At 37.2% G+C, this 144,179-nt stretch overlaps 2 protein-coding genes and 1 pseudogene across 4 annotated transcripts; 2 read left to right on the top strand and 1 right to left on the bottom strand.

The window, feature by feature from the left end:
- Positions 1-246: 246 nt before the first annotated feature.
- On the top strand, positions 247-21,385 carry LOC132312252 (desmethyl-deoxy-podophyllotoxin synthase-like). 3 transcript variants are annotated; one of them, XM_059810547.1, is made up of 4 exons: positions 275-599; positions 715-2,603; positions 5,791-6,689; positions 6,800-7,594. In XM_059810547.1, exons 3-4 carry the CDS (start codon positions 5,814-5,816, stop codon positions 7,424-7,426), a joined length of 1,503 nt encoding a protein of 500 aa, XP_059666530.1. In that variant the 5' UTR covers positions 275-599; positions 715-2,603; positions 5,791-5,813; the 3' UTR covers positions 7,427-7,594. The 3 variants fall into 3 exon arrangements, 2 of the variants coding, with proteins under 2 accessions (XP_059666530.1, XP_059666529.1); XM_059810546.1 differs by having other exon boundaries at positions 278-2,603; XR_009483225.1 differs by lacking the exons at positions 5,791-6,689; positions 6,800-7,594 and adding an exon at positions 21,003-21,385 and having other exon boundaries at positions 247-2,603.
- A 4,404-nt stretch (positions 21,386-25,789) lies between these two features.
- LOC132314412 (uncharacterized) lies at positions 25,790-31,753 on the bottom strand. Its single transcript, XM_059813281.1, has 5 exons — positions 31,053-31,753; positions 30,479-30,749; positions 28,005-28,075; positions 26,893-26,993; positions 25,790-26,844 (listed from the first exon to the last, which is right to left on the bottom strand). The coding sequence occupies exons 1-5, from the start codon at positions 31,751-31,753 to the stop codon at positions 25,790-25,792; spliced, it is 2,199 nt and encodes a 732-aa protein (XP_059669264.1).
- A 9,301-nt stretch (positions 31,754-41,054) lies between these two features.
- Positions 41,055-89,083, top strand: LOC132314411 (uncharacterized; annotated as a pseudogene).
- The last annotated feature ends 55,096 nt before the right edge of the window (positions 89,084-144,179 follow it).

The following is a 144,179-nucleotide window of genomic DNA, read 5'->3' as shown; positions in this document are numbered from 1 at the left end:
AAGAAAAGTAATATGGTATATTATTATTTTATCATATAGTAAATATAATATTATATTAGATAAGTACAAGAAACCCCTTGAAGGACACCCCTTGTGCAACTCACCTCCTGAAACTACAAATAATTCCCTCAAATTATGAAAATGTTGCAATTTAGGACCGGGAAGACATATCCGGTTAGTTTCCATGGCCGGAATTTGATAAAGTCATTTTTGCCCTTTAGTAAAACGTGGTCATTTAACTCTTTAAACATGCTTTTAAAGTTGATTAATTGATGTGGCCCCTTGTAATCTGAAGAACCACTAACAATTCGACACATCACCAACCTTATCACCATTAACTGCTTCTCTCTTCCATTCATTCTGTTTTTCATTTTCTTTTTCCAAATTTTATTTTTTACCGTCGTCTCTTCCATTCATTCATTCGCGTCGTATGGCACTCACGGAACTGTTGGGTCACTGAAGCTCTTTGAGACTTCGATCTAGGTCGTTTGAAACTGTGGCTCGCCGGAGCTCATCGCTGAAGTTTCTGGGTTTGTCTGAAACTCACGGTTCAGAATCGCTGAAGCTTTTCCAATGGATTGAACGTTGATGCTCTTCAGGTTTGGTCGCTTCTCAAGCCCTCTATATAGAGCTCTCAGTTGGGTCTTCAATGGAACTCTAGTTCAGTTGAAACACCTCTCCAGACCATTTTTCTTAATTATCTTGTCTTGGCAGCTTCGGTTCGGAGCTCACCGATCCAATTTCAATGGACACTGCTGCTCGGAGCTCGCCAGAACGGATGGGTCATTGTAGCTCTGCACTTGTACGTTTTCATCTTTGGTTGGGCCGGTGGTCATTGAGTTTGAAGCTTTCTGATGGTCGGTTTGATTTATGCGGTATAGTCGTTAATGCTCATAGCTTCTCGCCGGTTGAATTGTTGTACTTAACCTTTTCCGGCCAGTTGTCACTGTTCTTTATTCTAGAAAAATAGAAGGCAATGCTATATAGGTGCAGATAGCCCCTGTCCATGATGAAGTTTAGAATCAAATAAGAGTAAGGGCAAGAAAAGTACACTAGAGTTATTTGTTCATCCAGTAAAAGTTCAATGTTTGGTTGCCCCTCATACTTAGATCTTTTGCGAGGGAGAGCCTGTGAGAAAGGAGTCACCTCATCAATTTTCTCTAATAATAACACCTTCGTTTTAATTAAAAACCTCTTTAGTGTTGAAAAAAAAAACCTCATCTTTGATATTATTTTAATACTCATTCATCCAAATATATATTTCATCTTCCCAATTTTGTTTCTCCTTTTAGCATCTTATACAATTTGTTGGTTTGATCTCCGAAGCTCACTGGCTTGGTCTTTGAAGTTTACTGTTCCGTTCAAGGCTAAGAATTTATGGGACATATATACATATAGGGCATGTTTGGTTGGGGTTCTAAAGATTATAAGAAGGGCAATTAGATCTTTTAATTTTCATAAGGGCGGCTTTATGGTTATTTAATTTAAATTGGGTTGTCACGTGCCATTTTAACAATCAAAATTCAACCTACGGCTGCCGGAGTGAGAAATTTGCACCTAAAAAAGTTAGTTGAGGGGATTATTTGTAATTTTTATATTTCAAGGGGGATATATGACTGACGGCTTAATGAGACTACTACAGAGTCCAGTCTGAATTTTTTGGGGACCATAGTAATATAGTTTGAAGGTTTACGTGAATACACTGGACTTGGGAACAGCAGGACAAATTTATTGTTTGTTTTTTTTGGGTACCTAAGACTAATTTATTGTCCTAATGCGGTCAATTTGATGGGTGGATAGAATTTGGTGCATGGTCTGCGGATCAAAAGTAAGATATTAATATTTGGGAAAATTACATATAAATGGAGTCAAAGTTTCATATTTACTTAGAGACTGAATCAAAGTTCCATATTTCTCTAAAATGGATTGCTGAGGTAGCACATGATTTTTTACTGTTTAAAAAATTGTGGTGCCTAAAATGCCCTTCCCTAATAAAAAAGTAGTACCTTCAGTTCAAAAAAGTAATACCTTCAGTTCAAAAAAGTAGTACATTCGGAGAAAAAGTAGTACCTTCGCGAGTGTTTAAAAAACATGGTACCTGGACGCCAAAAAGTAGTACCTTCAGTTCAAAAAAGTAGTACGTTCGAAGAAAAAGTAGTACCTTCGCGGAAGGGTATTTTAGGCATCACAATTTCTAAACGGTAAAAAACCATGTGCCACCTCAGCAATCCATTTTAGAGAAATATGGAACTTTGACTCAGCCTCTAAGTAAATATGAAACTTTAACTCCATTTATATGTAATTTTTCCTTAATATTTCGTGCATTTTGTTTTGTTTCTTCACCTTTTGGTTGTATTCAATTTGTTTGGTTTATCATCCAAAAAAAGTAAAACGAAGACTAATCATTTGTTTCCTTTTTTTTTATTTTTTATTTTTTATTTTTTTTTCGAATAATTTGTACTTTCTCTATAAAAACAGGACGAATTTCTCTCTAATTCACAGGCTTTGTTCTCTGCTTCCCTTTTTATTGTTTCTCGTTCAACTTACGCTAAAGAGACGTGGGAACTAGAGCTGTAACTCGTTAGAGCTATATCCACAACTCTGTAAGTGTCTCTCTGGACATACATATGCATGCATTTATTTATGAGCAATGATACTCTGGTCGATTTTTTTAGAAACTGATCTGTTAACCCTTAACTCAACTCTCTCTCCCCGATAACCCTTAACCCAACTTTCTGTTTTGCACCCGTCTTCTTTTGTTGCTCAGAGGAAAAAAAAAAAAAAAAAGATTCAAACCAAATTGATTGAAGAAAAAAAATCTACTTCTACTTTAAAATTGTTAGATCGGGGAAAAGAATCCATGTTTGCAATGGTGGTGTTGATTTGTTGCGGTGGTTTTTTTTTTTTATTTTGATTATTGATTTTTTTTGTGGGTTTGGATTGTGGTGGTTGTCGGGGTGGAGATTGTGGCTGGTTTGGGGTGATCGGGTGAGGATGGTGGTGGTTAGTGGCTGTTCATAGACAGGAGAAAGGGAGGCCAAAAATATAATTACCCAAAGATAGGTGACTGATTAAAACAAAAAGCAAAACAAAGAGAAAGAAAGAGAGAGGAGAAAGAATTTGTTATCCTGTACCGGACGACGGTGAAGGTGACAGTGACGGGAAGGGCAATTGGGCTGCGATGGATCGAGATTGGAAGTGGGTTTTGAACCCAGAAGTGCCATCCTTCAGCTTGTGCCTGATGGATTAATTCTCTCAAAATTTTCAGCTAAGAGGAAGTGAGTTGAGGGTAAAACAAGAGAAGGATAAAGTTGGGTTAAGGGTTAACAGAGAAAACGTTATGAGAAGAGAGAGAAACTTCAATTTCCTTAGTGCTCCCGAATCCAAAGAATAAGACCTCATGCGGCTAAACATGAAGAGCGCGTGAGTGCTACTGCGAGAGTCTCGCAATAGCATTACTCTTTTTTCAACATGTGTATGAATTATTCAACGTAATAACTATTCACATTTTACATGTTAAGAATTTTTTTTTTTAACTTTTTAAAATTTAGATTTGATGCCACTAACAATAAAAGAATGCTTAAGCATGAATTTATTTTTTCTTTTGATGTCAAATTTGCACGCGCCCTCATCTAATTGGCAAAAAAACAAAAAGGTACAAAATAAACTATACTTGAATCATAAACAAATGAGATCTGTTTATTTTAACAAAAAAAAAAATGAGATATGTTCATATTAAAAAAAATTGACTTGATACAAGTTATAATTTAAGCGAAAAGTTAAAAAATATATTTATAATAATTTTTTCTTTAGAAAACCTATGAATGTTTTAGTAGTATTTAGAGAAATTATATTAGAATTTGACGCATCGCCTTTTTGTTTTAGGAAAAAAAAGGAGATGGCACAATTATCTGTCATGAATAGTATATTTTTTCTAGAAGGTTAAATAATTGGTATATTTCATTATCTAATTCTTTAGTTTTTCTTATTCTTATTTTTAGTTTATTATTTAATGACCAATTATTTTAAAAAAATTGTAATTATACTATATTAAATTTTTTAAAATTTTGTAATTATACTATATACTTTTCTGAAAAATTAATTGTGTAATCTATTTTTTAATAATAAATAGTGTGTACTTCGGTTATTTTTTTTTTATTACAAAAATATTTGATTTATAACTTTTCGCTCAATAATAAATTGTATTTAAGATATCATTTGATATATGTAGATCTCATTATAATTACTTTTTATAGAAAAAGTTATTGGTATATGTTATTAATTTAGAGCAAGTAAATATAATTAGATAGAGCATATCCAAATTTGACATAAGAAAGGCATATGAATTGACACTTTAATTAGAAGTTTTTTTGCTTTCTTTTTTTTTTTTTTTTTTTTTTTTGGGTTAGTGGTAAATTTTGAATCAGTCAAATGATTTTCTTAACATGCAAAATGTAAGTATTTATTACAGAGAGACACATTGAATAGTCAATAAACGTGTAAAAAAAATAATAAAGACTTTAGGCTCTATTAAGCCCTAAACAATCGAACATAATATCATTACTCTTTTTTTATATTATTATTATGTCTCAAGTAAACAGCAATAGGACTTATTATTCGCATGGCGAATACTATTTGCTAATGCCGACTGTGGATGTAGGTTATATGCATAAACAATGTTATATCTTATATCTTAGTACGTGTTTTTTTGTGGTAGGAGTTTCTGTCAACTCTTGATTATGTTTGTGGTTTGCGAGTGTTTGTCATAACAATTCATGGAGCTTAAGTAATAACTCTCTTCCCCATTTTCACCCTAATTTTCATATAACATTTCATGGTTTAGAAATCATTTTTATATTACATGTAATTAGAAAACTTGCAATGCGATTCATCCACCTTGTTTTCTTGGTAACATGAATACGGAGGGTTGCTTTTCGCTGTTAAATATAATAGTTATGCTTTTAATCGGGGATGCTTATCAGGCTGCCAAGCCCTGCTCCGACTTGACGTCAATAATTAAATTACTCCTTAATGACATAGGTAAGGAGACACTTCGGGGGATTCCCGCGTTAGGCAAAAAAGAAGGCATTTTCACTCATTTCGCCTACCTTCTCCAACCAGCTATTTTGATACAATACTACTAAGCTGCTCTTTTGGTCTCCCTAGAATGCCTTTATACCATTATATATAAAAACACCATTTATTCTCTCTTTTGTTGAGAATACTTTAATTATTTTACATCAATTTTGTTTTTTTATTTTTTATTTTTATTTTTTTTATATCTTTCTTTTTTTTCAAATAGGAAACTTTAGTCTTGTAATTATTCTACTGACAATATGTCCTTGTTCGCAAAAAAGTTAAAGATTAGGAACTTTTAAGAACTTATAAGTAGTTATATACCCTATTTGCATACTATAAAGGCAATGGCGAATTCAGGAATTGTCAATGGGGGCTAGTATTAAAGATAAATTTAAGTGAGGTCAGATGCTCTGGTAGCCCTTCCCTCTCCAATTGCAAGCTTGGATGTTTTGTGATCTATTAACCGAAAAACTTAGAAGCCTGACCGTTTATACACATATCTATCCATACCAGTTGATGTATTAGGGATTTATGACTTATTTGGCTTGGGCCTGTTTGATGAAATTATGAGGTTTCAGTTCTAATTGACAACAAAGAGTCGATCCACATTCAAATAAGATTCAAAGCTTTATATTTTATGTTATCCAAACTATATGATTATTTGTCAAACTACTAAATTAATCTAAATTAATTACCTTATATATGCCACAGCAAGCAAGCATAAATCTAGACAAATGACGATGGAGTTCCCAATCCTGTTCTTCCCAATTCTATTCACATTCCTGCTGTTTCTGTTCATGGTACTGAAAACCAAGATCAGTTCATCTCCAAAACTGCCTCCTGGGCCATGGAAGCTACCTCTAATAGGTAACATTCATCAATTTGTCGGATCTCTACCCCATCACCGCCTAAGAGATTTGGCCATGAAATATGGACCTCTGATGCACCTGCAACTCGGACAACTTCCTATTGTTGTGATTACTTCAGCAGAATTTGCCAAAGAGGTGATGAAAACACATGACATCATCTTTGCTAGCAGACCTTTTATTTTTGCTATGAATATCATATCTGGGAGTGACATAGCCTTCGCGCCTTATGGGGATCACTGGAGACAACTTCGAAAAGTTTGCATACTGGAGCTTTTAAGTGCCAAGCGTGTCCAATCATTCCGACCCATCAGGGAAGAAGAGGCCTCGAATTTGATCAAATCTATTTTGACCCATAATACAGCTGGATCTCTCATAAATCTCACTGAAAAAGTTTTCTCCATGACATACAACGTTGTTGCTAAGGTGGCCATTGGTAAGAAATTCCATGGGAAAGAAGAATTCTTATCACTTATTAGGGATACTATGGAGGTAGCAGGAGGTTTCAATGTTGCTGATCTCTTTCCTTCAGTTAAAATACTTGGTTTGATAAGTGGGCTAAAGCCTAGAGCTGAGGAGATTCATCGAAAAATTGATCAGATATTTACTAACATTATTGATGAACATAAAGCTAGAGATGGTGAAGTTGATTGTGAAGACTTGATAGATGTACTTTTAAAAGTTCAGGAGAAGGGTAACCTTAATATCCCCTTAACTATGACGACACTCACGTCAGTTCTCATGGTTAGTACATTTACTTTCTGCCAATTCTATCAATGAATTAGCTTCCACAAATATTTACTTTTACAATATTCTATACTCTTAATTCTAACTCAATTTCAATGCTCTTTCAGGACGTATTCACTGGAGGGATTGAGACATCATCCTCAACTGTAATCTGGGCAATGTCAGAATTGCTGAAAAATCCAAAAGTTATGGAAAAGGCACAAGCTGAGGTGAGACAAGTTTTAAGTAAAAAAGGAGATATTGTAAATGAAGATGACATCCATGGATTGAGTTACTTGAAGTTAGTTATCAAAGAAACTCTAAGGTTACACCCTCCTAGCCCTCTGTTAATTCCAAGAGAGAGCAGAGAGACATGTGAAATCAATGGATATGAGATACCTGCAAAAACCAAAGTCATTGTCAATGTATGGGCAATTTGTAGAAATCCTGAAAATTGGAGTGATCCAGAGAGCTTTCATCCAGAGAGATTCCTTGACAATTCAGTTGATTACAAGGGGACTCATTTCCAATTTACACCATTTGGTGCTGGCAGGAGAATATGTCCTGGCATGTCGTTCGGGATAGCTAATGTTGAGCTTCCACTTGCTAATTTATTGTATCACTTTGACTGGAAACTTCCTGAGGGACAAAAGCCAGAAGATCTAGACATGACTGAGGTATTTGGTTCAGCAATTAGTAGGGAAAGGGATTTGTGTATGATTCCTGTTGCTTATCATCCTTCAACTCGTGAGTAAGATATTAAGACAAGAAGGTAGAAAGCATTGGATGGTCACTATTGAATTTCCAGTTTCGTGTGAGCCTCTATATATAACAATATAGATGAAAGTAAAATAAGAACTGGTGCTATGTGGACTTCCATAGAAAATTGAATAAAGAGTATTATGCCTTTTTGGTGTTTTTTACTGCGAAGATTTACAACAGTTTTGAGATTTCAAAAGCTTAGCTCTTTGAGAAGTTCAATAAACCTCTAAAATAGTTTTATTTGTTTATTTATGTAAAGCCATGGTTCAAATGCCATAAGCTTTCCTTATTAATTTTTGGATTGAAAAAGATTTAGAGTATTATAATCGTAAATTAATAAATTTAGAAAATTTTTATTGTAATGGGTAGGGTGTTTCACGTTCCAATCTAAAAGGTTAAATTATTAGGTGGGTTAATACCCAATCCATTTATACGTACCCATTACATTTCTCATCCGAATCCGATATGGGACAAATCCCACTTGTAACATTCTCCCTTGTACGAACTCCTAAGGCCTTTGTTTTTATTTAATAGAAATAACTTCGCTTTTTGATTTTTTCGTCTTATTAGAAGAGATAATTTTTTTCGAATCCTTCTTTTTCTTTTTCATTTTTGATCTTGACAAAATCGATAATTTCTTCAATAAAAATGTTTTTTTTTGGATTTTTTTCCGTCAAAAGAGATAATTTATTCATTAGAGATTTTTTTTATTAGATACACACACACACACACACACACACACACACACACTAGTGTTCAATTGCTGAGCAGGAACAATATACTCACTTTTACTCATAGCCTTAGGATCTAATCCAACGGCTATTGGGGAGAATAATTATTTTAGGAAATTAATATTATTTTAATTAGCCATTAATTATGAAATTAATGACTATATTTGATACATTCTTAATATATATATATATATATATATATATATATATATATATATATTTAACAATGAACTGCCATCACCCCACCTTCACTGTCACGTCTACTCGGGCACCACCTCCCCCACCACACCACCTCCACCACCACCACCACCTATACCACACCACCTCCACCCAGACAGATTTGATGGCTACTTTTGACTAAGAATTACCAAATCTAGAAATTAATTAGCGTCCTTATAATTATTGGTGTATGTGGTGGTGGTGGGTGGCAGTATTGTGGTGATGGAAGTGGCAGTGTTGTGGTGTGGTTGGGGGAGGAGGTGGGTGATGGTGACGGACCGACAATGGTGGAAAGGGACATAGTTAAAGTTTAATCAGATTTAAAAAATTATTATTATTATTTTTAAAAAATAGTATCCAATATAGTCATTTCATAATTAATAATTAATTAAAAGAAAAACAATTACCTAAAATAACTATTGTTTCAATTAGTCGTATAATTAGATCTTAAGGGTATTCTTCTGAATGATGCTGGAGGCCATGTGCAAAACCTGAAAGGCTGAATTGAGGTGATGGCCACTGACTTGCCTTGGATTCCTTTTTTGAAAAGCTTGTCTGTCATGAACACCGAAAGGTGCTAAAAGCCTGAAAATGGAGAATTGTGGAATAAAATTTTAAACTATAGATTTTGCCTTTTTTTTTTTTTTTTTTTGAAATGAAATGATGATTTTTGAGAATATTGTTTACTGGAGCTGTTGGGTAAAAATACCAAAACAGTCATCTTCATTGGGTTGGGCCAGATCTGTTTGGGAACCATGGAAAGAACCTGAGCCTTCACTTCTGTTGGAGCCCAATTTTGAGAAGGTTATGGGATTGACTTGGGCTAAAGCTTCCATGAGGAAGGCTTTATACTCATCTTGGGATTTTGCTGAAGAAAGCTTTGCTTGGGCCTGGCTTTTGGATAGGAGGAAAGCCGAAGACTCTCCTAAGCCAGAACGTAATATTGCAAGGTGCTTTGAGAACCATTCAGAAATTGCTTTTGGAGTAACATCTTTGATAGAGAATTGGTCCCACCATTTGACTTTGAAAATCCTTCCTAGAAGAGGAAGATTAGAAGGGGTTTTAAGGATTTGGAATTGCCATAGAACTATCCATGACAATGCAAAATTTGCAAAAAATAAGAATGATTTGGGAAATTCGGAAAGCTTAGGAGGAGCTTGGAATTTTTCATTGAAAATTGAAAATCCCTTGGACACCGTTTCAAGGATGATTTCTTGGCAGGGACCAAACATATGCCACCAGTCAATGAACCATCTGGGGACATTTAGATTGAAATTCTTTTGGAAAAGGATAAGCCAGGAATAGCTATAATCTTGATTTTAGAAATAAAAGGTATTGTACCAGGCATCCTGATAGTCCCAGTAATTGAAAGTTTGAGGGTTGTGAGGCTGAGAAAATTGCCTCGGAGCATTGATGTTTTTACCCCAGGCTGCCGGAGTAAGGACTTTTTGAATGGTATATGTGGTTTGAGAAATGAAAGACTCATCACCTGGTTTTGAATGAGTTCGAATTATGATGGAATCAGTGTCTACTAAAATAAACTCATAAAAATTTTGTGTTTTCCGAAAATCTGATGTTGGATAATGAAAACCTTTGACAAAATGATTTTGAGAAAGTAAAATTGGGTTTTGGTTAAAAAGTTCTTTTTCAACCACACAAATGGTTGATGAATTTGGTTTTTGAAAATAACGAGATTTTTTGATAGTGGGATTGTTGACCACCACTTGCTGTGAAACAGATCTTGAGGAAATTTGTTTATCTGATGCTGAAGAAATTGCAGCATAAGTTTTTTGAAGGGGAGGAAAAACTGGTTGTTGGGATTGTAAGTATGCTTGGATGGGGTCATACTGGATTGGGGACATGTCTATGACATGTTGGGGAATTGTGGTTAGGGCTGAAAATTGGTTTGTAATTAATGGAGATGGACTAGCACACATAGCTTCTTCATCTTCCTCGACTTTATCATACCAGGTTTTTTGGGAAGGGTTCTGAGAAGAGGATGATTGTGCATATACATCTTTTGTTTTGTGGGGTTTTGTGCTTGCAACTGAGGCTCCTCTACTTATCTTGGGAGGCATAGTAACCGCCCTTAAGCTCCTGCTTTTCCCTGCAAAAATTCCCTGGTGAGAAAATCAGGAAGAGAATTGTTTTCTCCTATTATATATTCAATATCAAAGTCAAATACAGAAAGAATAGCTTGCCATCTGGCGAAAATTTGTTTTGAGGCTATGTCATGAACATCTTTCTTTAAAACAGTTTTTGCAGATTGGCAATCAACACGAACTAAAAATTTTTGATTTAGTAAGTCACTTTGAAATTTTGAAATGCATAAAACTATAGATAAAATTTCCTTTTTGACTGTAGAGTAATTTTGTTGTGCTTGGTTCCATATGCCAGAGGCGAACTGAACTAGTTGTTTCTTGTCACCTGTTTTTTATTTTAGGATACCTCCATATCCTTATTCAGATGCATCAGTTTCCACAATTTTGAAGGCTTCTGGATCAGTAATAGATAGGCAAGGAAGGTTTTTTGCTTTGCTTTTAAGGATTCTGACTGTTTTTGTATGCTCATCGGACCATGGGGGAGGGGACTTTTTTAATCTTTGGCGTAGTGGAGCACAAAGAAGAGAAAGATCCTTGAAAAACTTAGAGAGATAATTTAGGCACCTAAAAATCTTTGAAGCTAGGTTTTGTCTTTAATTTCATCAGGGAATTTATCAGCAAATTGGATGGATCTGTTGATTGGGATGATAGTTCCTTGGTGGATCTGGAGACCTAAGAACCTAATCTTGGTCTGAAACAAAGTTAACTTTGATAAAGAAAGGACTAATCCATTATGCTTGATGGTTTGAGCAAATATATTGAGATGTTTCCAATGAGCATCTATAGAAGAAGAAAATATTAGTATATCATCAATATAAACAATTGAAAAATTCGAAAGATGAATAAAAATATCATTCATAATTTTTTGGAATTCTGAAGGGGCATTTTTTAATCCGAAAGGCATCACATTCCATTCGTAATGGCTAAAAGGAACCGTGAAAGCTGTTTTGTATCTATCTTTTTCAGCAATTTGGATTTGCCAAAATCCTGACTTGAGATCAAACTTTGAAAAAACGGTTGCATGAACGAGACGTTGGATTAGGTCCTTTTTATTGGGCAGGGGATACCTGATCCATTGAAGAACTTCATTGAGGGGCTTGTAATTGATAACTAATCTGGGAAAACCTCTTTCTATTTCAGCATTCTTTTGGACATAGAAAGCGGCACAGCTCCATGGGGAACGGCTTTTTCGGATGAGGGATTTGTTTAATAATTCTCGTACTTCCTTCATACAGTAATCAAGAAGTTCTTGACTCATTTGGCTAAGATGGGCTTTGGTAGGGATATCCTTTTCATTGAAAGATTTTTCATAAGGTAATTCAACAATGTGTTGTCTTTTGTACCAAAAAGCGTTTGGGAGATCAGAGCAAACCTGACTTTCAAGTCTTAATCTGAACTTTTGAATAGAGTCTTGGAGACTTTTTTGACTGAGTCGTTCATCAATCTGTTTGAAGATTAGTTCTTGTTTGAGAAAGTCTAAATGCTTTGTTTTGCTTTCAATCCTGTTGACAGCAGGGACTTGAGTAACATAGGAATCCTTAATGGTATTGAGATCCTTGGTGTCTATAGGATAAGCAAAAGGAAAGCAAATTTCTTGTCCAACTAGACTTGTTGAAATGCCTTGGCTATCAACTTTGAATGGGTAAAGAAGAAAAATAAATGGAGTTCCCAAAATAACAGGGGTATTGAGGTCTTTGACAATGATGAAAGGTGTTTTAATACAAAGACCCTGATTACAAACATGGGCTTTGGTTAACTTGTACTGAACAGTGAGTCGTGAACCATTAGCACCTTGAAGCCGTTCTTTGGTTTTCTCAAAGTATTTTGTAGGGACAAGTCCTTCATTGATACAATTGAGATCAGCACCGGAGTCAATGAGAGCCACTGTATGAATGGTATAGTCTTTGTTGATGACAATTTTTAGATTAACATGCCATTTCTGAAATGTTATCTGGGTCAGAAGGTTAATGTAAGTCTCATTGTCCTTGGTGGGATTTGCAAAAACTTGTTGTTCAAGTTTTGCAGAGGACTTAGGTAGTAAGGCATCTATCTAGGATTGTTGAAAAAGGATTTGGCTTCTGAGGGTAAGAATATCATGAGCAGTGGAATCTTTCAAAGCCTTGCCCTCTTGCTTTAGGAGTGAAATCTCTTGCTTGGTTTGTTTAATTTCTTTATAGAGATCTTGAATTGTAATTGGCATCTGGGGTCGTGTACCAAATCTTTCAAAGATATCAGTAAGGTTGTAAGTATTTGGTATAACAACGGGAGCTCTGTCATTTCTTTGGCCAATGTTGTTGGTGAATTTAATCAAGCATTCCTTGCGTTGATCAAGATCTTCTATTTTGTCAATGAGTTCCAACATGAATTCTTGGTCCTTAGTAATCATACAGATGCATTTGGTTTTAATAGGTTGGTCATCCATAGATGGGTTGGAAGAATCGGAATCATAATATGTATTAGCATGATAGTCATCTTCTTGAATACCATTGATATCATGTTCGGATTCTTCATCTGAAGAGTTTAAAAGAATTTGCATCAGTTGGCTCCTGACGGTTTCAGGGAGATTGAGTTTATTGATCTTCTGTTTGGCTCTACAATCGCGTTTGTAGTGACCCATCTTGCCACACTTGAAGCATTTTATATTTGCTTTTGAGGTGGCAGGTTTCTTTTGAAAATGTTCTGGAGGAGGGGCATTTTTCTATCTATTTTTCTCAGAGGAGAGATATTTATCTGCAAATGAGGGTTTGCTCTTGTTATACCATGACCTGTTTTTGTATCTCTTGGGAAAAGGCTTGCGGTAGCGGGTGTGACTTTTTCGTTTGGAAGGAGGGGTTAGGTTTTCGAAGCCGAATTATTGGCAAAAAGTTCCTAATTCCTTTCGGCTAGTGGCATTCTCATGCTTGATTTACTGTTGGAGTTTGAAATCGGTGCAGAGAGCAATTCCTTCAGCTGTGATGGTACTGATGATGTCACCATAGGTGAGGGAGTCATAAGGAATATGGCCATTGTGTTTTGATCTGAAATGCTTGCGAATTCTCTCAGCAAAAAGATTGGGGAGTCCAGCAATGAACTTTTCTTTCCAAAAGGCTTGGTTACAATCAGTCCTGGTGAGGACTTTTGAGAGGAAGACATCCTTGTACCATCTGAAATCTTGAAGTTTACGACATCGAAGGTTGGCTAGAATTTCTGAGGTCTTGTCTCTAACAATTGAGAGGTTACCGAGGAACTGTTTGGCGATAGAGAAAATGAGAGTAGCAACTGCATCTTCTATATCTGCACCTTCTTCTGTTTTGATAATTGTTCCTTTAGAAGTTAACAGAGTTAAGAATGGCTTGTCGTTTATCTGGAGTGAGGATGTTGTCCCACCATCCTTTGAGTTGGCCTGTGAATCCTCCTACTAGGAGTTGTGCTATAGCATGATCAGAAGAGTCATTCTTGGTTTTGTAAGCAGTGCTGACCATTGTCATTTCTTGAAGTGTATTGAGAATGTGATACTCAGTTTTGCCATCTATGTCTCATTCATAAATGGTACCACTATGATAAGCAGCTTAGGAAAACTGGCCTCGTTCTTCGATCTGAAGGTCAGGGAAAGTTGGCCTGGGATAATAATTTCGAGAAGAAGTTGGTTCTAAAGTATTAACGTGTTGGTTCTGGAAGACCTCAGTAATTTCATCAATTTCAGTATCAGTACCAATTTCTTAGTCAAGAGTATTGATGGCTCTAAGAGGTCTTTCAGGCGTATCAAGAATCGAAGTTGTGTAGGTCATAAGGGATTCGATACGCTTAATCCTGTCCTGTGCTTCTTCAATGGCACTACATTTTGATAGTTGTTTAGACAAGTGTAAGGGGATTTTATGGGGCATGAAAGGGGGAGCATTATCAGATTGAATGGGGATACTTTGTTCTTTCTGAAGCAAGGTTTCCACACGAGAAAGCCGATCGCCAAGTGTCTGGAGGTGTTGGTTTGTGTAGTTATTTTGTTCCATGATGCTTCGGACATCACGGGTCATGGATGTGGTATTGTCATTGGTGACTGCCTTTGTCTTGAAAGGAGAAGCAGTAAGTGTGACTGTTCCTGACTCCTTTGTCTTGAATTCGATTGCCTCGGCTGGGGGATAGATGGCTTCAAGAGCCTCACCACGTGATGTTTGCCAGGTAATGGTGGATTTGGTTGTGACATTTAAGGATTTGATTGTGGAGAAATGAAAATCAATATTGTTGTCGAGACAATATTTTTCAAACTATGTGAAGAAAGGGGCTGAGAACTTATGTTGTATGTAGAAAGCATACCACTGTTCTCTAATAAGGATGGTTTTTTGAGCTGAAAAGGTTTGGAAATATCATTGTCTTTTGGAATCATTGATCGCAAAGTAGAAATCTTTGCGTAAGAAGTCTTTATCGATCTCATAAACCTTTTTTATCATGTAGAGCTGATGAACCTGATGATCGGGATCTTCAAATTGAGAATCATTTGGGATGGAGGGGAATCATGATGATCTTCGTTTAGGGGAGGGTTTTGCAGACCTTTGTTTTGAGAACTAATTTGTGTAGGTAAAGGAGTGCTGCGAAGAGGATGGATGTCTTCTTCCTCAGTCTGTATGCTAACATTGTCCTGGTAAACTGGGTTAGCAACTTCTTTGTTTTTAACACCAACGAGGTTTGGATACCTTGTAGGCATTCCTGAAAATGATTTTCAGGAAGGGGCTTTTGAATAGTTTGAGGAAGTAGCATGAGAAAAAGAGGATCTAGAACGTTCTATTTCTTGGATAGAAGGTCTAGATTTTTCTATTTCTTGGATAGTAAGTCTATTGGGCCTGTTAAAATTAAATCTAACCTTTACCGTGCCATCAGAAAATTGAGATATTTGTTCCAACCTTTTATGCTCGATCTTTGAAGAAGAGCTGCATGCTCGAGAGTCCACTCTGTCGGGAAGGTGACTTCATTCCAAGTGATGGTCCTTGGAACATAAGTTTGTGAATTTTGTCACTAGCATGAAAAAGAAGGGTTTCTCCTTTGGGAGACTCACGAAGAGCATGGGGGTTGACTTGGGTTGTATAGACTTTGTAGTGGATTCTATAGACAACATTGAAGGGTATGGCTCTATCTATCATTTTATAACCACTACTTAAAACATTGAGGGTTAAAGTATGAAGGATTGTTGGATCATCAAGAGCTACTGAATAATTTGGAAAACAATTGAAGTATTGGAAAAAGACTAGTTCGGCAAACTCCTAACAAAGAGGTTTCAAAATCGAGATGCCTATAATCCCTTAGAGTAAGCATGATAGCAGTGTTAAGTCCCCTTGAGGTAAGAGGTTTAACTGCAACTTGGACAAGCCCTATATGTAGGAATTTGTACTTCTTTTTGTGTTATACTATGGCTCTTTTTTGCAAAAGTTGGATGACTTCAAAAGGGTTTTTGAGAGAAATAGTTTGTTTAACAGTTTTGATGGAGTATCCTATTTTGAGATTGAAAGTCAAAGATTTGTAAATATCCCTAATGGGAACCTTGGGTATATTCCAAGTATCCCACTAATCATTCTGACCACTAATCAATATGCTGTTCTTCTTGGTTAACTATCACTCTTCCTCCAAGAGGAGCTGATGATGTCGAAGACATGCTACGGTTGAAAAAACTCATTGAACCTTACCTAAATGACCGTCCATCTAACCAACCCAAAGCGGCACACCTAGCCTAAACGGGATCCAGGTCCGGAAACAGAAATGAAGAAAGGTTAAATGGGCTTAATCACCACCCGATGGCTCTGATACCATAAGCACCCAATATATATATATTTGTTTTTGGTCCAGTAAAAGAAATAACTAAGATATATATATTGTCTTGTCAAAAGAGGCCTAAAATATTTTAGATTAGAGATAAAGACAGAAATTTTAAAGGCAGTTGTGTTATTTATTTTTATTTTTTATCATTTGAAAGGCACAAAGGCCATGCTAGGAGGCAGTATAGAGGCATAAGCTAAGCCAGATAAAGGCATACAAATCATGAAACAATACAATAAAATGAAGAACAGGCTCCAGATTTGTTGAGAAAGAGCCACCGCTCTAGAACGGAAACCACCACGGGAGAAGAGCAGCAAACTGGAGGGACCAAAGGTCAGGCCATCATCAAGGCAACAACTCCAAAACTGCATCCACAAGGCGCCTCCACACATCTAACTCCACACAATATCAAATCAAGCCAGGGAAAACAAAAATTGACCTAAATCAGAGATCTAGCCGAAGGGAAAATAATAGATTCATCCTGTCGAATCTGAAACAAACCAAACAAGAGTAGATCTAACCATAGAAAACAAAAAAACGACGTGAAAAACCACTCACATGCGAACTTATTGTGACACGCCGATGTTATTAACATGTGGGAGGCAAGCAAGGTCACTTCCCCATTCCCATGGAAGGGAGCAGGGAGCAAAGCAGAATGGGCTGAGTGGCTGCGGAGAGAGATCAGTTGTGTTATTTAAAAAAGTTAAAATCAATTACTTGTAAAATTAGGGTTAGAATTATCATTTCTTCTAAAAATAAAGTCCAAACGTAAAAAAGTGAAGTGCAAATATAATGTCTCGTAAAGAAATTATTGCTATCTTATTTCAATTGCAATCTAAAATATAAGTGCAAGGCTATTAAAAGGGTGCCCTCTTTAGTATACTATCTTATTTCAACTATAATTTAAAATAAATTTATGTGGAAGTTGTAAATGAATGTGGAAAGGGACTTTAGTTTTCTATTACATTAAGGGAAAAAAAAACATTAAAAGAGAGAGAGAAAGATCTTAATCGTTTCTTTACCTTTCACATATTCATTTCTCCCTCGCACCAAGCCTAGCAAAATTAAGATATCTTGGCATAATTAAGGAAAAAAAAAAGGAAATAAAATAGATATCTCAAAACTCTTACCTCTTTCAGGATCCAAGGTCATGATAATCTAGTAATAAAAAATTACACCGGTGATGAAAAACTACTCCTCCAATTTATTATTGTTATTTGTAACATCCAAAACTAAACATTCAATATAAACATAATCAATCATCCAAATTTTTTTTCTTGCTGAGTGCAAAAGGAACAAATCACAATTATAATATCCTTCTTCCAATAACCTTTTACCTTTTATTTTAATCCAAATATTTAATTCTCTTGTTTTTTTTTTTTTATAATTTTTTTTAGCCTTTTTATTATTAGAGAGTAGTAGTATGATTTTTTTCTTTATCATTTTTCTTTCTTACTATAAAATTTTCTCTTGTTTCTGAATTTTTTTCTCTATCATTTATTTTCTCTGTAAAATGTAAACACTTACTCAAAATCTCACTTTTTTGATTCCATTGTGGAAGGTATAATTTTTTCTTAACTAAATATCCTATCCTATAAAAGCTTTTGGAGGATATGGTTGTTAACATAGTATCAAATCTCACCCATTTCCCTAATAATTAAAATTGGTATCAGACCTCACCCTTTTCCCGAATAATTAAAATTGAAACATGCTAGACCAAAATAAGGCAACAGACATGAGGTGAGGTCTTGATGGATTTAAATATTAAAGTTACACCCTCTCGCTTAAACTCTGAGAATAGATGGTTGTTAACAATATATATCGACAAGTGATCTCAAGAAAGTAAATGTTGTCTCAACAAAGGTAAACTTACATAACCTAGCATCTTAGTAGGGGCCCACTGAATTTTTTTTAGTATAGTAGTGATTTTTCCTTTTTCGAATTATATATCTATGAAATTTTAATATTGCCCCACTAAAATTACCAAAAATAAAAAATTCTATATTGCAAAACCTTCTGATGCAAGAGGCCACCACCATTGTGGCATTTGGTACGATCAAAATGTATGCAGTTAGCCTTACCTTCACGTACAAAGTGATTGATTCCTATTTCAAATTAGTGACCTTTAGTTCACAATAGAACAAGCTTACCGTTATGCCTAGACCCAATCTCAATTTTTATTTATTTATATATAAATAGTAGAATAATATGTTAGTACATTTTCTAGACTAAAACAAAAAAAAAATTGAGTTCATAAAACTTCTTAGATTTAAAAGGTTAATGCATTTAGTTAGATAAAATTTACATTCACACAATGATAGTAGTTTGAATAATGTGATCTTATGGTAATCTCTTTTTTGTATATTTCAAACTTTACGCGATACTGATTCAACCAAAGAGTTTCTAACTCAATGGTATAATCTCTCCATCTTTAAAGAAGAGGGCATGAGTTTGAACTCGTACATGAAAAAAGTATGTCTTAATACTTATCATACTAGAAAATATATATATATATACTCTCTTAAAGAACCACTCCAAAAGTTGAGACATACCACCTTAATATTATATTGAAGGCAAAAACACAAAAAATCCCCCTGAACTATCAAGAAAGTAAAAAATAACTCCCTAGACTATCTTGGGTTGCAAATCGAACCCTCAACTATATAAAATGTTGCAAATGAGACCCTCCCGATTACCGGAGCACATTTACCGGAGTCTGTTGAGTCGAAATTACCGAAATAACCCCACTTATTATATTACAAAAAAAAGATTAAAAAAAAAAATCCTAAATGTCAAATACCATATTTACCCCCAAAGTCTTAAGTTGCCATAAATACTACTATGCATATAAAATCCCATAAATGTTGTATAATGGATTAAATAAAATTCTAACAAAAAAAAAAAAATTCCATAGAAAGTGGTATAATGGATTAAAAATAAAACTAACAAAAAAATAATTTCCCATGAATGTGGTATAACAGATTAAAAAATTAAGAAAAAAACAAATTTCCCATGAATGTGGTATAGCGGATTAAAAAAAAATCCTCATGCATGTGGTATAACAGATTAAAAAAATTAACAAAAAAAATAATTCCCATGAAGTGGTATAACAGAAAAAAAAAAAAAAAAATCCCATTAACGTTGTATAATGATGTTTTTTTAAAAAATTCCCATGAATGTGGTATAATGGATATATATATATATATATATATATAAAATTCATGTGAATGTGGTATAACAGATTTTTTTTTTTTTTTTTTTTTTAAAATCCAATGAATGTGCTATAACAAATAATAAAAAAAATCCCATAAATGTGATATAATAGATTAAAAATATATATATTAACAAATTTTTTTCCCCATGAATGTGGTAAAAACAAAAAAAAAAAAAAAAAAAATCCCATGAATGTGGTATAACGGATTTTAAAAAAATTAACATAAATAAAAAAAATTCCCATAAATGTGGAATAACGGATTAAAAAAAAAGGGTAAAGTGCAAAAAATCCTCCTGAACTATTGCCTTTTTCCAAATAACTCCCTTGAACTAAAGATTGCCCCCTAAACTATTAATTTGTTGCAATTAAGGACAAAGTCATCACAAAAGACTATTTTACCCTTTGTTATTAAATTTTTTATTTTTTATTATATTTTATTTTATTTAAATATAATTAGACCATTTACCTTAATTTATAATTAGTATCAATTTGTCATTAAAAAAAAAAAAAGATTAGTAACTACCATTTTCTAAAATGATTAACTTATTATAATACTGCTTATTAGACTCACTTTATAAACATTTAGTGCAAAAAAAATAACTTATTTTTCATGCAATATTCATGTAAAATTAATAAATTACGTAAATAAAAGATATTTTTTATGCAATTTATTAATTAAAAATTAAGAAATTACTTAAATTATTTCAAAATTTCTACTTAAGATTTTTATTTAAATAATTAATTTAAAAAAGTAAAGGTAAACTTATGCAAATTTAATAGAGAATATTCCATCAAATTAGTATGAATTTTTTCATAATTTTTTTCAAGAAGAAAAATAGATCAAGTGTAATTCAATAAGAAAGGGTACTATGGTCATTTAAAGAAAAATTGTCAAGGCAATGGGGCATTTTGCAATTAAATGTGATAGTTCAGGGGGTTTTATGCACAAAAAATGCTTGAAAGGGGGTTATTTGCAAATTTAGACATTGTTTAGGGGGTTTTCTTGCACTTTACCCAAAAAAATAGGCAAAAGTGCAAAAAAACCCCTGAACTATCCAATTTTTTGCAAATACCCCGCTTAACTACCAAAGTGTGCAAATACCCCCCTAACTTCCACCGGATCAGCTTTCCAGGCATGTGTAATGCCACGATCCTGTTCAAAGTATTATAATGCTGAAAATGCCCTTTTTTGTGACCGTTATAGCCTTGTGGCCTATATAACCCCATTGTATGTCATTTTGCCAAACTGTGTACTCATTCTCTCTCTGCAACGAACTAAAAGGGGTTTTGGACAAAGGTGAGTTTTCTTATGCAATTAAATTTATTTATAATACATATATATTAGATTTGAATATATATATATATATATATATATATATATATATATATATATATTTATAATACATATATATTACTTTTTTTGTGTTAGTTTTTTTCCTTCGGATGCATGGTAGTGTTTAGTAGTTAATAGTAATTTTTTTTTTTTGTTAAATTATTTACGTGCTTGCAATATGTATTGTAGTATTGATATGGAGCCATCAAGCAATGTATTGTATTGCTATTGTGGAATAAAATCGCCTTTGAGAAGAGCCACTGCACAAATAATCGAAATCGGAGGTTTTATGGATGTAGAAGGTATCCCATGATGTCTTGTGGGTTCCATAGATGGGTGGACTGGAACCATATAGAAAGAGAACTGTCTATGAGAACCATATCATTTTGAGAGGCCAAATTGCTATGAGAATTGGTTATGAGAACCATTTGGAAGATGAAACACTGCCTATTGATGGGAGTATCAACTTTGTGGGTGCACCACCTGTGCAAAGTAATATTGGGAATCATGTAATCACAAATTTGGTTGTTTTTATGTTGGGATTTATAGGATGTGCTATTGTAATGGTTATTATGAGGTTATTTAGTAGAATATAATTGTAATGGACTTTATAATTAATTAATGTATTATTATTTTTATATAATATACCGTGTTACACTAACATTCCAGTTGCACCAACATAGCAAAATAGGTGATGACAATACAAAAAAATTATAATCTGGGGTAATCTTTGCAGCACTAACATACCAGTTGCACCAATATAGCAAAAAACATACAAAAATAAATTCTGTGCAAAACATAGCAAAATACATAACCATAACCATACAAAAACAAAATCTATGCACCACCAACATACAAAAAAACATAGCCATAACCATAACCATAACCATATAAATTATAGTAGTATCGGCCATAACCAAACAAAATCTTAAGTTCTGCATCAACATTCCCAAAAATCAAAACTACAATCTGTGCACCAACATTCTAAATAACCAAACAACATATGTGCACCAACATTTCAAAAAACCAAACATCTATGCACCACCAACATACCAAAAAAAATGTAAACCATATCTGTGCACCAACAAACCAAAAAAATCTAAACCATATTTGTGCACCATCAACATACCAAAAGATGAAAACCAATATCAGTGCACCAAAAACTTACAAAAAGCTATACTATGAACTCCAAAAAGCAGAAAACCACCAAATTTCCTTAAACTCCAGGGTCAATTGTAGTGGCCCTGTGAAAGAAAAAAAAAAAAAGGAGAAGTAAAATCATCAAAGACATTTATAAACTGTTTTTGATTGCTCCAGAATTTTTTTTTTTAAAAAAAACTCTCACATACCTAGATGATGAGGATGCTTGACTACTCCACAAGACATTGAAATCAATTGATGATGATGGTTGAGACAAATGTTGAGTGTGCGCAGCGGAATGGTTGTGGAATATAATATATGGATAGATAATCTAGAGAGATGGTAAATAGATTCAACTTGCACTTTTATCCAATTTTTACTTATTTTAATTTTACCAAAATAAAACTAAAATCAAACCACAAAGCAAAAATAAAGTACAAGTAAAGTAAATAGAGTTTGAGAGATGACACCAGGATTTTATCGAGGAAACCCCAATTGGTAGAATAAACCAATTGTAACAGGAAAAACCTCATTAGACTTCACAGTCCTAAGATAAACGATCCACTATGTTTAAAGCAAAGTATACCGGACTTTGACTCAGTCTCACACCCTATCGTTCCACCAAAAACCAATTGCTGACAATCCCTGGCTTTGTGACTCCCCCGTCCAACAGCTCTCGACCTCAAGCTTACTCTCGATCTCTGTAGAAGAGTTGCAGGTAGATCAGACAACACTCCACGAATACTCTGACCCCTTCAAAGTGTGATCCCTTTACCCCTTTTCTTCTAGATCTGAATTTGACGAAGAATGAATGAATTCTGCTTTTCTGGAATTTCTGAATCTTCAATTATGCTTCAATTCCGATGAGATAGAGAACAACACTCCTAAATCACTCTTGTGCTTATGTGTGTGCTCTCAAAAATAAAATTAGAAAAATCAGATTGATTTTCTGAAAGAATAAAAAATATCTCTCAAAAAGGCTCTCAAAAAGATCTGTATTTTTTATGCAAAAGCCACACAATAAACCTATGTGTATGACACAGTTTATATAGAGTTTAGAATGTTCTAGTTAATTTGAAAATATGATAAAATTCATGCATAAGACTTGAAACACTTCTAAACCAACTAGGAAAGAAATCAGGAACAGGAAACTAAACTTTCCATAGGCTATCAGGACTATTGAACCTGTTCAAAGGATTTTGAACAGGTTCAAGGATGGCAGAATGTATTTCAAGGCCAATGTTGAAGACTTGAACCTATTCAAAGAATTGGGAACAGGTTTAAAAATGACAGAATGTTTTCTAGGCTAAATTCAAATGGCTTGAACCTGTTCCAAGAATCATGAACAGGTTCAAATCTGCCAGACTTGATTCCTAAGGTTCTAGGCACTATTTTTGGTATATTCTGAAACTTACCAAATATGGAATGTGGCCTAACCTTTTTAGATTCCTTCCTAAAGTATTGTTCTTACCTGTCTCGAATGATCTCAGTCATGGTAACTTTGAACAACCTTCCAATTCCACAGTTGCTGTCTATCCGGATACGGTAACTTGAATTATAACTCGACAAGGACTTGTTTTGACACTGAAAGTTGCCAATTACAGAATATATATTTTTTACAATCTTCCCAAAATATATATCTTACAATCTCCCCCTTTGGCAATTTCGTGATAAAACTCTAAAAACAACATATAATCTACCCAAGCAGAAAAAACAAATTACAATGATTGTCAAAGAAATAAAACGGAACTCTTCTTGAACATCATGAAGCTTCAATACATGTAGCAACCTCTAATCTGCACATTAGCTCAACAAAACTACCCGTGAAGCTTAATCAAGAAAGATAAACAACAACATATATCAATATGTGAATATCAATATATATGTATCTTCCTCACAATTCGAGAAACTCTCCCCCTCAATTATGCACATTCTCCCCCTTTTTGTGACAAATTGACAAATAAAGCTTAACAAAGAAGGAAAAGAAACAATGTGGAAGAATTAAAAAGAAAAAAAAAACTAAAAGGAAAATCTTTTTGGATTTTTTTTCATTTTTCAATTTTTTCCATGTTTATGATATTTTAACAAAAAATATGAGATAGCAATTTCCATGAATTTCAAGCATATATGAGATCCAACAATTTCTAAAGAATTCAAGAGAATTTTAAAACACAATTTTTAGACCGCACAAATTATTCAATCAAATCAATTCTCAAGCATGCAATCACAACATGAAATCCAACTTGCAATTTTTATAAAAATTTAGAAATTTGTCTAGCAAGTTCACATGTGTGTGTGTGCAATCCAATTTCATCAAATTTCAATCAAATCACACTGACCAACTATCTAAATCATCTTGATCAAAAAGCATCAAGATAAGATTGTTTTGAGCAAACTTTTCTAAGCTAGGCGGCTTTCACTCTAAAGAGTAGATAGCAATTCCCTATTTCGACTTGTCTCCTCCTTTCCTTTTACTTAATTAGCTCATCTTCAAAGTCTAGTAGGAACTTTCGAACTAGTCTCAATAGGCAGTCTTTTCCTTAGCAAAAATTTTCAGCATTCTTTTGATTTTTCTTTTCTTTTTATGTTGAAATTTTTCATTTGTTTTCCTCAAACACGTACCCTATATATATATATTTTTTAAAACAATAACCTTTATAGCTTTTATGAGCAAAGTGACCTAGGCAACTTCACAATGATTTCAAATTAAAATTCTCAAAGTTGGACTAGTGCACAAGAAAAATATGAACTCAAGAGACTCATCTCTAAAAAGAAATCAACAAAGCAAATTGTCTTTCAACATATAGATTACACATCAAGAACCTTTTCAACAAATAATCATGTGTCCCCAATATGCATTCAAAAATAATTGAATCAAGAGAAATAAGTATCACTCATGCATTGACAAGAAAAACATGATCATCACTTTCTCATGAAATAAAAACAACATAAATCCTAAACTACAAGATATGGTCCAATGAAAACAAGATATTCACCAAAGCATAATCCATGACCATAAAAACTCTTTAGGACTTAGTTAGGGGGGTTTGCACCCATAGACCTAACAGGAACAAGTCCCATAGCATCAACAGGCACATAATTAACCAAGTCTTCTTTTGTGATCCACACAGTCTTTACATTCAACTTTTGAAAAGACTTTTCAATTTCAACCTTTTTCTTGTTTGAGTAATTCTTAGCATGAGAATTTTTGGGTTGATTCACAAAATTTTGCTTTTTAACATGAACACTATTCTTAGCATAAGAACCAAAAGCATGAAATTTAGAAAAAGATTCTCTTCTCTTCCTAAAACAATAATATTGGTTATGTCCATTCCTACCACAATAAGTGCAAGGCAAAATAGTAGGCACATAAGACATATTAGCATGTGATGAATCAACAACCTCAGATTTATTTTTAGGCACATTCAAGTTAGTGGGTTTCACAAAAATAGTTTTACCCTCTTTACTACATGAAGCCTTATTAAAACCTAAGCCAGTTTTGTCATTCACATTGTTACCAATATTAATCATCTCATCAAGTTTAATCTGCCCAGAAGTAAATCCATTCAATTTCTCTTGTGACTTTTTAAATTCAATTTCAAGAAATTCTAATTTAGAAACAAGAGATTCATTTGCAGAATTAACTTGACTTACCTCACCTTCTAGGAATCTTATCTTTCCATGAAGATGTTTAATCTCCTTGTTTTTCTGTTCACTTTCCTTCTTCAGAGTATCTCTTTGCTTCTCAACTTCTTTCAATTCTCTAGCTTGTTTATTGAAGCCTTTGTTCGTTTGAACATATGTAACATACAATCATTGAAGGCTTTATCTTAATTCTACTTTGTTGCTTCCTTGTAGCAATCTTCATCATTAGATTTTGCTATGTCCTCAAAATCCGAGTCATCTGTGTCAGACAAAGAAAATCTTTTAGAAGCATCATTATTCACAAAAGTAACAAAAGCAAGAGGATTATCATCATCATTAGAAGAATCATCAGAAAAAGAAGCATTTTTATCTTTAGAAATTGAAACATTCATTGCTTTATCCTTCTTTTTATCTTTGGACTCTTTCCTAGCAACAAAGTTATTTTTAGGACTTGGACAAACTGTTGATGTATTACCTATACCACCACATGTCCAACATTTAATCTCAGTTCCTTTAGACTCATCTTCTCTCCTTTTATCTTGTCTTTCACTTCGCCTAGATGAAAACTCTCTATTCCTAAACCTTGACTCTCCCCCTTTCTTAAATGTATTCATCTTTTCAGACTTGATCAAATTTCTTAACTTCCTAGTTATGAGAGCAATTTCGTCTTCAGATGATTCACTATCATACCTAACCTTAGACTTGGAAGAATCAGACTTTGAAGCTTTTAGGGCTAAGTCTTTAGGTTTTAGGGAATTTCCATAGTACTTCATCTCATAGTTCTTAATATGACCTACAACCTCATCAACTTGCATGGTTGTGATGTTTTGAGTTGCTTGCAGTGTTTCAACTTTGATTTTGAACCTTTCAGGCAAAGACCTAAGAATTTTCTTGTTAATCTTCTTATCTGTCACTTTCTTTCCTAGGTTTCTAAGGCCAGACACAATATGGTTGAGTTTCATGTAAAACTCAGAAAAGGTTTCATCTTCTTCCATCTTAAGATTTTCAAATTGAAACACAAGCATCTCAATCTTTGAAGATTTGACTTCATCTGTACCCCCATGGGTAAGTTGAAGTATATCACATGCCTCCTTTGCAATTTTACAATGAGCAATACGAGCTAACTTAGATTGGACAACAGATTTGAAAAAAGAAAACAAAGCTTTGGTGTTTCCTTCTTGAGCATTATTCTCAGCTTGAGTCCACTCAGACTCTTCCTTTTCAATGATAACACCATCCTTTTTGACTGTAGGGTTTTTACAACCTTTTTCAGTTGCAGCCTAAACATATTTACCTTGAGTCCTAAGAAAAACTGTCATGTTAGGTTTCCAAAAAGCATAGTTATCCCCATCAAACAAAGGAGTACGTTGAATAGATCCACCTTCCTTAAGAACACTATCCATATCAAATTTTAAAAACAAAAACAGAGATTTTTTTTATTAAAAAAAAAAATTCCACAAGGAACAACTCAATGCATAGAGGATGGCTCTGATACCACTTGTTGAGTGTACGTAGCGGAATGGTTGTGGAATATCATATATTGATAGATAATCTAGAGAGATGGTAAGTAGATTCAACTTGCTCTTTTATCCAATTTTTACTTATTTTAATTTTACCGAAATAAAACTAAAATCAAACCACAAAGCAAAAATAAAGTGCAAGTAAAATAAATAGAGTTCGAGAGATGACTCCAAGATTTTATCAAGGAAACCGCTATTGGTAGAATAAACCAATTGTAACAGGAAAAACCTCATTGGACTTCACAGTCCTGAGATAAACGATCCACTATGTTTAAAGCAAAGTATACCGAACTTTGACTCAGTCTCACACCCTATCATTCTACCAAAAACCAATTGCTGACAATCCCTGGCTTTGCGACTCCCCCGTCCAACAGCTCTCGACCTCAGACTTACTCTCGATCTCTGTAGAAGAGTTGCAGGTAGATTAGACAACACTTGGCGAATGCTCTGACCCCTTCAAAGTGTGATCGATTCACCCCTTTTCTTCTAGATCTGAATTTGACGAAGAATGAATGAATTCTGTTTTTCTGGAATTTCAGAATCTTCAATTATGCTTCAATTCCGATGAGATAGAGAACAGCACTCCTAAATCACCCTTGTGTTTATGTGTGTGCTCTCAAAAATAAAATTAGAAAAATCAGATTGATTTTCTGAAAGAATAAAAAATATCTCTCAAAAAGGCTCTCAAAAAGATCTGTATTTTTTATGCAAAAGCCACACAATAAACCTATGTGTATGACACAGTTTATGTAGAGTTTAGAATGTTCTAGTCAATTTGAAAATATGATAAAATTCGTGCATAAAACTTGAAACACTTCTAAACCAACTAGGAAAGAAATCAAGAACAGGAAACTAAACTTTCCAAAGGCTATCAGGACTCTTGAACCTGTTCAAAGAATTTGGAATAGGTTCAAGGATGGCAGAATGTATTTCGAGGCCAATGTTGAAGACTTGAACCTAATCAAAGAATTGGGAACAGGTTCAAAAATGACAGAATGTTTTCTAGGCCAAATTCAAATGGCTTGAACCTGTCCCAAGAATCATGAATAGGTTCAAATCTGCCAAACTTGATTCCTAAGGTTCTAGGCACTATTTTTGGTATATTATGAAACTTACCAAATATGGAATGTGGCCTAACCTTTTTAGATTCCTTCCTAAAGTATTGTTCTTACCTGTCTCGAATGATCTCAGTCATGGTAACTTTGAACAACCTTCCAATTCCGGAGTTGCTGTCGATCCGGATATAATAACTTGAATTATAACTCGACAAGGACTTGTTTTGACACCGAAAGTTGCCAATTACAGAATATATATTTTTTACAATCTTCCCAAAATATATATCTTACAATCTCCCCCTTTGGCAATTTCGTGACAAAACCCTAAAAACAACATGTAATCTACCCAAGCAGAAAAAGTTAATTACAATGATTGTCAAAGACATAAAACGGAACTGTTCTTGAACATCATGAAGGTTCAATACAAGTAGCAACCTGTAATTTGCATATTAGCTCAACAAAACTACCACTGAAGCTTAATATAGAAGGATAAACAACAACATATATCAATATGTGAATATCAATGTATATGTATCTTCCTCTCAATTCGAGAAACTCTCCCCCTCAATTATGCACATTCTCCCCTTTTTTTGTTACAAATTGACAAATAAAGCTCAACAAAGAAGGAAAACAAATAATATGGAAGAATTAACAAAAAAAAAAAAAAAAAAAACTAAAAGGAAAATCTTTTTGGATTTTTTTTCATTTTTTAATTTTTTTCATGTTTATGATATTTTAACAAAAAATATGAGATAGCAATTTCCATGAATTTCAAGCATATATGAGATCCAAAAATTTCTAAAGAATTCAAGAGAATTTTAAAACACAATTTTTAGACCCCACAAATTATTCAATCAAATCAATTCTCAAGCATGCAATCACAACTTGAAATTCAACTTGCAATTTTTATAAAAATTTAGAAATTTGTCTAGCAAGTTCACATGTGTGTGTGTGCAATCCAATCTCATCAAATTTCAATCAAATCACATTGACCGACTGTCTAAATCATATTGATCAAAAAGCATCAAGATAAGATTGTTTTGAGCAAACTTTTCTAAGCTAGGCGGCTTTCACTCTAAAGAGTAGACAGCAATTCCCTATTTCGACTTGTCTCCTCCTTTCTTTTTACTTAATTAGCTCCTTTTCAAAGTCTAGTAGGAGCTTTCGAACTAGTCTCAATAGGTAGCCTTTTCCTTAGCAAAAATTTTCAGCATTCTTTTGATTTTTCTTTTCTTTTTATGCTGAAATTTTTCATTTGTTTTCCTCAAACACATGCTCTGTATTTTTTTTTTTTAAACAATAACCTTTATAGCTTTTATGAGAAATATGACCTAGGCAACTTCACAATGATTTCCAATTAAAATTCTCAAAGTTGGACTAGTGCACAAGAAAAATATGAACTCAAGAGACTTATCTCTAAAAAGAAATCAACAAAGCAAATTGTCTTTCAACATATAGATTGCACATCAAAAACCTTTTCAACAAATAATCATGTGTCCCCAATATACATTCAAAAATAATTAAATCAAAAGAAATAAGTATCACTCATGCATTGACAAGAAAAACATGATCATCACTTTCTCATGAAAGAAAAACAACATAAATCCTAAACCACAAGATATGGTCCAATGAAAACAAGATATTTATCAAAGCATAGTCCATCAACATAAAAACTCTTTAGGATTTAGTTAGGGGGGTTTGCACCCATAGACCTAATAAGAACAAGTCCCATAGCATCAATAGGCACATAATTAACCAAGTCTTCCTTTTTGATCCACACAGTCTGTATATTTAACTTTTGATAAGACTTTTCAATTTCAACCTTTTTCTTGTTTGAGTAATTCTTAGCATGAGAATTTTTGGGTTGATTCACAAAATTTTGCTTTTTAACATGAACCCAATTCTTAACATAAGAACCAAAAGCATGAAATTTAGAAAAAGATTCTCTTCTCTTCCTAAAGCAATAATATTGGTTATGTCCATTCCTACCACAATAAGTGCAACACAAAATAGTAGGCACATAAGACATATTAGCATGTGATGAATCAACAATCTCAGATTTATTTTTTGGCACATTCAAGTTAGTGGGTTTCACAAAAATAGTTTTACTTTCTTTACTACATGAAGCCTTATTAAAACCTAAGCCAGTTTTGTCATTCACATTGTTACCAATATTAATCATCTCATCAAGTTTAATCTGCCCAGAAGTAAATCCATTCAATTTCTCTTGTGACTTTTTAAATTCAATTTCAAGAAATTCTAATTTAGAAACAAGAGATTCATTTGCAGAATTAACTTGACTTACCTTACCTTCTAGGAATCTTATCTTTCCATGAAGATCTTCAATCTCCTTATTTTTCTGTTCACTTTCCTTCTTCAGAGCATCTCTTTGCTTCTCAACTTCTTTCAATTCTCTAGCTTGTTTATTGAAGTCATTGTTCGTTTGAACATATGTAACAAACAATTCATCGAAGGCTTTATCATAATTCTCCTTTGTTGCTTCTTTGTAACAATCTTCATCATTAGATTTTGCTATGTCCTCAAAATCCGAGTCATCTGTGTCAGACAAAGACAATCTTTTAGAAGCATCATTATTCACAAAAGTAACAAAAACAAGATGATTATCATCATCATTAGAAAAATCATCAGAAAAAGAAGCATTTTAATCTTCAGAAACTGAAACATTCATTGCTTTATCCTTCTTTTTATCTTTGGACCATTTCCTTGCAACAAAGCTATTTTTAGGACTTGGACAAACTGTTGATGTATGACCTATACCACCACATGTCCAACATTTAATCTTAGTTCCTTTAGACTCCTCTTCTCTCCTTTTATCTTATCTTTCACTTCCCCTAGATGAAAACTCTCTATTCCTAAACCTTGACTCTCCCCCTTTCTTAAATGTATTCATCTTTTCAGACTTGATCAAATTTCTGAACTTCCTAGTTATGAGAGTAATTTCTTCATCAGACTCACTATCATACCTAACCTCAGACTTGGAAGAATCAGACTTTGAAGCTTTTAGGGCTAAGTCTTTAGGTTTTAGGGAATTTCCATAGTACTTCATCTCATAGTTCTTAATATGACCTACAACCTCATCAACTTGCATGGTAGTGATGTTTTGAGTTGCTTGCAGTGTTTCAACTTTGATTTTGAACCTTTCAGGCAAAGACCTAAGAATTTTCTTGTTAATCTTCTTATCTGTCACTTTCTTTCCTAGGTTTCCAAGGCCAGACACAATATGGTTGAGTTTCATGTAAAACTCAGAAAAGGTTTCATCTTCTTCCATTTTAAGATTTTCAAATTGGAACACAAGCATCTCAATCTTTGAAGATTTGACTTCATCTGTACCCTCATGGGTAAGTTGAAGTATATCCCATGCCTCCTTTGCAATTTTACAATGAGCAATACGAGCTAACATAGATTGGACAACAGATTTGAATAAAGAAAATAAAGCTTTGGTGTTTCCTTCTTGAGCATTATTCTCAGCTTGAGTCCACTCAGACTCTTCCTTTTCAATAATAACACATCCTTTGTGACTGTAGGTTTTTATAACCTTTTTCAATTGCAGCCCAAACATATTTAGCTTGAGTCATAAGAAAAGCTGTCATGTTAGGTTTCCAAAAAGCATAGTTATTACCATCAAACAAAGGAGTACGTTGAATAGATCCACCTTCCTTAAGAACACTATCCATATCAAATTTTGAAAACAAAACAGCGATTTTTTTTATTAAAAAAAGAAAATTCCACAAGGAATAACTCAATGTATAGAGGATGGCTCTGATACCACGTGTTGAGTGTCCGCAGGGGAATGGTCGTGGAATATAATATTTGGATAGATAATCTAGAGAGATGGTAAATAGATTCAATCTGCTCTTTTATTCAATTTTTACTTATTTTAATTTTACCGAAATAAAACTAAAATCAAACCATAAAGCAAAAATAAAGTGTAAGTGGAGTAAATAGAGTTCGAGAGATGACACCAGGATTTTATCGAGGAAACCCCAATTGGTAGAATAACCAATTGTAACAGGAAAAACCTCATTGGACTTCGCAGTCCTGTGATAAATGATCCGCTATGTTCAAAGCAAAGTATACTGAACTTTGACTCAGTCTCACACCCTATCATTCTACCAAAAACCAATTGTTAACAATCCCTGGCTTTGCGACTCCCCAGTCCAACAGCTCTCCACCTCAGGCTTACTCTCGATCTCTGTAGAAGAGTTGCAGGTAGATTAGATAACACTCCACGAATACTCTGACCCCTTCAAAGTGTGATCGCTTCATCCCTTTTCTTCTAGATCTGAATTTGACGAAGAATAAATGAATTCTGCTTTTCCGGAATTTTTGAATCTTCAATTATACTTCAATTCCGATGAGATAGAGAACAACACTCCTAAATCACTCTTGTGTTTATGTGTGTGCTCTCAAAAATAAAATCAGAAAAATCAGATTGATTTTCTGAAGGAATAAAAAATATCCCTAAAAAAGGCTCTAAAAAAGATTTGTATTTTTTATGCAAAAGCCACACAACAAACCTATGTGTATGACACAGTTTATATAGTGTTTAAAATGTTCTAGTCAATTTGAAAATATGACAAAATTCGTGCATAAGACTTGAAACACTTCTAAACCAACTGGGAAAGAAATCAGGAACCGGAAGCTAAACTTTCCATAGGCTATCAGGACTCTTGAACCTGTTCAAAGAATTTGGAACAAGTTCAAGGATAGTAGAATGTATTTCGAGGCCAATGTTGAAGACTTGAACCTATTCAAACAATTGGGAACAGGTTCAAAAATGACAGAATGTTTTCTAGGCCAAATTCAAATGGCTTGAACCTGTTCCAAGAATCATGAACAGGTTCAAATCTGCCAGACTTGATTCCTAAGGTTCTTGGCACTGTTTTGGTATATTTTTAAACTTACCAAATATGGAATGTGGCCTAACCTTTTTAGATTCCTTCCTAAAGTATTGTTCTTACCTGTCTCGAATGATCTCAGTCATGGTAACTTTGAACAACCTTCCAATTCCGCAGTTGCTGTCGATCCGGATATGGTAACTTGAATTATAACTCGACAAGGATTTGTTTTGACACCGAAAGTTGCCAATTGCAGAATATATATTTTTTACAACCTTCCCAAAATATATATCTTACAATCTCCCCCTTTGGCAATTTCGTGACAAAACCCTAAAAACAACATGTAATCTACCCAAGCGGAAAAAGCAAATTACAATGATTGTCAAAGAAATAAAACGGAACTCTTCTTGAACATCATGAAGCTTCAATACATGTAACAACCTGTAATCTGCACATTAGCTCAACAAAACTACCCATGAAGCTTAATCAAGAAAGATAAACAACAACATATATCAATATGTGATTATCAATGTATATGTATCTTCCGCTCAAATCGAGAAACTCTCCCCCTCAATTATACACATTCTCCCCCTTTTTGTTACAAACTGACAAATAAAGCTCAACAGAGAAGGAAAAGAAATAATGTGGAAGAATTAACAAAAAAAAAAAAAAAACTAAAAGGAAAATCTTTTTGGATTTTTTTTCATTTTTCAATTTTTTCCATGTTTATGATATTTTAACAAAAAATATGAGATAGCAATTTCCATAAATTTCAAGCATATATGAGATCCAAAAATTTCTAAAGAATTCAAGAGAATTTTAAAACACAATTTTTAGACCCCACAAATTATTCAATCAAATCAATTCTCAAGTATGCAATCACAACTTGAAATTCAACTTGCAATTTTTATAAAAATTTAGAAATTTGTCTAGCAAGTTCACATGTGTGTGTGTGCAATCCAATTTCATCAAATTTCAATTAAATCACATTGACCAACTGTCTAAATCATACTGATCAAAAAGCATCAAGATAAGATTGTTTTGAGCAAACTTTTCTAAGCTAGGCGGCTTTCACTCTAAAGAGTAGACAGCAATTCCCTATTTCGACTTGTCTCCTCCTTTCTTTTTACTTAATTAGCTCCTCTTCAAAGTCTAGTAGGAGCTTTCGAACTAGTCTCAATAGGTAGCCTTTTCCTTAGTAAAAATTTTGAGCATTCTTTTGATTTTTCTTTTATTTTTATCCTGAAATTTTTCATTTGTTTTCCTCAAACACATGCTCTATATATTTTTTTTAAAACAATAACCTTTATAGCTTTTATGAGCAATATGACATAGGCAACTTCACAACGATTTCCAATTAAAATTCTCAAAGTTGGACTAGTGCACAAGAAAAATATGAACTCAAGAGACTCATCTCTAAAAAGAAATCAACAAAGCAAATTGTCTTTCAACATATAGATTACACGTCAAGAACCTTTTCAACAAATAATCATGTGTCCCCAATATGCATTCAAAAATAATTAAATCAGGAGAAATAAGTATCACTCATGCATTGACAAGAAAAACATGATCATCACTTTCTCATGAAAGAAAAACAACATAAATCCTAAACTACAAGATATGGTCCAATGAAAACAAGATATTCACCAAAGCATAATCCATGACCATAAAAACTCTTTAGGACTTAGTTAGAGGGGTTTGCACCCATAGATCTAATAGGAACAAGTCCCATAGCATCAACAGGCACATAATTAACCAAGTCTTCCTTTTTGATCCACACAGTCTTTACATTTAACTTTTGAAAAGAATTTTCAATTTCAACCTTTTTCTTGTTTGAGTAATTCTTAGCATGAGAATTTTTGGGTTGATTCACAAAATTTTGCTTTTTAACATGAACCCTATTTTTAACATAAGAACCAAAAACATGAAATTTAGAAAAAGATTCTCTTTTCTTCCTAAAGCAATAATATTGGTTATGTCCATTCCTACCACAATAAGTACAATGCAAAATAGTAGGCACATAAGACATATTAGCATGTGATGAATCAACAACCTCAGATTTATTTTTAGGCACATTCAAGTTAGTGGGTTTCACAAAAATAGTTTTACCTTCTTTACTACATGAAACCTTATTAAAACCTAAGCCAGTTTTGTCATTCACATTGTTACCAATATTAATCATCTCATCAAGTTTAATCTGCCCAGAAGTAAATCTATTCAATTTCTCTTGTGACTTTTCCAATTCAATTTCAAGAAATTCTAATTTAGAAACAAGAGATTCATTTGCAGAATTAACTTGACTTACCTCACCTTCTAGGAATCTTATCTTTCCATGAAGATCTTCAATCTCCTTGTTTTTCTGTTCACTTTCCTTCTTCAGAGCATCTCTTTGCTTCTCAACTTCTTTCAATTCTTTAGCTTGTTTATTGAAGCCTTTGTTCATTTGAACATATGTAACATACAATTCATTGAAGGCTTTATCATAATTCTCCTTTGTTGCTTCCTTGTAACAATCTTCATCATTAGATTTTGCTATGTCCTCAAAATCTGAGTCATCTGTGTCAGATAAAGACAATCTTTTAGAAGCATCATTATTCATAAAAGCAACAAAAGCAAGAGGATTATCATTATCATTAGAAGAATCATCAGAAAAAGAAACATTTTGATCTTTAGAAACTGAAACATTCATTCCTTTATCCTTCTTTTTATCTTTGGACTCTTTCCTAGCAACAAAGCTATTTTTAGGACTTGGACAGACTGTTGATGTATGACCTATACCACCACATGTCCAACATTTAATCTCAGTTCGTTTAGACTCCTCTTCTCCCCTTTTATCTTGTCTTTCACTTCCCCTAGATGAAAACTCTCTATTCTTAAACCTTGACTCTCCCCCTTTCTTAAATGCATTCATCTTTTCAGACTTGATCAAATTTCTGAACTTCCTAGTTATGAGAGTAATTTCTTCATCAGACTCACTATCATACCTAACCTCAGACTTGGAAGAATCAGACGTTGAAGCTTTTAGGGCTAAGTCTTTAGGTTTTAGGGAATTTCTATAGTACTTCATCTCATAGTTCTTAATATGTCTACAACCTCATCAACTTGCATGGTAGTGATGTTTTGAGTTGCTTGCAGTGTTTCAACTTTGATTTTGAACCTTTCAGGCAAAGACCTAAGAATTTTCTTGTTAATCTTCTTATCTGTGGCCAGACACAATATGGTTGAGTTTCATGTAAAACTCAGAAAAGGTTTCATCTTCTTCCATCTTAAGATTTTCAAATTGAAACACAAGTATCTCAATCTTTGAAGATTTGACTTCATCTGTACCCTCATGGGTAAGTTGAAGTATATCCCATGCCTCCTTTGCAATTTTATAATGAGCAATACGAGCTAACTTAGATTGGACAACAGATTTGAATAAAGAAAACAAAGCTTTGGTGTTTCCTTCTTGTGCATTATTCTCAGCTTGAGTCCACTCAGACTCTTCCTTTTCAATGATAACACATCCTTTGTGACTGTAGGTTTTTTATAACCTTTTTGATAAGTGCTGAATACTGTATATTCTAGCGCCCTAAATTACATTAAAAAAGTCCATTAATTGATTATTTTATGTAGAATAACTCCATTTGCATGTTTTTATGCATTTTCAGGTTAAAGTGCAAAAAGGAAGCAAAAATGATGCCTTGTGGAATTTTGAGCAAAAAGGGTGCCAATTCTGAATTTCTGGCAGCAGTAAAACCTGACTTTTGTCGCCATTTTCGACCTAGGAAACTCAAGAACTGGACTTTTATAATAACATGAAAGATTTAGATCTCTGAATCAGCTTTCCAAATCTTCAAGCGGTTCATCATTCGGAGTTCGGAGCAGAGAGTTATGATCTTCTTAACAGAGGTGCGCAGAACTGCCTGGCAGCACTGAAGTACTGCCTTTCTCCCCATTTTCGACCAACGAGACTTGAGAATTGGGTCTTCATCAAAACATGAAGTTTTTAAAGCACTGAATCATCTCTCCAAATCTTCAAACAGATCATCATTCAGAGTTCGGGGCACAAAGTTATAGCAGTTTTACCAAAGTAGGTCAGTGCTGAGCAAGAAGAGCAAGTTGCACATTACACTAATTTAGAGTGCTCGAGACCACTTTTCGAGTGCTCGAAAATCAGGCAGATTGGACTCGGAAATGGCTCAATTTCAGCCACTTGCACATTGGTTTCCTCAATGCCATCTTCCTTCTTTATGAAGTGGTTGGAGGTGTTCCTTGGAGGAGAGAGAGGGTTTTGTCGGAGGATAAAAGGCTACCAAAGGCCACACATTTGCTATCCTACATATTCTACAAGATTAGAGGAGAGAGAAGAGAGCAAGGAAGAGGGGGTTCTTGAAGCCAAAGGAAGGGAGCTCAAAAATGGCTTATTCTTCCAAGCTTCCTTCTTCCATTTTTGTATCCGTGGATAACTAAACCTCCATCTAGGGAGGTGATGAAGCTCTCTCTTGTAAGCATGCTTTAATTTCATCTAATTTGGGGAATGATTCATGTACATGGTAGTTTCATGATTTAGAGCACTTACACTTGTTGTAATGGATTTCAATGCCTATAAATGATCATGTTGAGTTCATTATCTTGTCTTAAATTTTATCCTCTCATGATTATATAACTTGCATCTTCATAGTGAGAATGGAAATGAAATTGTGAAATGGGTTTAAAGGCATGTTGTATGAGAAATTTGTTAATCCATAGCTTAAGACTTCCTTTTGATGGATTAATCTTGTATCTTGACTTCATGTGCTATTACCATAGTGATTGAGGGGTTTGATGGTCCCTAGCTTAGTGAGCATGTTATGGCTACACCCTAATCTAGGTAGTTCTAGCACGTGGCTCTTTGAGGGATTATACTTAAATCTTGATCCTATGATTTTCTTGAGGATAATGTAGCAATCTAGTATTGCTACATATATCATTGCCATGTAGTGAAATTGTTTCCCAAGTTAATAGAAATTTAGTATGTTTATAGGATTGGTGGTGAATTCACTAGACTTCTTCTTCTTAAATTCCTTGCATTTATTTCTTTAAGCACATTTCAATTCTAGTGACTAAGTGACAAACCAACAAAACTCTATATACCCCCTCATCATTCTAAAAATAATCTAAACTCTTAGGTTGCCATAGACTAGCTCAGTCCTAGTGGTTCGACTTACCCGACCAATAGCCCTATTTTACAATGATTCGTGCTATTGCGAAGGTTGATGTATAGTTGATCAACCGATCAATTTTTGGCGCCGTTGCCGGGGAATTGCAAACGGTTTAGCAACCAAAGTTTAGGGTTAAATTTAGTTTGATTGTGCATATTGTGTCTTGTGAATATTCCTTGTGTGTTTTGATCATCTTTGTGTTGTAAGATTCTAGGGACTCGAAGCTCACCATGGGATTGCTAGCAAATTGTAAGTCTAGAGGACCCCAGGTAAGTCTCGTGACTTCTAGTTTCGAATTGTGAATATCGTGCTTATGTTAAGCTTAGAAGTAGATAAATTGCAAGCCCTTGTCGAGGCTATTTCAATTGTGTATTTTCAATTCCAAGCATCGGTCTTGGTCGTGGCCATTTTAATTTTTGTCTTAATAATTGAGGAGAAAGGGAACATCGTATGTGGAGTTGATGATAAAGATTCGTTGTGATGATGTTGTTGTGAATTGTTGATGTTTGGCCGTAGGTCACTCTCTCTACCCACACTTGACTCGCCTATTGATATAAATTCACTTGAGAGAACTCTTAGACGGAACCTTAGGGAACCTACTCTTACAAGGGATCTTGAAACTGAATTCAATAAAATGGGGGATAACGTAGGAAATCCAGGGAAGGAAAGGGCTGAAATTCCTAATGTAGAACCAATGACTCTTAGAGATCATTTCATTCCTACCACCTATGCTTCTCCTTCTTGCATAGTCATGCCAAACATAGATGCAGCTCAATATGAGATCAAATCAAGCACCATCCAAATGCTTCCATCATTTCATGGCTTTGATAATGAAGATCCATATAAGCATCTTGATGAGTTCCTTGAAATCTGTTCGACCATCCGGTTGAGAGGTTTTCCGGACAATGCACTTCATATCCATCTTTTCCCATTCTCCCTAAAGGATAGGGCAAAATATTGGTTGAACTCCCTCGCTCCCAATTCCATTACTTCTTGGGCTCAATTGCAACAAGAATTCCTTAAGAAGTATTATCCGGTGAGTAAAACCAACCAAATGAGGCGCTCCATTCTAAGCTTTTCTCAAGTTGATGGAGAACAACTCCATGAGACTTGGGAAAGGCTACAAGATCTTCTTCGAAAATGTCCTCATCATTTGATCCCAAAATGGCAATTAGTGCAAGCTTTCTATGCCGGCTTGACCGAAACCCATAGATTCATGGTTGATTCTTCTTGTGGTGGGATGTTTATGTCCAAGAATGCGGATGAGGCTTGGACCCTACTTGAGAATTTAAGCGAAAGTTCACTTCAACATAATTCTCGTAGGGCTCCGACCGCAACCATTGCAAAGAACACCAACCCTTGTCAACCAAAATCAATAAGGGAGGAATCATCTCAAGTGGATGCCATCGCTCATAAATTCTACCAATTGATGGCACCACATCTTCCTCCTTCATTGTCTCAAAATTCGGCAAGTTCAGTTTGTGCTTCATGTACTAGTCCATTCCATCTCTCGAAAGATTGCCCCACACCAGAGCAATTTCCCAATCCCAACCAAGAGCAAACTAATGCCATGTTCTCGCGGCCCGGGAACAATCCATATTCCAACACCTATAATCCGGGTTAGCGAGATTATCCGAATTTCTCGTGGCGGCAACAAGCCCCACAAAATTCCCAATTCCAAAACCAAGGGCGGCAAAATCAGCCCTCTTCTCAATATCACGGTCGACCTTTCCAAGCCTCTTCAAGCTACCGTCCTCCTTACAATCCAAATGTCTCCAATCAACCTCCTGTGTGCCCAACTGATGAGATAGTAGCTGCAAACAAGCAAATGATGGAATCATTAAATAAGCAAATAATGGATGCCAACAAGCAACTCTTGACATCCTTGCAGCCTACTCTCCAAATGGTTCACTCTCATACTCAATCCATAGCTAATCTCGAAAATCAAGTGGGTTAAATAGCTAACTCGGTGAATCAATTGCTTCAAAAGGACAAGGGCAAGCTTCCCTCTCAACCTTTTGAAAATCCTAGAGGAATGCATGTGATTGATGAAACCCCTCCTCCGAGTGGGCCGACTCATGAACAAGTTCAAGCTATCACCACCCTTCGGAGTGGTAGAGTGGTTGACAACAAGGTTGATGGAGACACAAGTGAGAAAAACTCTCATTTGAAAAATCCAAATTCAAGCTCTTCTAATCCAAATTCTTGTCCAAATACCGTTCATGGATATCCCACACATGTCACCCCAAATGTGGAAACTACTTATGAGCCAAAAGCTCCGTTTCCTCAACGTCTTCAAGAGTCGACACATTTTGGGAACAAGAATTGTAAAATTCAAGACATGTGGGAAGTTTTCAAGCAAGTCAAGATTAACTTGCCCCTCTTGGATGCTATCAAGCAAATCCCTCCCTATGCAAAATTTCTCAAAGATTTGTGCACTCAAAAGCGCACTTCTAAAAATCATTTGCCAAAAAAGGTAAGGTTGACTAAAAATGTTAGTGCTATCATTTAGTACAGCACTCTTCCGAAGTATAAAGATCCGGGCGCCCCCACAATCTCTTGCGTCATTGGTGACAGCAAAATCGAGAGGGCCCTCCTTGACTTAGGAGCTAGTGTGAATTTAATTCCATACTCAGTCTACCTACAACTTGGTTTGGGAGATCTTAAGCCGACTTCCATGGTTTTGCAACTTGCCGATAGATCGGTCAAGCATCCACGAGGTATTCTCGAGGAGGCTATCATCAAAGTGGACAAATTCTACTTCCCGGTAGATTTTACGGTTCTTGATACGGAACCGGTCCATGACCCAAAAAAGCACATTCCCGTGATCCTTGGTAGGCCATTTTTAGCCACGGCTAATGCATCAATTAATTGCTGAACCGGGGTGATGGACATTGCTTTTGGAAACATGCAAATCAAACTCCACATCTTTCATACAACTCAACATCCCTCCAATGAGGATGATTGTTTTCTTGTGGATGTCATTGATGAAGTGGTCGAAGAATCTATCCCCTTCATTCTAAGCAAAGATCCTCTTGAAACTTGCATGTCCCATTTTGACTTCTCAAACTTTGATGTTAATCAGGCCATTCAAGAAGTCAATTCCTTGCTTGATATTAATGCTGTCATGGATGTACCTCCTTGGAAAATTCCAAAAGAACCACTTCCCCAACTTTCCACCACTCCCCCAGTCCCATCATTGCTATCTCCGCCACAACTTGAGCTTAAGCCGCTCCCGGCCCATCTCTAGTATGTATTCCTTGGTCCAAAGCAAACCCTTCCGGTCATTATTGCCTCAGACCTTCAAAAAGACCAAGAGACCAACCTTTTAGCGGTTCTCCAAGAGTATAAAGAAGCTATTGGTTGGACAGTGGCAGATTTGAAAGGAATTGACCCCTCCATTTGTATGCACCGCATTCATATGGAGGATGACGCAAAGCCTACTAGAGAGGTCCAGTGCCGGTTAAATCCAAATATGAAGGAAGTGGTCATGAAAGAGGTGATCAAATTGCTAGATGTGGGAATCATCTATCCTATCTTTGATAGCAAGTGGGTGAGCCCCACACAAGTTGTCCCCAAGAAATCCGGTCTCACCGTTGTTGAAAATTCAGCGGGTGAGCTCGTGCCACAACGAACCACCACCGGGTGGCGTGTGTGCATTGACTATCGGAAACTCAATTCATCAACTAAGAAGGATCATTTCCCACTCCCATTTATTGATCAAATCCTAAAAAGGTTAGCCGGCCAAAGCTTCTATTATTTTCTTGATGGTTATTCTGGCTATAACCAAGTGGCAATCGCCCCCCAAGATCAAGAGAAAACAACATTCACATGTCCCTTTGGTACTTTTACCTATCGACGCATGCCTTTTGGTCTATGCAATGCACCGGCAACGTTCCAAAGGCGCATGATGTCCATATTCTCCGACATGGTTGAAAAATTCTTGGAAGTTTTCATGAACGATTTTTTCGTATTTGGCTCCTCCTTTGACTTGTGTCTCAAAAATTTATCTCTTGTGCTCCAAAGATGTAAAGAGACGAATCTCATTCTAAGTTGGGAGAAAAGCCACTTCATGGTCCAAGAAGGCATTGTTTTAGGACATGTCATTTCTAAGCGGGGAATAGAGGTAGACAAGGCAAAAGTTGAGTTAATCTCTAATCTTCCTCCTCCGAATTCCGTCCGTCAAATCCGTTCTTTTCTTGGCCATGCCGGATTCTATCGTCGCTTCATCAAAGATTTTAGCAAAATCTCACGGCCCTTGTGTAATCTCTTGACCAAGGATGTTCCGTTCAATTTTGATGACGCTTGCATGGAAGCTTTCATCAAACTTCGCACTCTCCTCTCATCCGCCCCAATCATGAAACCCCCTAATTGGTCTCTTCCCTTTGAGATCATGTGTGATGCATCCGACTATGCATTAGGGGCGGTTTTGGGCCAACGTGTGGATAAACTTCCGCATGTCTTATTATGCTAGCAAAACTCTCTGCGATGCCCAATTGAACTACACCACCACTGAAAAAGAATTGCTAGCCGTGGTGTACGCCTTGGATAAATTTCGCTCTTATCTTCTTGGCTCCAAGGTCATCGTCTTTTCAGATCATGCCGCTCTTAGGCATTTGTTAGCGAAAAAAGAGACAAAACCCCGTTTAATTCGATGGATCCTCTTACTTCAAGGTTTGACATTGACATCCGGGACAAAAAAGGGACCGACAATGTTGTCGCCGATCATCTCTCTCGCTTACTTATTGAGAAATCTTCAGAATTCGCAGCCATCCGTGATTCCTTTCTGGATGAGCAACTTCTTCAAGTTTCACATTCTACTCTTCCATGGTTTGCGGATATTGTCGATTATCTTGCTGTTGGCAAAATTCCAGCTCATTGGTCCAAACAAGAGAGGGACCGGTTTTTCTCCCAAGTCAAGCATTTCTTTTGGGAAGATCCGGAACTATTCAAGTATTGCCCGGACCAAATCATACGGCGATGCATTCCTGAAACCGAGGCCACAAGCATTCTAAATTTTTGCCATACTCTTGCTTGTGGAGGCCATTGTAGTGCCAAAAAGACCGCTAACAAAGTTCTTCAAAGCGGATTCTTTTGGCCTACCTTGTTTCGGGATGCATACAATTTTTGCAAATCGTGTGAACGACGTCAAAAACTTGGATCCATGTCCCGAAGAGACATGATGCCCCTCACTAACATTTTAATTGTTGAAATTTTTGATGTATGGGGGATTGACTTCATGGGACCATTTCCATCTTCTTATGGCTATGGGTACATCCTTGTAGCGGTGGATTATGTGTCTAAATGGGTTGAAGCCGAGGCTACCAAAACCGATGATCATAAAGTCGTGATCCATTTCATTCAGTCTCACATCTTTAGTCATTTTGGTACGCCCCGAGCAATCATTAGTGATGGCGGATCTCATTTCCGAAATCGTTATCTAAAATCTGTCCTTGCTAATTATTCAGTCATTCATAAGGTTGCTACACCTTACCACCCTCAAACGAGTGGTCAAGTAGAGATTTCTAACCGGGAGATTAAGCACATTTTGGAAAAAACGGTTAGACCGGACTGCAAAGATTGGTCAGTAAGGCTAAACGATGCGCTTTGGGCTTACCGGACAAGCTTATAAGACACCCATTGGCATGTCACCATATCGACTTGTCTTTGGCAAAGCATGTCATCTCCCGGTAGAATTAGAGCACCGTGCTTATTGGGCCATAAAAAGGTTCAATTTTGATCTCAAACAAGCCAGCTCTAATCGTGTGTTGCAATTAAATGAACTTGAGGAATTACGTAATGACGCGTATGAAAGCGCAAAAATTTACAAGGCAAAGACTAAAACTTTTCATGACAAACACATCGTCAAGAAGTCTTTTGCCCCGGGACAAAAGGTCTGGCTTTTCAATTCCCGCTTGAAACTCTTTCCCGGTAAACTCCGGTCAAGATGGGATGGTCCATACATTGTCACTACCGTCTTTCCTCATGGCGCAATCGAACTTCATGATCCTGCAAGTGGATCACTCTTCAAGGTAAATGGCCAATGGCTTAAGCCTTGCATTGACAGCACAATCTTAACCCGAAAAGTTGAGGAAGTCCTCTTGACGGATCCAATTTATGAGGATTAGTGCCTGCTCTAGCTTTGTCTAGCTATTGACATTAAATTTAGCAACTCAAGGGAAGCAATTCTTTCAATTTCCAAGCTTCCTTCTCTTTGAAATTGCTCGTGCCTTGCAAATTTTCTGGGAAACGGTGTAGAAATGCCAAAATTTAACTTTCTCTGGAACTATCTTAAGTTGTGTTCCACATTTTTAGACTGGCTTCTTAGACCTTCTTAATTCTTGTTTTCATTCCCGGAAGTTTTTGGCTCTATCAGGCAATTTTCTCGGACTTTCGACATGGCTCTCACATGCATAGCCTCTTATCTTCAATGCATTGTTGGATCATGGTTTCTCAAAATCATCCATGCGTTGGAAAGGTGCTACATTTTGAAAATTTTTCCAAATTGTCCATGCATTAAAAAGAAGTTGAAAAGTTTTCAAAATTTTCCATCCATGCATTACATTAGAATGAATTTGCAAAGTTTTAAAAAATTTTCTCCAGAAATTTCATTCATCCATGCTATGTGTGATGTTGTATAAGTTGGAAATTTTTCCATGCAATTGAAATTCATGCATGCATCATTAAAGAAAAAAATTCCATGAAAAAAAGTTTCCATGAAAAATTTCAATTTTTTTCATCTATGCAACATTTCCACTTTCAAGCCAATGTATCCAGGCAAAATGCAAATCGCATCATGTATACACAGTTTATCCACGCATAGGACTTTTGCATGCATTCACAATGCATAAGAATAAAAAATTCATGCATGCATCCATGATGAAAAATTTTGCATTCATGCATGCATAAAAATGAAATTTTTTTTTGCATACATCCATGTTGGATGAAAGATTCAACTTCCATGATGCTCAAAATTCCAGCTTTGTGTGCTCATTTCGAGCAATCCAAAGTCCCTTTGGAGTGCTTGCAGCTTCCAACCCACTGCCTCATTTTTGAGCACTCTCACTTCCTGTTGGAGTGCTCGATTTTCATGCATTAACCATGCCGAGCCCTCTGCCACGAATTCGAGCACTCGCCTAGCCCATTTCGAGTGCTCGACATTGCTCACACCAAGCACCCAGCTCACTGCTCTCAGTTCGAGCACTCGCCAAGCCTATTTAGAGTGCTCGAACTCTACCTTCTTTCTCTCTAAATAGCCAACCCCACACATCTTGCATGCCATCTCTCAGCAACCCCTCACCTATTCACCATGCAAGCTCACACCAACCAGCCAACCATCCCTCTCAGCCTCTATCTCCACAGCACAACCATAAACCATGCATGTCCATGCATGCCTCCACAACCCTTCCCATGCAACCACCTGCCGAGTGCTCGACCACAACTCCAACAACCAACCTCCTCAACTTCTCCAAACCTCTCTTTATCTCGGCATCCAACCCTCATCCCTCCCCAACCATGCCAAACACCACCCTCACCACCTCCACGCATGCACACCATGCACACCATGCCTCCTGCAACAAACTCCCTCACCAACCTTCTCTCTCTCCACAACCCAGCTATCAAACCAAACAACCCACACCTCCTTCTACACCCCAACCTTACCACCTTTCTTCCTCCTTTCAACCAACACAACCCATCCCCAAGACATGCATGCATGCATGCAAGCTCCATGCATGCATGCAACTTCAGCTTCAAACCCATCCACGAAACCACCACCTTCACCTCACCACACTCTGCCAACCTAGCAACCAACCAGCCACCAACAAACCTCCACCAACTCCCCCAACATCTCACCATCCCAACCTTACCCCCTCATGCACACCATCATCTCTCTCATTTACCAACCAACCCTCACACAAGCCTTCTCCCTCGGCATCTCCACACACCAACACCATGCAGACCTGCATGCATGCATGTAAGCCCCATGCATGCATGCACAACCATCTTCTTCCTTCTTTCACCACACCACCAATCTTCCCTCTCCTCCACAAACCCACCCCTTCCCTCTTCCTCTCTCTCTCACCCCCAGCAACCAAGCATGCAAGCCATGCATGCTCCATCACCCTCACCTTGTACACCACCTCACTCACTGCCAAGACTTCGAGCACTCGAAGTCCCATTTCGAGTGCTCGAAGTATGGAGCACAATGCCCCATCCTCAGCCGAGGCCACTGCCCCAATTTCGAGCACTCGAAGACACCCTTCGAGTGCTCGAACCAAGCTTCCCTCTCTCTTTTAAAACCACACAACCTATTTCTCTCGACCCAAGCTCCTTCCTCTCTTTTAAACCCCAAGCCCACACTCCACTTCCCTTCCCACTCTCGGTCACATTCCAAATCCAAGCCACCCCCACAACCCTCTCAACCAAACCACCTTCACCATCCCCCTCACCTCACAACCAACAACTCAATCTCACAACCCCTCACCTCTCGGCCTCCCTCTTCATCTCTCCCTCTAACCCCTCACCTTTGGCCACCCACCACATACAACCTTCTTTCCCTTCCACCCCACCTTCCCCGTTTTCCCTCTCATTCATGCATGCATTCACTCCACGTGCCTCCATTCTTATTCTTCTTCGCAAGGTATGTGAGCTTCATTTTCTTCTCAATTCCTTGCCTTTATTTCCTTTATACGGAGGATGGGAATGCATTGTGGAGGTTGTGTTGTTTGTGGTTGCTGAGTGCTCTATGCTAGAGCTTGGTTTGATTGTAAAAAATTTTTGGTTTTCTTCATCCCTCCCACTCATCTTCCTATTCTCTCTTTTGTGGTGCACATCAGGTGCTCGCTGAAAGTCCTCAACCAAGTCCACCTCTCTAAATGTCTCGTGCCGGTCCTTCTCGCCCTCCTAGACCCTCTGCGGGTGCCCGTGCTGTCAATCATGAGCGACCACGTGATCCTTGGGATCGCAAACAACTTCACTATGAGCTTTCTTTTCCGCTCACCGATGCCTTTGATATTCTCCCCACAACTTCGTGGGCTGGAGCCGAATTGACTAACCGGCGTCTGCAGCACATTTGCGCGCCCCTTGCCAGGGTTGCCTACCCCCGTGTAGTGCGTCTCTTCTATCAGAATCTCCAATGCCCTGAAGAACCACCCATTTCTCTCACTACATCCATTGATGGCACCACCTATGCTTTCACTATGACTGACATCATTCAGGTTTCTGGTTGCCCCATTGAGTGCCCCGATGACATTGTCAATCGTGAAAATCTCCCTTTATATGAGGAGCCGGATACATTAACTGTGGAGCAGATTGCCGCTGCCATTTGCCCTGTTGACGATCCTACCAGGCCCCGGTCTTTTATCCGCAAAACCAATCTTCCGAAACGCCTCTGGTTCATTGACACTGTTTTTAAGCATAATGTCTGCCCTTTGGTGCATAGCACCGAGCGTAGGGGCCTCCTTTTGCAAGCCTTATATGCCATGGACCAAGGCCAATGGTTCCCTATCCCAAAGCTCATTTGGACCACATTTATGAAGTTTTGGCATGATGCTCATAATGCACGGGTTCCGCGAGTTGAAAATCGGAAATTGCCTTTGCCGTTTTTCATCACTCGGCTCCTTCAGCACAAGGGTTTCGTTGTTCCTCCCCATGAACCAAAAGGCGAAAAGATTAAAATTTTTACCAAGCGCCGGTGGATCAATGTTCTTAGCCATTCTAGTACCCCTCAGCCTGCTGCCCCCCTGTTCATCCAAGCTCCACCTCCTCCTCCTTCTGAGGATGCTTCCACCGTGGCAGCCGCTGCAAGTGTAGAGCCTCCGATCGGCTCTCACCAGGACCAGGCTTTCATCCGGGCTAGCATTGCCGGTATTCATGAGCGGCTGGATCGTTTTGAGAATTCTTTGTCCGCGTACACTCGGACTCTATGTGAGACTTCTTCACGTGCTGAAGAAGATCGTCGTCTTGCTGCTGAAGACCGCCGTGTCGCAGCTGAGGAACGTCGTTTGGCTTCTGCCGAAAGGCGTAAGACTCAATCTCTCCTCCATTCCATCCTCGCCCGTTTACCCTCCGGACCGTAGCTTGTTGCGAGTGTTGCACCTTCTCTTTTTGTTTCATATGTACATATTTCTCTTGAATCTTTTGTTTTCCTTTTGAACTTCCGGAATTTGCTATGTATAGGTTACTCTAGTAGACATGATCTATGTACAGCTCTTTTGTAATCATGTAAAAACTCTTTTTGAAATACAAATTCTCTCTTTTCTGTTAACTTTATGTACATTATTTTTCTATATTTATGCTTGTGCTATTAATGTTTTTTGTGGTTGTTTCTTTTTGTTCTTCGTGATACTCTCCAGGTTGCGCAGTCCAATTCAAGTTTGGGGGTTTTGTCTCCCCATGCCGTTTCCTCCCCCTGGGTATTTTTGTTCCTTTTTATACTCTTTGTCATTTTTGTCTCTAACTTACATCCATGTCCTACATTGAGGACACTGTGTAGTTTAAGTTTGGGGGTGCATCAAAGCATTCTTGGCATAGTTTTGGTATCATATTTTTGAAAAGCAATGATAGTGTAACTTGGAACTTGTCGGAGACAAAGCATATGTTTAATACCTTGTGTATAGAAGCAATTGAGAAATTTTTGAAAATAAAGAAATTTGAAATTGAAGTGATCATGCAAATACAATGTAGTCTGTATAAATGCCTCGATTAGATTCTTGCTGGATTTACACTCTTATAAGCTTCACAATGCACAGACGCACATTGGAAACTTAACTGTGAGGCATGCAACTTGATCAACCTTGACCTTGGCCTAGTTAATCTGATTTAATGAACCTGATAGATGAATATCTTTGGCATGATTTAAGTTGGACTTAAAAAAAAAAAAAAAAAAAAAAAAAAAAAAAATGAGAAAGAAAGAAAAAAAATGACCAGTTGACGTTCGTAGCCTTTCCAACTTGAGCTATTAAGTCCTTTGGAGTGTCTCTACACTTAACACCCTAAAGCCGTCTGGTTTTGGAGTTGTTAGCCTAACGCTTGCTACAAGGGTTGGTTAGAAAGCTTAAAGGACTTAAACATTGCACGGTCATTCAAAAAAATTGTAATAAACATAGTTCGCTAGAGTTCGTAGCCTTTCCAACTTGAGCTATTAAGCCCTTTGGAGTGTCTCTACACTTAACACCCTAAAGCCATCTGGTTTGGGAGTTGTTGGCCTAACGCTTGCTACATAGGTTGGTTAGAAAGCTTAAGGGACTTTAGCATTGCACAACCATTCTATGTTTCGCTAATGAGTTATAATAAATTGTCAACAAGCAATAAAAGTTGTCTTGTAAATAAAATCATGTCTTAGGGACCTCATTTAAAGGGGAATTCAATGATTTGAAAACTTGTGCTTTGGAATTGGAAAAGAAAGTAAAAGCCGCATGTTGAGAATTTAATTCACTTTCACTGAAGTTTGAGTTATTTCCATTTAAGAGATGACAATTGAATTATTTATATGGACTATGATGTTGATGCATGCATGTTGAAATGGTTTTTCCCAATTTTTGTATCAATGCTTTATATATGCAAGGTAGTCTTCCCAATGATCCCGTCTCCAGCCCTTTATCTGTTCCAAGTTGTATTTGAGCTATGTTTATGTTTATCTTTGCCATGGTGAATATTTTTGTAATAACATTCCCATGTTTTCATTCCATTGAGCTTTGCATTTTGGTTTTGCTAAGGGACTAGCAAAATGTAAGTTTGGGGGTGTGATAAGCGCTGAAGACTGTATATTCAAGCGCCCTAAATTACATTAACAAAGTCCATTAATTGATTATTTTATGTAGATTAACTCCATTTGCATGTTTTTATGCATTTTCAGGTTAAAGTGCAAAAAGGAAGCAAAAATGATGCCTTGTGGAATTTTGAGCAAAAAGGGTGCCAATTCTGAATTTCTGGCAGCAGTAGAACCTGAATTTTGTCACCATTTTTGACCTAGGAAACTCAAGAACTGGACTTCCATCATAACATGAAAGATTTAGATCTCTGAATCAGCTTTCCAAATCTTCAAGCAGTTCATCATTCGGAGTTCAGAGCATAGAGTTATGATCTTCTTAACAGAGGTGCGCAGAACTGCCTGGCAGCACTGAAGTACTGCCTTTCTCCCCATTTTCGACCAACCAGACTTGAGAATTGGGTCTTCATCAAAAAATGAAGTTTTTAAAGCACTGAATCAGCTCTCCAAATATTCAAACAGATCATCATTTGGAGTTCGGGGCACAAAGTTATAGCAGTTTTACCAAAGTAGGTTAGTGTTGAGCAAGAAGAACATGTTGCACATTACACTAATTTAGAGTGCTCGAGACCACTTTTTGAGTGCTCGAAAATCAGGCAGATTGGACTCGGAAATGGCTCAATTTCAGCCACTTGCACATTGGTTTCCTCAATGCCATCTTCCTTCTTTATGAAGTGGTTGGAGGTGTTCCTTGGAGGAGAGAGAGGGTTTTGTCGGAGGATAAAAGGCTACCAAAGGCCACACATTTGCTATCCTACATATTCTACAAGATTAGAGGAGAGAGAAGAGAGCAAGGAAGAGGGGGTTCTTGAAGCCAAAGGAAGGGAGCTCAAAAATGGCTTATTCTTCCAAGCTTCATTCTTCCATTTTTGTATCCATGGATAACTAAACCTCCATCTAGGGAGGTGATGAAGCTCTCTCTTGTAAGCATGCTTTAATTTCATCTAATTTGGGGAATGATTCATGTACATGGTAGTTTCATGATTTAGAGCACTTACACTTGTTGTAATGGATTTCAATGCCTATAAATGATCATGTTGAGTTCATTATCTTGTCTTAGATTTTATCCTCTCATGATTATATAACTTGCATCTTCATAGTGAGAATGGAAATGAAATTGTGAAATGGGTTTAAAGGCATGTTGTATGAGAAATTTGTTAATCCATAGCTTAAGACTTCCTTTTGATGGATTAATCTTGTATCTTGACTTCATGTGCTATTACCATAGTGATTGAGGGGTTTGATGGTCCCTAGCTTAGTGAGCATGTTATGGCTACACCCTAATCTAGGTAGTTCTAGCACGTGGCTCTTTGAGGGATTATACTTAAATCTTGATCCTATGATTTTCTTGAGGATAATGTAGCAATCTAGTATTGCTACATATCATTGCCATGTAGTGAAATTGTTTCCCAAGTTAATAGAAATTTAGTATGTTTATAGGATTGGTGGTGAATTCACATCCCTAGACCTCATTTTCTAGACTTCTTCCTCCTAAATTCCTTGCATTTATTTCTTTAAGCACATTTCAATTCTAGTGACTAAGTGACAAACCAACAAAACTCTATATACCCCCTCATCATTCTAAAAGTAATCTAGACTCTTAGGTTGCCATAGACTAGCGCAGTCCCAGTGGTTCGACTTACCCGACCAATAGCCCTATTTTACAATGATTCGTGCTATTGCGAAGGTTGATGTATAGTTGATCAACCGATCACTTTTTCAATTGCAGCCCAAACATATTTAGCTTGAGTCATAAGAAAAGCTGTCATGTTAGGTTTCCAAAAAGCATAGTTATCACCATCAAACAAAGGAGTACGTTGAATAGATCCACCTTCCTTAAGAACACTATCCATATCAAATTTTGAAAACAAAAACAGAGATTTTTTTTATTAAAAAAAAAAAATTCCACAAGGAACAACTCAATGTATAGAGGATGGCTCTGATACCACGTGTTGAGTGTCTGCAGCGGAATGGTTGTGGAATATAATATATGGATAGATAATCTAAAGAGATGGTAAATAGATTCAACTTACTCTTTTATCCAATTTTTACTTATTTTAATTTTACTGAAATAAAACTAAAATCAAACCATAAAGCAAAAATAAAGTGTAAGTAGAGTAAATAGAGTTTGAGAGATGACACCAGGATTTTATCGAGGAAACCCCAATTGGTAGAATAGACCAATTGTAATAGGAAAAACCTTGTTGGACTTCACAGTCCTGAGATAAATGATCCACTACGTTCAAAGCAAAGTATACTGAACTTTGACTTAGTCTCACATCCTATCGTTCTACCAAAAACCAATTGCTGACAATCCCTGGCTTTGAGACTCCCCAGTCCAACAGCTCTCGACCTCAGGCTTACTCTTGATCTCTGTAGAAGAGTTGCAGGTACATTAGACAATACTCCATGAATGCTCTGACCCCTTCAAAGTGTGATCGCTTCACCCCTTTTCTTCTAGATCTGAATTTGATGAAGAATAAATGAATTCTGCTTTTCCAAAATTTCTGAATCTTCAATTATGCTTCAATTCCGATGAGATAGAGAACAACACTCCTAAATCATTCTTGTGTTTATGTGTGTGCTCTCAAAAATAAAATTAGAAAAATCAGATTGATTTTCTGAAAGAATAAAAAATATCTCTCAAAAAGGCTCTCAAAAAGATCTGTATTTTTTATGCAAAAGCCACACAATAAGCCTATGTGTATAACACAGTTTATGTAGAGTTTAGAATGTTCTAGTCAATTTGAAAATATGATAAAATTCGTGCATAAGACTTGAAACACTTCTAAACTAACTAGGAAAGAAATCAGGAACAGGAAACTAAACTTTCCATAGGCTATCAGGACTCTTGAACCTGTTCAAAGAATTTGGAACAGGTTCAAGGATGGCAGAATGTATTTCAAGGCCAATGTTGAAGACTTGAACCTAATCAAAGAATTGGGAACTGGTTCAAAAATGACAGAATGTTTTCTAGGCCAAATTCAAATGGCTTGAACCTATCCCAAGAATCATGAACAGGTTCAAATCTGCCAAACTTGATTCCTAAGGTTCTAGGCACTGTTTTAAAAAGGTTGTAGATCCGGTGTCATGGACCTTTCTTGGATAAGGTTGTTGAGGAATCTATTACCACCATAGTCATGAAACAACCAACCGAGGATGATCTTTCATCTCTTTTTTCAGAGAACCCCCTTGCATCTTGTCTTCTTGAAATGTATGGTAATTGTGGGTTTGATAGTGAAGGGTCGTTGAATGAAGTTAATAATTTAATGGAATCCGTTGCAAGTTTGGATTTTTCACCTTGGAAAGATACAAAAGAACCTCTTCCTCCCCTCTCTAGCACTCCACCGGTTCTATCTCTAGCCTCTCCACCCACTCTTGAGCTCAAAACTCTCCCTCTCGATCTTAAGTATGCCTTTTTAGGTCCAGAAGAGACTTTTCCAGTCATCATCTCTTCAATTCTTGAAAAAGATTAAGAGAATTCTCTTTTGAATGTGCTTAAGGACAATAAGGAATCCATTGGGTGGAGTGTGGTAGATCTAAAAGGAATTGACCCTTCCATTTGTATGCATTGCATTCTTATGGAAGAAGATGCAAAACCTTTTAGAGATGCCCAAAGGAGATTAAATCCAAATATGAAAAAAGTGGTTAAGAAAGAGGTAGTTAAGCTCTTAGATGCCGGTATCATTTATCCAATCTCTGATAGCAAATGGATGAGTCCAACTCAAGTAGTTCCCAAGAAATCGGGAATTACGATGGTTGAAAATGCAAAAGGTGAAGCAATTTCTAAGCGTGCTGATAAGCGCCGAATACTGTATATTCAAGCGCCTTAAATTACATTAACAAAGTCCATTAATTGATTATTTTATGTAGATTATCTCCATTTGCATGTTTTTATACATTTTCAGGTTAAAGTGCAAAAAGGAAGCAAAAATGATGCCTTGTGGAATTTTGAACAAAAAGGGTGCCAATTCTGAAATTCTGGCAGCAGTAGAACCTGACTTTTGTCACCATTTTCGACCTAGGAAACTCAAGAACTGGACTTCTATTATAACATGAAAGATTTAGAGCTCTGAATCAGCTTTCCAAATCTTTAAGCAATTCATCATTCGGAGTTCGGAGCAGAGAGTTATGATCTTCTTACCAGAGGTGCGCAGAACTGCCTGGCAGCACTAAAGTGCTGCCTTTCTCCCCATTTTCGACCAACCAAACTTGAGAATTGCGTCTTCATCAAAACATGAAGTTTTTAAATCTCTGAATTAGCTCTCCAAATCTTCAAACAGATCATCATTCGGAGTTCAGAGCACAAAGTTATAGCCGTTTTACCAAAGTAGGTTAGTGCTGAGCAAGAAGAGCATGTTGCACATTACACTAATTTTGAGTGCTCGAGGCCACCCTTCGAGTGCTCGAAAATTGACCAGAATGCAGCTCGGGACTCCTCATTTTCAGCCACTTGCTTCATTGGTTTTCTCAATTCGAATCTCCCTCTTTTATGAAGTGGTTGGGAATGTTTTTGGAGGAGAGAGAGGACTTTGTTGAAGGATATTAGGCAACCAAAGGCCACACATATGGATCATTCTTTCTTACAAGATTAGAGGATAGAGAAGAGAGCAAGGAAGAGGGTGTTCTTGAGTGCTACAGTAGGAGCTTGAAAATGGAGATGGATCCTTCTTCTTCTTCTTCTTCTTCCATTTTTGTATCAATGGAGAGCTAAACCTCCATCTAGGGAGGTGATGAAGCTCCTCCCTTATAAGCATGTGCTAGTGTAGATTTTATTTTGGAGAGAACAATGTATAGTTTTTGGTTATTTTATGATCTAGAGCATTATATTTGTTGTAATGAACTTTAATGTCTATACATGATTATTTTGAGTTATTCCTTTTGTCTTAGATGATTGCTTCTCTTAATCATAATGCTTACACTTTCATAGTGACAATGGAAGTTAGATCATGAAATGGTTTTATTGATATGAAGTTGGAGAACTTAGATAGTCCATTACTTAGGATCCCCCTTTGATTGTCTATGCTTAATTCCTAATTTTATGTGCTTTCATCATTCCATTAAGGACTTGATAATCTTGGGCTTAGGGAGCATGTGAAGGCTACACCCTAGTTTAGGTGGCTTGAGTATGTGAACCTTTGATGGATTATTCTTGTTGTTGATTTAATGAACTTCTTGAAAATACTATAGCAACCAAGTGTTGCCATGTATCATGACCATCATTTGTGTTGTTTTTCCCCAATTTAATCTTAATCTAGCATGTGTATAGGGTTGGAGTGAATTCATCTCCCTAGTCTTTTCTACTTGTATCTCACTTCTTCAATTTCATTGCAATCTATTGTTTTATGCATTTTAATTTCTTAGTTTAGTGACAAACACACAAACCCTTTATAAACCCCTCATCACTCTAAAATGACTTTAGATACTTAGGTTGCCTTAAGACTAGCGCAGTCCCAGTGGTTCGACTTACCCGTCCAATAGCCCTATTTTACAATGATTTGTGCTATTGCAAAGAGGGTTGATTTATAATTGATTTCGACTGTCGATCAATTTTTGGCGCCATTGCCGGGGACTTGCAAACGGTTTAGCAACCAAAGTTTAGGGTTAAATTTAGTTTGATTGTGCATATTGTGTTTTGTGCATATTTTTCGTGTGGTTTAACCATTTTCGTGTTGTAAGATTCTAGGGACTCGAATCTCGCCGTGGGAACGCTAGCAAAGCGTAAGTCTAAAGGACCCCAGGTAAGTTTCTTGACCTTTTAGTTTCACATTGTAAGATATCGTGCATGTGTTAAGTTTAGAAGTAGTTAATTTATTTGCAAGCCCTTGTTGAGGCTATATTATTGTTTTAATTCTGTGTATAAGCATCGGTCCTTGTCGTGGCCATTTATTTTCTGTCTTGATAATTGAGGAGAAAGGGAACATCGTATGTGGAGTTGTGGATAATGAATTGCTTTGTTGATTATATGCTATGCTGTTGATGTTCGGTCGTAGGTCACTCTCTCTACCCACAATTGATTCGCCCATTGATATCAATTCTCTTGAAAGAACTCTTAGAAGAAACCTTAGGGAATCTACTCTTATAAGGGATCTTGAAACTGAATTTAATGCAATGGGAGATAACGTAGGAAATCCGGGGAATGAAAGGGCTGAAATTCCTAATGTAGAACCAATGACTCTTAGAGATCATTTCATCCCTACCACCTATGCTTCTCCTTCTTGCATAGTAATGCCAAACATCGATGCAGCTCAATATGAGATCAAATCAAGCACCATCAAAATGCTTCCATCATTTCATGGCTTTGATAATGAAGATCCATATAAGCATCTTGATGAGTTCCTTGAAATCTGTTCGACCATCCGGTTGAGAGGTTTTCCGGACAATGCACTCCATCTCCATCTTTTCCCATTCTCCCTAAAGGATAGGGCAAAATATTGGTTGAACTCCCTCGCTCCCAACTCTATTACTTCTTGGGCTCAATTGCAACAAGAATTTCTTAAGAAGTATTATCCAGTGAGTAAAACCAACCAAATGAGGCGTTCCATTCTAAGCTTTTCTCAAGTTGATGGAGAACAACTCCACGAGACTTGGGAAAGGTTACATGATCTTCTTCGGAAGTGTCCTCATCATTTGATCCCAAAATGGCAATTAGTGCAAGCTTTCTATGCCGGCTTGACCGAAACCCATAGATTCATGGTTGATTCTTCTTGTGGTGGGATGTTCATGTCCAAGAATGCGAATGAGGCTTGGATCTTACTTGAGAATTTAAGCGAAAATTCACTTCAACATAATTCTCGTAGGGCTCCGACCTCAACCATTGCAAAGAACACCAACCCTTGTCAACCAAAATCAATAAGGGAGGAATCATCTCAAGTGGATACCATTGCTCATAAATTCTACCAATTGATGGCACCACATCTTCCTCCTTCATTGTCTCAAAATTCGGCAAGTTCAGTTTGTGCTTCATGTACTAGTCCATTCCATCTCTCGGAAGATTGCCCACACTGGAGCAATTTCCCAATCCCAACCAAAAGCAAGCTAATGCCATGTTCTCACGGCCCGGGAACAATCCATATTCCAACACCTACAATCCGGGTTGGTGAGATCATCCGAATTTCTAGTGGCGGCAACAAGCCCCACAAAATTCCCAATTCCAAAACCAAGGGTAGCAAAATCATCCCTCTTCTCAATATCAGGGTAGACCATTTCAAGCCTCTTCAAGCTACCGTCCTCCTTACAATCCAAATGTTTCCAATCAACCTCCTGTGTGTCCAACTGACGAGATAGTAGCTGCAAACAAGCAAATGATGGAATCATTGAACAAGCAAATCATGGATTCCAATAAGCAACTCTTGACATCTTTGCAGCCTACTCTCCAAATGGTTCACTCTCATACTCAATCCATAGCTAATCTCGAAAATCAAGTGGGCCAAATAGCTAACTCGGTGAATCAATTGCTTCAAAAGGACAAGGGCAAGCTTCCCTCTCAACCTTTTGAAAATCTTAGAGGAATGCATGTGATTGATGAAACCCCTCCTCCGAGTGGGCCGACTCATGAACAAGTTCAAGCTATCACCACCCTTCGGAGTGGTAGAATGGTTGACAACAAGGTCGGTGGAGACAAAAGTGAGGAAGTTTCTCCTTTGAAAAATCCAAATCCAAGCTCTTCTAATCCAATTCCAAGCTCTTCCAATCCACATTCTTGTCCAAATACCATTCACGGAAATCCCACACATGTCGCCCCAAATGTGGAAACTACTTATGAGCCAAAAGCTCCGTTTCCTTAACGTCTTCAAGAGTCGACACATTTTGGGAACAAGAATTGTAAAATTCAAGACATGTGGGAAGTTTTCAAGCAAGTCAAGATTAACTTGCCCCTCTTGGATGCTATCAAGCAAATCCCTCCCTATGCAAAATTTCTCAAAGATTTGTGCACTCAAAAGCGCACTTCTAAAAATCATTTGCCAAAAAAGGTGAGGTTGACTGAAAATGTTAGTGCTATCATTCAGCACAGCACTCCTCCGAAGTATAAGGATCCGGGTGCCCCCACAATCTCTTGCGTCATTGGTGACAGAAAAATCGAGAGGGCCCTCCTTGACTTAGGAGCTAGTGTGAATTTAATTCCATATTCAGTCTACCTATAACTTGGATTGGGAGATCTTAAGCCGACTTCCGTGGTTTTGCAACTTACTGATAGATCGGTCAAGCATCCACGAGGCATTCTTGAGGATGTTATCATCAAAGTGGACAAATTCTACTTCCCGGTAGATTTTGTGGTTCTTGATACGAAATCGGTCCATGATCCAAAAAAGCACATTCCCGTGATCCTTGGTAGGCCATTTTTAGCCACGGCTAATGCATCAATTAATTGCCGAACCGGGGTGATGGACATTGCTTTTGGAAACATGCAAGTCAAACTCCACATCTTTCATGCAACTCAACATCCCTCTAACAAGGATGATTGTTTTCTTGTGGATGTCATTGATGAAGTTGTCGAAGAATCTCTCCCCTTCATTCTAAGCAAAGATCCTCTTGAAACTTGCATATCCCATTTTGACTTCTCAAACTTTGATGTTGATCAAGCCATTCAAGAAGTCAATTCCTTGCTTGATATTAATGCTATCATGGATGTACCTCCTTGGAAAATTCCAAAAGAACCACTTCCCCAACTTTCCACTACTCCTCCGGTCCCATCATTGCTATCTCCACCACAACTTGAGCTTAAACCGCTCTCGGCCCATCTCAAGTATGTGTTCCTTGGTCCAAAGCAAACCCTTCTGGTCATCATTGCCTCGGACCTTCAAAAAGACCAAGAGACTAACCTTTTAGCGGTGCTCCAAGAGCATAAAGAAGCTATTGGTTGGACAGTGGCAGATTTGAAAGGAATTGACCCCTCTATTTGTATGCACCGCATTCATATGGAGGATGACGCAAAGCCTACTAGAGAGGTCCAGCGCCGGTTAAATCCAAATATGAAGGAAGTGGTCCTGAAAGAGGTGATCAAATTGCTAGATGCGGGAATCATCTACCCTATCTCTGATAGCAAGTGGGTGAGCCCCACACAAGTTGTCCCCAAGAAATCCGGTCTCACCGTTGTTGAAAATTCAGCGGGTGAGCTCGTGCCACAACGAACCACCACCGGGTGGCGTGTGTGCATTGACTACCGGAAACTCAATTCATCAACTAGGAAGGATCATTTCCCGCTCCCATTTATTGATCAAATCCTAGAAAGGTTAGCCGGCCAAAGCTTCTATTGTTTTCTTGATGGTTATTCTGGCTATAACCAAGTGGCAATTGCCCCCCAAGATCAAGAGAAAACAACATTCACATGTCGCTTTGGTACTTTTGCCTATCGACGCATGCCTTTTAGTCTATGCAATGCGCCGGCAACTTTCCAAAGGTGTATGATGTCTATATTCTCGGATATGGTTGAAAAGTTCTTGGAAGTTTTCATGGACAATTTTTCCGTATTTGGCTCCTCCTTTGACTCGTGTCTCAAAAATTTGTCTCTGGTGCTCCAAAGATGCAAAGAGACGAATCTTATTCTAAGTTAGGAGAAAAGCCATTTCATGGTCTAAGAAGGCATTGTTTTAGGACATGTCATTTCTAAATGGGGAATCAAGGTAGACAAGGCAAAAGTTGAGTTGATCTCTAATCTTCCTCCTCCGAATTTCGTCCGTCAAATCCGTTCTTTTCTTGGCCATGCCGGATTCTATCATCGCTTCATCAAAGATTTTGCAAAATCTCACGGCCCTTATGTAATCTCTTAGCCAAGGATGTTCCGTTCAATTTTGATGACGCTTGTATGGAAGCTTTTATTAAACTTCGCACTCTTCTCTCATCCGCCCCAATCATGAAACCGCCTAATTGGTCTTTTCCCTTTGAGATCATGTGTGATGCATCCGACTATGCATTAGGGGCGGTTTTGGGCCAACGTGTGGATAAACTTCCGCATGTCATTTATTATGCCAGCAAGACTCTCTGCGATGCCTAATTGAACTACACCACCACTGAAAAAGAATTGCTAGTTGTGGTGTACGCCTTGGATAAATTTCGCTCTTATCTTCTTGGTTCCAAGGTCATCGTCTTTTCGGATCATGCCGCTCTTAGGCATTTGTTAGCGAAAAAAGAGACAAAACCCCGTTTAATTTGATGGATCCTCTTACTTCAAGAGTTTGACATTGACATCCGGGACAAAAAAGGGACCGACAATGTTGTCGCCGATTATCTCTCTCGCTTGCTTATTGAAAAATCTTCCGAATTCGCAGCCATCCGTGATTCTTTTCCGAATAAGCAACTTCTTCAAGTTTCACATTCCAATCTTCCATGGTTTGCGGATATTGTCAACTATCTTGCGATTGGCAAAATTCCAACTCATTGGTCCAAACAAAAGAAGGACCGGTTTTTCTCCCAAGTCAAGCATTTCTTTTGGGAAGATCCGGAACTATTCAAGTATTGCCCGGACCAAATCCTCCGGCGATGCATTCCTGAAACCGAGGCCACAAGCATTCTAAATTTTTGCCATACTCTTGCTTGTGGAGGCCATTTCAGTGCCAAAAAGACCTTTAACAAAGTCTTTCAAAGCGGATTCTTTTGGCCTACCTTGTTTCGGGATGCATACAATTTTTGCAAATCGTGTGAACGATGTCAAAAACTTGGATCCATGTCCCGAAGAGACATGATTCCCCTCACTAACATTTTAATTGTTGAAATTTTTGTTGTGTGGGGGATTGACTTTATGGGACCATTTCCATCTTCTTATGGCTATGAGTACATCCTTGTAGCGGTGGATTATGTGTCTAAATGGGTTGAAGCCGAGGCTACCAAAACCGATGATCATAAAGTCGTGATCCATTTCATTCAGTCTCACATCTTTAGTCATTTTGGTACGCCCCGAGCAATCATTAGTGTTGGCGGATCTCATTTCTGAAATAGTTATCTCAAATCCGTCCTTGCTAAGTATTCAGTCATTCATAAGGTTGCTACACCTTACCACCCTCAAACGAGTGGTCAAGTAGAGATTTCTAACCAGGAGATTAAGCACATTTTGGAAAAAACGGTTAGACCGGACCGCAAAGATTGGTCATTAAGGCTAAACGATGCGCTTTGGGCTTACCGGACAGCTTATAAGACACCCATTGGCATGTCACCATATCAACTTGTCTTTGGCAAAGCATGTCATCTCCCGGTAGAATTAGAGCACCGTGCTTATTGGGCCATAAAAAGGTTCAATTTTGATCTCAAACAAGCCGGCTCTAATCGTGCGTTGCAATTAAATGAACTTGAGGAATTGCGTAATGACGCGTACGAAAGTGCAAAAATCTACAAGGCAAAGACTAAAGCTTTTTATGACAAACACATCGTCAAGAAGTCTTTTGCCCCGGGACAAAAGGTTTGGCTTTTCAATTCCCATTTGAAAATCTTTCCCGGTAAACTCCGGTCAAGATGGGATGGTCCATACATTGTCACTACCGTCTTTCCTCACGGAGCAATCTAACTTCATGATCCTGCAAGTGGATCACTATTCAAGGTTAATGGCCAATGGCTTAAGCCTTGCATTGATGGCACAATCCCAGCCCGCAAAGTTGAGAAAGTCCTCTTGACGGACCCAATTTATGAGGATTAGTGCCAACTCTAACTTCGTCTAGCTATCGACATTAAATTTAGCAAAGCAAGGGAAGAAATTCTTTCGATGTTCAAGCTTCCCTCTCCCAATAAAATTGCCTGAGCCTTGAGTTTTCTGGAAATTCGCTAAGGAAAGCCAAAAATTTGACCTCCTCCAGAAGTGTCTCTAATTGCGTTCCAAACTTCACATTAGGCTTTCCTAGACCTTCTGAAACTTTTTCTTTCACTCCTGGAAATTTTCAGCTCTATCCGGCAATTTCATTGGCTTTGGAATGCTACTCATGTGCATAAACTCTCATTTTTATTGCATTCTTAAAAAAAAATTTCTCAAAAATTTTCAATGAATCGTGTGAGGTTGCAAAAGCTTGAAGTGATGTGGAATGGTTTGAAAATTTTCCCAAATTGTTGCAAAGTTTGAAAATTTTACATGCATTGGAGTGATTGTTGCACAGTTCTTGCAACAAGTTGAAAATTTCTCAAAATTTCCCATGCATTGGAATGGAATGAATTTGAAAATTTTTTAAAAAATTTCCATGCATTGGAGATGTTGAGAAGAAGGAAGAAGCTCCATCCATGCATTGGATTGAGGTTGACAAGTTTTTTAAAAAAAAAATTCCATGCATTAGAGAAAAGTTGCCAAGTTTAAAAATTTTCTACATTCATCCAAGCATTGGCGCACAATTGCAAAGTTTGAAGAATTTTCAAAAATTAATCCATGCATTGGATTGACATTACAAGTTTTAAAAATTTTCCATGAATTGTGTGATGTTGCATTGAAGAGATATTCAAAAATTCCAAAATTTTCAAATTCATTCAAAGTTTGGAAATTTTCCAAAAATGATGCAATTTGAAAATTTTCAGAAATTCTTCCATTCCATGGGAATGACATGCAAAATTTTTTGTTTCCAAGTCGCCAACTTGCAAAATTCCTGGAATGGTGTTGCAAATGCATCAAAATGCATGAAAATGCATGCAATAGTGCTCACTGTCTCCCATGGAATGAGATTGCAAATGCAAATGCATGGAATTTCCATGCATGGACTCCATTTTGAACAGCTTCCATTTCCATGTTGCTCACATTCCATATTCCATTGCAACAAATTCAACTTCCATGGTGCTCACTATCTTGCATGTTTTCCCTTTCACTCCTTGCTTCAGTCCTCACAGCCGAGCTCACCCCTTAGCCTACTGAGCCATTTTCGAGCACTCTAAATTCTAGTTTGAGTGCTCGAATTTCATGCACCAACCCACCCAACTCACTGCTCTCAGTTCGAGCACTCACTGAGCCTATTTGGAGTGCTCGAACTCCACCTTCTTTCTCTCTCAATAGCTAACCCCAACATACCGAACCTACTGGCTCCATTTCGAGCACTCGAGCTCCCCCTAGCGAGTGCTCGAACACCTCATGCCAACGCCCCGAGTACTCGTTGCCTCACCCTCATCGCCTTCTCTACCTCTCGGCCACCCTTTCATCAACCCACAACCCATCCCCAAGACATGCATGCAAGCTCCATGCATGCATGCAACTTCAGCATCAAACCAAACCATGAAACCACCTACAATCACACATATCTCCCAACCCATGCAAAGCTCTCCTCTCGGCAACTCAAACCAACTCAACCTCACCTCCCTTCCTATGTAGCCCCTCATGCATGCTTATCATGAATGCAAACCCATCCCAACCTCCACCACCCTCTATCCTACTCAACTCACCATCCCAACCTAACTTCCATCCCCTTTAACCCCACCAACAAACAACCCTGCTTGCTCCCTCGGCATCTATCCCATCCACCCATCATGCCACCCGCGACATACCACCTCCCTCCCAACTCTCGGCTTCCCTCTCAACAAACCAACCAACCTCCCCATGCAACCTTCTCTCGGCATCTTGCCTGCCCCACCAAACCAAACCAAACTTCCTCATCCCTCCCCCCTCAACACCCTACTCTCCCTCTCGGCATCCTAAACACCAAACATCCAACTCACTGACCCAATTTCGAGTGCTCGAAATGAAGCTTCAAGCACTCGACCCAAACCCACTTCCTACCTCTTTTAAAAACCACCTCACCCCACACACTCGAGCCCCCTCCTCTTTTAAAACCAACTCACCCCAACCACAAACCAACCCCCACCCAACCACCTTCCCCCTCTCGGCTAGACCCAACCCACACCACCTTCTCTCTCTCCACACCAACTCAGCAACCCACCTCTCACTCTTACCAAACCACCACCACCCCATCACAGCACCCTCCTCCTCCCACCTTTCTCTCAACATTCTTAAGGTCAGTTTCTTCTCCCTACAATTTAATTTCTTCTTTTCATTGACAGTAATCATCATAAGGAGGATGGGATTGCATGTTGGAGATTTTGTTGATGCTTGTGTTGATGATTGTTGGTGATTGCTCTATGCTGGAGCTTGTTAATCTTTCAAAAAAATTTGGGTTTTGCTCCTCATCCAAGTCACTCTCACCTTCTCCTTTTTGTGGTGCACACCAGGTGTTCGCTGAAATTCCTCAACCAAGTCCACCTCTCTTAATGTCTCGTTCCGGTCCTTCTCACCCTCCTAGACCCTCTGCGGGTACCCCTGCTGTTCATCGTAAGCGACCACGTGACCCTTGGGATGGCAAACAACTCAACTACGAGCTCTCATTTCCTCTCACGGATGCCTTTGACATTCTACCCACTACTTCGTGGGCTGTAGCCGAATTGACTAACTGGCGTCTGTAGCACATTTGCGCGCCCCTTACCAGGGTTGCCTACCCCCGTGTAGTGCGCCTCTTCTACCAGAATCTCCAATACCCTGAAGAACCACCCATTTCTCTCACTACATCCATTGATGGCACCACTTATGCTTTCACTATGACTGACATCGTTCAGGTTTCTGGTTGCCCCATTGAGTGCCCCGATGACATTGTCAATCGTGAGAATCTCCCTTTATATGAGGAGCTGGATACATTAACTGTGAAGCAGGTTGTCGCTGCCATTGGCAATGTTGACGATCCTAATAGGCCCCGGTCTTTTATCCGCAAAACCAATCTTCCAGAATGCCTCTGGTTCATTGACACTGTTTTCAAGCACAATGTCTGCCCTTTAGTGCATAGCACCGAGCGTAGGGGCCTCCTTTTGCAAGCCTTATATGCCATGGACCAAGGCCAATGGTTCTCCATCCCGGAGCTCATTTGGACAACATTTATAAAGTTTTGGCATGACGCTCATAATGCACGGGTTCCGCGAGTTGAAAATCAGAAATTGCTTTTGCCATTTTTCATCACTCGGCTCCTAAAGCACAAGGGTTTCATTGTTCCTCCCCATGAACCAAAAGGCGAAAAGATTAAAATTTTTACCAAGCGCCGGTGGATCAATGTTCTTAGCCATTCTAGTACCCCTCAGCCTGCTGCCCCCCTGTTCATCCAAGCTCCACCTTGTAATACCCCTAAATTCAAAAGGATAATTCTGATATTTTTATTAATTATTTTATTGCATTTTTAAATTGTTTAAGTGTGTATTTTCATTAATTGGTGTATTATTTGATTTTATCTGAATTTATTTGAACAATTTGATATTGTTTAATTTAATTGTTATTAGTTGATTTTATTTGAATTAAATGTTTTATTTTTAGTTTTAATTTAATTGTTTTAATTGTTTATTTATTTAATTATGTTAATTGGTTTAATGTGTTTTAAATGCATTAATTGTAACTTAGGGTTTTAGGTTTTATCATAGCTGACATTGTTATAACCTAGGATTACCTATGGGCCGAGTGATATCTGTATGGACTTAGGGTTTCTGTAGAGTCTATATATACATTGTTTATACGTTGATTTAGGGTTACAAATAAAAAAAAACCATATTCACCATAATCACGTATACAGTGTGATAGAGGGAAAAAAACAGAGAGTTGTAGAGACTTTCAGAGAGAACCTTTGGGGATTGAAGGAAGATTTCAAGGAGAAGGTTGGGGATTGAATTAGGAGCAGCAGAGGGAGTTAAGACAACCATCGTTGCCGGAGTTGACAGAGGTCTGCAGTTCCATAGTCTGAAACTGAAGGCAAGTTCTGTTTCCACTCTATCTCTTTAATCTGTGTTTTGTACAGGCTTAGAAAGACTCTAAGGATTAAACCAAGATTAAAAACAGATTAATGATTAAATTTATCTTGTTTGCATGTTCAAACGGAAATAAATCTCGTGAATCAAACTGTGCAAATTTTTAAAGAACTATGAACTGATGCATGCTATGTCTTGGGTTCAAGCTTGGTTAATTGGGATTATTGATGCATGTTGGGGGGTTTCTCATATAATCTAGGATAGTGTATAAACACTGAAACAAGGTTTTAAAATACTAAATAGGTTTTGAACTTAGCCGGAGGCGAGGAAGACAACCAGAGAAGGAATTACGGCTCTTAAAGGAGGAGAGCCGGCTCACCAAAGGAGGGAGCCGGGTCTAGGGGGTGTGAGATCCAGCTCCACAAGGGATTGGAGTTGGCTCCATAAGGGTAGAGCCGGCTCCAATAAGGGAGGAGCCGGCTCCACCAAGAAGGGAGGTGGCTCCAATATTCTGGAGGCGGCTCCAGCTTCTTTTCTTGCTTCTGCGTGATTTTGGGTTGTTTCTGGACCTATGGGAAGATGACTGGGTTGTTCCAGTGGGTAAAATTGGGTTGTATAATATTTCCAGAGATGTAAAAATGGTTGGAAGTATTGTTAATGGTATTGTGTTGAACCTTGAAGCAACCTAAGGTTAAACGAAGAAACTGCATATGTGAAGTTGTCTTTGAAATCTTTGTAAACTGTTTACTGCTTTGAGCAACGTTTCGGGTTCTTTTGCATGTTTAAATTTATCAAGCATGTTCAACTATGTTATAAGCATATGTTTATCTATCTAGAAGATTAAGTATGCTTAAATGGAATTAATGGATGTTTTAAATTTATCAACTATTGCATCAGATATGGTTGTGCAGGAGGAGTGGTAGGTTTCAGTCTTACTTAATAAAATGGGACTGGAAAGGGATTTCTAAATCTTATGTAGGATGATTAATGTGTTGTACACATGTTAAACTGTTTATATGCAAATCTTGAAGTATGGTGGATTGGTATTTATTACTGTTCCGTCAACTATATTAACTGGAGGAACTACATGTACAGTCTTTTCATATATATATAAAGCACTGTAATGTGATATTTAAATGGTATATTGGATGCATAAATTGGTTGTAAATATGTTAAACTATATTTATGCTTCTTTTGGAAATTAGTTGATACATGTTTATGCTGTGTTAATAACTATGGAACTGGAGGATTGTATGCACCGGTATGGGACGGTGGCATACTAGGTATGGATTAGTACAAACACTAAGTCCTACCTAATTTGGATTAACGTATGGATTAACCATATGGGTTAAGTCCATCACCTACATGGGTCATATCAATTGAGAATTGAATGAACTACTATGGGTTCAGGATGGATTTGTTATACAATATATCAAACTGTTACAAAGTTGGATGGTATTTTGTATTAGGAGGAGTATGTATTATATATATGTATTTTATGGTACTATGGTATGAGCTTGAGTCTCAGGACCATACTTAGGGCGCGTATATTGCCTAGGATGGATAACTGGACAGAGGTGTTGTTCCCTGGTAGGTCTAGATACACATGACCACAGTATGTGCGATTTGCATGGTATCTCTATTCAGGCTGAGACAGACCTTTTTGGACTAGTGAGCGTCCTATAGTGTGTACTTATACATATATGGACTACTCTAGATATTGTTGAGTCTTTCTAGTATGTATCTGCGTATCGGATTCCTGTTTGGATTGTAGTAGATCAGGACTTGCATGTGGGCCTGACCCACCCTTATATTTTTCAGGTACTCGTCAGTTCCAGGGTTAGAGTTTGTTCGTGCAGAGCAGATACAGAATTCTATTCTACCGACAACGTAGGACTTCTTTCCAGATATTAGATATGGATTTTATCTTCAGTTTTACTTCCATGTATTTTGGGATTTTATTAGGGGTCCACTAGAGATGGATTCCCGAGTTGTAAACTTATGGAGTTTGGATTGTCAAGATTTAAATATTTATATTTGAGGATTTATTTTAGTTTCTTTTCGCTCATTATATTATTTCTTTAATCACTTTGTATTCCGTGTTCGTTTTTAAAATATTAATTGTTTAATATCTCTCGGATTTGGGCCTGGGCCTGATCAACCCGTGTCTCAGATCCGAGGGGTATCACACACCTCCTCCTCCTTCTGAGGATGCTTCCACAGCAGCAGCCGCTGCAAGGGTAGAGCCTCCGGTCGACTCTCAGCAGGACCAGGCTTTCATCCGGGCTAGCATTGCCGGTATTCATGAGTGGATGGATCGTTTTGAGAATTCTTTGTCCGCGTACACTCGGACTATGTGTGAGACTTCTTCACGTGCCGAAGAAGATCATCATCTTGCTGCTGAAGACCGCCGTGTCGCAGCTGAGGAACGTCGTTTGGCTCAGGCCGACCGGCGTAAGACTCAGTCTCTCCTCCATTCCATCCTCGCCCGTCTTCCCTCTGGACCATAGCTGCTGCGAGTGTTGGACCTTATCTTTTTGTTTCATATGTACATATTTCTCTTGTATCTATTGTTTTACTTTTGCACTGTAAGAATTTGCTATGTATAGGTTGTTCTAGTAGACATGATCTATGTACAGCTCTTTTGTAATCATGTAAACTTCCTTTTGAATGCAAATTCCCTCTTTTCTGTTAACTTTTTGTTCATTATTTTTTTTTTTCTTTTCTGTATATGTGCTTGTGCTATTAATGCCCTTTGTGGTTGTTTCTTTTTGTTCTTCGTCATACTATCCAGGTGGCGCAGTTCATTTCAAGTTTGGGGGTTTTGTTTCACCATGCCGTTTCCTCCCCCTGGGTATTTTTGTTCCTTTTTATTCTCTGTCATTTTTGTCATCAATTTTACTCCATATCCCACATTGAAGACACTGTGTATTTCAAGTTTGGGGGTGCAATATTGCATTTTTGGCATAGTTTTGGTATCACTATTTTGTAAAGCAATGATAGTATAGCTTGAAACTTGTCAGAGACAAAGCATATGTTTAATACCTTGTGTATAGAAGCAATTGAGAATTTTTGAAAATAAAGAAATTTGAATTTGAAGTAATCATGCAAAATATAATGTAGTCTGTATAAATGCCTCAATTAGATTCTTACTGGATTTACACTCTTATAAGCTTCACAATGCACAGATGCACATTGAAAACTTAACTGTGAGGCATGCAACTTGATTGACCTTGACCTTGGCCTAGTTAATCTGATTTGATGAACCTGATAGATGAATATCTTTGGCATGATATAAGTTGTCAAAAAAAAAAAAAAAAAAAAAAAAAAGTAAAAGAAAATGAAGATGAGAAAGAAAGAAAATAATGACCAGTTGAAGTTCGTAGCCTTTCCAACTCGAGCTATTAAGCCCTATGGAGTGTCTCTACACTTAACACCCTAAAGCCGTCTGGTTTGGGAGTTGTTAGCCTAACGCTTGCTACATGGGTTGGTTAGAAAGCTTAAAGGACTTAAACATTGCACGGTCATTCAAAAAAAAAAAATGTGTGTAATAAACATGGTTTGTTGGAATTCGTAGCCTTTCCAACTTGAGCTATTAAGCCCTAGGAGTGTCTTTACACTTAGCACCCTAAAACCGTCTGGTTTGGGAGTTGTTGGCCTAACGCTCGCTACATAGGTTGGTTAGAAAGCTTAAAGGATTTCAACACTGCACAACCATTTTATGTTTCACTTTTGAGTTATAATAAATTGTTAACAGGCAACAAAAGTTGTCTTGAAAATAAAATCATGCCTTAGGGACTTCATGCAAAGGGGAATTTATTGATTTGAAAACTTGTGCCTTGGAATTGGAAAAGAAAATAAAAGGCGCATGTTGAGAATTCAATTCACTTTCACTGGAGTTTGAGTTATTTCCATTTAAAAGATGACAATTGAGTTATTTATATGGACGATGATGTTGATGCATGCATGTTGAAATGGTTTTTGTCAATTTTTGTATCAATGCTTCATATATGCATGGTAGTTTTCCCAATGACCCCGTCTCTAGCTCTTTGTCTGTTTCAAGTTGTATTTGAGCTATGTATATATTTATTTTTGCCATGGTTGATATTTTTGTTATAGCATTCCAATGTTTTTCATTCCATTAAGTTTTTGCATTTTGGTTTTGCTAAGGGACTAGCAAAATGTAAGTTTGGGGGTGTGATAAACGCTGAATACTGTATATTCAAGCACCCTAAATTACATTAAGAAAGTCCATTAATTGATTATTTTATGTAGATTATCTCCATTTGCATGTTTTTGTACATTTTCAGGTTAAAGTGCAAAAAGGAAGCAAAAATGATGCCTTGTGGAATTTTGAACAAAAAGGGTGCCAATTCTGAAATTCTGGCAGTAGTAGAACCTGAATTTTGTCACCATTTTTGACCTAGTAAACTCAAGAACTGGACTTCCATCATAACATAAAATATTTAGAGCTCTGAATCAGCTTTCCAAATCTTCAAGTGGTTCATCATTCAGAGTTCGGAGCAGAGAGTTATGATCTTCTTACCAGAGGTGCGCAGAACTGCCTGGCAGCACTGAAGTGCTGCCTTTCTCCCCATTTTCGACCAACCACACTTGAGAATTGGGTCTTCATCAAAACATGAAGTTTTTAAATCTCTTAATCAACTCTCCAAATCTTGAAACAGATCGTCATTCAGAGTTCAGAGAACAAAGTTATAGCCTTTTTACCAAAGTAGGTCAGTGTTGTGCAAGAAGAGCATGTTGCACATTACACTAATTTCGAGTGCTCGAGGCCACCCTTCGAGTGCTTGAAAATTGACCAGAATGCAGCTCGGGACTCCTCATTTTCAGCCACTTGCTTCATTGGTTTCCTCAATTTGAATCTCCCTCTTTTTTGAAGTGATTGGGAATGTTTTTGGAGGAGAGAGAGGAGTTTGTTGAAGGATATTAGGCAACCAAAGGCCACACATATGGATCATTCATTCTTACAAGATTAGAGGAGAGAGAAGAGAGTAAGGAAGAGGGTGTTCTTGAGTGCTACAGTAGGAGCTCGAAAATGGAGATGGATCCTTCTTCTTCTTCTTCCATTTTTGTATCAATGGAGAGCTAAACCTCCATTTAGGGAGGTGATAAAGCTCCTCCCTTATAAGCATGTGCTAGTGTAGATTTTATTTTGGAGAGAACAATGTATAGTTTTTGGTTATTTTATGATCTAGAGCATCATATTTGTTGTAATGAACTTTAATGTCTATACATGATTATTTTGAGTTATTCCTCTTGTCTTAGATGATTGCTTCTCTTAATCATAATGCTTACACTTTCATAGTGACAATGGAAGTTAGATCATGAAATGGTTTTATTGACATGAAGTTGGAGAACTTAGATAGTCCATTGCTTAGGATCCCCCTTTGATGGTCTATGCTTAATTCCTAATTTTATATGCTTTCATCATTCCATTAAGGACTTGATAATCTTGGGCTTAGGGAGCATGTGAAGGCTACACCCTAGTTTAGGTGGCTTGAGTATGTGAACCTTTGATGGATTATTCTTGTTGTTGATTTAATGAACTTCTTGAAAATACTATAGCAACCAAGTGTTACCATGTATCATGACCATCATTTGTGTTGTTTTTCCCCAATTTAATTTTAATCTAGCATGTGTATAGGGTTGGAGTGAATTCATCTCCCTAGTCTTTTCTACTTGTATCTCACTTCTTCAATTTTATTGCAATCTATTGTTTTATGCATTTTAATTTCTTAGTTTAGTGACAAACACACAAACCCTTTATAAACCCCTCATCACTCTAAAATGACTTTAGATACTTAGGTTGCCTTAAGACTAGCGCAGTCCCAATGGTTCGACTTACCCGTCCAATAGCCCTATTTTACAATGATTCGTGCTATTGCGAAGAGGGTTGATTTATAATTGATTTCGACCATCGATCACGTATTGCCAATTCATAGCGAGTATGCATTGACTACCAAAAATTGAATGCCACCACTAGGAAATATCACTTTCCTCTGCCATTTATTGATCAAATCCTAGAGAGATTGGCCGTGCAACAATACTATTGTGTTCTTGATGGCTATTCAGGTTACAATCAAGTAGCCCTTGACCCCTTAGACCAAGAGAAAACCACCTTTACTTGTCCTTTCGACACATTTGCTTATAGACGGATGCCATTTAGTTTGTGCAATGCCCCTGCCTTATTTCAAAGGTGTCTGATGTTAATTTTCTTGGACATGGTGGAAGAGTATCTAGAGGTCTTTATGGACGATTTTTCTGTCTTTAGGTCTTCATTTGATGCATGCCTCAAAAATCTAAATTTGGTACTTAAAAGATGTCGTGAAACAAACCTCTTTCTTTGTTAGGAAAAGAGCCATTTCATGGTTCAAGAAGATATTGTTTTGGGTCACGTCATCTCAAAAAGGGGAATTGAGGTGGTTAAAGCGAAAGTTGAGCTCATTTCTGAATTACCTCCACCTTTTACGGTGAGAAAAGTTCGCTGCCGGCTTCTATCGCCGTTTCATCAAAGATTTTAGCAAAATTACTAGACCCTTGTGCAATCTTCTCGCCAAGGAAACTCATTTTGTCTTTGATCAAGCATGCCTTGATACTTTCCATAAATTGCGTGACTTATTATCATCTGCTCCTATTATGTAACCTCTCAATTAGTCATTACCATTTGAAATCATGTGTGATGCTTCTGATTATGCTATGGGAATAGTTTTGGGGAAAAGGGTAGGAAAACTTCCATACGCTGTATATTATGCAAGCAGGACCCTCTCAGGAACTCAATTGAATTACTCCACTACCGAGAAAGAATTACTTGTAGTAGTATATGCTCTTGACAAATTTTGGTCCTACCTTTTAGGATCAAAAGTCATTGTTTATTCTGATCATGCTGCTTTTGAGACACCTTTTGACTAAGAATGAAACAAAGCCTCATTTAATAAGGTGGATTTTGCTTCTTCAAGAATTCGATTTTGAAATCAAAAATAAGAAAGGCACCGAAAATGTGGTTGCCGATCATCTTTTAAGATTAGTGGTAGAATCTTCCTCAAGTCCACCCATTCATGATTCATTTCCAGATGAACAACTATTCCAAGTTTCTAATGGACAAATGCCTTAGTTTGCTGACATTATGAATTTTCTGGCAATTGACAAACTTCTGACCAATTAGTCAAAGCAAGCGAAGAAGCGTTTCTTTGCTAACATCCGGAATTACTATTAGGAAGATCCTATTTTGTTTCGTTATTGTCCGGATCAAATTGTGAGGAGGTGCATTCCCGAGAGTGAAATTCCAAGTGTGCTTGTATTTTGTCATACTCTTACATGCGGTGGGCATTTTAGTGCAAAGAAGACCGCCTTAAAGGTGCTTCAAAGTGGGTTATTTTGGACCACCATTCATAGAGATGCCTACAATTTTTACAAAGAGTGTGAAAGATGTCAAAAAATGGGGTCAATGACTATTAATATTAATGAATAGATATATATGTCGATCCATATCAATTAATTTGTAGAAACCAGATACTATGCCCTTGACCAATATTCTTGTTGTTGAAATCTTTGACATTTGGGTCATTGATTTCAATGGTCATTTCCCTATGTCTTATGGATATCAATACATTTTGCTTGCCATTGACTATATTTCTAAGTGGGTGGAGGCTTGTGCTACCAAAACTAATGACCGCTCCGTGGTTGTGCAATTCATTAATTTTAACATCTTCACTCGTTTTGGTATGCCAAGAGCTATAATTTGTGATGGAGGAAAGTATTTTTGCCATCAATTCTTAAAACAATTATTCCTTAAGTACTCCGTCACTCATAAAGTCACCACTCCCTACCATCCTCAAACAAGTGGGTAAGTAGAAGTTTCAAACCGGGAAATCAAACATATTTTTGAGAAAATGGTTAATACAACCCGGAATGATTGGTCACGTAAGTTGAATGATACTTTATGGGCTTACCGGACGGCATATAGGACTCCCATTGGCATGTCTCCTTATAGACTTATTTATGGAAAGCTTTATCATCTTCCGGTTAAGCTAGAACACAAAGCTATATGGGCAATTAAAAAGCTCAATCTTGACCTTGACAAAGCCGGAGAGAACCAATTACTCCAATTGAATGAGTTAGAAGAGTTAAGGCACAATCCTTATGATAATGCCAAACTCTATAAAGAAAGGACCAAAGCTTTTCATGACAAACACATTATGAAGAAATCTCTCAAGCCGGGTCAAAAAGCTTGGTTTTTCAACTCTAGGTTAAAACTCTTTCTCGGGAAGTTATGACCCAAATGGGAAGGTCCATATGAGATCATCTCCGTTGTACCGCATGGAGCGGTTAAAATTCAAAGTTTAAAAAATGTCAACACATTCAAGGTGAATGGGCAAAGGTTGAAACCCTATATTGAGGGACAAGTTTTTCAAAGACATATGGAAGCTGCCCTTTTGGTAGATCTAGTCTATGAAGAGATATAGTGATGCATTCATTGGTTTCAAGAGAAAGCTCAATTTTTTGCATATTCTTGTATATTCGATCGATCTCAAATGAGGTTCAATTGATTGAACACTCATCCCTGCATCCAATCATTGCTCTGTTCCATCGATCTGAAATTTCCTGCATAAATTAGCTCTCCATGTATTGATCGAATTTCATCCTAAATCGATCTGAGTCATTCAAGATCGATCAAACTTTCTCTTTGATCGATCAAACTTTCTCTTTGATCGATCTCAGTTCCATACTTAGAAATTTTTTGAATCCTTGCATATTTCACCTTTTTATGCATCATGCGAACTTCTCTGGAGGATTTTGTCATTTCGATCGATCGATCTGAAGCTTTCTAAAATATATATATATATATATATATATATATATATATATATATATATTTTCAAATCTTTTAAAGCAGCATTCCGTTTAGCTAGAGACGTTAAACTTAGTAATCATGGTTCATATTTTCTTACATATTATTTAATCTTGTTTATTCAAAAAAAAAAATTATAATATTTCACCATTGTGCCCTTATATGTAGTCATGTTACTTTCATATTTTCTATTGGCTTGATCTAATATTTCTCTTTCATCTTGTGTTATATTGCTTTAGAATGCATGATTTGATTATTCTTATCCCATTTGATATTTAATGTGAGTTTGCTAGTGTGGTTATTCAAGTAGGTTATTGATTCTAAGTTTGGGGGAGACGTCTTTCGACTTGGATCATTGCCGAGCTTCATGTCTTTGCCACCATGGTATACTCTTTCCATCTTTTCCATTGATCTTATTGCACATTGAGGACAATGTGTGGTTTAAGTTTAGGGGTAAGGTGACTTTGTTGCATTCTACTTAAGTTTGAGACTTAATTGTATAATTGAGATTTGGGATCCATTTTAGCGATGATTTTGATCTTTTGAGGACTATATTGCTTAAAATTTAAAAATTGTTTGACTTGAGAGTCCAATACTCCTTGTATGCCTTGTGGATGCCATTTAGGAGTAAATTTTTTGAAAGATTGATATCATGTTTGTACTTGTGGTCCACATCATCCTGATTTTGTGATTGTTTTGAGATTCATTCCAGGATTCTACGCTAGCATAGGCGCACACTAGCATTCATTTGTGGGGTACATGCTTTGTTAATTATTGAATTGGTTATATCCCAATTGGGCTAGTAATGCATTGAAAGCTTTCATTTTGATAAAGGTGGATAACAAACCATTTTCATTGAGTAGCCGGGATTCTAGCCTCATCAAGCACTGAATTTCTCCCGCTGAAAGGTGGAGGGCCCAAACTCTAGGTTAATAATTGAATGCTACTTGAAAAAATAAAAAAATAATAAATCATCCATGCTTGTTGAAACAACCACACACACTCACTCTTGTTGCAGCATATGCCTTCCCCTCATTAATTATGAATTGAGTGTAGAGAAAAGTGATGCTTAGTGGTGATCTAAGTTCTAAGACCTCTCTCTCTTGTTTTCTCTATCCTTTGATTACTTGCTTGATATTGATCTTATTTAGTTTTAATTGTAGTTTAATCAACCAAACAACCTACCTCTGATCACTCGACCTACTAACCCTAAGCCTTGCACTACTAGTGCACCCTAAATCCCTTGGGACGATCCATACCCACCCTTGCAATATTTTTAGTTAGAGGTAGTAGTGGCATTTATAAATTTAAAACTTGGTCACATTGCGCATTCACTATCTTTTGAACATTTTTAGACGTTGGTGCGACGGCACACCATAATCCACAAAAATGAATTATATATATATATATATATATATATATATATATATATATATATAATAAACGAAAGTAAATGTAACTGAAATCAAACTTATAGTAATAAAACAAAGAATGACTGAAAGTAATTTACAAATTACTGATAGTAGTCTGACAAATACATCATACTGGTATAGAATTACACTCAGAAAAGATAAATAAAACTGAACTGAAGAATATAATTTGAAACTAAAAAAATGTAGTGAAGCATGAAATCACTTGTATGGAGCCTAAAATGCAATGGGACTGAGCACTACTTTTATAACCGGCCTTATGTATTGTTGGAGGATGCTTCAGTGCGAATCTTGGCTTTTTGAAAAGTGACTTTTGCTTTTGACAGCTTTTACTGTAGATGAATAGTAACTTTCACTATGGATGAATAGTATCTTGTCGGGGGTACTGTAGAAATAGTGATTCTGCCGACAGTTACTGTAGAAATAGTAACTTTAACTGGTTACGTAGCATTCTTGATTTTTACTGTAGTAAATAGTAATTTTGATCAAATAGTGACTTTTCTTCCATATCAATTTTCAATTGTATGGATCTTGGTATGGATCCTGACTATCTTAGAATACAGAGTCGTCATACAAGTTGACTACTAGGTGACTTGCTTCAGCAGTAGAGGAAGCATCATTTGCTTCTTCTTCATCTTTAGACAGCACTTGGATGCGATCAGTTAGTGAGGCTACCATTTTCTTGAGTTCTTCTATTTCTGACTTTGGAGCATGTTTCCGGGACTTGGTAGAAATAGTAGAACCAGTAGGGGAAGTCTGTTTCTGTTGAATGACTTGCTTTATTGGAGGAGTGACTTGTGTTTGGGAAGTAACTTGTGTGGAGGATTGTTTGGGACAATCATCGTTGACATATCCAATAATTCTGTCGAATTTAAAAGTATCCCACCATTTAACATAGTGGTGATGGATGACTATGTTGTCTTGGGTATCATATTGCCATTTAAATATCCATCGGACTTTGTATTTACAGCAAAATAATAAGAATACTGGAAATTGGGAACTATGTTTGCTAACTTTATGAACAGTGTGAAAGTATTTGACTTGATCTGTAAGGGAGTGGGGGAGGATTTCTGGAATAGCACCATGAAGAGTCCACCATCACAGAAACCAGGTAGGGATTTGACTTTTGAAATGACTTTCAAAGTTGATAAACTATGAATAAGTAAATGACTCATTTTGGTATAAGAGAATGGATGACTAGGCGGTCATATAATCACAATACGTAAACTGTATATTATGATCAGGTAATGGTTGGGGTAAGTAGGGGTGACTGCCTTATTCATTCATGGAGATTATCCGCCGGATGTACAGGGAATGGTAAATAACTTTGGAAGAATCATTCTTATCATAAGTTGTCTTAACTGTGATAGATTCAATATGGTATAGGATATCTCTGTAAAACCTTAGGGTTTTGGAAGGATTGCCTGGGCCATAATGAAGGTTACTTGGAAAATAGGAGCGGGCCAATTCAAGTAGGTCTTTAATGTGACTAAGGTGTGGCTCAATGAAAAATAAGGAAGTATGGGGTTTTTCAATATATGGACTTAGTGGTTTTTTAGTAGTGAATGGGTGGATCTAGGATTGGGTTTGAACTTGGGGTTAGACTTGGAAAGGATCTGGTGTTGGATTAACCAGGGCTGACTTAAAAGTTGATGAAGAAGCAAGAGGTTGGAATCTGTTGGTTACTGCTAATGCAGAAGAAGATTGTGACTGGGATTTGGTAACTGGAGCTTTGCCTGAGCAAATATCAAAAGGTTTAACTAGTTAAGGCCTCAGGGGAGGCTGCCGGTCTACCATCAGATTTTTGCAAGAATTCCTCTGTAAGAAAATCTGGAATGGAATTGTTACTTCTTTTTATATATTCTATATCAAAATCAAAGATACTTAGTATAGCTTGCCACCGGGCAAAAAATTATCTAGAAGCAATATTTTCAACATCTTTTTCTAAAACATATTTCGCACTTTGACAATCAACACGGACTAAAAAATTTTGATTTAAAATATCATCTTGAAATTTACTAATACACAAAACAATAGATAAAATTTCTTTTTTTATAGTACTATAATTACTCTATGTTTTTGTCCAAACACCAGAATGGAATTGAACTAATTGTTCAGGTGCATTTGGACTGACTCGTTGTTTGAGGATGCCAGCATCAGAGGCATCAGTTTCAATGATTTTAAAAGAATTAGTAGTGGGAATGCTAAGACAAGGTAATGTCTTAACATACTGTTTGATAGATTTGACTATGCTAGTATGAACAGAAGTCCATGAAGCAGGATTACTTTGAAGGCACTCAAATAGTGGTTTACATTACTTGCAAAGATCTTTGTAAAAATCAGCAATGTAATTGAGAGATCCTAAGAACCTCTGGAATTGTGACTTATCAAGGATTTCATTTGGAAATTTATCAGCAAATTGGATTGAACGATCAATAGGACAAATTTGTCCTTGGTGAATATGATAACCAATAAAATGGATTTTTGTTTGAAATAACTTGATTTTAGAAGCAGAGACTACAAGACCTTTTTTCTGGATAACAGCAAGAAATGTTTTTAAATGTTTCCAATGCTCATCAGTTGACTTTGAAAATAGGAGGATATCATCAATATAGAAAATAGAGAAATGACTGTAAGGATTGAAGATGTCATTCATAATATTATGGAATTCACTGGGGGCATTTTTAATCCAAAAGGCATAATTTTCCACTCATAATAACCAAAGGGGCTGGTGAAGGCAGTTTTATACCTATCCTTTTTTCTTAAACGGATTTTCCAAAATCCTTATTTCATATCAAATTTGAAAAAGATGACTGCTTGACTAAGGCGGCTAATAAGATCTTTCTTATTAGGGATAGGATACCTAATCCATTCTAAAACCTTATTGAGTGGTTTGTAGTTTATGACTAAACGAGGAACTTCTTTTTCTATTTCAGAGTTTTTCTGAACATAGAAAGCTGGGCAGGACCAGGGTGACTTACTTTTTCTAATAATCTTTTTATGTAAAAGATCATTAATTTTTTTTTTTACAAAATTCCATGACTTCAAGACTCATCTGAATTGGTCTTGCTTTAGTAGGAATGTGTCTTCTCCTAAAGCCTTTGATGTAAGGTAACTTAACTGAATGTCTTTTTCTATGCCAGAAGGCAGTTGGTAGATTAGAACAAACCTGATTTTTTATTTGTTGTTCGCAATCTTGAATTTTTTGTTAGACCACTGGATTAACTAACTGATCATCAATGCGTTTATAATTGACTTCTTTTTTTAAGAAATTCAATTGTTGAGTCTTGCTCTGCAATAAATTTATTGACTTTGTTACTGAAGAATCAATGACTGATTTAAATTCTTTTCGAGAAGGAGGACTTAGGAATTTAAATTGAACCACTTGACCGAAGGGTCGAGTGACTAGTCCTTCATTGTTAGTAGTAAATGGATAAAGGAGGTAGATAAATGGAACTCCTACGATTAACTTATCAGTCTTATTTTTTACTAAGACAAAGGATGTCTTAAAACATACGTTGTTTTGGCAAATATGAGCTTTAGATAGCTTGTATTTTATGTCCATTTTACTTCCGTTGGCTGAGCTTAGCCTTTCAGAGGTTTTCTCATAGTATTTAGTGGGTATAAGACCTTCCTGAATGCAATTAAGATCAGCTCCTGTATCGATCAAAGCAACGACTTCAAGTTTGAAATCTTTGTTGATGATGAGGGTAACTTTAGCGTACCATTTCTGAAAAGAGATATGATTTAAAGTTTGGAGTTTTTTAGAAGATTCTGAATTTTCGGAATGTTCAGATGCTTCTTCATCAGATGATTCTTTTCCTTTGAAGGAAAAGGCAAGATTTGTGTTTAATTCTTGAATATCATTTTTCATGACTTGGCTTTCTAACTTAAGGTTTTTAATTTCAGTTTTTATTATGTTGATCTCTTTTTAAAGATCTTGAATAGTGACTTCTTTAGGCTTATTATTAAATCTTTCTAAAGTTTTATATAGACTAAAGTTGGGTTTACTAACGGTTGGGGGTTCAGGTTCTGAGTTACCTAATAATACCTTAAGTTTCTTAAGATGCAAGGTTTTTAACTCAGGGTCATCTACTTTACTGATTAAATCAATAAGTAGATGTTCTTGTTCATCATTTTTGGTGAGAACATTAAGTGACTTAGTAGGATTACAGCAACTATCTTTACATCCTAATGTAATATTAGGAGAGCTGGGGGAAGCATCAGATGACTGTGAGGAAGAACTAACTTCAGGGTCACTACTACTATCCTCAGTATCTCTTAACTGGAGTATGTGATAAATAGAGTCTTTAATTTCATCATAAATTTGTAACTGATTGATCTTCTTTTTTGCATAACAATCCTTTGCAAAGTGACTTAATCGGCCATGTTTGTAACATTTAATTTTGCTAATATCTGTGGTATTGGTGTTATCTTTTTTCTTAGAAACCTTTTTACTGCCAAATTTCTTCTTAGGTTTAGACCTTTGAGAATAATACTCATTTTTGGGAAATACTGGTTTTCTATTTTTGTAATGTCTATGATAACTTTTGTAACTTTTCCTATGAGGTTTGGGGTTTTGTCTTGAGGGAGCTATAGGGGGAAAACCATATTGTTCACAAAAGGTTCCCATTTCATATTTAGCTCTTTTCCTATCATCTTATTACTGGTTACTTATTTTCATATCAATACACATCCTTAATCCTTCCTTTTGGATTAAGCTGATGATATTGCCAAAAGTGAGGTTATCATAATCAATATTACCTATGGCTTTACTTAGAGTGTCTCTAATCTTATGGGCAAAGAGATTGGGTAAACCATTAATGAATTTTTCTTTCCAAAATGGTTTATTACTATCATCTCTAAGCATAACTCTGGACAAGAATACATCTTTATACCATCTAAAATCACTCATGGTTGGACAAGTGATATTGGTAAGTTGGTCATGTATTCTGGAGGTGATGTTACTTGGAGTACCTTTGAAATGGTCAACAATGGTATACACTAATGTGTTAACTCCATCAGGGATACCACGTCCTATGGCTTCATCGAAAATGGGAAGACCATTATCATCTTGTTGAATAGCATTTCTAATCTGGGTTCGAGAATCTTCAGTGAGATGTTTTTCCCACCAGGATTTTAACATTCTTGAGAATCCCGAAGTGAGTAAATCAACAATTTCTGGTTGACTTAGGTTATGGGTAGTGACATAATTATTGGCTACCATAAAGATATGACTAAGTTTATTAAGAATCTCTTGTTCAGATAAGCCATATATATTCCATTCGTAGAGTTTATCTGAAGAAACAGAGAATTGATTTTGAATATTCTTTTCTTCAAAATGGAGGTCTGGAGGTGTTGGTCTTGGGTACCAATTTTTGGTAAGACTAGTAGGATTAATCCTTTTGTTAGTAATACGATTGAGTTCCAAATTGGAGAAAGCATTTTCAAGTTTTTGAATGTCAGAGGGGTAATTAGAATTATCAGAAGAGGAAGTATCAGAATTGTCAGTATTATTAATGACAGTGAGGATTTTCTCATCTTTTTCTTCTTTGACTTTAGATTTACCTTTTTCATGAGATTTGAGAATAGCTTCAATTTGGTGAATAACAAAAGGATCTGGCAGGGCTGGGGGAAGTCCTTTCTTGATTGTGGGCATGGAAATGATGGATGTTTCCATAGGAGGAGTAATAGGAGGCTTGACTGAAGGTTTTGGAGATTGAGTCAGTGAGAGCTCAATTTTGTCTAACTGGGTACCAAGGGTATATAGGTACTGATTGGTAAAATTATTTTGTTCAATTATTTTTCTAGTATTAGCATCAACTGAGGTACTGACTTTTAATGGGGAAGCAGTGATTTCAGTTCCCATGTGATCAAGAATCACCTTCTCTAAAGGAGGATGGGAAGAGGAAATTGTTGTTGTATCAGAAGTTTTCCAATTAACTTTGGTGAGGACATTGACTTGATTATAACAGTTTTCTAGATAATCAAAAATTTTGATTTCTAGTTGATGTTTGATCATGAACTTTTGCCAATGACGGAGAATTTTATTTTGTTCTGTTTCAGTATGGGTTTTGCGAAAAGCCCTACACTTTTCTTTGTTACTGGGGGATGAGTATTCATCATGTAATTTTGAAAGATTATACTTAAAAGGTTTACTAATAGTAGTCAACTGGGGATTGATTGCATTGTATTCTGCAATGAGATCAGATGGTGTAGGATAGGTAGGTGTAGATTTAGCTTTTGGAGTAACATAATAAGGACGAGTAATCTGTTCTTCAATTTGAATACCTTTTAATTTTGTATCTGTTGGTTAGAGATGATGAAATCTAGAATTTTTTCTATCTAGAGAAGGAATTTCACTTTCTTTATCTAGTAGATGTGCACCAGATCTACTACAAGAAGTGGAAGGGCCTGAACGAGACAGAAGGCGTTGTTCATCAAAGCTTATCCTGACTGTGCCGTCAATAAATTCCTGTATTCTATCAAGATTACCAACATCATTTTGAATTTTGACTGGGTAATACTCATTTTTGAGAAACCATTCATTAGGTAAGGAAATGTCTTTCCAGGCTATGGTTTTCTTAAGTTGAATATTAGCATCTGGAGTATTACTTTCAATGAGTAGTGTATGTCTTTTGATATCTTTCTTAATGGCTTTGACATTAAGATTAGTCTTTCTAGTTTTATAATAGATTATATAGATCAGACCTAAAGGTTATGATCCTGGAAGCATTTTATAACCTGAAGTTTTAACATTAAAAGTTAAGGCCTTTAGAATATGAGGGTTGATGAGCGCCGAATATTGCATATTCAAGCGCCCTTAATTGCATTATTGAAGTCCATTGTTTGCTTATATTATGTAGATTACTTTAATTTGCATGTTTTTGTATATTTTCAGGTCCATTGGCCAAAAAGAAGCAAGAAGGATGCTTTGTGGAGTTTTGGCCATCAAAAGGAACAAGGCTGAATTTCTGGCAGCAGTAGATCCTGAACTTTACTCGCCATTTTGACCTTGAAAACTTGAGAAATGGACTTCCATCATAACATGACATATTTAGACCTATGAATCAGCTTTCTAAATCTTCAAACAGTTTGTCATTCCGAGCTCGGAGCAGAGAGTTATGGCCTTGTTACCAAAGGTGCGCAGAACTGCCTGGCAGCAATGAAATTCTTCCTTGATCTTCATTTTAGACCAACCATCCTTGAGAATTGGATCTCCACCAAAACATAAAGTATTTAAAACTATGAATTAGTTCTCCAAATATTCAAACGGTTCATTATTCGGAGTTCGGAGCGCAAAGTTATGGCCATTTCATCAAAGTAGGTCTGGGTAGAGCAAGTGAAGCATGGAACTTTTTACACTAAATTCGAGTGCTCGAGGCCTTGCTTCGAGTGCTCGAATTTTGGGCAGAATGCCCTTCGGAAATGGCTCATTTCAGCCCACTTGCACCTTGGTTTCTTCATTTTGTTTTACTCTTTAATGAAGTGGTTGGAGATGTTGGTTGGTGGCCTCTTGGAGTGGATAAGATATCTAATAAAGGGAAGGAGGCCACACATTGACATAAAGCTTCATTTTTTTGAGAAGATAGAGAGAGAGAAGAGAGCAAGGAGGGTGTGTTCTTGAAGCCAAAGGAAGGGAGCTCGAAAATGGCTTATTCTTCCAAGCTTCCTTCTTCCATTTTTGTATCCATGGATAACTAAACCTCCATCTAGGGAGGTGATGAAGCTCTCTCTTGTAAGCATGCTTTAATTTCATCTAATTTGGGGAATGATTCATGTACATGGTAGTTTCATGATTTAGAGCACTTACACTTGTTGTAATGGATTTCAATGCCTATAAATGATCATGTTGAGTTCATTATCTTGTCTTAGATTTTATCCTCTCATGATTATATAACTTGCATCTTCATAGTGAGAATGGAAATGAAATTGTGAAATGGGTTTAAAGGCATGTTGTATGAGAAATTTGTTAATCCATAGCTTAAGACTTCCTTTTGATGGATTAATCTTGTATCTTGACTTCATGTGCTATTACCATAGTGATTGAGGGGTTTGATGGTCCCTAGCTTAGTGAGCATGTTATGGCTACACCCTAATCTAGGTAGTTCTAGCATGTGGCTCTTTGAGGGATTATACTTAAATCTTGATCCTATGATTTTCTTGAGGATAATGTAGCAATCTAGTATTGCTACATATCATTGCCATGTAGTGAAATTGTTTCCCAAGTTAATAAAAATTTAGTATGTTTATAGGATTGGTGGTGAATTCACTTCCCTAGACCTCCTTTTCTAGACTTCTTCCTCTTAAATTCCTTGCATTTATTTCTTTAAGCACATTTCAATTCTAGTGACTAAGTGACAAACCAACAAAACTCTATATACCCCCTCATCATTCTAAAAGTAATCTAGACTCTTAGGTTGCCATAGACTAGCGCAGTCCCAGTGGTTCGACTTACCCGACCAATAGCCCTATTTTACAATGATTCGTGCTATTGCGAAGGTTGATGTATAGTTGATCAACCGATCAATTTTTGGCGCCGTTGCCGAGGACTGCAAACGGTTTAGCGACCAAAGTTCTAGGGTTAAATTTAGATTGATTGTGAATACTTGTTTTGTGAATATTTCTTTTGTGGTTTAACCATCTTTGTGTTGTAAGTGAGATTCTAGAAACTCAAGGCTTGCCGAGGGAAAATTGAGAAAATTGTAAGTCTAGAGGACTTCCGGTAAGTTTTTCAAGGTTCTAGTCTTTCAAATTGTGAATATCTTTCATGTGTTTAACTTAGTGTTATTTAGCTTGTGAAGCCCTTGTCGAGGCTATTATTTTGTTTTAATTTCGTGTACAAGCATCGGTCCTTGTCGTGGCCATTTATTTTTGTCTTGATAATTAAGGAGAAAGGGAACATCGTATGTGGAGTATTGATGATGAATTGTGTTGTTGAATATATGCTTTGTTGTTGATGTTTGGCCGTAGGTCACTCTCTCTACCCACACTTAACTCGCCTATTGATATAAATTCACTTGAAAGAACTCTTAGACGGAACCTTAGGAAACCCACTCTTACAAGGGATCATGAAACTGAATTTAATACAATGGGGGATAACGTAGGAAATCCGAGGAATGAAAGGGCTGAAATTCCTAATGTAGAACCAATGACTCTTAGAGATCATTTCATCCCTACCACCTATGCTTCTCCTTCTTGCATAGTAATGCCAAACATCGATGCAGCTCAATATGAGATCAAATCAAGCACCATCCAAATGCTTCCATCATTTTATGGTTTTGATAATGAAGATCCATATAAGCATCTTGATGAGTTCCTTGAAATCTGTTTGACCATCCGGTTGAGAGGTTTTCCGGACAATGCACTCCATCTCCATCTTTTCCCATTCTCCCTAAAGGATAGGGCAAAATATTGGTTGAACTCCCTCGCTCCCAATTCCATTACTTCTTGGGCTCAATTGCAACAAGAATTCCTTAAGAAGTATTATCCGGTGAGTAAAACCAACCAAATAAGGCATTCCATTCTAAGCTTTTCTCAAGTTGATGGAGAACAACTCCATGAGACTTGGGAAAGGCTACAAGATCTTCTTCAGAAATGTCCTGATCATTTGATCCCAAAATGGCAATTAGTGCAAGCTTTCTATGCCAGCTTGACCGAAACCCATAGATTTATGGTTGATTCTTCTTGTGGTGGGATGTTCATGTCCAAGAATGCGGATGAGGCTTAGACCCTACTTGAGAATTTAAGCGAAAATTCACTTCAACATAATTCTCGTAGGGCTCCGACCTCAACCATTACAAAGAACACCAACCTTTGTCAACCAAAATCAATAAGGGAGGAATCATCTCAAGTGGATGCCATCGCTCATAAATTCTACCAATTGATGGCACCACATCTTCCTCCTTCATTGTCTCAAAATTCGGCAAGTTCAGTTTGTGCTTCATGTACTAGTCCATTCCATCTCTCGGAAGATTGCCCCACACCGGAGCAATTTCCCAATCCCAACCAAGAGCAAGCTAATGCCATGTTCTCGCGACCCGGGAACAATCCATATTCCAACACCTACAATCCGGGTTGGCCAGATCATCCGAATTTCTCGTGGCTGCAACAAGCCCCACAAAATTCCCAATTCCAAAACCAAAGGCGGCAAAATCATCCCTCTTCTCAATATCAAGGTAGACCTTTCCAAGCCTCTTCAAGCTACCGTCCTCCTTACAATCCAAATGTCTCTAATCAACCTCCTGACATCCTTGCAGCCTACTGACGAGATAGTAGCTGCAAACAAGCAAATGATGGAATCATTAAATAAGCAAATAATGGATGCCAACAAGAAACTCTTGACATCCTTGCAGCCTACTCTCCAAATGGTTCACTCTCATACTCAATCCATAGCTAATCTCGAAAATCAAGTGGGCCAAATAGCTAACTCGGTGAATCAATTGCTTCAAAAGGACAAGGGCAAACTTCCCTCTCAACCTTTTGAAAATCCTAGAGGAATGCATTTGATTGATGAAACCCCTCCTCTGAGTGGGTCGACTCATGAACAAGTTCAAGCTATCACCACCCTTTGGAATGGTAGAGTGGTTGACAACAAGGTTGATGGAGACACAAGTGAGAAAAACCCTCCTTTGAAAAATCCAAATCAAAGCTCTTCAAATCCAAATCCAAGCTCTTTAAATCCAAATTCTTGTCCAAATACCATTCACGGAAATCCCACACATGTCACCTCAAATATGGAAACTACTTATGAGCCAAAAGCTCCGTTTCCTCAACGTCTTCAAGAGTCGACACATTTTGGGAACAACAATTGTAAAATTCAAGACATGTGGGAAGTTTTCAAGCAAGTGAAGATTAACTTGCCCCTCTTGGATGCTATCAAGCAAATCCCTCCCTATGCAAAATTTCTCAAAGATTTGTGCACTCAAAAGCGCACTTCTAAAAATCATTTGCCAAAAAAAGTGAGGTTAACTGAAAATGTTAGTGCTATCATTCAGCACAGCACTCCTCCGAAGTATAAGGATCCGGGTGCTCCCACAATCTCTTGCATCATTGGTGACAGCAAAATCGAGAGGGCCCACCTTGACTTAGGAGCTAGTGTGAATTTAATACCATATTCAGTCTACCTACAACTTGGTTTGGGAGATATTAAGCCGACTTCCGTGGTTTTGTAACTTGCTGATAGATCGGTCAAGCATCCACGAGGCATTCTTGAGGATGTTATCATCAAAGTGGACAAATTCTACTTCCCAGTAGACTTTGTGGTTCTTGATACGGAACCGGTCCATGACCCAAAAAAGCACATTCCCGTGATCCTTGGTAGGCCATTTTTAGCCACGGCTAATGCATCAATTAATTACCAAACCGGGGTGATGGACATTGCTTTTGGAAACATGCAAGTCAAACTCCACATCTTTCATGCAACTCAACATCCCTCCAATGAGGATGATTGTTTTCTTGAGGATGTCATTGATGAAGTGGTCGAAGAATCTCTCCCCTTCATTCTAAGCAAAGATCCTCTTGAAACTTGCATGTCCCATTTTGACTTCTCAAACTTTGATGTTGATCAGGCCATTCAAGAAGTCAATTCCTTGCTTGATATTAATGCTATCATGGATGTACCTCCTTGGAAAATTCCAAAAGAACCACTGCCCCAACTTTCCACCACTCCTCCGGTCCCATCATTGCTATCTCCGCCACAACTTGAGCTTAAGCCGCTCCCGGCCCATCTCAAGTATGTGTTCCTTGGTCCAAAGCAAACCCTTCCGGTCATTATTGCCTCGGACCTTCAAAAAGACCAAGAGACCAACCTTTTAGCGGTGCTCCAAGAGCATAAAAGAGCTATTGGTTGGACAGTGGCAGATTTGAAAGGAATTGACCCCTCCATTTGTATGCACCGCATTCATATGGAGGATAACGCAAAGCCTACTAGAGAGGTCCAGCACCGATTAAATCCAAATATGAAGGAAGTGGTCATGAAAGAGGTGATCAAATTGCTAGATGCGAGAATCATCTACCCTATCTCTGATAGCAAGTGGGTGAGCCCCACACAAGTTGTCCCCAAGAAATTCGGTCTCACCGTTGTTGAAAATTCAGCTGGTGAGCTTGGAACACAACGGACTACCACCGGGTGGCGTGTGTGCATTGATTACCGGAAACTCAATTCGTCAACTAGGAAAGATCATTTTCCACTTCCATTCATAGATCAAATCCTAGAAAGGTTAGCCGGCCAAAGCTTCTATTGTTTTCTTGATGGTTATTCCGGCTATAACCAAGTGGCAATCGCCCCCCAAGATCAAGAGAAAACAACATTCACATGTCCCTTTGGTACTTTTGCCTATCGACGCATGCCTTTTGGTCTATGCAATGCGCCGGCAACGTTCCAAAGGTGCATGATGTCCATATTCTCCGATATGGTTGAAAAGTTCTTGGAAGTTTTCATGGACGATTTTTCCGTATTTGGCCCCTCCTTTGACTCGTGTCTCAAAAATTTATCTCTTGTGCTCCAAAGATGCAAAGAGACGAATCTCATTCTAAGTTGGGAGAAAAGCCACTTCATGGTCCAAGAAGGCATTGTTTTAGGACATGTCATTTCTAAGCGGGGAATCGAGGTAGACAAGGCAAAAGTTGACTTAATCTCTAATCTTCCTCCTCCAAATTCAGTCCGTCAAATTCGTTCTTTTCTTGGCCATGCCGGATTCTATCGTCGCTTCATCAAAGATTTTAGCAAAATCTCACGACCCTTGTGTAATCTCTTAGCCAAGGATGTTCCGTTCAATTTTGATGACGCTTGCATGGAAGCTTTCATCAAACTTCGCACTCTCCTTTCATCCGCCCCAATCATGAAACCCCCTAATTGGTCTCTTCCCTTTGAGATCATGTGTGATGCATCCGACTATGCATTAGGGGCGGTTTTAGGCCAACGTGTGGATAAACTTCCGCATGTCATTTATTATGCTAGCAAAACTCTCTGCGATGCCCAATTGAACTACACCACCACTGAAAAAGAATTGCTAGCTGTGGTGTACGCCTTGGATAAATTTCACTCTTATCTTCTTGGCTCCAAGGTCATCGTCTTTACGGATCATGCCGCTCTTAGGCATTTGTTAGCGAAAAAAGAGACAAAACCCCGTTTAATTCGATGGATCCTCTTACTTCAAGAGTTTGACATTGAAATCCGGGATAAAAAAGGGACCGACAATGTTGTCGCCGATCATCTCTCTCGCTTACTTATTGAGAAATCTTCAGAATTAGCAGCCATCCGTGATTCCTTTTCGGATGAGCAACTTCTTCAAGTTTCACATTCTACTTTTCCATGGTTTGCGGATATTGTCAATTATCTTGCGGTTGGCAAAATTCCAGCTCATTGGTCCAAACAAGAAAAGGACCGGTTTTTCTCCCAAGTCAAGCATTTCTTTTGGGAAGATCCAGAACTATTCAAGTATTACCAGGACCAAATCATCCGGCGATGCATTCCTGAAACCGAGGCCACAAACATTCTAAATTTTTGCCATACTCTTGCTTGTGGAGGCCATTTCAGTGCCAAAAAGTCCGCTAACAAAGTTCTTCAAAGCGGATTCTTTTGGCCTACCTTGTTTCGGGATGCATACAATTTTTGCAAATCGTGTGAACGATGTCAAAAATTTGGATCCATGTCCCGAAGAGACATGATGCCCCTCACCAACATTTTAATTGTTGAAATTTTTGATGTGTGGGGGATTGACTTCATGGGACCATTTCCATCTTCTTATGGCTATGAGTACATCCTTGTAGCGGTGGATTATGTGTCTAAATGGGTTGAAGCTGAGGCTACCAAAACCGATGATCATAAAGTCGTGATCCATTTCATTCAGTCTCACATCTTTAGTCGTTTTGGTACGCCCCGAGCAATCATTAGTGATGGCGGATCTCATTTCCGAAATCGTTATCTCAAATCCGTCCTTGCTAAGTATTCAGTCATTCATAAGGTTGCTACACCTTACCACCCTCAAACGAGTGGTCAAGTAGAGATTTCTAACCGGGAAATTAAGCACATTTTGGAAAAAACGGTTAGACCGGACCGCAAAGATTGGTCGTTAAGGCTAAACGATGCGCTTTGGGCTTACCGGACAGCTTATAAGACACCCATTGGCATGTCGCCACATCGACTTGTCTTTGGCAAAGCATGTCATCTCCCAGTAGAATTAGAGCACCGTGCTTATTGGGCCATAAAAAGGTTCAATTTTGATCTCAAACAGGCCGGCTCTAATCGTGCGTTGCAATTAAATGAACTTGAGGAATTGCGTAATGACGCGTACGAAAGTGCAAAAATCTACAAGGCAAAGACTAAAGCTTTTCATGACAAACACATCGTCAAGAAATCTTTTGCCTCGGGACAAAAGTTTTGGCTTTTCAATTCCCGCTTGAAACTCTTTCCCGGTAAACTCCGGTCAAGATGGGATGGTCCATACATTGTCACTACTGTCTTTCCTCATGGAGCAATCGAACTTCATGATCCTGCAAAAGGATCACTCTTCAAGGTTAATGGCCAACGGCTTAAGCCTTGCATTGATGGCACAATCCCAACCCGAAAAGTTGAGGAAGTCCTCTTGACGGACCCAATTTATGAGGATTAGTGCCAACTCTAACTTCGTCTAGCTATCGACATTAAATTTAGCAAAGCAAGGGAAGAAATTCTTTCGATGTTCAAGCTTCCCTTTCCCAATAAAATTGCCTGAGCCTTGAGTTTTCTCGAAATTCGCTAAAGAAAGCCAAAAATTTGACCTCCTTCGGAAGTGTCTCTAATTGCATTCCAAACTTCACATTGGGCTTTCCTAGACCTTCTGAAACTTTTTCTTTCACTCCTGGAAATTTTCAGCTCTATCCGGCAATTTCATTGGCTTTGGAATGCTACTCATGTGCATAATCTCTCATTTTTATTGCATTCTTAAAAAAAAAAAAAAAAATTCAATGAATCGTGTGAGGTTGCAAAAGCTTGAAGTGCTGTGGAATGGTTTGAAAATTTTCCCAAATTGTTACAAAGTTTGAAAATTTTACATGCATTGGAATGGAATGAAAAAATTCCATGCATTAGAGAAAAGTTGCAAAGTTTAAAAATTGACATTCATACATGCATCATTAAAGAAAAAAAATTTCCATGAAAAAAAAAAAAAAAAACACTTCCATGAAAATTTTTTATTTTCCATGAAAAATTTCAATTTTTCCATCCATGCATATTTCTTAAAATTCAATCCATGCATTTCTATATTGCATGCCTTCTTTCATATCCGAGCCATTGTGGGTTGCATGCATTCCTTCATCTTGCTTGCATGGCCTCACATTGCAACATTCATTTTCCATGTTGCTTTATGTTGAATAATGATGCCCATTGTCAACTAAGCTCTTCTCATAATGTTGCTCACACTGCATAATTCGAGTGCTTGCAGCTGCTCGAAGCTTCATCCAACTCTTCTCACCTCACAGCCGAGCTCTCTGTCAACACTTTGAGCACTCCCATTTCCAGTTTGAGTGCTCGAAAGTCCCTCCCATCATTCGGTTGCTTCTGCCTCCAGTTCGAGCAATCACAACTACCCATTGGAGTGCTCGCGGTCCATGCATTAAACCACCGAACCTACTGCTCTCAATTTGAGCACTCGCAATACCATTTCGAGTGCTCGACATTGCTTAAAACAAATTTCCACGGCTTCTGCTTGTTTTGGAGCACTCGAAGCCATATTTCGAGTGCTCGAAATCCTAACCAATCTCATCATCTCCAGCAACCATGCCTCCTTCTACACCCCAACACCATCCCATCTCTCTGCAACCCACTTCTCAACTCACCCATGCTTGTACCACCTCACCACCTCGCACACACAGAACCTTGCACCCATGCATGCATCAACTCAAACCTCAACTCCTATCTTTCTCCTCAACCCAACACACCCAACCAACCTTCCAACCTTCTCTCTTTCTTGGCCTCTACAAACCAAATATCCCTCCACTCTTGGCCATCACAACCCACAACCCATCCCCACGACATGCATGCATGCATGCAACTTCAGCATCAAACCAAACCATGAAACCACCACCTTCACCTCACCACCTCTCCCATTCTCGGCACCCAACCTTCCCTTATCTCTCACAAATCACCCCCATCACTTCACCTCTCGGCTTCCCAACATCCCACCACCCTTCACACTCAACCAACTCCACACCATCATCCTCACCATCCCAACCTCACCCCCTCATGCACACCATCACCTCTCTCATTCACCAATCAACCCAAGCCACGCCACACACCAACCCTCCATTTCCACTCTCTGCCAGTTTCTCGAGCACTCGAAGAAGCATTTCGAGTGCTCGAGCTTACTCGAACTTCCCACACCAAATATCCTGAGCTCACTGCCCTCCATTCGAGCTCTCTCACTCCCCTACCGAGTGCTCGAAACACCACCCCACCATCCAACCCTCACCCCAACCCAACCACCTCTCGGCACTCCTCCACCACCCTTCCCAACTCCCGGCAACTTTCTCTCTCTACCCAAACCAACCAACCTCACCACTCCATCTCACTCTCAACTCCAACCACCTCACCCATCTCTCTCCACCCACCATCTTGCTCGAACCACCAACCTCATCCCTCATTCCTCTCGGCATCTCTCCACCTCACAACTAACCTCACACACCACCAACCATGCATACACATCCATGCATGCATGCATGAACCAACCTTCCTTCCTCTCTCTCTCTCAACCCACTCATACATTCAACACACCCAATCACCAATCTCTCTATCTCAGCCACCATGCAATCCCAGCAGCCTTATTCAAAAAAAAAAAAAATAAAAAACAAAAAAACAAAACAAAACAAATAATAATAATAATAATAATAAATAAATAAATAAATAAATAAATTTGTTGGCATTATTTTGTTTTCCATTTTAAACTTGTGGCTACTGTGTGCCTTTGTGTTTTGTTTGGACTTTTACCTTGCCATAACATTCATCTTAGTGTTTTTATTTATGTTTTGGTTTTTCTTAAAAGACCTGTGTTTTTGCCTGTGTACATTAGTTGTGTTTGGATAGGTCTTCATGTCCAAGTTTGGGGGACGCTTCTGCGCATTCACATCGATGGATATCTTTTGTCTTCGTCACTCCACTTGGTATTATTGTTCTTTTACCTTCTTTGCTCTTATTTTGTTTCACTTGTCTTCACACATTGAGGACAATGTGAAATTCAAGTTTGGGGGTGCATTAGGACATTTTTGGTTCTGTATTTTTGCTAAGCAATGATAGTATAACTTGACACGTGTCAGAGACGAAGCATATGTTTAGTACCTTGTGTATAGAAGCAATTGACATTTTTGAAAATGAAGAAAAATTTGAGTTGAAATGATCATGTGGATTCAAATTAGTCTGTATAAATGTCTCAATTAGATTCTCACTGGATTTGACACTCTTTTAAGCTTCACAATGCACAGATGCACATTGGAAACTTAACTGTGAGGCATGCAACTTGATCAACCTTGACCTTGGCCTAGTTAATCTGATTTGATGAACCTGATAGATGAATATCTTTGGCATAATTTAAGTTGTCTAAAAAAAAAAAATGAGAAAGAAAGAAAAAAAAAATGACCACTTGACGTTCGTAGCCTTTCCAACTCGAGCTATTAAGCCCTAGGAGTGTCTCTACACTTAGCACCCTAAAGCCGTCTAGTTTGGGAGTTGTTGGCCTAACGCTTGCTACAAGGGTTGGTTAGAAAGCTTAAAGGACTTTAACATTGCACGGTCATTCAAAAAAATTGTAATAAACATGGTTCGTTGGAGTTCGTAGCCTTTCCAACTTGAGCTATTAAGCCTTAGGAGTGTCTCTACACTTAACACCCTAAAGCCATCTGGTTTGGGAGTTGTTGGCCTAACGCTTGCTACATAGGTTGGTTAGAAAGCTTAAGGGACTTTAGCATTGCACAACCATTCTATGTTTCGCTTATGAGTTACAATAAATTGTCAACAAGCAACAAAAGTTGTCTTGAAAATAAAATCATGCCTTAGGGACTTCATGTAAAGGGGAATTCATTGATTTGAAAACTTGTGCCTTGGAATTGGAAAAGAAAGTAAAAGCCGCATGTTGAGAATTCAATTCACATTCACTGGAGTTTGAGTTATTTCCATTTAAGAGATGACAATTGAATTATTTATGTGAACTATGATGTTGATGCATGCATGTTGAAATGGTTTTTGCCAATTTTTGTATCAACGCTTCATATATGCAAGGTAGTTTTCCCAATGACTCTATCTCCAGTTTTTTTCTGTTTCAAGTTGTATTTGAGCTATGTATCTATTTTATTTTACCATGGTAGATATTTTTGTAGTAGCAGTCCCATGTTTGTCATTCCATTGAGTTTTGCATTTTGGTTTTGCTAAGGGACTAGCAAAATGTAAGTTTGGGGGTGTGATGAGCGCCGAATATTGCATATTCAAGCGCCCTTAATTGCATTATTTAAGTTCATTGTTTGCTTATATTATGTAGATTACTTTCATTTGCATGTTTTTGTATATTTTCAGGTCCATTGGCCAAAAAGAAGCAAGAAGGATGCTTTGTGGAGTTTTGGCCATCAAAAGGAACAAGGCTGAATTTTTGGCAGCAGTAGATCCTGAAATTTGCTCGCCATTTTGACCTTGAAAACTTGAGAAATGGACTTCCATCATAACATGACATATTTATAGCTCTGAATCAGTTTTCGAAATCTTCAAACGGTTTGTCGTTCGGAGCTCGGAGCAGAGAGTTATGGCCTTATTACCAGAGGTGCGCAGAACTGCCTGGCAGCAATGAAATTCTGCCTTGATCTTCATTTTAGACCAACCATCCTTAAGAATTGGATCTCCACCAAAACATGAAGTATTTAAAACTCTGAATTAGCTCTCCAAATATTCAAACGGTTCACTATTCAGAGTTCGGAGCGTAAAGTTATGGCCATTTTATCAAAGTAGGTCTGGGCAGAGCAAGTGAAGCATGGAGCTTTTTACACTAAATTCGAGTGCTCGAGGCCTTGCTTCGAGTGCTCGAATTTTGGGCAGAATGCCCTTCGGAAATGGCTCATTTCAGCCCACTTGCACCTTGGTTTCTTCATTTTGTTTTCCTCTTTAATGAAGTGGTTGGAGATGTTGGTTGGTGGCCTCTTGGAGTGGATAAGATATCTAATAAAGGGAAGGAGGCCACACATTGACATAAAGCTTCATTTTTTTGAGAAGATAGAGAGAGAGAAGAGAGCAAAGAGGGTGTGTTCTTGAAGCCAAAGGAAGGGAGCTCGAAAATGGCTTATTCTTCCAAGCTTCCTTCTTCCATTTTTGTATCCATGGATAACTAAACCTCCATCTAGGGAGGTGATGAAGCTCTCTCTTGTAAGCATGCTTTAATTTCATCTAATTTGGGGAATGATTCATGTACATGGTAGTTTCATGATTTAGAGCACTTACACTTGTTGTAATGGATTTCAATGCCTATAAATGATCATGTTGAGTTCATTATCTTGTCTTAGATTTTATCCTCTCATGATTATATAACTTGCATCTTCATAGTGAGAATGGAAATGAAATTGTGAAATGGGTTTAAAGGCATGTTGTATGAGAAATTTGTTAATCCATAGCTTAAGACTTCCTTTTGATGGATTAATCTTGTATCTTGACTTCATGTGCTATTACCATAGTGATTGAGGGGTTTGATGGTCCCTAGCTTAGTGAGCATGTTATGGCTACACCCTAATCTAGGTAGTTCTAGCATGTGGCTCTTTGAGGGATTATACTTAAATCTTGATCCTATGATTTTCTTGAGGATAATGTAGCAATCTAGTATTGCTACATATCATTGCCATGTAGTGAAATTGTTTCCCAAGTTAATAGAAATTTAGTATGTTTATAGGATTGGTGGTGAATTCACTTCCCCAGACCTCCTTTTCTAGACTTCTTCCTCTTAAATTCCTTGCATTTATTTCTTTAAGCACATTTCAATTCTAGTGACTAAGTGACAAACCAACAAAACTCTATATACCCCCTCATCATTCTAAAAGTAATCTAGACTCTTAGGTTGCCATAGACTAGCGCAGTCCCAGTGGTTCGACTTACCCGACCAATAGCCCTATTTTACAATGATTCGTGCTATTGCAAAAGTTGATGTATAGTTGATCAACCGATCAAGGGTCAGTAAGACTAAGAGTGAGATCAGGGTAACAGTTGAAATGAACTGGACCATTGCAAAGACTCGTTTCAACTATTCCTAGAAGACTATCCTTATAATCCAGGAATCTAGCATCACGAAGGGCTAAGAGGACTGAGGCATTAAGACCAGTATTAGTGAATGGGTTGACTGCTACTTGAACAAGACCTATGTGAATGAAGTTATAACCACGATCTTTGTGACTTTTCATTGCTTGGGCTATGAATAACTGACATTTTTCATGTTTTTTGGATAGAGAGTAAATTTGCTCTACAGTTTTGGCTGCGTAATTACTAAGGAAAGTTGACTTAAGGAAACTAGTTTTGTAGATTTCACGGGTTGGGATCCTAGGGATATTCTAATCACTAAAATCTAAATTAACATCTTCAACTAGGTATTCTTCTTCATTAACTATGTTTGGAACTGGAGGAAGACTAGTACTAGCTCTGGATCTAGAGCTTACAAAAGAGGAAGATCTAAATAACCTATTCATGGTTGCTTAACTTTCACTATTCTTGATGGGTTGAATGGTTAAAATAAATTATTAACTTGGTTTCCTCTAAGTGGTATCTATATCCTATCCACGCACTCATCCGCTCATGCCGCACCGCTCAGGCCCTCTCTCTAGGACTTACTGTTTGGATCTAGGACTTACTGTTTGGATCTGGACTCACAAGAAAGGAAATAGAAGTACAAAGTGAGAAACAATGAGTAGAATGTTAGAACAGTTAACAGAATCAAGGTAAGCTAGAGAAAAGAAGCAGAATAGATTACTCAATCAACCACCAAATGGCTTTGATACCAAAGGGGAAGCGCATATTAACTTAAAACAGATAAAGCAATTAAAATAAATAAGGCAGTGTATAACCGACCAAGATATATATATATATATATATATATATATATATATATATATATATATATATATATATAATAAACGAAAGTAAATGTAACTAAAATCAAACTTATAGTAATAAAACAGAGAATGACTGAAAGTAACTTATAAATTACTGATAGTAGTCTGACAAATACATCATACTGGTATAGAATTACACTCAGAAAAGATAAATAAAATTGAAATGAAGAATACAATTTGAAATTGAGAAAATGTAGTGAAGCCTGAAATCTCTCGTATGAAGCTTGAAATGCAATGGGACTGAGCACTGCATTTATAATCGGGCTTCTGCACTGTTGGAGGATGCTTCAGCGCGAATCTTGGCTTTTTGAAAAGTGACTTTTGCTTTTGACAGCTTTTACTATAGATGAATAGTAACTTTCACTATGGATGAATAATATCTTGTCGGGGTACTGTAAAAACAGTGATTCTGCCGACAGTTACTGTAGAAATAGTAAATTTGACTGGTTACGTAGCATTCTTGATTTTTACTGTAGTAAATAGTAATTTTGACCAAATAGTGACTTTTCTTCCATATCAATTTTCAATTGTATAGATCTTGGTATGGATCCTGACTATCTTGGAATACAGAGTCGTCATACAAGTTGACTACTGGGTGACTTGCTTCAGCAGCAGAGGAAGCATCATCTACTTCTTCTTCATCTTTAGACAGCTCTTGGATGCGATCAGTCAGTGAGGCTGCCATTTTCTTGAGTTCTTCTATTTCTGACTTTGGAGCATGTTTCCGAGACTTGGTGGAAACAGTAGAACCAGTAAGGGAAGGCTGTTTCTGTTGAATGACTTGCTTTGTTGGAGGAGTGACTTGTGTTTGGGAAGTAACTTTTGTGGAGGATTGTTTGGGATAATCATCATTGACATATCCAATAATCCTGTCAAATTTAAAAGTATCCCACCATTTAACATAGTGGTGACGGATGACTATGTTGTCTTGGATATCATATTGCCATTTAAATATCCATGGGACTTTGTATTTACAGCAAAATAGTAAGAGTACTGGAAATTGGGAACTATGTTTGTTAACTTTGTGAATAGTATGAAAGTATTTGACTTGATCTGCAAGGGAGAGAGGGAGGATTTCTGTAATAGCACCATGAAGAGTTCACCATCTCAGAAACCAAGTAGGGATTTGACTTTTGAAATGACTATCAAAGTTGATAAACCATGAATGAGTAAATAACTCATTTTGGTATAAGAGAACGGATGACTAGGCGGTCATATAATCATAATAAGTAAACTGTATATTATGATCAGGTAATGGTTGGGGTAAGTAAGGGTGACTGCCGCATTCATTCATGGAGATTATCCGCTGGATGTACAGGGAATGGTAAATAACTTTGGAAGAATCATTCTTATCATAAGTTGTCTTGACTGTGATAGATTCAGTATAGTACAGGATATCTCTATAAAACCTAAGGGTTTTGGAAGGATGGCTTGGGGCATAATGAAGGTTATTTGGAAAATAGGAGCGGGCCAATTCAAGTGGGTCTTTAATGTGACTAAGGTGTGGCTCAATGAAAAACAAGGAAATAGGGGGTTTTTTAATATATGGACTTGGTGGTTTTTTAGTAGTGAATTGGTGGATCTAGGACTGGGTTTAAACTTGGGGTTGGACTTGGAAAGGATCTGAACTTGGAAAAGATCTAGTTTTTAACTCAGGGTCATTTACTTTACTAATTAAATCAATAAATGAATGTTCTAGTTCATCATTTTTGGTGAGAACATTAAGTGACTTAGTAGGATTACAGCAACTATCTTTACATCCTAATGTAATATTAGGAGAGCTGGGGGAAGCATCAGATGACTGTGAGGAAGAACTAACTTCAGGGTCACTACTACTATCCTCAGTATCTCTTAACCGGAGTATGTGATAAATAGAGTCTTTAATTTCTTCAAAAATTTGTGATCGATTGATCTTCTTTTTTGCATAACAATCCTTTGTAAAGTGACCTAATCGGCCACATTTGTAACATTTAATTTTGCTATAAGCCGCGGTCGCTTGAAAGTGCTCTTTTATTGGTTCTTCAAAGTTTTATTATATATCCCATTTTACATTAAAAAGGTGTTGGTGGCTAAAATACAAAGTAGACACTACTTTCTACAAATATTACAAGAAAGCCACTAGGAAGTCATGTTTTTTTTAGCCCAGGGAAAAAGACGCCAACTTTACCACCGATAAAAAAAATAATAATAATAAAAATAAAAATGCTAACTTTACCAAAAGTGTTGAAAGTCTTGAGACTCTTTGCATACCCAATGTATTCGATCTCTTTCTAAACTGAGCAGTCAAGTTCTCTGTCTAAAATTTTATTTGGAAAGGCTGGTGGATACTTGATTCTTCATTTTTGGGTAAAAACAACTGAGATTTGTGTCTGGTATGGGTTTCAACAAGTACTATTTTTCTCTTGCTAATCAATGTGTGGGTTTAAATGTTTTGTGTGTTATATGCAGATGCACTACAATTACGTATACATGATATATTTATTTTACCTGTTTTAATTTCTCATTGACAGTCACATTTTATTGAATTATTAGGTTTTATTTTTTTCATTAAACATGAGTGAAAAAAGTGAAATAGATGGAACATGGAATGATAAAACTACTACAACATATTGTGATATATTTGGGGATTTGGTTATGCATGTGTAATATAAGATTATGTTTTGAAATTGTTAAATTTTGATGTTTAAAATTTGTTAATATAATAAACAAAATATAAGAAGTGTCACACATACATGATTTTGGAAATATTTCATCACAATAAAAGTGTTGTAAATGTATCCATGAGTATTCAATCCGTGTCAAAGTTTGATTCATAAATTAAAGTACTCATACTTGGGTGATAGAGAAGAAATCTAGGTCTATATATAGAACCTAAACAACACGGGATGACTTTTGTTCATGTTGACCTTAATTAGTATTGGGTTCATGATCTTCTCTATGTCCTGCCCAAATTTCGCTATTTCAACATGAAGGTGAACCATGCATGGATGCCTATGCATGAAAAATAAAGAAAGAAAAAAGGGGTAATTTTTCTGTTAAAACATTAATAGAAAACAGAGTACTACAATTGTATTGTTTCATTATGCATTTGTGAATAAGTTTAATATTTTTATGAATATTTTGGACTTTGAAAGGTAGTTTATAATTATAGTTTTTTTTTTTTTTTTAATTTTTTTCTTATATTAGGTAAACATGGGTTTAAATATTGATTTGAATTTAGCCCATGAAAAATGTGACAAAGAGAAGGTTCCATTTGAAAATAAAAATATGATAGATGGTGTAATGACCCGGTCATTCTCATTCCTTTCCTCCTTCCTCAAATTTTACGGATGAATTTTTTTCGTCGAAATTTCTTTTCTAGGTTCGATTTCTTGTCACTTAGTGTCATCTCGAGTGCTCGGAAATGGTTTCTGAGACTTTTTTCTTGGAATTGACAACTTCCTTTAAGGACCGAGTCATTTTCACATTTTTCATTTTTCGTCACTTTTCACTTTTCTCTTTTCTCGGTTTCCATTTTTCCTTGCATAACCTCACTTTTTGTGCTAGGATTTGATTCCGGCTTTGCATGCATCCATGGTATTTAATTTCTAAGATATCTACATTTTTACTTTTGTAGAAAAACATATTAATTGTTTAATTTTCTTGTAAAGGGCATAGGTGCATGACTTTTGGTAATTATTCATAACTTGAGGGGTTTTAGTGTAATTATGCAAAGTAATTATTTTTTGTCTTAAGGACCATTTTGTAATTTAATTTGGAAGATATTTTTAAAAATGACTTGTTTGCAATTTTTGAAAAGTGTGACAAGTGCCACACTCTCATTGGTCCACTTGTCGACATTTGTGTGGAAACACTTTGATGCCTTGGATGATGACATGTGAAGGGTGGAGATTCACTCACTTGTTAGCCTTGGATTGGTACACTTATTGGCATGGATGGTTGACAAATGTAGGTTCAATATTAAGTCTTGGAAGTTTACATAGGATGGTGATAAGTGTAGGCTTGAGATTAAGCCTAGGAATGAACCATAGATTCATGACAAGTGTAGGTTCACCATTTAGTCTTGCATTGTGTGTGTGAGAGAGGTAGTGTAAGAGCACACAATGAGTGGAGGATTTCTAGCCCTTCCACTCACCATTTTACACTTTATCATTTTCATTTTCACGTGTCTTCAAGAACCATAACCTAGCCACCATTGGAGAAAAGCTTGGTTAATAGCTTTCTTCTTCATTTTGGCCTCCTTCCACTCACCTTAGACATAAAGCCTTGGAAGACAAAAGTTTCCTCTCACTCCCCTCTTCATTAACCCTAAACTTGTTTTCCATTTTGAGCTTGGTTGTTTGGATTATAGAGATTCAATTCTCTATTGAGGTAGGGGTGGTTATATGTTTATCTTCTTTGGGTTTTATATATATTGGAGCTTAATATATATTGATTACATGCCTTTTTAAATTCTTGTACTAGCATGTAAATAAAGATTTTTTATGCTTGACTTAGGATTTGTGGATTAAAGCATATATGTGACTATTAAATTGTATAGGTAAGCTATTGTCTAATAAATTGCCTAATACTTATGATTCCATTGAGGTTTTATTATGAATATCTTGAGATTACATTTATGATGTTAAGCAATATAGATTTCATTGAAAGCTTAGTATGAAAATCTTATGTGTGGCACTTATAATTACTTGTAGGTAGATTACTATATTTCATGATTTGGAATTATGGCCTATATTGATAGTAAATTGATATAACATGATGTGTAATATCATTAACTTGCCACTTTAGACATGTAACCTTAAGACATGGGATGTGTGGTTTTACCCTACTTGTGCTTGGTAGGTAGTTTCATGCATTGAGATTGCATAAATGTCATGAACTTGTTGATTTTTAGAAACTTGTAAGGACATGAGTGTTGATGGCTAGGGTTTGGCTCTAGTACGGAGGATAGGAATTTTCCTAAGTCATAGTGCGCACTAGGTAGCACCTTGTGGGTCGTAATTACCCAAAATAACTTGTATGGTCTCGTGGACACATATCCTAGTCTTTCCATTATTTGATTTGCATTATATTCCAAGTTGTAAAGCATGGATTTCTTGTAGCTTGTGATTTGGTGATTTTAGTTTCAATGCGGTTAGTGTACTTGTTCATGTATACTTGAATGCTATGTGGTTGTCATTTCAAATATTTGTATAGCTTGAAATGATCCCTTAGAGTACCTTGAAAACATAGACATTAGGTGGAATGCACCCTTGTGATGATCTATGTTTGGTTCACATTATACTTGAAACTATAGGGTATGCGCATGCACTACATCCTACGAGTAACTTGATTACTCACCCTAGTTGTGTGGGTTATTTTATAGGTAAGGAGACAATATTTGTGGAAGCTCATCATCCATAGGGGCTCATGAGTACTTAAAGCATTTTTGTATATGGACATGCACTTGTTTAGCATGTTTTATCTTTTAGATGTTATATTTTGTATGCCATGGATGTATGGTATTTTAGAGGCTAAAATGGCTTCCTTTTTGTAATAAGTATCTAAGTACATTTGGAAGTGTTCATTTTACATGTATGACATGAGGCCAAGGGCCATTAACTTGAAAGGTTACAAGTATGTTTCCTCTAAAACTTAAGTATTGCCACTGTAGCTTATTTGTGAGAAATGGAGGCTTTGTATGCTAAAACTTGTTAATGGAATGTAAAAAGGCTTTAGGCCATGTTGGTACATCTATTTTATCATATTGCATGCACTTGCATACTCACTTTGGCAAACAATACCATCCTTGATGAAACAAAAATTTAAGTAGCATTTTTAGGGAGTTTTACCCTATTCTATTCCAGGGGCTTTTCGGGTATTTCACAATGCATTTTTTTCATTTTTCCTTGAGAGTCACATAGAAAACTCAATTTTGAGGGGGGTTTTTTCTTTGTGTTTTTCCATAAAATGCCATCTTGGCCCTCAAAAATCCATATTTGTCCGAAAAATCCTTGCTGCTAGGTTTTGCAGATCTTTACTGCCATATTTAAAAGTGTGACGACCGATTCGAAACTTCCAGGGGTCTCGTGGGTGTATTTTAAGATTAAATTTTCAATTTAGGCAATTTAAAAACCTCCCGAAGCCCTATTTCCTTTCTTTGGGCAGTAGCTTGGAGAAATTTTTACCCCCTTGACCAGATTTTCTTGGGGGCATTCTGGGCATTTTACAATGCATTTTTTTTGTTTCCATCCGCGATCGGGGTATGAAACTTGATTTTAGGGGGGTTTCTTGTTTGAGTTTTTCCAGAAAAGTCCGTTTAGATGCCCGTTTTTACTCTCAGTTGTAGCAGTAGTGGGTTGACGGCACTGTAGCTGTCACGGCCTTCGTCTGGCCGCCGCAACGTTGATTTTGTTTTTAACCTTTCTCCCTCATCCGGACTCCAAATCAAGTGAATTTTTTTTTTAAATTGATTAATTTTTCATTATCTATCCAACGGTGTGCTCAGTTATACCCAGATATTTTTGTATAATTACCAATTTACCCTTTTAGCTTTATTGCTCGTTTTTCTTTGTTTTGTCGTTTCTCCTTCGTCCGAAATCCGAGTAATGAAATTCTTGAGTCCATCATGATTAGTTTTTCATTGTCTTCCCAGTGGTGTGCTCGATAGCACTTGAATCCACTTTTTTGCAAAAATGACCATTTTGCCCTAGGTTCCTTTTTGTCCGTTTTTGAAACGACACTTCTGCATTTGTTTTCCTTTGGGTTCCATGACCTCATTGAGGGTCATATTGGTGTCTTAGAGACGCATTGTATCTCTAGAGACCATTGTTTTACCTTTCGCTTTTGCATTTCAGATCCGTTATCGGATCATCTTTTGGTCATCACTGATGCATCGGGTTTACAAAACTTAGGCCGTCACAAGTGGTATCAAAGCTTCTAGGTTTGAATACCTCGGGACGACGGGTTTGGATGCATATCACATTCTGTTGCTTTGTTTTACGTGTTTATATGTTTCATGATAACATGTTTTGGTTTGATAACATGTTTATGTGCTTACGTGCTACATGTGGTATGCCGTTTGTTTAGTATGATTGTATTCCATTGTAAAGAGAATGACATATGATGTATGCTAGGTTAAATTTGTATACGCATAACTGTTTTGCATATTTGGCATAACACAGGATTGGTCATTGATGCACGAGTTAAGATTGATGGTGATTGTAGTCATAGTTTCATTGTAGTTTAGGTCGTTGTTAATCTAGCATCAGTTTTGAGGTAGGTGGAGAGACACCTTTTTTTAAGCTCTCGTAAGTTAAGTTATTGAGCATAGCTATAGGGCTGGATTTGTTGGTTTTGGGCTATGATGAGGTTATGAACCTCTTAGGATCCTTAGTTATTTTAGAAGGTTCCTCTGAGATTGCAATTTTCGTGGGCGGGTACATTGTGGGCGGGGGAATGGCACTGTCATGCTACCGTACTGGCTAGCTACGAGTGCAGTTTAAATGGAATCGGCGTTGGTTTTTATTCTAATAGGCATAGTCCTTTTGGTCAGCGATTGATGGTCATTTTAGGGACGATTCTTGAGATTGATTTGGTTGTTGATGGTATGGCTATAGTTGCCATTTTCTTTGAGTTCTCCTTGCATGATGACGCTTTTGTGGTCAAGTTGATTGATCAATGTTTTGGGTTGGTGAGATCATTGCATTGTTAGTGCCACTCATAGTGTCACCTTTAGATTTGGAGATGGATTGTTAGAGTCTTACCACTGTGGTGAGGGCTCATGTTTGTTTTGAGACAGATTGTTGTCACATTGGTTTTTGGAGTCAGATTGTGGCTAAGACTTGTTTTCCTTTTACCTAGACACTCTAGGACATGATGTCTATAGGGTTAATTATTGCATCATTTTATCTTCTACAATTTCGTTTACTATCATGTTAGTAATATGATTTATGTTATTGTGATGCATGAGTAGGTGGAGGTCTATCCACATTTATCTTCTTGTTGTGTGACATTAGCATGCCTTACATATAGGTTTAGAGATGCCATGTTGTTATTATGCTTTAATGACATGCTTTTGTGTTACGTGGAGACGTGCTGCATATACTCTTGACTTTATCTATGTAAGTAGATTTACTTATTTGGTAGTTATATTCCTTGTCATATGCATGACTTCCATGTTTGGTTTTCCTTTCTGTTTCCTTCAGTCGCACATAGTGTGTATAGTTTCGTTGTGAGATTCCTTGTAGAGGAGTTATCATATTTGTTTTGTCTTGAGCTGTTAATTTCCCTAAGGTGGGAAGAATGCTCCATTTTTGTGTTTGTCGTGTTGACACTTGTGGGAGAATAGGTTTTCTCCTCCTTTTCTTGGTTTGTGTTAGGGACTTTACAAGGAGTGAGTCTCTTCTCTTCGTTGCCTTGTGCACTGTTTTGGGGTTGGTTGGTCCGTGAGGATCGCCGTTATTGTCTTGAGTCCTTGGTAAGGATTTGGTGGATTTTGGCCGACTTACTCCCATGTAGGGGGCGAAGTCTTTGACCTTGTTGTTTTTCATTTTAGAGGTGGAGTCGTAGTGTTGTCCTTCTTAGGACTGGTGGTTCTCTTTCTTTCGTGTCTTCCATTGAGGAGTTTTTACCGTGGTTGTTGACGGAGTTGTGGTGCTCAGAGTGAGTGGATTGGTGTGACATCTTTTTTTTGGGATTTATATCCATATCATTGAGGATTTGTTTGATTCGTGAGGTGAGCTCAATACTCTTTTGAGAATGTCTTTTGGAGACTTGTTTCAGTTTAGGAGACTTGGATGTGATTGACTCTTAAGAAAGGTTTTAGGAAATTGTTGTTGGATTTGGCTTGTTTGTGAAGTTTTCTCGTCCTAGTTATGGCTAGGCGTAGTTATGGGGAAATTGTAGTTCCAGTGATTAGTTGTGGATTGAAATTGAGGAATTTTGATTTAACTTGACAATGCCAAGCACGGTTTTGAGAGATTCATTATGTAACCTTGATAGTCGGGATTTTGATGTGTGTGCCATGTGGTGGACTTATTTTTTTAAAAGATTTAGTTATCTGTGATAGGGATTTTGATCCAATATTTGATTACGATGAGTAGTCTTGTAGTTGATCTGTTTCAGGATGATGTCTGGGATTTTGGAGATGTTGTTTTACTTGTCGGGCTTTGGGTTCTTGATTAATGTTGTTAATAGGAGTGTTTTGAGGCATTGGAGTTGTTGGTTTGGTTGTATTGAGGATTTAAGACCTTAAGCGTAGCAGTGCCTATGACATTGTTGTCAGAGTTTTGGGATTTGCTACCCCAACTCTCATAAGATGCTTGGTTCCCGTAGTGCTTTTGGTAATGATGATTCACGACATTGATGTCATTTGTATCGAGAGGTTTTATAGGTAGGCCTAGTGGGGGCAGGTTATGAACAAGTGCCTTATACTGTCATGCTACCGTACAAAGTTGTGTGTTGTGGACGAGTGCTAGTTGCCGTCGATACTACCTTACTGACGAGTAAGTGTGGGCGGGCACTAGGTGCTGTCATTGTTACCACACATTTGAGTACATCGTGGGCGGGTTCTGGTCGCTATTCGTACTACCACGTCATCCTTGTTCAATACCTTGATTTAATATGTGATTATCTTGGAGTTCTTTTGGTGGTTATTTTGGATCGGTATGATGGTTCACCAAGAGGAATGTTTACGGTTGTTGTCTTCCATTCCTTTGTCTGACCTTAGGTTCTGTGTGTGACTTTGACTTGTCGTGTGGCCGTGAGGTCACTTTTCTTTTGAGAGGTTTTCCTATCGTGGGCACATGGGTGCGAATAGCATTGGTTTGTACGTTGTCTTCTAGTTTTGGGATTACTTTCGTAGCATGTTGTGTGGGATACTCGAAGATGTACTTCGTACTTATCCTGGTTTCGCCTTTTGTTTGTTGGGGCTGGAATTTGGGGACGAAATCCCTTTAAGGTGGGAAGGTTGTAATCACCCGGTCATTCTCATTCCTTTCCTTCTTCCTCAAATTTTACGGATGAATTTTTTTCGTTGAAATTTCTTTTCTATGTTCGACTTCTTGTCACTTAGTGTCGTCTCAAGTGCTCGAAAATGATTTCTGAGACTTTTTTCTTGGGATTGATAACTTCCTTTAAGGACCGAGTCATTTTCACGTTTTTCATTTTTCGTCACTATTCACTTTTCTCTTTTCTCGGTTTCCATTTTTCCTTGCATAACCTCACTTTTTGTGCTCAGATTTGATTTCGGATTTGCATGCATCCATGGTATTTAATTTCTAAGATATCTACATTTTTACTTTTGTAGAAAAAACATATTAATTGTTTAATTTTCTTGTAAAGGGCATAGGTGCATGACTTTTGGTAATTATTCATAACTTGAGGGGTTTTAGTGTAATTATGAAAAGTAATTATTTTTTGTCTTAGGGACCATTTTACAATTTAATTTAAAAGATATTTTCAAAAAGGACTTGTTTGTAATTTCTGAAAAGTGTGACAAGTGTCACACTCTCATTGGTCCAGTTGTTGACATTTGTGTGGAAACAGTTTGATGCCTTGGATGATGACATGTGAAGGGTGGAGATTCACCCACTTGTTGGCCTTGGATTGGTACACTTGTTGGCATGGATGGTTGACAAATATAGGTTCAATATTAAGTCTTGGAAGTTTACATAGGATGGTGACAAGTGTAGGCTTGAGATTAAGCCTAGGAATGAACCATAGATTCATGACAAGTGTAGGTTCACCATTTAGTCTTGCATTATGTGTGTGTGTGAGGTAATGTAAGAGCACACAATGAGTGGAGGATTTCTAGCCCTTCCACTCACCATTTTACACTTTATCATTTTCATTTTCACTTGTCTTCAGGAACCATAACCTAGCCACCATTGGAGAAAAGCTTTGATAATAGCTTTTTTCTTCATTTTGGCCTCCTTCCACTCACCTTAGACATAAAACCTTGGAAGAAAAAAGCTTCCCCTCACTCCCCTCTTCATTAACCCTAAACTTGTTTTCCATTTTGAGCTTGGTTGCTTGGATTATAGAGATTCAATTCTCTATTGAGGTAGGGGTGGTTATATGTTTATCTTCTTTGGGTTTTATATATATTGGAACTTAATATATATTGATTACATGCCTTTTTAAATTCTTGTACTAGCATGTAAATAAAGATTTTTTATGCTTGACTTAGGATTTGTAGATTAAAGCATGTATGTGACTATTAAATTGTATAGATAGGCTATTGTCTAATAAATTGCATAATACTTATGATTCCATTAAGATTTTATTATGGATATCTTAAGATTACATTTGTGATGTTAAGCAATATAGATTTCATTGAAAGCCTAGTATGAAAATCTTGTGTGTGGCACTTATAATTACTTGTAGGTAGATTACTATATTTCATGATTTGCAATTATGGCCTATATTGATAGTAAATTGATATAACATGATGTGTAATATCATTAACTTGCCACTTTAGACATGTAACCTTAAGACATGGGTTGTGTGGTTTTACCCTACTTGTGCTTGGTAGGTAGTTTCATGCATTGAGATTGCATAAATGTCATGAACTTGTTGATTTTTGGAAGCTTATAAGGACATGAGTATTGATGGCTAGGGTTTGGCTCTAGTACGGAGGATAGGAATTCTCCTAAGTCATAGTGCGCACTAGGTAGCACCTTGTGGGTCGTAATTACCCAAAATAACTTGTATGGTCTCGTGGCCACATATCCTAGTCTTTCCATTATTTGATTTGCATTATTTGATTTCATTTCAAATATTTATATAGCTTGAGATGATCCCTTAAAGTACCTTGAAAATATAGACATTAGGTGGAATGCACCCTTGTGATGATCTATGTTTGGTTCACATTATACTTGAAACTATAGGGTATGCGCATGCACCACATCCTACGAGTAACTTGATTACTCACCCTAGTTATGTGGGTTATTTTACAGGTAAGGAGACAATATTTGTGGAAGCTCATCATCCATAGGGGCTCATGAGTACTTGAAGCATTTTTGTATATGGACATGCACTTGTTTAGCATGTTTTATCTTTTAGATGTTATATTTTGTATGCCATGGATGTATGGTATTTTAGAAGCTAAGATGGCTTCCTTTTTGTAATAAGTATCTAAGTACATTTGGAAGTGTTCATTTTACATGTATGACATAAGGCCAAGGGCCATTAACTTGAAAGGTTACAAGTAGGTTTCCTCTAAAACTCAAGTATTGCCATTGTAGCTTATTTGTGAGAAATGGAGGCTTTGTATGCTAAAACTTGTTAATGGAATGTAAAGAGGCTTTAGGCCATGTTGGTACATCTATTTTATCATATTGCATGCACTTGCATACTCACTTTGGCAAACAATACCATTCTTGATGAAACAAAAACTCTAAGTAGCATTTTTAGGGAGTTTTATCCTATTCTGTTCCAAGGGCATTTTGAGTATTTTAAATTGCATTTTTTTCATTTTCCTAGCGAGTCACGTAGAAAACTCAATTTTGAAGGGGGGGTTTCTTTTTTGTGTTTTTCCAGAAAATGCCATCTTGGCCCTCAAAAATCTATATTTGTCCGAAAAATCTTTGCTGCCAGGTTTTGCAGATTTTTAGTATAAATGTGTAATACCCCTAATTTCAAAAGGATAGTCCTGGTATTTAATTTATGTTTTAATTGACTTTTTTTTTTAATTATTTGACTTACTTGACTTATTTGTATTATTTGAATTAATTATTTGGTTTATTTACATTAATTGTGATTATTTGAGTTAATTGTTTTAATTATTTATTTGGCTTTAATTTTCTTTAAATTGTATTATTTGATTTAATTACCTGATAGAATTGTTTATTTTGCTTGTGTATTTGAATGTTTGAATTTATTTGAAATTATTGATTTATTTGCTTGTTATTTAGTTAATTGTATGTTAGTTTATTTAATTATTTAGTTAATTGTATTTTTGGTATTTTAATTCTTTTAAATGCTTAATTGGATTAATTTAGGGTTTTGTTTTAGAAGTTAAGTCTTGGTAGCCGACGTAGATTTTAATTAGGATTCTCTATGAGACAGTTAGGATTCATTGTAGGGTTTGGCTTGATTTTAGGATCTGCATAAACCTATAAATATAAGTATTAAGTCTGCTTAGGGTTTTAGAAAAAAACTATTCACGACAGTGGAGGCAGAGAAAGAACAGAGGAGGATTTCAGTAGGACGTTGCCGGAGAACGTAAGAAGACGACTGTGCAAGGCTAAAGGCAAAAGGCAAGTTCTATTCCTAACTCTCTCTCTTGGACTTGTGTTCTTTACATGTTTAATGCAACTCCAGGACTAATAAAGATTAATATTAAACCAGATGGCTTGTCTGAATGAAAAACAAAACTGGTTGTGGTTACATGTTACGTATTGGTTGTTTCGGATTCTTTCTTACGTAACTCCTGAATTAATTCATGTAAATTAATGTGAACAGAGTTGAATTAGTCTGTAACACACTGGGAAGTAATAACAAAGATCTGGTTTGTATGGTAGGTTCGTTTGGAACTGCATGTGTTTACATGCTTTAAAATTTCTTGTTATAACTCATCTTTCCTTATTTCCTGTTCTGATTCAAGTGGATTGAAGATTAAGGAGTTTTAAATTATCTGGAGCATTGGAAACCTAGTTTTAGTCAAGGGAAACCTTTAGAGTTAAGGACAAATCAAACTGGGGGTCGCCGGAGATGAAACTGAAGAAGGAACATAAGCAAAGAGGGGAACAGGAGGAAGAGGCGGCTCCACACAAGGTGTAGCCGGCTCTAGGGTGTGTGGAGGTGGCTCCACATGGAGTGGAGCCGGCTCCACACAAGGGGGAGGTGGCTCCCCATGTGGGGGAGGCAGTTCTTTCCCCTTTTGATGCAATTTTTGACGAATTTTGCTTCTAGGCTGAGTTTTTGATCTGTTTGGGACATTCAGGGACTGTACATGGGAACCTTAATGAGTTTTAAGGTTATATTAAAGCTCTAGAGGGTGTGGGAATGGTTAATAAACCACTTAGGGTTTATAGGCTGAACAATAATCAGTTCTAAACAAAGTTGTAAACTGTTAGGGGAAGCAAGTGGTTTAAGTTGCTTAATTTGTTGTAGGAACTTTCTGTAAATGATTATCAAATTCTAATCATGTATTAATGGTATAAAATAAGCATTGTTAAAATCTATGTATTTTTATTATGCTTGTTAAGGAGTAATTGATGTTTAAATTTTAGCATTTATCGTATCAATTGTTGGACTGGTGATATAAGCATGATAATTTGTCAATGTTTATTATACTTGCTATGGAATTAATTGAGGTAGACATTTATTCATGTTCTCTCAATTATATGGATTCTGGAATAAATTGATAATTACATATACTGTTGTATTACCAATTGCTGGATTATGGTTACGTAGTTTAAAAGCAGCATATTAAATTACATAATTTTTGTATGCTCTTTATGGAACAATTGAATGTCTAGTTTAATATTTTTATTTTAAATTGTTGGATTTATGGATCAGTTGATATTTACATGAATGGTCTGTGTTATCAACTACTGGATGGATGAAATGTATGCACCGGTATGGGACAGTGGCATATAAGAGGGATTAGCTCAAAAACCGCTAAGTCCTACCTATTCTGGGATTAAGGAAATGGATTGACTAAAGGTTAAATCCTATGGATTTGTAGTGTCAAGGCAACATATAGTTGAGCGGCACTACTATGGATTCTGGATGGATTTTAAATATATTTTTATGGTACCTCGATATGAGCTTGAGTCTCAGGATCGACGGTTAGGGAGCGTATATGCATTGGGATGCATAGCTGGCTATGATGGTTGGAGGTGTACCCTGTTAGGCTTAGGTACACATGCCCACTTTGTGTGCGTTTTGCATGTTACCTCTATTCAGGTTGAGACCGGCCTGTAGTCCAGTGAGAGTCCTTTAGTGTGATTATATATATATATATATATACATACGGACTATTAGCTATTGTTGAGTTGGTTAGAATGTACATGCGTATCGAGTCTCTACTTGGATTGTAGTAGGATAGAACTTGCGCGTGGGCCTGACCCACTTCTATTTTTTCAGGTACACGACAGTTCCAGGCTTAGACGTGTTCGTGCTGAGCAGAGGTCTCTATTCACTCTTCCGACGATGTAGGATTCTCTCCATAGTTTTATTTCTGGATGTTTATTACAGTTGTTTTATCTTCCAGTTGGATGTTTAATAGGGGTCCACTAGAGATGGATTCCCGAGTTGTAAACTAATGGAGTTTTGGAGTTTGGGTTATCAGATTCTAAGTATTTAATTATAAAGGATTTTACTTTTAGTTTCTTCCAGCTTAAACTTTATTTATTAAATTCATTTTGTATTCCGTGTTCATTATAAAATATTAATTGTTAGATTTTTCCTCGGGTTTGGGCCTGGGCCTGATCAACCCGTGTCTCGGATCCGAGGGGCATCACAAAATGTACTTGGTACTATTCATCGACTTTTTTTTTAAAAGTGTGACGACCGATCCGAAACTTCCGGGGGTTTTGTGGGTGTATTTTAAGATTACATTTTCAATTTAGGCAATTTAAAAACCTCCCGAAGCCCTATTTCCTTTCTTTATGCAGTAGCTCGGAGAAATTTTTACCCCCTTGACCAGATTTTTTTGTGGGCATTCTGAGCATTTTACAATGCATTTTTTTTTGTTTTCGTCCATGATCGGGGTAGAAAACTTGATTTTAGGGGGGTTTTTTCTTGAAGTTTTTCTAGAAAAGTCCGTTTTTACTCTCAGTTGCAGCAGTAGTAGGTTGATGGGACTGTAGCTGTCACGGCCTTCGTCGGGCCGCCGCGACGTCGATTTTGTTTTTGACCTTTCTCCTTCATCCGGACTCCAAATCAAGTGAATTTTTTTAAAAAATTGATTAATTTTTCATTATCTATCCAACGGTGTGCTCAGTTGCACCCAGATATTTCTGGATAATTACCAGTTTACCCTTTTAGCTTTATTGCTCGTTTTTCTTTGTTTTGTCGTTTCTCCTTCGTCCGGAATCCAAATAATGAAATTCTTGAGTCCATCATGATAAGTTTTTCATTGTCTTCCTAGTGGTGTGCTCGATAGCACTTGAATCCACTTTTTTACGAAATAACCATTTTGCCCCTAGGTTCCTTTTTGTCTGTTTTTGAAACGACACTTCCGCATTTGTTTTCCTTTGGGTTCCATGACCTCATTGAGGGTCACATTGGTGTCTTAGAGATGCATTATATCTCTAGAGACCGTTGTTTCACCTTTCACTTCCGCATTTCGGATCCGTTATCGGGTCATCTTTTGGTCATCACTGACGCACCGGGTTTACAAAACTTAGGCCGTCACAGATGGTGAGAATAATAAGGAAATGGAAAAAGAAACCTTATAGTGGTATGGAATTTGATTCACATGAAAATTTTCATTTAAAATATGCAAAGTCCGTAGGTTTTGGTGCCTTAACCAAAGTTAGTCATAAGTCAAGAGCAATTGAGGAAGTTATTGATGTAAAGTTCGCTTGTACAAGGCATGGGTTTAAATGAGGGTCTAATGCTTTCAATTTATGACCTTGTTTGAAGATTGATTGTAAAGGAATTTTTCATGTAAAGAGAAAACAAGATGGAAAAAGGTTTGTTCATGATTTCATCAAGGAACATAACCATGAACTTTTTCCTATCCATGCACACTATTTTCCATGTCATAAGAGTATCAGTCCTACTATCAAGCATAACATTGATACTGTTGATGCCAAAAATTTACACACTCCGGAGTTTGTGACAATTCCTGCAAGACAAGAGAAGTGATGACCGGCGTGGTGCCGGTCGGGTGCACTCCAACGGTCAAGTTAGTACTCGACGATTAAATATCCGATAAGGATTCAATATGAAATTTATGACGTACCTTTTTAGGTTGACTGATCCTTTTTTTTATAGAAGCATTAATGGTAGTAGTTTTTCAAGCGAGATTCTCCCTGATCCAAGATGATATCGTTCCCTTCTTACAGGAATGGTAACTCTGGTTACATATGGTATTATGATTCCATGGAGATTTTAGGTAAGATATATCCCTTACCCTTATCTTATTTCTCTTTTAACTTTGAGTTGCCTATTATTTTTATCCTTATCAGTTGCCCCCCATTCTCGTGCTTGTCAAGTATCGAGAATGTCAAAAGTGTTTTTTTGAGTGACGTCTCTTTGGCATAAATCAATTTCTTTTTTAGGTTAACCCTTGTTGGGCGACCTTTTTTGGTTGATCTCTTAAGATTTGTTCGAACTTCATGAGTTGAGGGAGTAGGCTTTCTTTAAGCTGAATGAGCTTACCTTTTAAAAAAAAGAAGTATATTTACGAGCTGAGCTCGTCCTTTAAAAAGGAAAATATATTTTACGAACTTCACTCAGCTCGCCCTTTAAAAAGGGAAGTATATTTTACAAGTTGATTTCAACCCCTTTTAACATGGAGGACAACAATTACGAGCTTTATTCAGCTCGGGCCCTTATAGTACGGGGCACTTTTATATCAATCCCTTATAATACGGGGATGGTAATTACGAGTTTCATTCAACTCGCCCTTTAAAAAGGAAAGTATATTTTACGAGCTTCACTCAGCTCACCCTTTAAAAAGAGAAATATATTTTACAAGTTGATTTCGACCCCTTTTAATACGAAAGACAACAATTACGAGCTTCATTCAGTTCGAGCCCTTACAGTACGGGGCGCTTTTATATGAATCCCTTATAATACGGGGAATGGCAATTACGAGCTTCATGAACTTATCCTTTAATATGGGAGGTTCATCCTCGTGAGTAACTGATTTTTCAGAGTTTCGTGAGCTCGTATCTTTAATAAGAGAGGTTAACTTTCTGCCCCCATTCCCAAGCTTGCCTCTCGCGTACAAGGAACACTAATGTTCTCTTTCTATTTGCAAAGTTAGCAAAGCAAAAAAAAAAGAACAGATGTCCAGTTTGAACGGATAATATATATACATATTTATATATATCAGAATAGGTACAATTAAGACAAAAACTTATCATTGAGCATCATAGGACCAAAATCATCAATGGAGCTAACGGTTGTTCTCTAGAATAAGAATTTTTTTTTTTTTAAACCCTGTGAACAGTACCCGCGGGTAGTATTCATGTGAATAGTACTTACAAAATAATTTTTTTTTTCCACACCCTGTGAACAGTACCCACAATTTTTTTTTTTTTTTTTTGTGAACAATACCCTCAAAGCGTAGTATTTTATCGGAGGGTCCCCAGGTGAACTACATCATTATGTAGGTGAACAATATTTTGTAGACAATTGGAAGCACATAAAAAATTGTTTCTCTTTAAATCATGTGAGGAAGTGTACACATATATTTTGATATACGCGTAATGCATGAAACTTACCCGGTTAATAGCGATGATGAAACAACTGCTAGCGGTCGGGCGGGACTTTCTAACAATTTTACCGAATTGAGCAACTGTACCCTTACTTTTGGCCATGCAATCCATGAACTGTTCTCTTTCTTTTAGAGAAAGCCAGATTGTAAAGGGACTGAATTGCTTTTAAGTTTTGTCGTAGATTTTCCTTGTACGAACCATAATTTGTTGGGACTAATATACGTTCCCACAGACGGTAGATTTTCCTTGTACGAACCATAATTTGTTGGGACTAATATACGTTCCCACAGACGGCGCCAACTGTTGATGCCAAAAATTTACACACTCCAGAGTTTGTGACAATTCCTGCAAGACAAGAGAAGTGATGACCGGCGTGGTGCCGGTCGGGTGCACTCCGACGGTCAAGTTAGTACTCGATGATTAAATATCCGATAAGGATTCAATATGAAATTTATGACGTACCTTTTTAGGTTGACTGATCCTTTTTTTTATAGAAGCATTAATGGTAGTAGTTTTTCAAGCGAGATTCTCCCTGATCCAAGATGATATCGTTCCCTTCTTACAGGAATGGTAACTCTGGTTACATATGGTATTATGATTCCATGGAGATTTTGGGTAAGATATATCCCTTACCCTTATCTTATTTCTCTTTTAACTTTGAGTTGCCTATTATTTTTATCCTTATCAGTTATTGTGGGTACTGTTCACAGGGTGTGGAAAAAAAAAATTATTTTGTAAGTACTATTCACATGAATACTACCCGCGGGTACTGTTCACAGGGTTTAAAAAAAAAAAAAAAAAATATTCTTATTCTAGAGAACAACCGTTAGCTCCATTGATGATTTTGGTCCTATGATGCTCAATGATAAGTTTTTGTCTTAATTGTACCTATTCTGATATATATAAATATGTATATATATTATCCGTTCAAACTGGACATCTGTTCTTTTTTTTTTTTTTTTTGTGAACAATACCCTCAAAGCGTAGTATTTTATCGGAGGGTCCCCAGGTGAACTACATCATTATGTAGGTGAACAATATTTTGTAGACAATTGGAAGCACATAAAAAATTGTTTCTCTTTAAATCATGTGAGGAAGTGTACACATATATTTTGATATACGCGTAATGCATGAAACTTACCCGGTTAACAGCGATGATGAAACAACTGCTAGTGGTCGGGCGGGACTTTCTAACAATTTTACCGGATTGAGCAACTGTACCCTTACTTTTGGCCATGCAATCCATGAACTGTTCTCTTTCTTTTAGAGAAAGCCAGATTGTAAAGGGACTGAATTGCTTTTAAGTTTTGTCGTAGATTTTCCTTGTACGAACCATAATTTGTTGGGACTAATATACGTTCCCACAGACGGTAGATTTTCCTTGTACGAACCATAATTTGTTGGGACTAATATACGTTCCCACAGACGGCGCCAACTGTTGATGCCAAAAATTTACACACTCCGGAGTTTGTGACAATTCCTGCAAGACAAGAGAAGTGATGACCGGCGTGGTGCCGGTCGGGTGCACTCCGACAGTCAAGTTAGTACTCGACGATTAAATATCCGATAAGGATTCAATATGAAATTTATGACGTACCTTTTTAGGTTGACTGATCCTTTTTTTATAGAAGCATTAATGGTAGTAGTTTTTCAAGCGAGATTCTCCCTGATCCAAGATGATATCGTTCCCTTCTTACAGGAATGGTAACTCTAGTTACATATGGTATTATGATTCCATGGAGATTTTGGGTAAGATATATCCCTTACCCTTATCTTATTTCTCTTTAAACTTTGAGTTGCCTATTATTTTTATCCTTATCAGATACTTTGCATACAGTTGGCATGAAGACAAGTAAGATTTTTGCTGCAATGGCTAAACAAAATGGTGGGTATGAAAATATTGAATTTTTGGATAAAGACGTTTGAAACCATATTGACAAGGAAAAACGTTTGGATTTAGCATCAGGGGATGCTCAAGCAATGTTGGAGTATTTTATACAGATGTAAGAAGAAAATGCTAAATTTTTTTATGCATTGGATTTAGATGAAAAACAACATTTAGGAAATGTTTTCTGGGTTAATGAAAAATGATGAGAAGATTATAAGATTTTTGGAGATGTTGTTTCTTTTGATACTACATATATCACAAACAAATACAAGATGCCATTTGCTCCATTTGTTGGAGTGAATAATCACTTCCAAACTACACTTCTTGGATATGCATTGTTTGAAGATAAGACTGCATCAATATTTATTTGGCTAATGCAAACATGGATCAGAGCAATGGGTAGAAAATCTCCAACTACTATACTAACTGACCAAGACAAGGCTATAAAAGTAGCCATTTCAAAGGTATTCCCAAATGCACAACATCAATTTTGTTTATGGCTGATAAGCGCTGAATACTGTATATTCAAGCGCCCTAAAGTACATTAACAAAGTCCATTAATTGATTATTTTATGTAGATTAACTCCATTTGCATGTTTTTATGCATTTTCAGGTTAAAGTGCAAAAAGGAAGCAAAAATGATGCCTTGTGGAATTTTGAACAAAAAGGATGCCATTTCTGAATTTCTGGCAGCAGTGATCCTGACTTTTGTCGCCATTTTCGACCTAGGAAACTCAGGAACTGGACTTCCCTCATAACATGAAAGATTTAGAGCTCTGAATCAGCTTTCCAAATCTTCAAACGGTTTATCATTCGTAGCTCGGAGCAGAGAGTTATGGCCTTGTTACTAGAGGTGCGCAGAACTGCCTGGCAGCAATGCAATTCTGCCTTGATCTTCATTTTCGACTAACCAGACTTGAGAATTGGGTCTTCATCAAAACATGAAGTTTTTAAAGTACTGAATCAGCTCTCCAAATCTTCAAACAGATCATCATTCGGAGTTCGGGGCACAAAGTTATAGCAGTTTGACCAAAATAGGTCAGCGCTGAGCAAGAGGAGCATGTTGCACATTGCACTAAGTTAGAGTGCTCGAGATCACTTTTCGAGTGCTCGAAAATCAGGCAGATTGCACTCGGAAATGGCTCAATTCCAGCCACTTGCACATTGGTTTCCTCAATGCCATCTTCCTTCTTTATGAAGTGGTTGGAGGTGTTCCTTGGAGGAGAGAGAGAGGGTGTTGTTGGAGAATAAAAAGCTACCAAAGGCCACACATTTGCTATCCTTCATTCTACAAGATAGAGGAGAGAGAAAAGAGCAAGAAAAGAAGGTGTTCTTGAAGCTTAAAGGAGGGAGCTCGAAAATTGGAGATGGAGTTCAAGCTTCTTCTTCATTCTAAGGCTCCAATGGGTAACTAACTCTTCTTCTAGGGAGGTGATGAAGTCCCTCCCTTGTAAGCATGTTCTAGTGTAGATTTTATTTTGGGATTTCAATGTATAACCTATAGTCTTTTCATGGTCTAGAGCATTTTGCTTCTTGTAATGGATCTTCATGTATTTTAATGATTATTGTTGAATTAATTATCTATCTTAGATGGTTTATTCTTTTAATCATAGTGCTTGCACTCTCATGGTGACAATGGTAGTGAGATCATGGAATAGTTTTAATGGCATGAAGTTGGAGAACTTTGATAGTCCATTGCTTAGGTTCCCCCTTTGATGGTCTATTCTTGATTCCTAACATTATGTGCTTTTATCATTCAATTAAGGGCTTGATAATCTTTGGCTTAGGGAGCATGTTGAAGACTACACCCTAGTTTAGGTAGTTTAAGCATGTATTTCTTTGATGGATTATTCTTGTTTTTGATTCAATGAACCTCTTGAGGATATTATAGCAACCAAGGGTTGTTATGTATCATGACCATCGTTTATGTTGATTTCCCAAATTTAAATTTAGCCTAGCATGTGTATAGGGATGGAGACGGATTCACTTCCTTAGTTTTTCTTACTCGTATCTTATCTCGCTTCAATTATTGCAAGTTTCTATTTCATGCACTTCACATATTCAATTTAGTGACAAACAAACAACTCCTTATTTCCCCTTCATCATTCTAAGAACGATTCTAGACATTTAGGTTGCCTTAGACTAGCGCAGTCCCAGTTGTTCGACTTACCCGACCAATAGCCCTATTTTACAATGATTCGTGCTATTGCGAAGGTTGATGTTTAGTTGATCAACCGATCAATTTTTGGAGCCGTTGCCGGGGACTTGCAAACGGTTTAGCAACCAAAGTTTAGGGTTAAATTTAGTTTGATTGTGCATATTGTGTCTTGTGAATATTCCTTGTATGTTTTGATCATCTTCGTGTTGTAAGATTCTAGGGACTCGAAGCTCGCCGTGGGATTGCTAGCAAATTTTAAGTCTAGAGGACCCCAGGTAAGTCTCGTGACTTCTAGTTTCGAATTGTGAATATCGTACATGTGTTAATTTTAGAAGTAGTTAATTTAGTTGTGAAGCCCTTGTAGAGGCTATTATCTTGTTTAATTTTGTGTACAAGCATCGGTCCTTGTCGTGGCCATTTATTTTCTGTTTTGATAATTGAGGAGAAAGGGAACATCGTATGTGGAGTATTGATGATGAATTGTGTTGTTGAATTTATGATTTGTTGTTGATGTTTGGCCGTAGGTCACTCTCTCTACCCACACTTGACTCGCCTATTGATATAAATTCACTTGAAAGAACTCTTAGACGGAACCTTAGGGAACCCACTCTTACAAGGGATCTTGAAACTGAATTCAATACAATGGGGGATAACGTAGGAAATCCGGGGAATGAAAAGGCTGAAATTCCTAATGTAGAACCAATGACTCTTAGAGATCATTTCATTCCTACCACCTATGCTTCTCCTTCTTGTATAGTGATGCCAAATATCGATGCAGCTCAATATGAGATCAAGTCTAGTACCATTCAAATGCTTCCATCATTTCATGGCTTTGATAATGAAGATCCATATAAGCATCTTGATGAGTTCCTTGAAATCTGCTCAACCATCCGGTTGAGAGGTTTTCTGGACAATGCACTTCATCTCCATCTTTTCCCATTCTCCCTAAAGGATAGGGCAAAATATTCGTTGAACTCCCTCACTCCCAACTCTATTACTTCTTGGGCTCAATTGCAACAAGAATTTCTTAAGAAGTATTATCCGGTGAGTAAAACCAACCAAATGAGGCGTTCCAATCTAAGTTTTTCTCAAGTTGATGGAGAACAACTCCACGAGACTTGGGAAAGGCTACAAGATCTTCTTCGAAAATGCCCTCATCATTTGATCCCAATATGGCAATTAGTGCAAGCTTTCTATGCTGGCTTGACCGAAACCCATAGATTCATGGTTGATTCTTCTTGTGGTGGGATGTTCATGTCCAAGAATGCGGATGAGGCTTGGACCTTACTTGAGAATTTGAGTGAAAATTCACTTCAACACAATTCTCGTAGGGCTCCGACCGCAACCACTCCAAACAACACCAACCCTTGTCAACCAAAGTCAATAAGGGAGGAATCATCTCAAGTGGATGCCATCGCTCATAAATTCTACCAATTGATGGCACCACATCTTCCTCCTTCATTGTCTCAAAATTCGGCAAGTTCAGTTTGTGCTTCATGCACTAGTCCATTCCATCTCTCAGAAGATTGCCCCACACCGGAGCAATTTCCCAATCCCAACCAAGAGCAAGCTAATGCCATGTTCTCGCGGCCCGGGAACAATCCATATTCCAACACCTACAATTCGGGTTGGCGAGATCATCCGAATTTCTCGTGGCGGCAACAAGCCCCACAAAATTCCCAATTCCAAAACCAAGGGCGGCAAAATCAGCCCTCTTCTCAATATCAAGGTAGACCCTTCCAAGCCTCTTCAAGCTACCGTCCTCCTTACAATCCAAATGTCTCCAATCAACCTCCTGTGTGTCCAACTGACGAGATAGTAGCTGCAAACAAGCAAATGATGGAATCATTAAATAAGCAAATAATGGATACCAACAAGCAACTCTTGACATCCTTGCAGCCTACTCTCCAAATGGTTCACTCTCATACTCAATCCATAGCTAATCTTGAAAATCAAATGGGCCAAATAGCTAACTCGGTGAATCAATTGCTTCAAAAGGACAAGGGCAAGCTTCCCTCTCAACCTTTTGAAAATCTTAGAGGAATGCATGTGATTGACGAAACCCCTCCTCCGAGTGGGCCGACTCATGAACAAGTTCAAGCTATCACCACCCTTCGGAGTGGTAGAGTGGTTGACAACAAGGTCGATGGAGACAAAAGTGAGGAAGTTTCTCCTTTCAAAAATCTAAATTCAAGCTCTTCTAATCCAAATTCTTGTCCAAATACCATTCACAGAAATCCCACACATGTCACCCCAAATGTGGACACGACTTATGGGCCAAAAGCTCCGTTTCCTCAACGTCTTCAAGAGTCGACACATTTTGGGAACAAGAATTGTAAAATTCAAGACATGTGGGAAGTTTTCAAGCAAGTGAAGATTAACTTGCCCCTCTTAGATGCTATCAAGCAAATCCCTCCCTATGCAAAATTTCTCAAAGATTTGTGCACTCAAAAGCGCACTTCTAAAAATCATTTGCCAAAAAAAGTGAGGTTGACTGAAAATGTTAGTGCTATCATTCAGCACAGCACTCCCCCGAAGTATAAGGATCCGGGTGCCCCCACAATCTCTTGCGTCATTGGTGACAGCAAAATCGAGAGGGCCCTCCTTGACTTAGGAGCTAGTGTGAATTTAATTCCATACTCAGTCTACCTACAACTTGGTTTGGGAGATCTTAAGCCGACTTCCGTGGTTTTGCAACTTGCTGATAGATCGGTCAAGCATCCACGAGGTATTCTCGAGGACGTTATCATCAAAGTGGACAAATTCTACTTCCCGGTAGATTTTGTGGTTCTTGATACGGAACCGGTCCATGACCCAAAAAAGCACATTCTCGTGATCCTTGGTAGGCCATTTTTAGCCACGGCTAATGCATCAATTAATTGCCGAACCGGGGTGATGGACATTGCTTTTGGAAACATGCAAGTCAAACTCCACATCTTATATGCAACTCAACATCCCTCCAATGAGGATGATTATTTTCTTGTGGATGTCATCGATGAAGTGGTCGAAGAATCTCTCCCCTTCATCCTAAGCAAAGATCCTCTTGAAACTTGCATGTCCCATTTTGACTTCTCAAACTTTGATGTTGATCAAGCCATTCAAGAAGTCAATTCCTTGCTTGATATTAGTGCTATCATGGATGTACCTCCTTGGAAAATTCCAAAAGAACCACTTCCCCAACTTTCCACCACTCCTCCGGTCCCATCATTGTTATCTCCGCCACAACTTGAGCTTAAGCCGCTCCCGGCCCATCTCAAGTATGTGTTCCTTGGTCCAAAGCAAACCCTTCCGGTCATTATCGCCTCGGACCTTCAAAAAGACCAAGAGACCAACCTTTTAGTGGTGCTCCAAGAGCATAAAGAAGCTATTGGTTGGACGGTGGCAGAATTGAAAGGAATTGACCCCTCCATTTGTATGCACCGCATTCATATGGAGGATGACCCAAAGCCTACTAGAGAGGTCCAGCGCCGGTTAAATCTAAATATGAAGGAAGTGGTCATGAAAGAGGTGATCAAATTGCTAGATGCGGGAATCATCTATCCTATCTCTGATAGCAAGTGGGTGAGCCCCACACAAGTTGTCCCCAAGAAATCCGGGCTCACCGTTGTTGAAAATTCAGCGGGTGAGCTCGTGCCACAACGAACCACCACCGGGTGGCGTGTGTGCATTGACTATCGTAAACTCAATTCATCAACTAGGAAGGATCATTTCCCACTCCTATTTATTGATCAAATCCTAGAAAGGTTAGCCGGCCAAAGCTTCTATTGTTTTCTTGATGGTTATTCCGGCAATAACCAAGTGGCAATCGCCCCCCAAGATCAAGAGAAAACAACATTCACATGTCCCTTTGGTACTTTTGCCTATCGACGCATGCCTTTTGGTCTATGCAATGCACCGGCAACGTTCCAAAGGTGCATGATGTCCATATTCTCCGATATGGTTGAAAGGTTCTTGGAAGTTTTCATGGACGATTTTTCCGTATTTGGCTCCTCCTTTGACTCGTGTCTCAAAAATTTATCTCTTGTGCTCCAAAGATGCAAAGAGACGAATCTCATTCTAAGTTGGGAGAAAAGCCACTTCATGGTCCAAGAAGGCATTGTTTTAGGACATGTCATTTCTAAGCGGGGAATCGAGGTAGACAAGGCAAAAGTTGAGTTAATCTCTAATCTTCCTCCTCCGCATTCCGTCCGTCAAATCCGTTCTTTTCTTGGCCATGCCGGATTCTATAGTCGCTTCATCAAAGATTTTAGCAAAATCTCACGGCCCTTGTGTAATCTCTTAGCCAAGGATGTTCCGTTCAATTTTGATGACGCTTGCATGGAAGCTTTCATCAAACTTCGCATTCTCCTCTCCTCCGCCCCAATCATGAAACCCCCTAATTGGTCTCTTCCTTTTGAGATCATGTGTGATGCATCCGACTATGCATTAGGGGCGGTTTTGGGCCAACGTGTGGATAAACTTCCACATGTCATTTATTATGCTAGCAAAACTCTCTGCGATGCCCAATTGAACTACACCACCACTAAAAAAGAATTGCTAGCTGTGGTGTACGCCTTGGATAAATTTCGCTCTTATCTTCTTGGCTCTAAGGTCATCGTCTTTTCAGATCATACCGCTCTTAGGCATTTGTTAGCGAAAAAAGAGACAAAACCCCGTTTAATTCGATGGATCCTCTTACTTCAAGAGTTTGACATTGACATCCGGGACAAAAACGGGACCGACAATGTTGTCGCCGATCATCTCTCTCGCTTACTTATTGAGAAATCTTCAGAATTCGCAGCCATCCGTGATTCCTTTCCGGATGAGCAACTTCTTCAAGTTTCACATTCTACTCTTCCATGGTTTGCGGATATTGTCAATTATCTTGCGGTTGGCAAAATTCCAGCTCATTGGTCCAAACAAGAGAGGGACCGGTTTTTCTCCCAAGTCAAGCATTTCTTTTGGGAAGATCCGGAACTATTCAAGTATTGCCCGGACCAAATCATCCGGCGATGTATTCCTAAAACCGAGGCCACAAGTATTTTAAATTTTTGCCATACTCTTGCTTGTGGAGGCCATTTCAGTGCCAAAAAGACCGCTAACAAAGTCCTTCAAAGCGGATTCTTTTGGCCTACCTTGTTCTGGGATGCATACAATTTTTGCAAATCGTGTGAACGATGTCAAAAACTTGGATCCATGTCCCGAAGAGACATGATGCCCCTCACCAACATTTTAATTGTTGAAATTTTTGATGTGTGGGGGATTGACTTCATGGGACCATTTCCATCTTCTTATGGCTATGAGTACATCCTTGTAGCGGTGGATTATGTGTCTAAATGAGTTGAAGCCGAGGCTACCAAAACCGATGATCATAAAGTCGTGATCCATTTCATTCAGTCTCACATCTTTAGTCGTTTTGGTACGCCCCGAGCAATCATTAGTGATGGCGGATCTCATTTCCGAAATCATTATCTAAAATCCGTCCTTGCTAAGTATTCCGTCATTCATAAGGTTGCTACACCTTACCACCCTCAAACGAGTGGTCAAGTAGAGATTTCTAATCGGGAGATTAAGCACATTTTGGAAAAAACGGTTAGACCGGACCGCAAAGATTGGTCAGTAAGGCTAAACGATGCGCTTTGGGCTTACCGGACAGCTTATAAGACACCCATTGGCATGTCACCATATCGACTTGTCTTTGGCAAAGCATGTCATCTCCCGGTTGAATTAGAGCACCGTGCTTATTGGGCCATAAAAAGGTTCAATTTTGATCTCAAACAAGCCGGCTCTAATCGTGCGTTGCAATTAAATGAACTTGAGGAATTGCGTAATGACGCGTATGAAAGCGCAAAAATTTACAAGGCAAAGACTAAAGCTTTTCATGACAAACATATCGTCAAAAAGTCTTTTGCCCCGGGACAAAAGGTCTGGCTTTTCAATTCCCGCTTGAAACTCTTTCCCGGTAAACTCCGGTCAACATGGGATGGTCCATACATTGTCACTACCGTCTTTCCTCATGGAGCAATCGAACTTCATGATCCTGCAAGTGGATCACTCTTCAAGGTAAATGGCCAAAGGCTTAAGCCTTGCATTGAGGGCACAATTCTAACCCGAAAAGTTGAGGAAGTCCTCTTGACGGATCCAATTTATGAGGATTAGTGCCTGCTCTAGCTTTGTCTAGCTATCGACATTAAATTTAGCAACTCAAGGGAAGAAATTCTTTCAATTCCCAAGCTTCCTTTTCTTTGAAATTGCTCGTGCCTTGCAAATTTCCTGGGAAACGGTGTAGAAATGCCAAAATTTAACTTTCTCTGGAATTATCTTAACTTGTGTTCCACATTTTTTTAGACTGGCTTCTTAGACCTTCTCAACTCTAATTTTCATTCCCGGAAGTCTCCATCGCTTTCTAGCAATTTCATTAGATTTTTCAAATGCGACTCATGTGCATCTTTTATCATTTTTAATGAAAAGTCTGAAAATTTTCTCAAAATTGTTCATGCATTTGAGATAATTAAAAGGTTGAAAAATTGCAAGGTTTCAAAACAAAACTTTTAAAATTTCCCATGCATTGGAATGGAATGAATTTGCAAGTTTAAAATTTTCTCCCTAAATTTCATTCATGCATTGTGTGATGTTGCAAAGGTTTGAAAATTTTCTTACATCCACCCATGCTTTGTGTGATGTTCTGAAAGTTGGCAATTTTTCCATGCCTTAGAAATTGCAAAGTAAAAAAAAAAAAAAAAAAAAAAAAAAAAAAAAAAAAAAAGAGAGTTCTTTTCAAATTTTCCATCCATTTGAATGAGAGGATGTTGCAACGTTTAAATTTTTCCCATACATTGGCTTGAATCCATCAACATTGCATGCATAGGAATTTCATGCTCCTCAAAAATTTTATCATGATCCGCAAAGTTCCTTGCTTGCATGCATTTCATGCATTTCTATATTTCATGCATGGTTGCATGCATTTCTCTGATGCATCCATTCTTTCCTATCCGAGCCCACTGCTCCAAGTCTTTATGCTTCCATGTATTAATAATCTCATTCCTTGAACCATCCATGCAAGCTCATGCATGGCCATGCAACAACATTCAAGCTCCATGCCGAGTGCTTTAGTTTTCAAGCTTCACTTTAATTTGGCTGCAATTTTCAAGCTCTCTCAAACCCATTCCGAGTGCTTGAACCCCCCTCTCAACCTCATCCCAAGCTACTGTCCTCATCTCGAGCACTCGAATTCCCATTTCGAGTGCTCGAGCCTCCAACCAAAAATTTCAGCATGCTCGAAACTTCCACAACACAATTCTGAGACTTCTGCTTGTTTTTGGAGCACTCGAAGCCACCATTCGAGTGCTCGAAATCCCAAACCAACCTCAACACCATGCCCCTTACACACCAACCAACCTCACACCCCCTTCCTCTCAGCATCTAACCATGCAACCACCTACCATCACACACATCTCCCAACCCATGCAAACATCTCCTCTCGGCAACCCCTCACCCAAGCAAACCTCACACACCATGCACCAAACATCACCTTCTCGGCATCTTGCCTGAACCATCCCAACCACTTCTCCCTCACCAACCCAGCCTCATCTCCAACCAAACAACCCACTTCATACAACCCAACCTCACTCTCTCATGCCACCCTCTCGGCATTCCCCAACCCAACCCTCACCACCCTGCATCCCCACCTCTCCACTCTCCACCAAACAACCCACACCTCCCCACCCACGCATGCAAACCATGCATGCTCCATCACCTCACACCATCATCCAACCATCCCAACCACCTCTCCTTCACCACCCAAGACATCCTTGCATGCATGCAAGCTCCATGCATGCATGCATGCAAACCACCTCCAAACCTCTCCACACCTCAACCTAACCACTCTCCACTCTCTCACTCTCAACTTCAACCTCACCTCCACCCATGCATTGCAACCCACCTCTCTCTCTCATCACACCCCACCATGAAACCAGCCACCAACAAACCTCTCTCTCTCGGCAACTTCGAGCTCCATCAACCATCTCTCTCACAACCAAACCCAACCTCACCACCAAAATCCTCTCTCTCCAACAGTATCACCACCATGCACACAACAACCCCCTCTCGGCATCTCTGCAGACCAACTTCCACAACCCACCACCTCATGCATGCCTCCTTGCCCAGCTACCTCACCACCATCATCAAACCCTGCAACCCTCATGCATCCACACTCCATGCTTGCCCCAACAACCAACCAACCCCCACTTCACACTCCACCACATCTCATGCCACAGCAAACCTCACTGCCAAGACTTCAAGCACTCGAAGTCCCATTTCGAGTGCTCGAAGTGTAGAGCACCATGCCCCATCCTCAGTCGAGGCCACTGCCCCAATTTCGAGCACTCGAAAACACCCTTCGAGTGCTCGAACCAAGCTTCCATCTCTCTTTTAAAACCACACAACCTCTCTCTCTCGACCCAAGCTCCCTCCTCTCCTTTTAACCCCCAGCCCTCCTCTATTTCACCCACACCAACTCACCCAAACCTCACCTCTCTCTCTCTCTAAACCCTCACCACCTCCATCAACCATCACCACATTTCCTCTCTCATCCATACTCTCTCCAAACCCCCTCACCCCCACCTCTCCTCACCTCCCCCCCACAACCACCACCTTTCTCTCCCCCATGCAATTCACCCTACTCACCCACCTATCCCTCATCCACAACCACCAACCCATCATCTCCCCTCCCTCTTCCTACCATTCTTCTTACTCTAGGATAGAGTGTAATTCAGGTCAGTCTCTTCTTCCTTTGTTTTTCATGCCTTTGTTCATTCATTATGATTTTACAAGGAGGATGGGCTTGCAATGTTAGTGTTTTGTTGTGTTGATGGTTTGTTGATACTAGCTCTATGCTAGAGCTTCGTTGCTTGTAAAAATTTTTGGGTTTGCTCCTCCATCCCACTCACTTTCACCTTCTCCTTTTTGTGGTGCACGCCAGGTGCTCGCTGAAAGTCCTCAACCAAGTCCACCTCTCTAAATGTCTCGTGCCGGTTCCTCTCGCCCTCCTCGACCCTCTTCGGGTGCCCGTGCTGTCAATCGTGAGTGACCACATGATCCTTGGGATCGCAAACACCTCAACTACGAACTCTCATTTCCGCTCACGGATGCCTTTGCCATTCTACCCACTACTTCGTGGGCTGTCGCCGAATTGACTAACCGACGTCTGCAGCACATTTGCGCACCCCTTGCCAGGGTTGCCTACCCCCGTGTAGTGCGCCTCTTCTATCAGAATCTCCAATGCCCTGAAGAGCCACCCATTTCTCTCACTACATCCATTGATGGCACCACCTATGCTTTCACTATGACTGACATCATTCAGGTTTCTGGTTGCCCCATTGAGTGCCCCGATGACATTGTCAATCGTGAGAATCTCCCTTTATATGAGGAGCCGGATACATTAACTGTGGAGCAGATTGCCGCTGCCATTTGCACTGTTGACGATCCTACTAGGCCCCGGTCTTTTATCCGAAAAACCAATCTTCCGGAACGCCTGTGGTTCATTGACACTATCTTCAAGCACAATGTCTGCCCTTTGGTGCATAGCACCGAGCATCAGGACCTCCTTTTGCAAGCCTTATATGCCATGGACCAAGGCCAATGGTTCTCCATCCCAGAGCTCATTTGGACCACATTTATGAAGTTTTGGCATGATGCTCATAATGCACGGGTTCCGCGAGTTGAAAATCGGAAATTGCCTTTGCCATTTTTCATCACTCGGCTTCTTCAGCACAAGGGTTTCATTGTTCCTCCCCATGAACCAAAAGGCGAAAAGATTAAAATTTTTACCCAGCGCCGGTGGATCAATGTTCTTAGCCATTCTAGTACCCCTCAGCCTCCTGCTCCCCTGTTCATCCACGCTCCTCCTCCTCCTCCTTCTGAGGATGCTTCCACTGCAGCAGCCGCTGTAAGGGTAGAGCCTCCGGTCGACTCTCACCAGGACCAGGCTTTCATCCGGGCTAGTATTGCCGGTATTCATGAACGACTGGATCGTTTTGAGAATTCTTTGTCCGCGTGCACTCAGACACTGTGTGAGACTTCTTCACGTGCCGAAGAAGATCGTCGTCTTACTGCTGAAGACCGTCGTGTCGCAGCTGAGGAACGTCGTTTGGCTTCCGCTGAACGGCGTAAAACTCAATCTCTCCTCCATTCCATCCTCGCCCGTTTACCCTCTGGACTATAACTTGTTGCGAGTGTGGACCTTATCTTTTTGTTTCATATGTAACTATTTCTCTTGTATCTTTTGTTTTCCTTTTGAACTGTAAGAATTTGCTATGTATAGGTTGCTCTAGTCGCATGATCCCTGTACAGCTCTTTTTGTAATCATGTAAACTCTTTTTGCAATGCAAATTCTTTCTGTTCTGTTAACTTTCGGTACATTCTTTTTCTGTATTTATGCTTGTGCTATTAATACTGTTTGTGGTTGTTTCTTTTTGTTCTTCATGATGCTCTCCAGGTTGCGCAGCCCAATTCAAGTTTGGGGGTTTTTGTATCAAAATGCCGTTTCCTCCCCCTGGGTATTGTTGTTCCTTTTTTTTACTCTTTGTCATTTTTGTCTCTAACTTACATCCATGTCCACATTGAAGACACTGTGTAGTTTAAGTTTGGGGGTGCATCAAAGCATTCTTGGCATATTTTTGGTTTTATAATTTTTGCTAAGCGATGATAGTATAACTTGACACTTGTCGGAGATGAAACATATGTTTAATACCTTGTGTATAGAAGCAATTGAAATTTTTGAAAATAAAGAAAAATTTGAGTTGAAATGATCATGTAGATTCAAATTAGTCTGTATAAATGTTTCAATTAGATTCTTGCTGGATTTACACTCTTATAAGCTTCACAATGCACAGATGCACATTGGAAACTTAACTGTGAGGCATGCAACTTGATCAACCTTGACCTTGGCCTAGTTAATCTGATTTGATGAACCTGATAGATGAATATCTTTGGCATGATTTAAGTAAAAAAAAAATATATATATATATATATATATATATATATAAAATAAAAAATGACCAGTTGACGTTCGTAGCCTTTCCAACTCGAGCTATTAAGCCTTTTGGAGTGTCTCTACACTTAACACCCTAAAGCCGTCTGGTTTGGGAGTTGTTGGCCTAACGCTTGCTACAAGGGTTGGTTAGAAAGCTTAACGGACTTAAACATTGCACGGTCATTCAAAAAAATTGTAATAAACATGGTTAGCTAGAGTTCGTAGCCTTTCCAACTTGAGCTATTAAGCCCTTTGGAGTGTCTCTACACTTAACACCCTAAAGCCGTCTGGTTTGGGAGTTGTTGGCCTAATGCTTGCTACATAGGTTGGTTAGAAAGCTTAAGGGACTTTAGCATTGCACAACCATTCTATGTTTCGCTTATGAAAGTTGTCTAGAAAATAAAATCATGCCTTAGGGACTTCATGTAAAGGGGAATTCATTGATTTGAAAACTTGTGCCTTGGAATTGGAAAAGAAAGTAAAAGCCGCATCTTGAGGATTCAATTCACTTTCACTGGAGTTTGAGTTATTTCCATTTAAGAGATGACAATTCAATTATTTATATGGACTATGATGTTGATGCATGCATGTTGAAATGGTCTTTCTCATTTTTTTTGTATTAATGCTTCATATATGCAAGGTAGTCTTCCCAATGATCCCGTCTCCAGCTCTTTATCTGTTTCAAGTTGTATTTGAGCTATGTTTATGTTTATCTTTGCCATGGTGAATATTTTTGAAATAGCATTCCCATGTTTTCATTCCATTGAGTTTTGCATTTTGGTTTTGCTAAGGGACAAGCAAAATGTAAGTTTGGGGGTGTGATAAGCGCTGAATACTGTATATTCAAGCGCCCTAAAGTACATTAACAAAGTCCATTAATTGATTATTTTATGTAGATTAACTCCATTTGCATATTTTTATGCATTTTCAGCTTAAACTGCAAAAAGGAAGCAAAAATGATGCCTTGTGGAATTTTGAACAAAAAGGATGCCATTTCTGAATTTCTGGCAGCAGTGATCCTAACTTTTGTCGCCATTTTCGACCTAGCAAACTCAGGAACTGGACTGCCCTCATAACATGAAAGATTTAGAGCTCTGAATCATATTTCCAAATCTTCAAACGGTTTATCATTCGGAGCTCGGAGTAGAGAGTTATGGCCTTGTTACCAGAGGTGCACAGAACTGCCTGGCAGCAATGCAATTCTGCCTTGATCTTCATTTTCGACCAACCAGACTTGAGAATTGGGTCTTCATCAAAACATGAAGTTTTTAAAGCACTAAATCAGCTCTCCAAATCTTCAAACAGATCATCATTCAGAGTTCAGGGCACAAAGTTATAGCAGTTTTACCAAAATAGGTCAGCGCTGAGCAAAAGGAGCATGTTGCACATTGCACTAAGTTAGAGTGCTCGAGATCACTTTTCGAGTGCTCGAAAATCAGGCAGATTGCACTCGGAAATGGCTCAATTCCAGCCACTTGCACATTGGTTTCCTCAATGCCATCTTCCTTCTTTATGAAGTGGTTGGAGGTGTTCCTTGGAGGAGAGAGAGGGGGTGTTGTTGGAGAATAAAAAGCTACCAAAGGCCACACATTTGCTATCCTTCATTCTACAAGATAGAGGAGAGAGAAGAGAGCAAGAAAAGAAGGTGTTCTTGAAGCTTAAAGGAGGGAGCTCGAAAATTGGAGATGGAGTTCAAGCTTCTTCTTCATTCTAAGGCTCCAATGGGTAACTAACTCTTCTTCTAGGGAGGTGATGAAGTCCCTCCCTTGTAAGCATGTTCTAGTGTAGATTTTATTTTGGGATTTCAATGTATAACCTATGGTCTTTTCATGGTCTAGAGCATTTTGCTTCTTGTAATGGATCTTCATGTATTTTAATGATTATTGTTGAATTAATTATCTATCTTAGATGGTTTATTCTTTTAATCATAGTGCTTGCACTCTCATGGTGACAATGGTAGTGAGATCATGGAATAGTTTTAATGGCATGAAGTTGGAGAACTTTGATAGTCCATTGCTTAGGTTCCCCCTTTGATGGTCTATTCTTGATTCCTAACATTATGTGCTTTTATCATTCAATTAAGGGCTTGATAATCTTTGGCTTAGGGAGCATGTTGAAGACTACACCCTAGTTTAGGTAGTTTAAGCATGTATTTCTTTGATGGATTATTCTTGTTTTTGATTCAATGAACCTCTTGAGGATATTATAGCAACCAAGGGTTGTTATGTATCATGACCATCGTTTATGTTGATTTCCCAAATTTAAATTTAGCCTAGCATGTGTATAGGGATGGAGACGGATTCACTTCCTTAGTTTTTCTTACTCGTATCTTATCTCGCTTCAATTATTGCAAGTTTCTATTTCATGCACTTCACATATTCAATTTAGTGACAAACAAACAACTCCTTATTTCCCCTTCATCATTCTAAGAACGATTCTAGACATTTAGGTTGCCTTAGACTAGCGCAGTCCCAGTGGTTCGACTTACCCGACCAATAGCCCTATTTTACAATGATTCGTGCTATTGCGAAGGTTGATGTTTAGTTGATCAACCAATCAATGGCATATATTGAAAAAGATTCTTGAAAAGCTTGGTTATGTAATAAGAAAGTATAAAAAATTTATTCGAATATTTAATAGATGTATATATAATTCATAGACTAAAGATGACTTTGAGAAAAAAATGGATGAATATTGTTGAAAGATTTGAACTTACAAAAAATGAATAGATTGAAGCTTTATTTCAAGATTGTAAGCATTGGGCTCCTATTTACATGAAAGAAATATTTTTTGCCAGAATGTCTACAACTTAAAGATTTGAAAGTATAAACTTTTTCTTTGATAAATATGTGAGCAAGAAAATTTCATTGAAGAAGTTTGTTGAACAATTAATACATGGTGGCTTTACAAGATAGAGTAAAGAATGAGGCGTATGCTAATTTTTGTACATTGTACAAAGCGCCTGCTTTAAAGTTTCCTTCACCTTTCGAGAAGCAAATGTCAACGATTTACACATATGAAGTCTTCAAGAAATTAGTTGACGTTTTAGGAATATTTGGATGTTATCCTAAAAAGGAATTGGATGTTGGTATGGTTAAGAGTTTAAAAGTTCAAGATTTTGAAAAAAATGAAGATTTCATAGTATGGGATGCAAGCAAGGAAGAAATATTTTGTTTATGTTGTCTGTTTGAATACAATAGGTATTTTTGTAGACATGTGCTGGAGGTACTCCAATCGTTTGGAGATTTTAGCATCCTATCTCAATACATCTTAAAAAGATGGACTAAAGATGCAAAAATTGTCAACACTGTGGGACACGTACATTCTAAAAGATGCTCATCCAAAGAAGCAACATTTTAATGAGCTACTTCAAGAAGCCACCAAGTTGAGTAAGGAGGGGTCAATATGCCCTGGAAGTTTTAACATTGTATATCATGCACTAAAGGAAGCTTTGAAAAAATGTGCAATGGTAAATAATTCTCTTAAGGGTTTTAAAGAGCCTTATTGTTCTCCTAATCTTGATAAAGAGAATATTAGCAAATACTAAAGGAGCTTCTAAAAGGATCAAAAATGGAGTTGAGAACAAGAGTAAAAAAAGATGCAACAAATCAAAAGAGGTTAGAATTTTAGTTGCCTTGCATATGTACTCAACATATTATGATATATTTTGTACTTATGAATTATTAATGCTTGCTTTATTTCAGGCTCAAAAATAGAAAGAGAATAATTGCCATATGTTAGTTTCTAGCCAACTTACACAAGATTGGAATTTTGAGTTCACATCACCACCCATCCGTTACACAAGATTTTGAGGTAAATTATTAATTCCCTTTGTTCTTGTATACCATATTATTACTTGCATGCCTTATTGGTTGGTTTGTTAAATTTCAATCAGTTCATCCAATGAGGAAATTTAATGAAGACGAAAGAATATGTTGTTGATTTAGCTTCATCTACTTACTTGGAGACACTGCTTTCTTTGTTGCCGAAGAATTGTATATTTAACTTTTGCTCTATGATGTTCTAAAGCTCATTTGTTGTATGTGTTTTTGTTGATTTGAAGAATTGTATCACTTTTACTTTATGATATTTTAAAGCTTATTAACAGTGTGTGTTTTTGTTAATTTTAAGAATTGTATATGTTGTTCTAAGGCTTGTTTAGGATGTTTTTATTCCTTTTTTAGTTGTTCTCTATTCACCTAGCTAGGCTTTGTTGATTTTTTAATTAAAATTCTATTTGTTAAAAATCAGAATGTGTAAAGTGTATTTACAAGAATTTTTTAAATTCAGAGTAAATATGAATGCCCTTCTATATTGTCTTGCCTTTTTACAGTACATCTCACCACATAAATTTAACACTTCATTGATCATGTGTCACATAAGACCCAGAATGGAAATATACTTGGGTTTTTTTAGAGAGAGCAGAGAGAGATTAAAAAAAAAAAACAGAAACGAATGGACTTTGGGAGTGGCATTTTTGTGATTTGTCTAAAAATTGATATTTATTTTGTATTTGGGAAAAAACAAATTTTTTAGTTAAAAATGACATCTGCAGTACAATTATTTCAACCAATAACATAGCGCCACGTAGAGAATGTCAATGCGGCAGTCACCATCTTATCCTATGCTTTAATGGAAGGAAATCCTCTCCATTCGCCTCTCACTAGAAACTGTCTAGTGAGGGGTAACTCGGCTAATGTGGTAAAAGTGGCAAAATAGGTAGGGTATTGTAGTTTCTCTTATACCCTTTCTGTACATAATTGTTTATACTATATACATATTTGTTAATACTATGTACCTGTATTTGATTTTCAATTTGAAATTCCCCCCAAAACCAAAATTAAGGTTGTTGTTATTTTGAATTTCTTGTAACTTTATTCATAATGATATATCAAATCCGGTGGTGATTATTGGTAATCCAAAAATCTGAAGGCTAGGTTATTAGTCCTGATGAGTATTAATTCATCTTATTTTCAAGCAACCCGAGAATTGGGAAGCTTGTTCTTGTGCCTATTTTATGTTCCTATTTATTTGTTTTACCCTTGTTCTCTATTTCTGAATGAACCCTATTAGTCATCAGTGAAAAAAAAAAAAAAAATAGGATTATATATGCATATACCAGATTTTAAAGCTTGTTCTTGTGCCTATGATATGTCCATATTTATCTGTTTTAACCTTGTAAAATGAATTTATTTGTGAATGAACTCTATTAGTCATCAGTTATAATAAAAGTTTAGGATTGTATATGCATATACCATTTTGAAGCTTTTTCTTGTGCCAATGTTATGTTTATATTTATCTGTTTTAGCCTTGTTCAAATAACTTTATTACTTTTCATTTTGAATAAAATTGTAGAATAGTTTTTGTATATCCCGAATATTGAAAGATGTAATGTTGTATTTATGAAAGTGTTGACATATGTTATAAAAAAGTTGTGCTATGAAGGTCAAAATATATATTGTACTAATTGTTTTCAAATGAAGTATACAGTTGAAGTACGTTAGATGTATTTGATCTGGCAACAAATGTCACATGTTATAAAATGGTTGTATTAATGGTAATGCATTATAGTAGTGTAGAAGTCAATTATATGTGCATATGTTAGGTGCAAGTTGAATTTATGTTTGCCACTAATTGAATTCATATCTAGTGTATAGTTACTGTATTTAAGATGTATTTGATCTGTTAACATATGGCACATGTTAGGAAATGGTTGTATGAATGGTAAAGCATTATAGTAGTGTAGAAGTAAATTTTATGTGGATATGTTAGGTGAAAGATGTGATATTATATTTATAAAACTATTAGCATATGTTATAAAAAAAGTTGTACTGTGAAGGTCAAATTATGTTTGCCACTAATTGTTTGCATATATAATGTAAACTTGAATTTATGTTAGATGTATTTGTTATGGTAACATATGCCACATGTTAGAAAATAGTTGCATTAATGGTAATTCATTATAATAATGTAGAAGTCAATTTTTAATAGATATGTTAGGTAAAATATGTGATGTTGTATTTATGAACTTGTTGACATATGTTATATAAAAGTTGTGTGATAGTTAAATTATGTTTGACACCAATTGTTTTGATATCTAATGTACAGTTGAAATTTGTTATATGAATTTGATCTGTTAACATATAGCACATGTTAGGAAATGGTTGCATGAACGGTAAAACATTATAGTAATGTAAAAGTAAATTTTATGTGGATTTGTTAGGTGAAAGATGTGATATTGTATTTATGAAAATGTTGACATATGTTATAAAAAAGTTATGTTGTGAAGGTCAAATTATGTTTGACACCAATTGTTTGCATATCTAATGTACACTTGAATTACGTTAGATGTATTTGTTATGACAACATATGCCACATGTTAGAAAAAAGTTACATGAATGGTAATTCATTATAGTAGTGTAGAAGTTAATTTTTAATAGATATGTTAGGTGAAATATGTGATATTGTATTTATGAACTTGTTGACATATGTTATAGAAAAGTTGTGGTGAGAAATGCAAATTATATTTGACACCAATTATTTTTATATCTAATGTACAATTGAAGTTTGTTATATATATTTGATCTAGCAACATATGCCACCTATTAGAAATTAGATGCATGAATGGTAATACATTATATTAGTGTCGTAGTAGATTGTATGTGGAAATGTTAGGTGAAATATGTGATGTTATATTTATGAATCTGGTGACATATGTTATAGTAAGGCTGTGCTATGAATGTAAAATTATATTTGCCACCAATTGTTTGCATATCTAGTGTATACTTGAATTATGTTAGATTTATTTATTATGCCAACCTATGCCACATATTATAAAGTTCTTGTCTGAATGTTAATGCATTATAGTAGTGTACAACTAAATTTTATGTGGATATGTCAGGTTAAATATGTGATGCTATATTTATGAAACTAGTGACATATGTTATAGAAAGGCTATGTTGTGAATGTAAAATTATATTTGCCACCAATTGTTTGCATATCTAGTGTACACTTGAATTATGTTAGATTTATTTGTTATGGCAACCTCTGCCACATATTACAAAGTTCTTGCGTGAATGTTAATGCATTATAGTAGTGTACAACTAAATTTGTTGTGGATATGTTAGGTGAAATATGTGATGTTGTATTTATGAAACCGGTGACATATATTATAGAAAGGCTGTGCTGTAAATGTAAAATTATATTTGTCACCAATTGTTTGCATATCTAGTGTACACTTAAATTATAGTAGATTTATTTGTTATGGCAACATATGCCACATGTTACAAATTCTTACCTGAATGTTAATACATTATAGTAGTGTACAACTAAATTTTATGTGGATATGTTAGGTTAAATATGTGATGATGTATATATGACACTGGTGACATATGCTATAGAAAGGTTGTGCTATGAATGTAAAATTATAGTTGCCACCAATTGTTTGCATATCTAGTATACACTTAAATTGTGCTAGATTTATTTGTTATGGCAACATATGCCACATATTACAAAGTTCTTGTGTGAATGTTAATGTATTATAGTTGTGTAGAATTAAATTTTTTGTGGATATGTTAGGTTAAATATGTGATGTTGTATTTATTAAACTAGTGACATATGTTATAGAAAGGTTGTGCTGTGAATGTAAAATTATATTTGCCACCAATTATTTGTATATTTAGCATACACTTGAATTATGTTATATTTATTTGTTATGACAACATATGCCACAAGTTACAAAGTTCTTGTGTGAATGTTAATACATTATAGTAGTGTAGAATTAAATTTTTTGTGGATATTTTAGGTGAAAGATGTGATGTTCTATTTCTGAATGTTGACATATGTTATAAAAAACTTGTGCTTTGAATGTAAAATTATGTTTGCCACCAATTATTTGCATATCTAGTGTACACTTGAAATATGTTAGATATATTTGATCTGACAACATATGGTACATGTTAGAAGGTGCTTGCATGAATGGTAATGCATTATAATAGTGTAGAATTAAATTTTATGTAAATATGTTAGGTGAAAGATATGATGATGTATTTATAAAATTGTTGATATATGTTATATAAATCTTGTGCTGTGATTGTAAAATTATTTTTTCCAACAATTGTTTGCATATGTAATGGACAATTGTAGTATGTTAGATGTATTTGTTACAGCATATGTTAGAAAATGGATGCATAAATGGTAATATATTATAGTAGTGTAGAAGTAAATTTGATGTGGATACGTTAAGTGAAATATGTGATGCTGTATTTATGAAACTACTGACATACGTTATATAAAAGTTATGCTGTCAAAGTAAATTTATGTTTGTCACCAATTGGTTGCATATCTAGTGTGCAATTGAAGTATGTTACATATATTTTAATCTGCCAACATATGCCACATGTTAGGAAATGGATGCATAAATGGTATTGCATTGTAGTAGTGTAGAAGTAAATTTTATGTAGATATGTTAGGTAATATATGTAATGTTTTATTTATGGAAGTGTTGAAATATATTATAAAAAAGTTGTGCTATGAATGTAAAAGTATGTTTGCCACCAATTGTTTGCATATCTACTGTATAGTTGAAACATGTTAGATATATTTGTGATGGAAACATGTACCATATATTTCCATGAATGGTAATGCATGATAGTAGTGTAGAAGTAAATTTTATGTGGATATGTTAGGTGAAAGATGTGATGTTGTATTTATGAAAGTCTTGACATATGTCATATAAATGTTGTGTTGTTAAGATATAATTATTTTTTGTCATATTTTTATAGGTAAGCTATAATAGTTAACGCTATTGAAGAGGCAATTATTAATATTGAAGAGACAGATAGCGATTCAGTCTACAAAATTCCTGAAGTAGAATAGATACCCTGCGTTGGCAAGCAGTTTGATTTCGAAGAAGCCGCTTATGTTTTTTACAATGAATATAGTGGCAGAGTCGGTTTTAGTATTCGGAGAAAGTACAAAAACAATAGTCTGAAGGATGGAAAACTAATATCTAGAAATTTTGTGTGTAGTAAAGAGGGAAAAAGAGGTAAGGACAAAAGGGACAGGAAAACAAAGAATCGAAGGGCTGCAAAATGCACCGATTGTCGTGCACGCATGCTTATTGCCTTTAATGTGGAATTTGGTAAGTACATTGTCAAAAATTTTAAAGAAACTCATAACTATCCCCTTATCAGTAAGGAGTGTGCCCACATGATGCCGTCGCAACGAAAAATCAAGTCAGTGCAAGCTATTGATGTAGAGTTGGCTGCAGATTATGGAATGCCCGTTCGTAAAGCCTTTGAGTTAAGTTCAAGGCAAGCTGGTGGTAGAGAAAATATTGGCTTAACTAAGGTTGATATACAAAATTATATTAGGACGAGAAGACAGAACGACCTTAAACTTGGTGATGCGAATTGGCTGATGAATTATTTTCAGACACAGTGTTTGGAAGATCTATCATTCTTCTATGCCATGCAATTGGACAGCGGTGCAATGATAACAAATATAGTTTGGGCTGATTCAAAAATGATATCAGATTATTGGCATTTTGGAGATATGGTGACATTTGAACCACGTACAAACTTGTTCATAGGAATCAGCCTTTTGCAGTTTTTCTCGGTTTGAACCATCACCAGGAGATAGTTGTGTTTGGAGCAACTTTCATGTATGATGAAACAACCAATTCTTTCGGTTGGTTATTCAATACATTCTTGAAAGCCATGTCCCATAAAACACCAAACACGATCTTGACCGACCAAGACGCTACAATGGTAAAGGCATTAGTCCACGTCATACCCGATACAAAACACCTTCTATGTACATGGCACCTAATGTAAAATGCCAAAAAGCATCTTGGGAATTTGTCTGTTGGTGGAAAAGGCATAAAAAGTGTGATATCAAAATTAATGTACAAGATTGAGGGTAAGGAAGAATTCTTGGTGGAATGGGCATTGATGGAAAAGGAATTTACTGTAGAGAATAACAACTGGTTGGCCAACTTATTTGATTTGAAATATGTATGAGCCAGGGCATACGTCAAACATGTGTGGTCGGCTAGTATGCGTACTACACAGCTTAGTAAGAGCTTCAATGCTCGCTTAAAACAGTACTTAGCGAGACAATATTCACTTCCAAAGTTTGTCAAGCATTTTGAAACGCTTTTGTTCGACAAGCGATACAAAGAGTATGTAGCTGATTATGAATTTCTCTATAAGATACCCAAGCTGAAAGCAAGGTCTCCTATTTTAGATCAACTCAAACGTCTGTACACTACTAACATTTTTGACCTTTTTTAGGAACAGTTAATAGTAACTGGTATGAGTGAAAATGTCCATAAGTGCAACGACCATGGTAACGGGTTTTTTTCATATGAAGTTGTGGTTTATAATGATAACTTCCATCGACTCGTCACAAAGACACATGACAACTTATTATCATGTTCATGTGGAAAATTTGAAATGGAGGGTATCATGTGCAGCCACACTCTGAAAGTCCTTAAAGATGTGATGTATGCCAATGAAATACCCAGCCGCTATATTTTAAAAAGGTGGACCAGAAATGGCAAGGACGACAGGGTGGAAGACATACTTGGCAGCGATGTTATTACAGATCCTAGATTAGAAATTAGGTGACGACACAGGATCCTTTGTCGTTATCTAACTAAAATTTCTGCCATTGCATCAGTGAGCGAGGAGGGATTCAATAATGTTTTGGTGCAGGTGAAAAGTTTGAAAAAAATTGCTCAAGGAGTAAAATCTAATCTCAGGCATGCATATAAACAAACCGCATGAGCCAATGGCATGGGACACAGCATTATAAGCTGAATAGTCATGCGCAAACCATAGAAGGATTGACTCTAAAAGGGATTGCCACGAAAGATACATTAAAAGGAATAAGGTGTAGGCTAATACCTGCTTTGGAGAGAGCCACTATGAAGAAGAGAAAGGCCGTTGTGCCAGGTCGCAGTCGTACTACGATAACCCCTACGTATATTTTAAACAATGTGAGGCTTGTTTTATGTTTTATATATCCCCTACCCGATTTATAGTCTAACATACTGATGAATTGATGATTTTTGGTGAAGGGTGCTGAAATACCAGTAGAGTTTTTCTGCTCCGGTGAATGTTATATGCCAACATGTTCAACACAGGGCCACGATTGGGATAACAGTTCGGCTATTTATTTTGGTCAGCCCATGACTCCATTAAATAACCAGGTATGTGATGTCATCTAAATTAATTAAAGTTATAAAATTAATTAAAAAATTTAACAAGCTATTTTTGCATACATGTGATATAAAAAGGGAGTTGATGTAGATGTTGTACGTGACACAAATTTCTCGCCAATGATCCAAATGCCAAACATGGATTCTACATTTGAGCAACAAAGGTTCTAGGAATTACCATGATATGGTAAAAGGATGTAAAAAGTGTATGTCATCGCCATTTCATCGTTATTGCCATGGTAGCATTTCCTTTATTTTACTGAGTGCTCAATATATTATAGAGGTATCACTGTACATGATATTTTCTACTCCAGTAAATTTGTTATGTTAAAAATATTGTATTTAAGTCAGAACTGCACTTCCCTTTTTATATTGAACACTTTATATTTGACCATTTATTCCTTACCTTCATTGCAATTGAATGGTTTGTTTAGAACATTAAAGACCATACTTATTATTTTCAACCTACATGATGCCTCAGATCTATATTTAGGGCATCTGTAGTTCCATACCAGTTGTCCCATCCCATTTTTAAATTGACAACATTCCTTCAAAGTATAAGCAGTGGTTGGCCGTCAGTTTTACCTTGTAGTGAAGGGCCGGAATGTTGGTATATACACAAAGTTGGCGGAAGCAAAGGCACAAACATGAGGGTATGCTGATGCAAGGTATTATCCATATAAAACTCATGCAGAAGCTATTGGAGCCCTGGGTAGATGGAATGCCCACTTCCATAGTGAACTATTAAATATGGATGGTGCGGTAGAAGACGATATTGAAGTTGTGGAAAGCGGTCTGTCTCCACATCCGCCTGATCCAGAAAGTGAGCGACAACATCGTATTAGATATAATGAGTTAACAAATGCTAGGGGTGTAATTGTGGCAGAGTGCAAAAGACAAGGTCTCTCAATTCCAAGACCCCGTTCACTTGAAATGAAGCTCTCAGGTACATCAAATATGGATTCCGCGATTGGTCAAATCAAACGCGAGATCCGGCAGCTATATGTGAGATGGCGTAAGTTCCAGAAAGTGAAACATGCTAAAGAAACATATGAAGATCCGGCAGAACAGTTGGCTACCATCTTCAATGACCCAGACCTAAAATCAAATTCAGACATGTCCGAGTTTTTAGACCCAGCAGATGATGACTTTGTAATTCCACCTCCAAATAATGGTAGAAAGAAATAAAATAAGTGGATGTAAGAAATATTATTTCTGGAGTTGTACCTTTATTGTAATAGTTATTTTCCAATTAAATTACTGGGAATAACATCAAAATAATTTCATATGTTTTGTCGTAATTAATTTATATGTACTGTAAGAATGATTTCATAACAGAAGTCAAAACAAAATTTACCTTTAAGACAAAATTTTATTTTATAATGTACACATGTAAACTTCAAGAACATAAATGAAATAAGTATAAATTTAATGTACATGTGAGTAAATGTGACCTAAACTCAAGGGAGGTAAGTGATATTTTTCCAAAATATATATATATATATATATATATATATATATATATATATATATAAAATAAAATAAAAAATCTCCTATTGCAAAACCTTCAGATGCATTGAGGCCACCACCATTGTGGCATTTGGGATGGTCAAATGTATGCGATTAGCCTTACCTTCACATACAGAGTGATTGTTTCCTACTTCAAATTAGTGACCTTTAGTTCACAATAGAACAAACTTACCGTTACACATAGACCTAATTTTTATTTTTATTTATTTATTTATAAATAGTAGAATAATATGTTAGTACATTTTTTTAACTAACACAAAAAAATTGAGTTCATTAAACTTCTTAGATTTAAAAGCTTAATGTAATTAGTTAGATAAAAACTACATTTTCTAAACTAAAACAAAAAAATTGAGTTCATTAAACTTCTTAGATTTCAAAGCTTAATGTAATTAGTTAGATAAAAACAACATTCACACAATATTAGTAGTTTGAATAATGTGATCTTATGCTAATCTCTTTTTTGTATATTCCAAGCTCTACGCGATACTGATTCAACCAAAGAGTTTCTAACTCAGTGGTATAATCTTTCCATCTTCAAAGAAGAGGGCAGGAGTTTGAGCTTGTGCATGAAAAAAGTATGTGTTAATGTCATACTAGAAAATATATATATACTCTTTTAAGGAACCATTCCAGAAGTTGAGACATACCACCTTAATATTATATTCAAGGCAAAAATACAAAAAATGCCCCCAACTATCAAGAAAGTAAAAAATAAGTTTCTGAACTATCTTGGGTTGCAAATTAAACCCTCAACTATACAAAATGTTACAAATAAGACCCTCCCGATCGCCGGAGCACATTTACTGGAGTCTGTTGAGTTGAAATTACTGAAATAACCCCACTTATTACATTACATAAAAAAGATTTAAAAAAATCGTAAATGTCAAATATCATATTTACCCCCAAAGTCTTAAGTTACCCTAAATA

This window comes from Cornus florida, unplaced genomic scaffold (genome assembly GCF_030987335.1).
Source record: "Cornus florida cultivar Cherokee Brave unplaced genomic scaffold, ASM3098733v1 CherokeeBrave_3.0.0_Hap2_Chr06, whole genome shotgun sequence".
Lineage (NCBI taxonomy): Eukaryota > Viridiplantae > Streptophyta > Magnoliopsida > Cornales > Cornaceae > Cornus > Cornus florida.
This window is presented reverse-complemented; position numbering and strand designations above follow the sequence as displayed.

Excerpts from the sequence above, each read along its gene's own strand:
- LOC132312252 (XM_059810547.1), top strand. The coding sequence starts at position 5,814 with ATGACGATGGAGTTCCCAATCCTGTTCTTCCCAATTCTATTCACATTC. Across the intron at positions 6,690-6,799 it reads CACTCACGTCAGTTCTCATG|GACGTATTCACTGGAGGGAT; the intron begins GTTAGTACATTT and ends ATGCTCTTTCAG.
- LOC132314412 (XM_059813281.1), bottom strand. The coding sequence starts at position 31,753 with ATGTTTGGGCTGCAATTGAAAAAGGTTATAAAAACCTACAGTCACAAA. Across the intron at positions 30,750-31,052 it reads AAGAAAGGGGGAGAGTCAAG|ATTGTCTTTGTCTGACACAG; the intron begins GTTTAGGAATAG and ends TGCTTCTAAAAG. Across the intron at positions 26,845-26,892 it reads AGTTTTTCTTAGGACTCAAG|TCAAAAAGGATGGTGTTATC; the intron begins GTAAATATGTTT and ends AAAACCCTACAG.